Source organism: Lissotriton vulgaris, chromosome 12 (genome assembly GCF_964263255.1).
Source record: "Lissotriton vulgaris chromosome 12, aLisVul1.2, whole genome shotgun sequence".
NCBI classification, from domain to species: domain Eukaryota; kingdom Metazoa; phylum Chordata; class Amphibia; order Caudata; family Salamandridae; genus Lissotriton; species Lissotriton vulgaris.
In genome coordinates, this window is record NC_141700.1 from 737,840,283 (window position 1) to 737,960,343 (window position 120,061).

Consider the following 120,061-nt stretch of genomic DNA (forward strand, 5'->3'; position numbering starts at 1 on the left):
TCTCTGAACATTAACCTGTACTGTTCAGTGGTTAAGCCTAACCCATCAATCAGAGCACTCTTCAGGACCAGGTAGTTTCTAGAATCCCCATCACTAACTGTGAGGAGTCTGTCTCGGCCTCTACCTTCAAAGGAGAGCCACAAGATTGCTGCCCACTGCTCCTGAGGGATCTGCTGTACTCTGCAGGCTCTCTCCATTGCAGTAATCCATTTATGGATGTCATCCCCAGCTTTGTAGGGGGGCACAATCTTACTCAGGTTTCTATTATCAAAAGACCTGTCTTTATCCTTGTGGATATTGCTGCCACCAGTGGGTTCTATTACCCCACTCTCTCTAGGCTGTCTTGCTCTAGCAAGTTTCTCCTTAGCCAGGGCAACCTCTAACTCTTGCCTCTGGATCCTAAGCTCAGCCTCTCTCATCTTGGCCTCATGTTCCCTTCTCTGAGGGCTAGTCATCTCCTTTCTGGAGTGACCATGAGAGCCTCTAGAGACATGGGAGGTGTTGGATTCACCTGAGTGATGCCTTCTCCTCCTATGGCCCTGGTTAAGTCCACCTGGGGGTCTGAATGGGTTGTTACCTGATTCATTCCCAAGTTGACTTAAGTTAGCCTGGTTCAGTCTACTGACCAGCACCTGACTATCTCTGTCATCATCTGACTCACTGCTTTCCACCTCCTCCTCCTCTTCTTCTTCCTCTTCCTCTACATCTACTTGAGGAGCTCCAGTGGTGGAGGCTTCCTCATCTACTAGGATGATAGGGGTAGGGGTGTCTACAGTGTCATCCTCTGAAGGATGGCCTCCTTCAGCATTCCCTGTGGGGTTTGCTTTAGAGGTCTTTAGAGCCTCAGACTGATCCAAGAGCTCTCTTAGGTGGTCTGTAGTAGGGGTAGGCCCTGTCTTCAGACCCCTTAAGACACAAAGCTGTCTTAATTCCTTAAAGGGAAAAATAGCAAACTGGGATGGTGCCCTTGGAGGGTCACTCTCAACAGGAGTAAGTCCACTGGACCCCTCTGTTCCAGACATTGCTCTAGTGTGGGTGGATGTGTTGCAATCTACCTACACTGGTGTTTACCTACTAAACCTATCTAGTAGTTGTAGCTAGGGTGTGCTACTCCCTTTGCTCTACAACAACTAAGTTCAGTAGAACTTAAGTATACTAGTCTTGTTTTATATGTACCTAGCAGGTACCTGTATGATCTTTCAAATGATAATCTCAAAGATTGTAATGGTAAAACAACAGCAAGCTCAGATCCCACCGCTGCCACCAATGTGAGAAGTTGGCCTGGTATATAATGCTCACTAGTTCTAGTGATCACTTTGTACCATGCCAAGCAACCCTTATGATGATGGTTGTAATTCAACCTTGTAGACCAGTTATCCTAGTGGTAACGTGGACAAAGCAGTCTTAGGCTAAACTCTGAAAGGCATGTGAAGCCAGCTGTTATACCATACACAACCCCCTTGAATACCAAATGAAAGGGACACCACACAGATATATATTGAAAATATATATTGATTTATTAACTATAAAAATCCCCTGGACTCTTTATGAGCACAGAAGCACAAGCGTTAAATCACAAGACAGTTTAAAATACACAAAAGTTGCACAATATGGATGAGCCCTAGGGGCCACCTAAACCATATACTAAATAAGTGGTATAAGGGATACCAGGAGGAAAGTGAAGAGGCCTAGGGCCTTGGGAATCGCTGGAGCTATTCGAGACTGGAAATAACTAAGTCGGGAAAGGCCCACGGGACTCGGGTGCAGTGTTCAAAGTGCACGCACTTCTCAATACAAAGTCTATGGTGCGTAAAAAGCACAAAGTTAGAAAGTTAGGAACCTTCCGAGTGACCTACGGAGCTGAAACTTAAAACACAGGCCCTTGGGATGTGTACCAGTGCAGGAGCACCGGCGGAGCTGAGTTACCTCACCCACAGGAAGCGGGTGCACAGGGTCGAAGATGTGTCGGGTTTCGTCACGCTGGTCGATGGTGCTTGGAGCAGGAGATGCTGCAGGCGGCTCGATGAGAAGAGTTCCGGTGGATCCAAGGGTGGATCTGTAGATGTGAAGACCTGAAAGCAGAGGGGACAGTGTTCAAAGTCACTAGCCAGTGACTGCCGTGGAACCAGAGTGGAACCAGGTGATGTCGGGTGCAAACAGGCGTTGTCGGGTAGCTTCTTTCCGCAGCCACGTGGATACCCGGGGTCGAGGACGTCCAGGAGTCGGTCACGAGCTGTCCCACGTAGGCTTCTCGCTGTTGGCGGTGTCGGCGACCTGATCGGAGCAAACAGGCCTTGGCAAATGCAAGCCACGCAGGAGTTGAAAGATGCTGTTCACTCGGACCAGCAAGGTCAGAGCGGGTGCTCCTTTTCACAGGAGCTTGGGTAGGTCTGGAGCAACCAGACCTGCTGTTTAAATCTTCGGGTTCGTCGCCAAGATGGCCGCTGGCCGCGTGGCTAGTGGCCGGGATGGCGCGTCGAGTGGCACAGTGCAAAAGGGCCCCACGCAGATCGTGGAGATGCTGGGGGGCTGATCTTCGGTGCAAGGGCTGCTCGGTGGTGGGGGTTCTCAATCCCCAAAGCACAACGTCGAGGATGCCTCAGAAGCTGCGCAGTCAGCTTTTCGGGTGTCTTTCAAGAGGTCCGGTCCCACGTCACTCGGTGCCTCCACGGGTCCCTTCTTTGCAGGGACTGTGGATCGGGCTCTGAGAGGTCTGGGAATCTGGTTCTTGTCGGGCTCTGGGCTCGGGCTCCGGCGGGAGGCGGCGGCAAAGCAGACGTCGAGTTGCTGGTTGGTACCTGTGTTCACAGGGTGGTCACTCCTTGGCCACAAGGGAGATTCTTCTTCAGTCTTCTGTGCAGCAGAATGTCGAAGTCCAGTCTTCTTCTTAGTTTAAGTTGATTTCGGGATGATCTGCTGTGCAATGGCACTGCTCCCCCTCTTATTCCAATCTAGGGGGTGGATCACCTACTAGGTCCCTCCTCTGGGAGGAACCAGGAAGGGGGGCGGTTACACCCCCTTTCCTTTGTCCAGCTCCGCGCCAGGGCTGGGGCTGGAAGGCCCCAGAACCGGTTTGGACTGGCCTATGCACGGGGACACCTTGTGTGCCCCGGGCATGTCTGATTCTTTTCAGCCCTGTCCTACCTAATACACAAAATCCTGTCTGGGGTGGTGCTCGCACCTCCCAAGGCAGGAAACCCTTTGTCCAGGCCACCATCTGCCGAGTTTCGGTCAGCAGCAGGAGGCCAGACTTGTGTCTGTGGTGGCAGCGTCCATTTTGTGAAGCTGAGGCTCTGTTTAACTTTAACCGGGGTTAAGGCTACGCACATGTCGTGTCCCTCTAGAAGGGTGGAATGCTATCCCCGTCGCCAGAATTGGCGAGGGGATAGTATTCCAATTCGTATGACACCTTACTCGACATGTTTTGATAAAGCCAAACCAAAGATAGCATTTAACCGCGAGGATTATAATGCACTTAAGAGTATATGGTATGGCAATATCCCGGAACAGCTTAGGGAGTGGTTCCCGACAGCTGCAGACAGGCTCAGCTCATGCTAGAGCACCATCTCACATATTTCCAAGCACTCTGCCTCCAGGATTGATGAGGCCTTCCATAGGAGTGGCTGATAGGAACATATGTGTCCAGTTTAGGGTTAGGCACAGACATACTGTACCTAAGTAAGAGGTGGTTACACCGACTTACCCCAGCTGAGTGATCAGCCAGTTGTGTCACAGATGGAGGCCAGGCCAGGGGTGGCACAATACGTGCTGCAGCCCCTGGTAGGCCTTGGATACACCTATGCCCTGGGCACCTAGGGTGCACTATTACAGGGGCTCATAAGGTGAACCAGTTCCAATTCGTAATGCACCTAGAGTGCATGGGCATCAATTTAGAGAGAGAACAGCAGGCTGTGGGTCTGATTAGCAGGCCCACAGCCACATTAAGTCAGAAACCAGTGAAGCAAAAAGCAAAAATTTGGGGTGACCATAGGATAGCAGACCCTACTCTCCTACACCCCCCAACAGCACCTTTAAATTCTTGAGCTTCAGCACACCTCCCCTACCACCATCACCACCTCTCTGCATCTGTCGCGGCATCAGTACTTGCTCCAAGCACCACAGTGCCATTCCATCGGTAGAAGCATGAAAATTGTAGAGCAGTATGGCAATGCTGCAACATACTGTCTCCAGTGCCATACTGTGATTGTTTTGGGAGAGAGAGCACTCACCATGCCCCAGGAACTTGGCATGGCTCACCAGAGTCCTTCCCAACATTCCTTGTTTTTGTTTTTCCCTTTGTTGCCCTCATGTTTTCTGTTAAGTCCATTTTTTTTTTGGTTGGTAATGTTGATGTATGGAAAAAAAGAAAATGTCCAAAAAGTTCCCAATAAAAGTTGTTTTAGAACTAACCAAATATCTCAAATAATAAAAAGCTTGTATCAATCTTAACCATATTTGATCATTTATCAGAAATAAAACATTGTAATTAATATAGAGCTAAAAGGTAAGTGTAAGGTAAGCCTTCTGCTGGCTTGACACTACATGTTAAGTCTTTAATATACTACCACAGTGATATGTGATTTTATTTAAAGTGGAGTACACAGTCATAGAGTGGCATAAAGTGAGCAGAGTGTGGTCGATTGGAGTTTGTTGAGTATAGTGTCGTAGAATGGTAGAGAGTTAGTAGTGTCTTGTAGAATGGAGTGGCATAGAGTGGAGAGGCACACAGTGGAGTGGCATGTAGTGAAATGGAGCAGACTGTAATAGAAAGGAGTGTCGTACAGTGGAGTGTCGTACAGTTGACTATTGTAGAGTGGAGTTTCATTGACTTTGGTAGAGAGCAGAACAGTGTCATAGTGTGGATGAGTTTGTTGTAGAGCAGCAAGAGTGGAGTAGAGTCTCAGAGAGTGGAGGAGCATACAGTGTCATACGGTGGACTAGAGTATTATAAAGTGGCATAAAGTAGACCAGAGTGTCATAGAGTGGCAAAGAGTAAAGTACAGTGTTCTAGAGTGGAATAGAATGCCATAAAGTGGAGTGGATTTGAGTGCCATGCCGTAGAGTGGAGTATTGTGTTGGAGAATGGTGTGGTGTGTCAAGGATGGTGTGTCGTAGAGTGTCTTAGAGTGGAGGGGCATAAAGTTGAGTCGCATAGAGTGGAGTGGCATGTTAATGAGTGGAGTGCCATATAGTGCAGTTTGATAGAGTGGAATGGTGTGTCAAACAATGGCATGTCGTAGTGTGTCTAAGTGTGGAGGATTGTAAAGTGGAGTGGCATGTTGTAGATTGGAGTAGTATATTTTTCAATGTAGTAGAGTTGAGTGGCATAGAATGGAGTGACCTACAGTGGAGTGGTGCACAGGGTTGTGTCATACAGTGTTGTGGCATGGAGTGCTAATGCCTAGAGTGATGTGGCATGCAAGAGTGGTATAGAGTACAGTGGCATGGACTGTAGTGGTGTCGATTGTATTGGCATATAGTAAAGTGGCATAGAGTAGAGTGACATGCCATAGAGTAGAGTGGCGTATCGTAAAGTGGAGTGTCATAGAGTGGAGTGGCATGGAGTGTCATACAGTGGAATGGTGTATATTACAGTGGCATATCCTAGAATGTCTTAAAGTGGGGAGGTGTAGAGTTCAGTGGTTTATTATACAGTAGAGTGGAGTGGAGAGTCATAGGGAGGCGTGCTATACTGTGTCGAGATTGGAAAGCTGTAGAGTGGGCTGGCATAGAATGGAGTGGCATGGAGTGGCGTAGAATGGAGTGTCATTGAGTTAAGTGGCAGCTTGTAGAGGACAGTGATGTGTCAGAGTGGAGTAGTCTGTTGTAGATTGCAGTGGAGTGGTGTGTTCTGTTGTAGAGTGTCAGAGAGGAGTATAGTGGCATAGTGTGGGGGTATAGAGTGGAGTAGAGAGTTTAAGAGAAGAGTGGTGTAGAGTGGAGTGGGGTGTCTTAGAGCAGAGTGGAGTGGCATGTCATAGAGTGTTATGTCATAGAGTGTCTTGAAGTGGAGGGACATACAGTGGAGTGGTGTAGAGTGAGTGGCATTTTACAGAGTGGAATGGCAAATAGTGGCGTAGTTGAGTAGCGTCAAGTAGTGTTTTACAAAGTGGAGTGGAGTGGAGTAAAATGGTAAAGAGGTAGTTGAATAGATACGGTACAGTGGAACACAGTTTAGTAAAGTGATATACAATGGAGTAGGGTGCCCTAGAGTGACATAGAGCAGAGTGGCACAAAGTACAGTGCTGTAGAGTGTAGTGTCATACAGTGCTGTGTCATGAGGTATCGTGTTTTGGCATCGAGTGTTGTGGTGTAGGGTATTATGTCGTACAGTGCAGTGTAGAGGAGTCAAGTGGATTTGCATAGAGTATAGTGGGGTACCATGTCATAAAGTGAAGTGTAGTGTAGTGGAGTGGCGTAGAGTGGAGGGACGTAAAGTGGAGGGCCATGTCGAAGAGTATAATGAAGTGGCGTATCATAGAGTGGCATGTCGTTGAGTGTCTTAGAGTCGAGGGCTGTAAAGTGGAGTGCCGTAGAGTTGAGTGGCAAAGAGTGTAGTGGAGTGTTGTCAAGTGTGTTGGGGTACAGTGGCATACAGTGGCATCGAGTGGAGTGGTATAGAGTCGAGTAGTGGAGTGGAGTAGTGTGTAATAGATTAGAGTGGAGTAAAGTGGTGTGGTGTGGTGCAAAAAGAGTTGGTTGAGTGTCATACAGTGGAGTAGAGTACCATAGTGGGGACTAGAGTGCTGTAGAAAGGCAAATAGTGGAGTAGAGTGTTGTAGAGTGGAGTACTAAAGAATGCAGTGCAGTGTGGAGGGGTGTGGAGTATTGTAGAATGGAGTAGAGTTAAGTAGACTGGAGTTGCACGGAGTGTAGTGTTGTAAAGTGTTGTGTCACAGAGTGTCGTGGCATAAAGTGTCATGACCTAAAGTGTTGTGGGATAGAGCATCATAGTGTAGATTGTCATAGCATAGAGTGGAGTAGAGCAGAGGGTCATAGAGTAGGGTGGAGTGGATTGTCATTGAATGGTATGTCGTAGAGTTTGTTAGATTGTAGAGGCATAAAGTGGAGTAGCGTAGAGTTGAGAGGCATGTCGTAGAGTGGAATGGCATACAGTGGAGTGAGATGGCATAGAGTGGCATTTCATACGGTGTCTTAGAGTAGAGGGATGCAGAGTGGCACTTCAAAGAGTGGGGTGGCATGTCGTAGATTGGAGTAATGTGTCATAGAGAGGAGCGGCATACAGTATCATAGAGTGGAGTGGTGTGTCATACAGTGACATGTCATATAGTGTCCTCGAGTGGAGGGTAGTAGAGTGGAGTGGCATAGAGTGGAGTGACATGTTGTAGAATATAATGATGTGTCATAGGTTGTTGTGACATGTAGTAAAGTGTAGGGTCTTGGAGTAAAATGTTGTGGAGTGGCATGCCATACAGTGGCAAGTCATATAGAGTCTAAAAATGGCGTGGCATTCATGCAGTGTTCTGTCATAGGGTAGAGTTGAGTGATATGTCACAGACCGGAGTATCAGTGTCTTAGACTTGAAGGAAGGAATTTATTCTATTTTTCTAAATTGTTGTGGAATGTTTACTGTGTTTTGTTTTTACTTTATTCTGTTTGCAGTGCTGCATAAATACTTTACACATTGCTTCTAAGTTAAGTCTGACTGCTCTGTGCCAAGCTACCTGAGGTTTGAGCACAGTTCAACTTGCAGCTTGCTAGTTCCTCACCCTAAAAAAGATAGTGGTTGCTGCTGGAGTAGGGCTTCAGCCTCTTAACCAGTAACCCAATTTCTCACAATGTGTAACAGCAATCAACACCATGCCCAGCATTAAATTGAAGTGAGAGGGCCACCACTCTGAATGCGGCTTCATACTGATAAATGGAGTGCGCCTCACTTTGTAAAATTGCATTGCATCTGATCGATCAAAGTAGACATCTTAGTACAATCATTGTTTGGAAATTGTGGCTAATCTGTATATCAGCCATATCATGCGTTGCGGCTTCCACTGAAAATGCAGAGTAGGTAAAAATGGAGGTATGGTGTCTTTGTCAAGGATATGGCTTCACTCACTATTGGCCCAATGTGAACAGAGAAACATGAAAGGTTTGTAGTTAGTGTCCAAGAGTCCTGCTATTAAGGATTCTGGAAGGGAGAGAACAACAGCAAATCGTAACTCTAAAGCATGAGATTAATATTTCCAGCATCTCTCTCTGTGTTCAAATGTGTTTATTATGATTGCCAAAGGCTCCAGTACCAGCAGGAAATGCACAGATCCCTTGGCTAATAGAGAAGTTAGGTGAGTGGGCACCGTTACTCGTTACATTTGCTCTGGGGTCAGTGTATGATGATGAATCACTGGCCTGGTCCTATTCTCTCCATAGTTCTGAGCAAGTATCCCCACTCCAAAACTTTGAAAGCTTTTTAGTCATGGAGGGAGAGGGCCAATCGAACATCATCTTTCACTCTGGAACACCAGCGCAAGTGCATAAGAATGGGTAGATGATTCTGGGACGATGGCAGGAGACAAATCCACAGGTTTCTTAAGTATGAGATATAATATCACCTCTTTGAGCCTCTCACAAAACTTTTGCTAGAATCTTGATATTGCCATTTGTTAGTGAAATCGGCCAGTGTTCGCCACAATGCAAAGGGTCTTATCCAGGTTTAAGTATCAAGGTAATATGTACATTTAGAAAGTTGGCTTTCTGGCCATCTGAAGTTGCAGCTTCCTGGAACAAGCTCCCCAATATGGGGACTGAATGTCCTGCATGGTCTTTTAGAACCTGATCAGGATGCCATCTTCTCCAGGAGGTTTGCTTGTAGGCATTACTTAATTTGCATACCAGCATATAGACCAGACAAGCCTTAAACTAATTCGAACAGTGGAGGCTATTTTTGATTTTCTAACAACTTAGGTAGTAGACCCATTCATGACATGCTCAAATTATATTGCAGTAAATGCATACCAGTAGCAACATATGGTGCTATAGTGTGGGGCCATGCAAACGCACTCACATTACAAGAGGGGAAAATGTTATTGTTTGCTGCCTATTGGCAGTAGCAAGGTCTACGTTTGTGTATTTTTTACATAAGGAACTGGATGAGTCATATGTTGCCAATTTAAAACAAGTGAGAGCTTTATGTTCCTGGGATAACATTTGGTGTAAGTAGGGAACAAGGGGGCATATTCGCAAGGCAGGCAATTTAAAATTATTGCTGCTTTTGCGGCTGTTTTCGGACGAAAAGCGCGATAATTTCATCACCCTATCAGCAAAGACACGCTATTGCGTGTTCTGCTGATTATGCGCCCTTGTCAACAACGCCCAGCTTTGCATCTCTAATGAGATGCAAAGTGGGCGTTCCAGGGCAAAATAATAGGAGAAATGTCGCTAAGCGACATTTCTCCTATTATCAAGCTCCTCGCTAATAAGCACAGCGTTGGGAAAAGTAGCGCTAACCACAGTTAACGCTACTTTCCTAACGCCTGCTTGTGACCTGTACTTAGCCATGTAATCCAATGGGAGGTGGATTACATGGCTAAGATTGTCCTGCCCTATCAGCAAGGTTATCGCCATTTTCAATGGAATGTCGCTGGAAAAACCAGCGATATTCCATTGAAAACGGCGATAATCCCCGCTATCGCTGGGATTTATATCTCCATGGCGTTCAGCGCTGTTAGTACAATGCTAACATAGAGATTATCGCCAGCGATAGCGGGCGATAGAATTCCTCACGCTAGCAGCGGTCAGCGATAATTATCGCTGCCGCTTGCTAATATGCCCCAAGGATATAATTAAACATTGCCTAGCCATGGAACACTATAATAAAATCCCATAGCTAGTATATATGGATAAGCTACTCAAAGATGCGGACAAAGATCAATCAGTGACAAAAGCTGCAAGCATATTGCAATATGTCAAAAATGAAGTTAAAATGATCGATTTGGAGAAATAGTGCCAAGACAGAGATAGCAGAGAAGGGAAAAACATGTGTGTCAAGACATGTGACTAGTATACCCTTCTCAGGGCTACCTGAACACCTAGTCAAAGTTACAAATGTGCAAGATAGATTTTGTTTGACTAGGTAGTGGCTGTGCACATTTCACAAACTGGTGGCATTTCCAAGACATAAAAAATGGAGGAAAACAATCCACAGGTGTCCTTGTGATAGGAAAACTACCAATTCTACTATGCATTTTTTGCTCTTTTTGTAGGTGTTATCAAGATATTAGATGGATATTTCTTCAACCAATTTTAGTAACTGAAAAACTTTTATTTTTTAAGGATGTCATGAATTTTAGATGTACCCTGGCAAATGTAATAGCGTTCCCAGCTGTTGCAGGTTATAACACCTGGGCTGTAAAAAGAAGGACACCCCATGTTTTAGTTAATTGGTCTGTGAAGAAGATTGAAGGAAGGTTCTAGGATGATCAGACTTTTTAACTTTGAGATAATAAGAGGATTTTTAACGTGGATTTTTACAAATTATAATGTATGGAATTATGTTTAACATTTTATCCTATGATGCTCTTTTATTTACTTTATTGATCTACAAAAAGATTCTGAATAAAGTTATATGACATGACATGACTTAATTTGGGTCCATACTAAGTAAACTTTAACTGATATTTTTCTGTTAAGAATTTTTTGTAACTTCTCTGTCAGGGTTCTAATTGGAAACTGATTCATAAATTGTTTTCCAAATTTCTGGTCAGCTGTAGATTCAGATGTATATAGAGCATTATAGAAGGAAATGAGTTATGTGGTAATGTCTTCTGGTTTCAAAAGAAGATTACCGCGGTGATGGAGCCTACCTTTGTTCGAGTAGCCAAGGTAGGAGCCTACCTGCCCTTTTGCTGTACTTAGTTTTTACTGCTGAATGGTTGCTGAACTTTCTTTACTTGCTCGGATAACAATACAGCATTGAGTTTCTATTATTTCCGGGTCAGAATTTACTAGTGAAGATATGTGGTGCCACCACCGTTATTGCATTTCTTAATTGCATTTAATTTTACATATCACTTATGTGTTTTATTCTACAGGTTATACCTCAATTACCTTATGTTCATGAGTATTATCGTTTACCATATTTTATGTATAGATTTATTATTTATCAACTCTACTTTTTTGTAAGAGAGATTTCTTGTTTTTTATAACTTATGATTGTTTCTTCATTTTCTGTCTTTGCTTCTTTATACTTTAATAAACTTCAAACTTAAAAAAAAAGATATGTGGTGCCTTTTTTTGCACAGATCATACAATAGTACAATTTCCTGTTCAAGTGTTTAGGAGACTCTGTGCTACATGTTCTGGTTTGTCCCTGATCATTAAGGCATGGTTGTAGTATTTTTCTGTGCCCCGCGTGATTGCCTCCATTCAACTGAGTGTTCATTAATGTAAAGGTAGTATTTAAATTGTGCCTTCAGTTTCCTTCTTTTTTCAAGCAACTGGTAATGCAGGGGATTCATCTGCCATATGTTACCTGTGGGTTGAAAGAGTTAAAGGTCTAGACATATGGATATTGGAGAGTGATCAGAGATGGAACCAACTATAATCTCAAAATCCAAACTTAAGGTAGGAGTTCACCATGATTTTGCTAATAGCTCATGTTTAAGTGGCATGTGGACAGGACAGGAATGTGTACTCTTTCTCTGTTGGATGATACAAACTCCATGGATACACCAATGACTGTTATGTGAGTAAGTCTTCCCGAAGCCCTCTCTCACTGTTGTTTCAGCATAACATAACATGTGTATTTGTACAGCGCACAATCACCCAAAATGGTATCTTAGCACTGGATAACATGTTTATGGTTACCCAACTTAATGGTATTCATTTTATCGACCTCAGAATGATAAAAGGCTGAGTGGACAAAACAGGATTTGAACCTGTTACCATGAAGTCAAACACAGGCCTCTACAGTGGCCACATTAGTCCACTAAGCCACCAGACCCAGCAGTCTGGTGTGGTTGAGCGATCTAGAATCTGTTCAATGGAGAGATTCCAATCACCTCAATACCAGAGTTGAGTATTGAAGTTCGATAATAATTCTATTCAAGTGGATACAAACACAATTTGATTTGTTCCAAGCTTAGATGGAGCCTAATATTAGCCTCAAGGTATATAATGAGGGTCTAATAAAGACATTTCTGCAATGTGGTCTTTTCTACATTTTGAGCATATGGACTGAAAGATTTTTATGAATGAGAATTGCTATTACGTTCTTTCTGTAGGGAACAGTGGTGGCACCAGGTGAGTCTAATGCAGCAGTCTTGAGGCTGAAATGACAGCGCCCAACCAGTCTTTTCTTAGTTTTTCCGATTCTATATGGGATACACGAGTCTCCTGAATCAATGCTACATATGGTGTTTTAGATCCTGAATAGATCAGTTTTTTATTTGTAAGGTAAATTGTGATGCCCTTAAAATTCCTGGAACGTATTGGCATGGGTCTAGTAACAGGTGTTGCCATCATGGTACGGTTTGTACATTGAGTACACTTTCAGTTGATCAAAAGAGTGTTCTGGATCAATGAGTACAGCTCAAGAGTCTTTCTGAGGTCAAATTTCCTTTAGCGGGATACCGCCGTAGTATCTTATTTGTCTTTAGCAAAGTGTGGTTAAAGGAATGGTAGGGTGCTTTAGGTCTCTCAAAGTCGCTGGATTGACAGATAGAAAGACTGTCTCCATAGTGTGGTAACACAATTATAATTTGAGTTATCACCTAGATTTATCTCTTTCAAAGGTGGGGCATCTGCATCTTCATTCCTTGGGTTGTGACTGGGTCTGGAGTACATCTGTTTGGAATACATTGGGTAGTTGGCTGTTGAATCCATAGAGAGTGAGCCCCTGGCACTTCAGGTCATACACCACATCTGTGGTGTTGATAGGCTTCCTCTTGAGGTTCGCTGTGAGGGTAGAGGCGGCCCTGAATACCATTCTCCAGAAAGACCTTGTGCACATTTCAGTAAGCCCCATATATGAGGCTGGAGATGCTCTTAACTGCTTGGAGTAGTATCTTTATTGCCACGTGCTGTATCAGATGGCTGTTGGGTAGTAGGGAAGATAGTATCAGCTGAGGGTGTAGTAGAAACTTCCATGTCTGTTGAGGTCATAGATTCTAGGTAGCGTTGAAATTCTTAGAGGGAGTCATAGAATTATCTTGTCTTCCTATCTATTGTGCAAATCATCATAGCTGGGGAAGAAAACCATATCTGATGCCTTTCTTCTTCAGGAGTGGCCACAGTGTGAACAAATATTCCTCAAGATATTGGATTTATGTGAAAAGTCTGACGCAAATGCCATTCTTGAATCCTGTAATTGTACGGACCATGTCTGCTAGTTTACTGAAGCACCCGTTATCCATAACAGTTTCACAGGAGGCATATAATCGCAGGTCTACAGGTGGTATTGTTGTTACACTTGTTCTGTCTGAGTCTACGAGCGCTTTGAAATTCGAGATGCGGGCGGAAGGACAGGTTTAACAGTTTCAAAAGGAAAGTCAATACAAACTAAAACGTATATCCCACTTCTTCAGATTAGGATACCCATGCTCTGATGCACAGCTATTCATTATTGTGCCTCAGGTGCATGGCATCAGGGCCTAGAGGCCTGAGGGGCCCACAGAACACAGATTATTGCTGTATTTTAGAACCTAGATAGCAATCATGGGCCCATTTTACTTGCTTCCACTTTAACTCATGCCACTCTTGCCCTGCTATACCTCTACCAATGGCTTTTTAATCTATGAGGAGTATGAGAAAGCGAATTGTCAGTTTGGGTGAATGGTAGTCCATCACAAGTAATAATAGCACCATCCATGTTAGATCCAGTAAAGGTTCGGAAATGTAAATCTAAGCTCTACCCCTGGTGTTTATGGTACACAGCAACCAGGCTTAAGTTATTTGGAAGTACCAAAACAGTTAAAAAGGCAATAACACAACACAATACAAATCTTACCTAGGTGTATGAAAATGCAGGCTATTGTAATGAACACAATTATACTAAAATGAAATAAATCTAAAAGGTGGAACCAGAGATATGTAATCATACAATTCTAAATTAAATATACCTAAAAACTCTTAAGTGCAAACTGCAGTAATCAAATCAAACAATCAAATCAAAATAGGAATTATAAAGCATGGCTAATCACCCATGAGGGTATGTAGGAGAACCTTGCAGATTTGGAAATGGTTCAGATGAACTGCCAGTTTTTGAGTACTTCCCTGCATTCCTGAGGAGAGGATGGGGAACTGAGGTGACGGGGGAGGTTGTTTCAGGACTTTACAAGAAGGTAGGAGAAGGAGCGCAGGTGTCTGGAGGGTTGGTGGAAGTTCAAGCGATGGTTGCTGTATGCTGGTCCTCGGTTGCTAAGGGCTGGGAAGATGTTGATCAGCATCTTGAATTGTCATCTCTTCTGAATGGGGGTCATTGGATCTTTTTGTGGTGGGGGGTGATGTGGGTACTGTCGGGGAGGTTGAGGATGAGTCTGGCCGCTGAATTCTGTATGGTCTGCAGTCTCTTCTGGGGGTTTGTGGTGATTCCAGCTTAGAGTGCAGGCCCATGGTCCAGCTGACTGGTGAATAGTGCTTGAGTGACAGTTTGTCTGGTTTTGACCGGGAGCCTTTTAAAGATCTTATGGAGCTTTCAAAGAGTGAGGAAGCAGGCAGAAGAGTCTGCGTTGATTTGGCTGTTTGTGGTAATCTTTCTGTATTGGGTAATGCTAAGTTTACAGTGTAGTCTGTTGGAGCGCTAAAACTTTTCAAACACTCACCTCCAGTCACAGATCTGGGTTGAATCCATCATTGTTCTTTAGCTCACTTCGCTACCCCTGTTCAGACACAGCTATATGCAAATCAGTCTTGAACCTGTGCCGTCTAGGCCGAACTGCCAAGCCATGTCTTCCCTGGACCGGAAACAAGCGTTCCAGAACTGGTTTCGGGCTAACAGCCCTTATCAGTCAGGCTAGCTTATATCCAGTGGCAAAGTGAGCAAGGGACCCACGTCTGGGCATACCCTGCCAATTTAGGGCGAACAAAGCAAACACAAGAAAATGATGGATGGATGCTGAAACTTTTCAAACACTCACCACCAGTCACAGATCTGGGTTGAATCCATCATCGTTCTTTAACTCACCTCGCCACCCCAGTTCAGACACAGCTATATCCAAATTAGTCTTGACCATGTGTACATTGGAAACAGTCCAGCCCGAACTGCCATCCCATGTCTTCCCTGGACCGGAAACAACCATCATGGGACCGGTTTCGGGCTAACAGCCCTCATCAGCCAGGCTAACTTAATACTAGTGGCACAGTGAGCAAGAGACCCATGTCTGGGCAAACAATGCCAACTTAGGGCGAACAAAGCAAACAGAAGGAGATTATGCACGGAGCACTGAAAATTTTCAGACACTCACCCCCAGTCACAGATCTGTGTTGAATCCATCATCATTCTTTAGCTCACTTCGCCACCCCAGTTAGGACAGTTATATGCTAATCTGGCTTGACCCTGTGACTCATAAGAACAGTCCAGCCTAAACTGCAGTTGCGTTTTGTTGTTCTCCGTTTTGTAGTGTACCAATCTGCTTGTTTGGTGGATTTCTTGAGTTTGGTTGGTATGACAGAAGCTTGTGACAGCCTGTTCTAGTTTGGTTGATGTGTCAGGGTGGGCGGTGATGAGTGCGCTCCTCCAGAGCCATAGTGGCAGTGCCATGGTATCCGTAATGGTGAAGCAGACAATGTTGTGGTCTATCCTCATGAGCTCAGTGACATGGTTGTACTGATTGCAGCTGATGTTCATGCTTTTGAGGTGATAAAGGGTGTTGGTGTAATTGAAGTCATCATGGTTTCTGAGGAAGATGTAGTGTTTAGAGACAATGGTAGGTGGGTGTTGAATTAGGGGATGGTGTCACAGAAACTGGGGCAAAACCTAGAGTTCTGTAGGCCAGGGTGTCTCTGATGGTGGTTTTGTTGTTGGTTTGTGGTTTAATATTGAGGTGTTCCAGGGTTAGGGTTGTGCTATCTGCGGTGGTAGTGCAGTGGATGGTTTATTTGTGGATGATATGGAGCTCACCTACATGCTTGCTGATGCATTCCTGGAGTGCTATCTTGTAGCCTTCTGTAGTTGTTGAGGTGTTGTAGAGCGCGGATGCAGGGTTGTGCCAGGTCTTGGAGAGGATGATGACATCGGGGTGAGGGAGGTGATGGTATTCAAGCTTTCTGTGGTGTGCTTGCTTAGTGATCTGGAGAGAGCTGGAGGCCATGGAGTAGTTCTGAAACAGTCGTAGTTGGTGTGGTTGAGGTCATCATGTGTGGGGGTGCTGCAGAAGAGACGGTGCCAGCAGGTAAATGGTCGTATCATAGCTTGAGGTGAGCTGCAGCAGCCATTGTTGTTGTAGAGTCCGAGGACCAGGGGTCAGAGCTTGGTAACAGTTTCTCTTCGAGTGACAGGAGAGCCAGGATTCCTGGTACTGGGCATGGTCCAGGTACAGACAGGGGCAGATGGGCTTGCTTTGTTGCACTATTGGGAGCCAGCGGCACATCTGCTACACACACCCACAGCATGCATCCACTACAGCCTCCCTTAAGTAGGTCCTGGGAGGAGGAAGGGGTCCTTGGTGGTGGCAGGTGGGGCTGGCATGATTCAGGAAGTGTGAAAAAGGCAGCAAAACAGCAGAAAAAGGAGCAAACAGTGGTGGCAGAAGCAGGCAGCGAACAGACAGAAACAAAGGCAACACACAGTCTATAATAGAAATACAACTAACAGTGTAATGAGGAGACTAACAAAGGACTAAACAGTACTAGTAGTAATTGAACAACAGCAGTAGAACACAATGAAAATAAGAGACTACAACAGTCTGGGAAACAGTACAGTGGGAAAGCAATACAATTCACACAGAAACTAAAGCAATATGCAGATCAACAAATTGTGTTTTCACATTATTCCTGCAATTTAAATGTAATTGTGCACAGTAACTATTTTTAAGAGAATTGTATGTTGGTCTTTTGTCGTTTTTGGTCTTGTTGGTTTAGGTGAAAGTTTTGCTTATTTTTCTAAACTGAGGTGGTGTCCATTTATGGTGTTGTCACCGTGTTACTGTATGCATGCACAAATGCTTTACACACTGCCTTTGAGATAAGCCTGTCTGTTTGTTTCAAGCTACCAAGGGGGTGAGCAGGGGTTATTCCCCCTTACACTGACTAGGAAGAAGGGTCCCTACTTGGTCAAAGGTACCTACCTCTGCAAAGTAGAGACATCCATTTCTAAAATCCCTCATCTGAGGGTAGGTACGTAGGGGTTCCCATGCTTCATTCCTATGGCAATTTTCTTGTGACCTTCTGTGGCATGGGGGTCACCTTATCTTTAGTGCACTTGGGCATGCGCCCTGATCGGCCGAGCAGATGTCTGCACCGCAGCCCCAGGTGGCATAAGGGATTGCCAGCTCTTCAATGCGCTAGGGCTGTGGCCCTTTCCTCATGGTGACCTCTACTACCATACAGGGTTGCTGCTCTCTCACTGCTTGGCATGACCAACACAGCGATGATTACTGTTTACTTCACCGCAGTGGTCACCCTGACATACGGAGGTTGTCAACTTTGTCCTGTATACGGGCAACAACCTGATCAGCACAACAGCTGTTTCTTCACACCTCACTCTACAGGGTTCTCCCTTCTAGCTTGCTCCCTCAATCACTCAACTCTTCCTCACAGAGCACACTGGTCTAGTCAAGTAGCCAGCAGATGCTGCTCCAGGCTTCAGGGCTGTGGTCATGGATTCCCTGAGTGGTGTTCTCTCACCCAGCAGCTAGACTAGCAGGCTTGTGGTTACAAGCTCTCCTTATAGTCTATTTACAGACACCAAATGCGATTTAGGGTCTGAGTCGTTGAAGTATATGTTGTGTGTCTACTTCCTTTTGGACTGCCTACTCTTCTGCCCTCTCTTCCTCTTGAAAGCAATCTGTCACAGCAAGAGTGAATCCAAAGCTGATTGCCCTAAAGCACAGGCCATAGGGGTGTTTGGACTTCACACCTGGATGTCAGCCACAGTAATTTGTGTATCAAAAGGTTAGCCCAAAGCCTCAGCCCAAATCAATATGATTCTCTTTTCAGCACCAACTCCTTCATGAAATTAGCCCAAGCCCCTTCCTTGGGATCTCTCTCTGAATCAAACAGCATCCAATGCACAGGGAACTCCTGACTCCTCTTATCCAGTGTGTCCGACCCTCCTTACAGGAATGTAGCAATACACAAATATGTCAGGAGGATTCCTCTACCTCCTCACCAAGATTCACCGTCAAGCCCTGGGCCTCCCAAAATGGAACTCATAATCTGCCATATATATTGTACTCTTAACAGGCACACATACACCCAGCACATGCCTTTCACATACATCCACTGCACACAGCACTGTATCCATCATGTACTGTAAGACTCACAGGTACACATACACCAAGCATATGTGCCAGAGAAGGCCCTTTCTGCAGGGCCAACCCCAAAAATGTTGCCTTCCTACTCCCCTTTTTACTAAATTTGTTTTTGTTGACTTTACAAAACTGGGAACCTTTGCCATGCTAACATGTACTAAATACTGCTTGTGTCACTGCAGAGCTGTCTTTTTCATAACTTGAAGAACAAAACTCACTTAGCATGGAGCAATATGAGCTAACTTTATAGGTCGATTCACAACAGTATTGTATCGAAGACTTGTTTTGAGGAGGGGCTACCAATGTAATTGCAGTGGTTTGTACAAAAGGATAAAAAGAACATAATAGTATATGGCTCAAAATAGTTTATAATTATGGGATTGTTAGACAACGCACAACCCTTACCAGTGTGCAGTCTATAATGTTGTGATTGTCAGTGGATATCAGTAAGGTTATTAGTGGTCTAATAAAACAGAAAAATGAATTAAAGAAATGGAAAAATTAGGCCAAGAAGGGTGTCGGAATATGCGCAGATAAAACTACTCTTACCCCAAACAACTATGGATAGACCTGCATGATTTATAGAAACAAGGTCTTCCAATCAGAGATCCATACTTGCCAGTAAGGAACCCTTCTTGGACCACAACAAGGTACCTTCCATTTCCACGTAGGCCATGCCCCTAGGCATGCCCATCAGTGCACCTGGCATAATAAAACTTGAGGGGCCCCCACTGCAAGGCAATTGGAGGGGCCCCCTCCAAACTCAATTAGGAGCTTTCCGGCAAAAGTGCTCTGCTGAGGGCCTCCTGGAGCTTGGGTCCACCCCGCACCATGGGGCTGCGGGGGCCTGTGTTACATTACTGTCTCGAGGACGTAGCACAATGGAGCATATTTGTCTATTTATTCATGCTCGGATGAGCCGGCGGGTTTTTTACTGACAAGTGCAGATCTCTGATTGGGAGACCATGTTTCTTAAATCTCTGCAGGTCGATCCATGGTTGTTTGTATTACGGATAGTTTTATCTGCCGGTATTCCAATATGCTTTTAGGCCTAATTTTTGCATTTCTTTAATAAATTTTTCTGTTTTATTAGGCCACTAATAATTCCATCCTCGAATAATCACGACATAATAAACTGCAAATGGGTAAGGATTGTGCAGTGTTTGACAATCCTCTAATTATAAGCTTTCCTAAGCCATAATCTGTTATGTTCTTTTGATCCTTTTGCAGAACCCACTGGAATTTCATTGGTGGCCTCCCCGTAAATACAAGTCTTCCAAACAATATTGTTGTGAATCGGCCCATAAACTCATCTCAAAATGCTCCATGCTTGGTAAGCCTCGTTCTTTCGGGAAAAAAAAACCCTCAGCAGTGACACAACCAGTAGGTAGCTCCTCCTTATTATAATTTAACTACAAACTGTTGTTCTAGCCCCATCACTTTTTATTCCTACCATCTTAGTCCCCCAGGTTATCCTTCCATCTGGATGAGACCATAGCATCCATCATAGGGTCAAAACATTGTTGACAATTATAAGAGACAGACCAGAGTTGTGTGCAAGAAATACATTGTGTACTTACTCTTTGTGACTCATTATTTGAAAAAGGACTGGCTGTCCTCTTAGAGAAACCAATTTACGGTTATGCTCACTCAAATGGTCACAATTCTTTTTCTTTATGGTTCTGTTTTTTTCATTTGGGGTGCTTCTTTAAATCTTCTCTCTACTCTCTTCATGATAAATGTGATGAGATTCCTATTTTATTATATTTTTTCAAGTAAAACCTTGGTTTGGCTAAATTGAATTGGATAAAGAAATGATGGTATACTGGTTGTTAGTAAATTTATCAGGCTTATGAATGAGATACGTTTCTACAGAATTCAGGTCTATTCTATTATATTTTCCTTTATACAGATTAAGTCTGCACAGAACTCTGTTTAATCATATTTTGCTAGTTCCAGGTAAAAACCTGTTCTTAGTTGCTATGTTTATACCAGAGTTCAAGTGGACATATTGGGTTGCTCTTGTTAATTTGTGACTCCTATACTACAAAGGCAACACTGGGTATAAGTACATTCCCCATGACACCACCAACTCAGAACTTTGCTGGAACGAAGGGCATACTGCCTGGGAGAACTGCTTTGCTGTGTTGCTCTACTGCTTGCTGATTGCTATGCTGCAGGATGGCCTGCCAATTTGTTACGTGCTTTGCTGTGTTGGGCTTCTGTCTGCTGCTTCTTGCCTGGGAGTGAGAAGGACTGGACCCGCTCTGTACATCACTGAGCCCAATTTTTCCAAGGGCCTGCTGGCTTGCTCCTTTTCTTGAAGTCTCAGGTTCTTCAAAGACGTTCTTCAACTCTGTTGGGGCATAGATTGTACCTTAACACTCCAGCCACAGAGGGGTCAGGAAAAAAGGGTCAGACTCAAGGGGTAAGGTGCTGTGTCTCTGTCTATTCAAGGGCATGTTCACAGCATGGTGTACCATAACTGTAAGATCAGTAGCTAAAACGAGTTCAGTCGATTGTCTTATGGAGACAGACACCGCCATGACCTCCCCCTAGAAGGTTCAGGAGGACTCTTGCAGTAGCATCAAAGACAGAAAGCACACAACAAGTCATCTTGTGTACTTACAACACAAAACAACATGCAACAATATATGTACCAAGCACAGAAGCCAATGAAAAGTAGTTGTTAGTTGCCCAAGTGTTAGTTTCCCAAAGGACTATTTCAGGCATTCAGGGTAAAGGCTCATGCACCCCATGTACATCATGCACCTCATTTAATGTGTTAGTTCGCCAAGGAGCTAATCTCCTATTACCCCCTTCCACAGTAGGTGACCTAAATAGGAAACCTCCTGCTGACAATACTTACCCCTTTTAAAAGCATACTTCCTGGCCAATCAAAGTTAAATGCAATGACTATTTGTTAGAAATGGGGGGTCTCTAATTGGCAGAGGTAAGTACCTTTGCCCAAATAGGGACTCTTCCTTCTGGTCAGGGTAAGGGAGATACATGCTTTAGATAATCCCCACTCACCCCCTTGGTAGCTTGGCACGAGCAGACAGGCTTATCCAAAAGGCAATGTGTAAAGTATTTGTACCAACATTCACAGTAACACAATGAAAACACCACAAAAGGACACCACACCAAATGCACATTGTCAGTCTTTGTTACACTGAAACCAGACAGTTAATCCACAATCAGGCAGAGACACCCAGAAATGTTGAACAAGAAAAAGGCCACTTTCTAAAAGTGCTATTTTCAAACACAGACTTTAAAACCATCCTTACTAAAAGATGTGTTTTCAAATTCTCAGTTCAGGGATACCAGACCCCAAATTTTCAATCATATCCCTATGGAAAGATATGCTTGTAAAATTGTTCAAAGCATTCCCCATTCTGTCCTATAGGCAGGAAAGCCTTTCAATAGTAAAAAAACAAAATTGACAATTTTTTACAATCAGGACATGTTACTCAAACCAGTACACATCCTATTTTTCACATACACTGCACCCTGCCCAGGGGGGTACCTTGGACATCCTATTGGGTGTCCTATGTACAAACTGCATGCAGGCACTGCGGTGGCAGGCCTGAGGTACCTTTTCTGGGCTACTCATGTGGGTGGCACAATCAGTGCTGCAAGCCCACCAGTAGAAATTTTGGCTCAGTGCACTTTACTAGGGAACTACTGGTAAAACAAATCCGGTAGAACCAAGCATAATATCAATTTACACACAGAGCACTTGCACTGTGACACTGACCAGCAGCAAAGTGCCCACTGCATCTAAGTCAGGAAATCAAAATCTAGCATGGCATCAAAAACATAGGAGGTAGAGGCAAATAGTCAGGCAAAACTATGCCAACAATGGCAGGTCTAATAATACTGAACTATACTGTCCCTGCAACTTTGCTGTGTGTCTGAAACAATGAGCAAGTAACTACCCTTTTAAACATTTCTATAGATGCTCTGTCTTTCTGCATAGTCCTGAGAAGTGCAGCACAGCCTATGACTCCTACCAGTCAACGTGAATCAGGACAAAGACCTATTATTGAAATAAATAGTACCGCCAAAGAATGTATTGTAGATCAATGATAGAAAAATATTTCATCAGCAAAAATAACCATTAGCAGAAGCATAGCAATGGCTAGAACAGCAGGTATTTGGAAAACCAAATTTTCATGAGCTGCCCACCAATCAGTCACACAATTGTAAACACAATCAAAATAATGGGGTTATTACAATTTAACAGTCGTCTCCTCACCAACACCTTTCTCAACCAAACCCTGCATCATACACCACAAGGCTCACTGCCTCGCCCATGAGGGATACAAGGGAAGATAGCATTGTCTATAGCTGAGATCAAAACCTGGGATATCTGTAACAATCCCACCTCTGCATCGCCTGTTGCCCATAAAGTGAATGGTACTAAAGGGAGTGGTGATGGACGGAGCATGAGGCACAGGGTCAGACTGATTTGCATATGGCCATGTCTGAACTGGGGTGGCAGAGTGAGCTAAAGAACGGTGATGGATTAAACCCAGATCTGTTGACTGGGTGTTAGTGTTTGATTGGTTCAGATGCTCCGTCCATCACCACCCCCTTTTGTACCGCTTTGTTCACCATAAGTTGGCATGGTATGCTCAGACGTGAGTCCCTTGCTCACTTTGCCACTGGATTCAAGCAAGCCGGTCTGAAGACGGTTGTAATGCGAGAAACCGGTCCTCAGAAGCTTGTTTCCGGTCAAGGGAAGGCATGGCTTGGCAGTCCGGGCTGGACTGTTCCCATGAGGCACAGGGTCAGACTGATTTGCATATGGCCATGTCTGAACTGGGGCGGCAAAGTGGACTAAAGAACGGTGATGGATTAAACCCAGATCTGTTGACTGGGTGTGAGTGTTTGATTGGTTCAGATGCTCCGTCCATCACCACCCCCTTTTGTACCGCATAGGGGCATCCACAAAACCCAAGGGGGAGGGGACCAAACACTATGTACTACTTAAATTAAGGCCAATAGTAACTTTATAGTTACTATTGCAAATCTATTTGTGTTTTTGTTAACCTTTTGTTGCACATATTCAATACCACTCTGAAACCTTTAGTCTATATGTCGTGTGTGTACTGGAAGGTAGGCATTGACGTATTTCTGTATTTTATCCACATTGACAAACTATAAAGAAGTCTATTTATTACTGTGAAGCATCACTGACTGCTGCTAAAAAATGGAGCAAAATGAACACAAATAAAAAAATGGAACTTGACGCTTAATAGCATCATTGTGAAGATTAGCGCAACGAATGCGGATTACATAATCTACCCATATAACTACCAATTATTACCATTTTCTGCGAAGGCCACACTCAAAATACAGTTTGCTCGCACCAAATGCTGCATCTTTTATTTTCTTGCAAATTCTTTCAATAGCATCTTTTTTTCCGAATTCATGAATCACTTTTGTACCATCACTAGATGACTGCAGCATTGATTACATTGCAACCAATTACACAACATATATTTCCCACATGGTTTGAGGAGAATAGCTGCATATTATCCAAATTAGCCTCAGTTAAGTCATTTCCTCATTACCACTTTGTGGTCCTGATGCTGAGGGAGGTGCAGAGAACATCTCCTGAGACTTCCCCTAGTCCCAAGCCTTTATATAAAGTTTGAAACCAGCACATGAGCGATTGTGTCTTCCTGTGCGCTGTGTCCGTTGTGTAGACGTACTCTAGGTGTAAGACACTCAACTGTCTGGACAGGCCTGGAAGATGTTTCTGGAACATTTAGTTGTGTGAACTGGAAAGGTTTCAGTAGAACAGCCTTAAACATGGACCAGATATTTGAGGTATAGTTCAAGGCACTGAGTGGCATTGGTGAGTTCACCCCTACGGCCATGACCCAACCAAGTACCAGGGCTTGCCACACATTACCAGATTCCATTGGAAGAACATCTTCCTGGTGTGTTTTACACACAGGGAGATTTGTAGCCCGAATCCAACTAGGCTTGCACTTTATATGTCTGAGCAATCTCACCGCAAAGCATTGTGGTACAGTGCCTCTTCAAGTGGTCTGGAGAGGTTATTGTTTTAGCTCATCCCCATGATCTGGTTCCAAGGCTATCGTGTCATCAAAGCGATTACGACCAGGAGTCATTGATCCTCCCACCCATCAGGAAGTCTGCTGCAGGGAACCCTGGTGGTCCTGTTACATGTTTTTCAAACCATCGATTGCTACAGCCTCCATCGGATTGCAAGCATGCACCTTTTGTTGCTGTGCAGTTTGTCGCTCTTTGAACAGGATTTCATCTTGCGTGAGTACAGTGTTTTGGTAGAATTGTGCTGGGGTGGGTATGCATGCATCAAGTGCTCTTAAGTTAATTTTGTTTGCCTTTGGATTTGTACCTTGGGTTGTAACTTTGCATTTTTTTGTGGTCACGGCCTTAAGGCAAATTGACGTGGCATTACAGGAAGTGACATTTCAGGAATGAAACAGCAGTAAGTGACATCACAGGAAGTGACATAGATTGATTTTTGAGACAGAGAGGAATCCGTGGTCTGCTAAAAAAGGGGGAGGCGACAAGATCTTATAGTAGAATCGTATGCTAAGATGCCTGTTATTTGGTGGCGGTGCTGATGCAAGCCCCTATAGCTTTGTGTTTGCCATTAAACATCTAGAACGTCATATCTCTGCTCCATCTGCTCCTCGCCTTATATCTCCTTCCAGTTTGTTTCCTGTGTTGTCTTGTGACCTTCATTTCTCACCTATCCCTCCCTCTCCTGTCCATCTTACATCTTTTCCAATTTCTCCTGCATCTCTGCTTTGCCTTCCCCATCTATCCCTCTTATTGTTTCTCCCTCTATGTCCCCCTTACTAATTCCTTGTCTCCACCCACTTCTCTCCTTTCTTTTCTCAGAATCCATGAAGGCCTTCGGTTATTTACACTCTATTGACTTACACAGCAGGCTAACTCTGATTTTGAAGCACTCTTAGATGCTGCCAGATTGCAAAGTCAAAGACCAGTTCCAGATGCAATCCTCCTTAGAGGGCCTCGGGGTTCTTAATATGTTTCAGGAAGAAAAGCAGTAATTGTTGCTTGATTGCCCCTCTCCCATACAACCCCCCTCCCACCGTCCCTCTGATAGAGTGCACATCTGTATTCCATACTCTGCCTATTTTCTTGCTAATACTTCCCACACCATGTACTAACTGATGGGAGGGTTGTTTCCCCACTGCCTGTAAGAACGTTGCTTTTCTCACAAAGCTTGTTACTATGTTCTTTAATATGCCAATACTAAAGTACAATGAATAATTTTGGCACACTTCAAATTAGATCTTGCGTCATAATCTGTTCTAAGCCGTTCTCAGTGATCGGCAGGATAACCAATATTTATCCTGCATCTCACACACTCATGCCAGCCTCTTGAAATCAACGGAAGTTACATTGCTCTCTATAGTACCTCTACCCACAATCAAGGAGGTTACATATTGGCTCGTGCTAGTCTGTTGTTAGCCTGCATGCTCCCCACCGCTCCTGTACACAAGCAATATCATAGCAAATGGGTTTGTTGTTTGCAATTTGGTTGAATCAGGTGTGTTCAAGCCATACCAACCTCAAAGCAATTGGCTTGGCCAATGCTTGTTTGCCTTGTAGTGCACCGATTGACATCACTGGAAAATGTGATTCTAGTTTGTGCAAAAAAAGTGCTATTGGCGTTGTACTACTGCAACCTGAAGACATAATTTGAGGTGATCTGGCAATTTTGTGCTGTTTCTGTCCTTTATGTTTATTACTACAGCAATTCATTCCAAACATGGATATCATTGTAGGCTACAAGGTGCCCTCCTTTCTTTAAACTCACAGCTCATGACTTAATGGGTACTAAAGTGTGTTATGGAGTGACGTAGAGTGGCACGTAGTGGCATACTGTAGAGTTAAGTGGCATGGAGAGAAGTGAAGTGGAGTGTCATGGAGTAGCAAACAGGATTGTGGAGTGCCATGGAGGGAGTAAAGTGTGGCAGAGTAGAAGGGTGTACAGCTGTGTGGCATAGAGGGTTCGACTTAGAGTCAAGTAGAGTGTTGTAGAGCAGAGTGGAATGCAGTGGATCAGATTATCATAGAGTGGAGTGGCATAGAGTGGAGTGGAGTAGTGTGCCATAGAACTGAGTGGAGTAAAGTGGCATGGAGTGGCATAGAGGGAGTTTTGTAGAGCTCTGTAAATTGGAGTTGTGTTGTAGAATGGCACAAAGTGGAGTAGAGTGCTGTAGAGTGGAGTGTCATAGAATGGAGGAGAAGGTCAGTGGAGCAGAGTTTAATGGAGTAGAGCATCAAAGAGTGGAGTATCATGGAGTGTTGTAGATTGAAGTGTAGTACAGTGGCCTATAATGAAGTGGTGTAAATAATAGTTGTGCAGAGTAGGTTGGCGTAAAGTGCTGTGGCATAGAGTGCATTGGTTTTGAGTGAAGTGGTGTAGAGTGCATTGTTGTAGAGTGTATTGGCATAGAGTACAGTGAGGTTAGGCTAATCCTTCATTCATAATGACAAAGCAAAACCAAAGGGGATGATGGACAGAGTTTTGAACAATGCAAGCACTCAACCTCGGTAAACCTGGGTTTAATCCATCATCATTCTTTAGCTCACTCCGCTACCCCAGTTCAGACATGGCCATATGCAAATTAGTCTGACCCTGTGCCTCATGGGAACAGTCCAGCCCGAACTGCCTTTGGTACCGCATCATTCATAATGACAGCTTCTTTTAGGATTTAAGTGCTACTTGCTATGCTGATCATATTTGGGTTAGGCATTTTTCTACTGATTATGGAACGCATACTGCATATTAGAGCACGTTAGTCAATATAAATATTTAACACTCATTTGCGTCTCTGTCAGATCTTATTGTGAATGAGTGCAAGAACGTGAGTGAAAGGGTGTGTCTTGCAACCATTAGCGTCGTTTTCATTACTTCGGTCGACTGTGGGCCAGAGTTTACTAACCCCACTGTGCCCCTCCCCTGCCCCGCCCCGCCCCACCGCCCCTCGGCACTACCTCCACGAGCCGCTACTGCTTGCAACTACGATTCCTGAGAGAGTCAGGAGTGTTGTGTTCTGGGGTGTCTAATCAACTGTTCCTCTGTGAGTGAGTAGGAGGGCAAGAGAGAAACTATAGCTCCTCGGTCCCAGGTTCATAGGTGCTAAGGTGGTAGGATAACTCAGTCCCTGCATTCTAAGTTCCCATAATCCCAAGTATAGTGCTGTGATTGCACAGAATCCCTGCAACAGGGAAGATACCCTGCTATCTTTTAAGAGTAATTTTTTAAAGCCCGTTTAAGGTGATGCAAGTGGCCCACTGTATTACCAAGGCATCATTTTCATTGATTGTTTCATTGTCAAGAAACTAACACTCACCATCATTTTCCTACAATTTCATAAGCCTAAACGTCTTGTGAAGGGAGTTAAGACATTGTTCACCAAATAACCATGGATAATTCCCAATTATAGTTATTCCGCCTTAACAGGGAAGAGCCCACCACACTCTGAACAATTTTCTCAAATTCAGAATATGCCTCAAGCTTCACTGTTAGAAGTACTCACCTCCACTTGTCCCATATCACACATTTTGAGTCTAGTTCCATCCCTGCGCATGCTGCACTAAGACAAACCTATCTTCATGTAAGACAGCGTGCCTTCTGAATCAGTTATGCCATCCTTACCAAGGTCAAAGAGAAATTAAAGCACAGTGTTGTTGGGAACATGAATGTGTTCCCAACAACACTGTGGGACAAATAGAAAAGAGTAATCAAGAGCAAACGCCAAAGTCATGCAGTGTCTACTTAGCATACTAGGGCAGGGAATTAACATGCTCAATTACCCAGTTGTTAGCAAATTCTGTGGGCTCGGATCACACATTTTGTGAAAGACAGAAATCTGTGCATTACAGGATGTCCGCCTCCCTATAGGACATTTCGGACACAGTTTCCAGTCCTGCACTTTTGTGTGATAGCCTAATGCATTCTGGGTATTGTAGTCTTGTTTTAGCTCAATTGAACTAATGAAGTTAATATTGAAAAGTGGTGTATTAGTTGTGATAATAGGGACCTACCACTAGAAATAAGGCAACAAAAACTATAAAAGGTACAGTCGAGGTGTCAATCAATTATTACCTTCTACAACTCTTGGTAGCTGGCAACAAACAGACAGGCGTGTTAAGCATTTAAAAACACCAATACATTGAATAAGTAAGATAAAACACACATTCAAATCCAACACCAATTTATAAAAATAGCTTGGGTGTGGCCATGGAGCGAAATGGCCGTGTAGCTGAGAGGCTCTGGTCTTCCGAGCCAGTTCGAGACGAATCCCATCCAGTAATCAGCTGTATATATCGATGAAACTTTCACCAATTGCTTCGGAACCTCCTTAGAGAGACCCGGTCGTGGAACGGACATATTCGGGCAAAGAGAAGCGGAGATCGGGACAAATCTGTACTGAGCAGAGCCAACAACACCGCAGCAGGGAAATATGTAATTGCCCGTTTTCCCCTCACCAGGGCCTATAAAACATCTTTTATAATGCCTATGCTTATACGTACATGGCACCCTACCCCAGGGGTTCCTAGGGAAGACCTCAGGGGTGACTTATATATAAAACTAAGGTAGATTACTACTTTGGAAGTACCTTTAATTCCAAAGTTGAATTTGCATATAATTACAATTTAAAAGCAACCTTCAAGCAGGACTGGCTTTTAAAATGATAGCATCTATTGTCCGCTAAACCTCCTTGCCTTATTATATACTAGGGACTTACAGAGGTCTGTCATTGCCAATATTAATTATATCTAACCACCATATACCTTTAAGGCGGAGCACTATCCCTGGGTATGGTAAGCAGTGTTCAGGGTACAGTCAGTTACCACCAGTAACAAGCAAAAAAATAGGGGTGTTTAGGGTCAAAAGGATGACTTTCTCAATGTTAACATACCTGAAAAATGTGATTTGTTGGAAAAAGGTTTCTGACTGGACTGTGATGATGACCCTAATAAATTTTAAGGCCTGCTCTAATGGTCAGATGAGCTACAAAATACCCCAGGAGCAAGCTTTAAAACCCACACAAATTACAGACCTGAGTTGTAATCTTCCTGCATTCATATTCATAGGTCCAAAAATAGCTCTTTGAAGTAACTGAAAGACAACTGGAAGCACTTTACAAAACTGCTGATACTTCATGAATAAAAGCTACCCAAGTGAGAGTGTCAGAAATGTGACCAAAGCTGTATATAAAATTAGGGGTGCGAAATTACGCAAATCCCGATCTAGTGAATTTGGAAATTCTAACCGTAAATTAAAATGTTTGCACACTAAAAGCCTGATTGAAAGGGCTTGAAGTTGAGGCTTTATTCATTGTCCCTGATAAATAATGATACTGCGAGGCACATATTTATTGGGAGTGATAAATAACACTTATTTTGAGTTTTGGGGAAACAACATGCAGGTTTTGTCGTTTAACACACCAAAATCTGCATGACACAGTAAATACCATGGGGCAGATCTACAAGGACTGGCGCATCTCTGCAAATCAGCAGGGATGCCCCAGTAAACTTGCGACACACAAAACCACCCTTGTGCCACCACGGATGCGCCGTATTTACAATGCGGCACAACCAAAGGGGATGATGGATGGAGTGTTGAACATTGCAAGCACTCACCCCGAGTCAACTGATCTGGGTTTAAACCATCATCATTTTTTAGCTCACTCCGCCACCCCAGGTCAGACATGGACATAAGCAAATCAGTCTAACCCTGTGCCTCATGGGAACAATTCCAGCCCGAACTGCTAAGCCATGTCTTCCCTAGACCGGAAACAAGCATTCTGTGACCGGTTTCAGGATCATAACCCTCATCAGCCAGGCTATCTTGAATCCAGTGGCAAAGTGAGCAAGGGACTCACGTCTGGGCATACCCTGCCAACTTAGGGCAAAATTAGCAAAACCAAAGCGTATGATGGATGGAGTGTTGAACATTGCAAGCATTCACCCCCAATCAACTGATATGGGTTTAATCCATCATCATTTTTTAGCTCACTCTGCCACCCCAGTACAGACATGGCCATATGCAAATCAGGCTGACCCAGTCCCTAATGAGAACAGTCCAGCCCGAACTGGGAAACAAACATCCTGGGACCGGTTTCTGGTTCATAACCCTCATCAGCCAGGCTAACTTGAATCCAGTGGCAAAGTGAGCAAGGGACCCACGTCTAGGCATACCCTGCCGACTTAGGGCAAAATTAGCAAAACCAAAGGGGATGATGGATGGAGTGTTGAGCATTGCAAATACTCACCCCTAGTCAACTGATCTGGGTTTAATCCATCATCATTCTTTAGCTCACTCCGCCACCACAGTCCAGACATGGCCATATGCAAATCAGTCTGACCCTGTGCCTCATGGGAACAGTCCAGCCCCAACTGCCAAGCCATGTCTTCCCTGGACCAGAAACAAGCATCCTGGGACCGGTTTGGGGTTCATAACCCTCAACAGTGATGATAGATTAAACCCAGATCAGTTGACTGGGGGTGAGTGCTTGCAATGTTCAGCACTCCGTCCATCATCCATTTTTGGTTTTGCTTTGTTTGTCCTAAGTTGGCAGTGGGTCCCTTGCTCACTTTGCCACTGTTTTCAAGCTAGCCTGGCTGATGACAGCTGATTAGCCAGAAACCGGTCCCATGAGGCACAGGGTCAGACTGATTTGCATATTATCATGTCTGAACAGGGGTAGCGGGGTGAGCTTAACAATGATGATGGATTAAACTCAGATCAGTTGACTGGGGGTGAGTGCTTGCAATGTTGAACACTCTGTCCATCATCCCCTTTGGTTTTGCATTTACAATGCGGAGCCCCGTGGTGCAAGGATAGGCAGATGTGTGTTGTATCTGCCGGAATAAGGTTGGCGCAGTGCTGGAATAGTGTCACGGGCACGATGCAACTCCAGCACTGTTCCAAACCGGCATATCTTTCACATTCGGTGTTACACCTTATGCCAAGCAGACGCAAGGTTTTGACAAAGCGGCAACGGAAAAGTGACTGAGTGATATCTTGTATATGTCACTCAGATACTTTTCCGAGGCTTTTCTGCGACAGAACGCCCACACTGCAACGGTACACCCACATTACACCCGACAAAGGTATAATGTGGCGTAGGGGTTTACAGCGGGCTGCATCTCCCTAGATGCATCATGTTGTAAATCTGTTGCAGCGTGGCACTTGCTTTACGACGCCTGTGCGTCACATAAGGGACTCAGCGGCGGCGCAAATGGGTCGCACGGGGCTCGTATATCTGCCCCGTATGTTTTCCCCTATTAAATTTCAACCCAAACTCATAATTCTGTTGCAGGCATAAACAGGGCTTTGCACACATGACAGAATTAATTGCCAAACTGTAATCAGGTCCCTAGTAACCTCAAGATGCACAACATATTTTTTGAATCAGACTTATTCTCAATAAACACGTGCACATGTGCTACAGAAGATCAGTCCTGACTGCGGACATCGGACACTTTTCTTAATCTCCTGTCAAAGATTATTTAGGTCTTTTACTTCAAGGTTTTCCAATTGATTTAAAAAAATCTTTTTTTCTATCAAATAGATCCTAATGTGTGTATGATTGAAAAACCTGGACTGCTGCTGTCACCCATGATGCCTTTAATCCTAGTTTTTCTACTAGTACCTGCTTCCCATGGAGCAAATTTAGAGAACTTTTTAATCTCCAGCCAAGAAGAAGCAGGGTTTCAACAGAAAGGAGACCTTCTGATTGGAGGAGTGCTGCGTGTGAGGCTTATCTCAGCAGAAGTCAAGAATGATTTCACACAGATCCACCCACCCCTACCTTGCAAAAAGTAAGTAGCTATTTATCTTTTTATCACAGGGATACAACTCCACATCCAGTGCTTCAATACATTTGAAGAACCTAGGTAGAACTAAGAGTCCATGTCAGTATCAAAATATAGAGCCTCATTTATGAAAAGTGATGCAACACTGTGTGAAAACGGCGATGCATCACTTTTTATTGCGCCCTCCTTGCGACACCAATAATGCGTCATATTTACAGTATGGCGCATCATGTCGCAAGGAGTTACAGATACGTCAGTATTTCTGAAGTATGTGTAGGCGCAAAAATTACGCACTGCTGGAGTGTGTCACACAAGTGACGCAACTTCAGCAATGGGTCATTTTACATGGGCAAGTCCCTGCTGTGAGGCAGGCATAAGTTATTGACGCATTTGCGTCCTAGAAGTGACGCACTGAAATCTCATATATTTCACTGTGTCACTTCTAGGCGGCATACTTGCGTCAGAATGCCGACCCTGCATACATTGGGGTAGATTTACAAGCCCCCTGCGCCACCACTACATCACTTTTTGTGACGTACTGTTTGGCGCAGAGGGCTCCTCCATATTTACAAGGATAGGAAAAGCCACCCTGCGTGAATTTTCCACTCCTTGTAAATAAGGTCCCTTCACACCAAGCACTGTGCGTGGTAGGGGCTTTCCAAGGGTGTTGCTGTGGGTGTTCCCACGCAACACCCATGGAACAAGACACATCTCCAGATTTACGAGAAATCGTGAATCTGAATATGCGTGTGAATGCTACGCCACCATAGAGGTGGCGTAGCGGGGCGCTAAACATTTCTCCTTGTTTTTCCTCTTTCAACGCGTGCTGCATTCTACAGCACACATTGAAAGAGGAAAAAGCCTCTTGTGATTGTTTTTGGGCAGGAAGGTGTCCCTTCCTGCACAAAAACAATCTTTCCACGACGCAGGCATCCTTGCACCATGGTGCAAGGGTGCCTGCTCCGGCGCATGGCTGCAGTTTGTGCGGCGAAGCAAAATGACTTGCTGCACTGTGCTGCGTTACTTTGTTGTAAATCTGCCCCATTATACCTTGCGCAGGTATAATGTGGCGCAAGGGTTTACAAAGTGACGCATCTACCTAGATGCGTCACTTTGTAAATATGACGTAACATGGGACATTTTTTGCGCCGATGATGCGTCACAAAAAGTGACGCACCGGCGGCCCAAAAGTGACGCAAGGGCTCATAAATAAGCCTCATAATCCTTTTGAAGATCTAGACTGGTTTTGGCCTTCTTGAGCCTCATCAGTGAGATGCATAGAGAATTTAGTATACACAATATAAAATGTGACACCAAATTGATGAGTTGACGATTCTACCTCTGTGAGGCTAGGTTATGTAAAATAATGCCATCAACAGAAAAACAAAAAGCTTTCTTGTGATCTCTCTCCAGTTTCAGTGTCACTGCCTACGGCTGTGTTCAAGCCATGGTGTTCGCCATTGACGAAATTAATCGGGAGCAAACCATTCTTCCCAATATTTCCCTCGGTTTCCTCATCTACGACACATGCTTATGGGCCAGGAAAGCTATTGAGAGCAGCATGCGTATGATGACAGGTGAAGAAAGACCAATCCTGAACTATCAATGCAGAAACCAGTCACCCCTGGCAGCAGTCATTGGAGAGGAGAGTTCTACTGTTTCAATGGCTGTTGCAAGACTTTTAGGACTTTACAGATATCCCCAGGTGAGAGTGGGCTTCTTTTTTCCCAAATTAATATTGATATTCCTTTAGCAAAAAATGAAATGCATAGTTAAACAGACATGGGACTACTTGATATAAACATTGATTTAACCTGTTCACCTATAAAGCTTCCCACACCCAATACCCCATGCTAAGACTTGTTATTGATGTTTGAGGCATTTGCCACTTAAGGTATCAGCCTATATACCTTTTTTCCACAAAAGGTGTATCAGGCCAAATTTGCTTCCCTTTTCCCCACATCTTGGAGATTCCAAAGATATCCAGGGTGTGTGGATTTTCTTTAAAAAAACATTTAAAAAATCATAGAAATATAAGGAACCTTTGGTGTTTTTTTTTATAGAAAAAGAGTGCTATGCGTGAAAAGGTATATTTCTTTCTAAAAACACAAGGTATGCTGTGCTAAGAGCACCCTCTTCCCAGCTTTCAGGAACAAGCAGAGTTGTTAACAATAAACACTTTGCACCAAATATTTGCATTTTTCTAACTGGCAGTGGATTTTTCCTAATTTGTTTTGTGGTTTTTACCTACTTGTAATGTATGGTGAAAACAGGTATGTAACCCATGGGTGAACTAAGAAAGCAATACATTTCTGAAAAGTAGTGAAAATTCCAAATTTAGCAGATGGCAATTTGTGTATATTACTAATGTTTTTTTTCCAAATAAACTAATCACTGAAATAAAAAAAATGAAAATAAATTGGAAAACATGGAAATAGTGATGATATTTGCACCTCTATTGTTTTGCAGTGATGGAAAATGTACAAAAGAAATATACTGTTGCATCCTTCAGACTCTTCTGGTTGCTGTATGTGGTGTTGATGGTTGTCCAAAAACCTGCAACATGCAGATTCAGTCAGTCAGTCCAACAAAACTTTATTTGGTTTGTTACAACGATAAAAGTATACAATTTACCTCTTATCATAACATTAAAAAAACATAAACTCGGCGGTATCATAAAAAGATATTGCACACCTCAACACACATAAATTAGCTTTCTCTTTAAAATAGGAGTGTTATATTTTTCTAAATTATTAAAATCGATTAATTCATATATATGCACATCAAATCCTTCATATATATGACAAGCAATACTGTAATCCCATGGTAGCTCAACCTTGTGTAAGCCTAAGGGGAGCACTTACAATGCTTACTCTGTGCACTTGAGGAACACTTTGACTTTATTCATATATTTCCCCATAGCACAGGCTATATCAAAGTTCCCCATTTCCACCAAAAGGTTAACAGCTTGCATCCTATTCCTGATCCTATATTTTTTAAAAATCGGGCATAACATTTCCCTTCATATGTCTAAAAACTTCATACAATCTAGTAAAATGTGTAAAATATCACAGGGGGTACCTAATATACAAGTACATCTAGCATTACAATCTCTCATAAGGTTTCGAACCCCATTGTTTGCATAACATGGGTTTAACCCAATTCACATTTTTAAAACTTCCCGCCTTAAACGGTAACCAGGTAGCCGGTCACATAGGGAAAATGTTGATCATTCTCCCAAGCCAGTGTCATGTGGGTCACCGAGGTTTTTCGTGGGATGTATTCCAGATCATAAATACGAGACATATCAAATCCCAGAATCCTCAATTTCTTCTTGCCTATTGTCACATGATCTTGCTGCGGGCATACTTCAAACCGAGCACCCCATATGCTTCGCTTATTGATGTGCTTGTCTCTTTCGCCCAGGGCAGCTCGCTAATGGCAATTTCCACTTTAGCCCATTGGGAGATTTTAAGAGACTCCCTTGCTCCTAAGCGCTGCCAGAAACGTACTAGGGCCATACAGGCAGTTATAGCCCAGGAGGTAATTCCCACCTCAAGTCTTGCAGCCTGTACCATTGATAATTGAGGCAGCAAGAACAAACTTTTTAGTATATTTCCCTCCTCTTTATCCCAGGAGTTCTTACCGCTTAAGTAAGGTACCTCAGCTCCGTACAGAAATTGTGGAGGGACCATTGCTTGGTAGGCTTTTATGACCGGCCTATCTGACATTTCTCCATAGGTACTATTAAATCTTTTTAGGCCTTTCACAGAGGCCGATGCCCTCATTTTTAAAGCTTGCAACTGTGTATACCATTTCAGGGTACTAGTGAACCACATTGCCAGATATCTATAATCTGTTACCCTCTCAAGCAAATCTGTACCAAGATACCATGAGAACTTCATTTTTCTCCTTCCGATACATAACATTTTTGTCTTCTCCATGTTCACTACCAATTTTTTTGTTATGCAGTATTCTTTAAACCTGTTTAATTTTCTCTGAAGGCCTATCTCCGTCTGGTCCATAATCACCAAATCATCAGCATATAGTAGGCACGGTATCTGATTTCCTCCCAATTTCGGACTCGCCCCTCTAACCTCTCTTAATTTTAGGGGTAAATCGGCCAAGAACAGGGAGAACAGTAGGGGGGCAAGTACACATCCCTGCCTCAATCCATTTCCAATTGGGATCCTCTCAGTTAATCCTCCCTCCTCATCCATGATTATCTGAGCCCAATTTTCTGTATGCAATGCTTGGATCAGGGATAGTAAATCATCATGTATTTCATACCCTACCAATGTTGACCACAGCTGCTCCCTGTCCACCAGATCGAATGCAGCACGGAAGTCCACAAAACTACAGAATAAATTACCCCTCTGATCAATCGACGTCCGTGCAATGGAACAAAGAGCAGGCAGAGTCAACAATTGAGCTACAGCTTGTAAAGTATGATTTTTCACTGTGTACAGTTCACACATCAATTCATATGCTAAAATCTAATGAATGGAAAATGGGTATTATGCTTAGATTAGGAACAGTGGATATTTGCACAACTCCTAATTTGGGTTTATCCACACAACCAAGTGATTCTTTCTTGCCTACTGGCATACATTTGAAGGTCAAAAATGGAGAGAAATTAAAAAAATAACACATTTTCTACTATTCTGTGTTCCCATACTTCTCCTGATACAAATGGTACCATTATAGAGATGTGAGTATCTGCCGTATTTGGACCTGGGCTCTACAGCGTCCCAGGAAAACTTACCAAACCCTGAAATCTGGGAAAACACCACGGAGAGTGCAAGGAGGTGGGACTTCCCTCCTTGGATGGAAGATTTTGGGTACACTCCCCTCCATTGAGCCTGAAAGACTTTTGGATCCTTAAGGGTGAGGGCCAGGTCTGATGACAGGTTGACCACTACCAACCAATTTTGTTTAACATAATACTTGATTTCAAGTAGGCTTTCAGCCTCCTTCTTGGAAGGGGCAGATTGCAGTAACCCCCCCACCCAATCTGGCCCTCGGGATGGAAGAAAGTTTACTGGGCTCTTTAGGGGTGGGGGCAAGGTATGGTATCCTGCTGCCCTACCCCATGATTTTTTTTACAAGACATCATATCTTGTCTAAAGTAGGCTTTCTATCTACTCTTCCCTCCATAATGCAACCAGAGGGACAGTAAGAATGTTGCAGCCTTGAGGCCCTTTGCCAGGGAAGGACGCCTCACCATATTCAATTTTTGCATGAAATCTTCCTTGCGGTTTGAGTTGGTTTTCTGCACCCTGAAGGATGGCAGATTGGGGTTAAACCATCAATCAGCCCTGTCAGGGTAGCAGAAAGACTATTTGGACCTTTTGTTGTGGGAAGACATCCCAAGCCAGGGCAGGCCTCCCCATCCCATTATTTGAAGTTACAAAATATTCCCTGGTGTGTAGATTTTTTTTGTTTTGGAGGAAACTTATTATGTTTAGCCTACCCAATCACCCTTCACACTTCACAGAGTAGACAGAAAGGGTGAATGTCATTTTTTAGGGGGGTACTTGCCCATGTCTGCCCCCAACTGGCTAGTGGGTGGATCCAATCTTAGGAATTGCCCTTGTGAGGAAAACCCCGAGCAGGTACCCAGTAGGGAGAAATACAATTGGAAAGTCGATTTTAACCCCTTTCCAGTTGTACGTCTGCTACTTTCATTGCCACTCAGTGGCTGAGATATGCCCCACAACCACTAATCTAATCGTAAGCTGCCGCTGCCTAATGACTCCAACTGTATTCCCTTTCAATCAGTGTGACACCAGGGCACTGTGACTTCTGCTTGTCACACTGATAAAAAAGTAATCTCATGATTCAATACCCTTAATTTATTTTTGAAAATTAAGATTTTCTCCCTCTGCACAGAGGCTAAAATGTTTGCCTCCTCTGCACTAGCTAGGAAAGAAATTCGGAGGATGTGAACTTCTAGTCCTTCACATAAGGACAAGCTGTCTCAAGAATAGGTGTCCCCATAGGTAGTTCATCAGGCAACATATTAATTGTCCCAACCAGTGTGTTCTATACAGCACCACTATATGAAGATAACCCTTAGACACCTCAAATTGATACACGTCATTGGAATTCCACCCAAACCAACTTTCAATAGGGCGCTTCACAATTTAAAAACACAGATGGAATTCAATTTGGTGTAACTAGGGGAAGTAACGGCTAAGACTAGCTTGCTTTTGAAATCTCTCTGTTTGCTGGGTTTAAGATTCCAAAGATGGGTCAACTGTGTTATGTAATTGGGATTCAATTGTATGATGACAGCTTCATTCCCTTTGTCAGTTTGTTGAATAGACATCCTTGAGACCAATACAGTAAAAATGATGATGTACTGAAGCTAAGCACTATATGTGCAGATATCTATTGATCTCTCATTAGAAAGGGACCACACAGACTTTATTTTAACTGGAATATTGGTTCAATCTCCTTTTTAATATAAACAAAAACAACTATGGCAGTTGCTCAATGTGAAAGAACACTAACTATAGTACATTTTCAGTTAAACCATCATTAAAATGCTTTAGAAACATACGCATTATTTAGTTATAGGTATCAAGTCAAAACTGGTGTGAGGCCTGCTAGAGAGTATCCAGGAAAAACATATTTATCTGATTGAAGAGGGGATGGCTGGAACTAGGAACAATTGTAGACTTTCTAATATAGGTTTATGTTCTTATTTCAGGTCAGTTATTATTCAACGAGTCCTCTGCTCAACAACAAACATGAGTTCCCTTCTTTTTTCCGAACAATCCCTAGTGATGACAGCCAAGCCATTGGAATGGCCAGGCTCATTGTACACTTTAGCTGGACCTGGGTGGGGATTCTGTCCAATGAAGATGACTATGGAAGGTTAGGCTCTCAGAGTTTAAAGGAGGAACTTCTAAAATATGGAATCTGTGTTGCCTTCCATAAATCACTACCCACTGATCCATCAACAACAAAAATCACCCATATTGTGGAGACAATTGTGAGGTCTACAGTCAATGTTATACTTACTTTTTGTTACAGTTTCCATTTGCTGCCAGTTATAAGAGCACTGTCCATACAAAACATCACAGGTAAAGTGTGGATTGCCAGCGATGGGTGGTCGACAGCCTCCAATTTTCCAAACAATGAATTTGCCAACATAATGACTGACACAATCGGCTTCACTGTTCATGGAGGAGCAATTCCAGGGTTTGAAGAGTTCCTTCTGAAACTCCATCCTTCCAACTATCCAAAAGATAATTTTGTGAAGTCATTCTGGGAGCAGGCAATGGGATGTAAGTGGAAAACTCCAGGCTCTAACCTAACCCTTGCAAGTGCACAACTTACAGAAGATTCGCCAGTATGCACGGGTGATGAGAAACTATTGAAATTCAAAAACAAATACCAGAATGAGCCAGATGTAAGAATTTTCTCTGTTGTTTACAATGCAGTGTATGCTGCGGCATATACTTTAAAGAACATGCTGTCCTGTACACCTGGGCAGGGACCTTTTACCTTCAAAGGATGTGCTAAGCTTAAGGATTTTAAGCCATGGCAGGTATGTTGTGCTTCATGTCCTTTCCATTTAGCTGTAATAAGTCTTCTCTTGTAAACTCCTTTCAATATGACAGACAATTCTCTCTTCACATATGTTACATAAATAAAAACAATAGTAGTTGTTGCCAGCTGTATTGTTTACAGGTAATCTATTGTCTGAAGAGAGGTTCTTCCGTCACTAGGTGTATCTGAAATCAGTGATGACTGAATTCCCTCCAGAAGTGTTATTTCAGCCGAATGATTTAAACCTACAGTATAACAATAATATTTCAGTTGGCAAGTAATTTCATTATGAAAATCACAAAAATTGAAGGATATTAATAATTTTAGAAAATGTATATTACCAATGTTTTTAGTATATTAAGTTGACACTCTTGCAGGTGTCATATGCTATGTTTTGTTGAACATGCACTCATCAAAGCAGAAGTGCCAAAGTCATTTACACATGTCTCTGGTGGAAGGAAACATGCTCTCACATGCTATGATGTCCAGGCACTAGTTATAGCAGGAAATGTGTAAGGGTCCAGCTGCAGCATTTAACTCACCCTAAAACACACCCTCCTAACAAACTGACTGTCTAAGAAATTTCCATTAATCTAGCCTGGGTTGTGATTTACTGGGCCACAGCCCTCATGGCATGGGAATTAGATCTCACTTGTTGTATTTTCAATGGCCTCTTCATTAAGTGTAAGTTTTTCCCCCACCCTACACGACTGCCAGAGAAACCAGTCTAACATGCAACTGTCTCTGGTTCAGTAGTCCATGACTTTTATAGGTAAAACGTACAGTTGGCTCTTACTGCTCCAGTCTTAATGGCCTTATGTTAGACCTGACAGCCATAGTGTGGTCTTATGTCGGTTGATGTGGCTGCCTCTTCCAGTTTTCTGACATCCTTTTTACTGGTATTAGGACCCTGTGCACCTTATCCCTGCTAACCAGTGCTAAAGTGCTTGTGTTGTTTCCCCTAAACATGGTAATATTGTCTCTCCCCTGATTGGCATATTTACTTTACTTATAGGTCCCCAGTAAAGGGCCTGTAAATTAAATTAGACTAGTGGGCCTACATCACAGATTGTGCCACTCACTTAAGTAGCCCTTTAACCATGTTACACTGCCATATAGATCTGTCAAAAGAAACCTTTTGCCAAGCCAAAACCTTATGGGGCAGATTTATGTTAACTGGCGCATCCCCAGGGATGCGCCAGTTAACATGCGCCACAGTGCGCCACAGCTCCGCCAGCCATGGTGCGCCGCATTTATAATGCGGCGCACCATGGTGCAAAAACGGCACAGATGCGTGACGCATCTGTGCCGGAAATGTGGCGCATTGCTGGAGTTGCGTCGCAAGCGTGACACAGCTCCAGCAAGGCTCGGGGTGCCCCATTTTAACAATGCTGCGTCAAGACCTACGCCTGCTTCAAGCAGGCGCAGGCTTTTGACGCAGCATTGGCTTAAAAGTGACTGAGTGAAATCTCATAGATTTCACTCAGCCACTTTTGCGAGGCGCACCTGCCCCGGAACGACCACCCTGCGCCGGAACGCCCACAAGCGGCGCAGGGCTTTACAACGTGACGCATCTGCCTAGATGCGTCACGTTGTAAATCGTTCATAGGGATGCGTCACGTTTACGCCGCCTTGCGTGACGCAACAGCGCGTAAACGTGGCGCTAGGGCCTCATAAATTTGCCCCTATATATTTATTCATATAAGTGACCCCTATGGTAGACCCTGGACAATCCAGAGGGCAGGGTAGGATGTATTCAAAAGGCAGGGAATGTATTTTTAAGTGTTACATGTAATGGCAGTGAAAAACTCCCAAAGTAATTTGTCACTCCTGCACGGCCTATCTCTCCCTTAGGATAACATTGGGATTACCGGTTTGTATACATGGACGGTCCAAATGGAAAGTGATAAAACCTCCAGGGCTGGTGTCTCTGGAATCCTAATTTAAAATTAGGACTCATGGTGAAATCGGATTTTAAATTAGAGTTCTGAAAAATGCCACTTTTAGAAAGTTGGAATTTTCTTACTTCAGAAATGTGGTGCCTGCTGTCTATATCTGATCACATATCTGGGGAGGGTGACAGTTTGCCTTTGTGCATTCTTTCAAGATAGCCACACATATTAGGAGCTTAGGTATGACTTGATGGATGATCCTGTAAGGATGGAAGGGGGGAGATATACCCAGCCTCACTTACACCTGAATAGGATGTGTCCTGTCCACACACAAGGGGCTGCATATATCTCTGTAGTGAGTCTGGAGTCAGGACAGGAAGGACAGGACCACTGTGCATTCCAATTACCTATCTTTGAAGTCTCCCCCACTTCAAAGAGCCAACTGGGTATAAGTACAGGATCTCTGACACCACTAATTCAGTATACGTTCGGCCCTGTGAAGACTCTGCCAGGTAGAAGGACTGCTGTGCTGCTGAAAGAGCTGCCACTCTGCTGGACCCCTGTTTTGCTAAACTCCTGCCTTGCTGTGCTGAACTGCTGTCTGATGCCCTCTTGTTTGAGTGAGGGGACGGGACCTGCATCACCGGTACACAGAGTGATGACAAGGGCTAGCCGGCTGCCCTTCTAATTTGAAGTCTCAGGGAAATAAAAGTAAGCCAACCAACATGCTTCCGCAACCAGTCTCTGACATCTCTGAGTCCACTCTTCCATGTGGTGCTACCCATATCTTGGACCCTTAGAAGTGGGCCTAAGGTGATTATCCAGTTGAACCGATGCATCCTCTGCCATGCGGCGCATCCCCGAGCACAACCGACACAGCTCCTCGGCGCAGCGGTGCATCTTGAAGCAGGACCGATGCGTCACAACTGTTGAGTGGATTGAACCCATCGCAAAAGTCTTGAATCACTGCTGTATTCCGCCTCTTGAGACTAACACATCACCTTCTGAGCCACCACTGCATGACACTTTTCCTCGCACAACTCCTCACATCCCTCATTGACAGCAGCATCAATGACGAACCTTAGCATCGCAGCTTCACCACTCATTTGTTCTGACACATTATTTCCCCTGCACCTTGCATCCTAAAAACCGGTCTTCACACATTTTATTTATTATATTAAGTTCAATTTTTCTAACCTGGTGTAAAATTTGCTTTTCTTTTTTTTTATTTTACAGAGTTTTATATAGCGCAAACTTGACCCAAATCAGGTATCAGAGCGCTTTACATTGCACCAGTTGAGTTACATGAGGATACATTTATTCTTGTTAAGCACAGGGAGATTAACCGCATGCGCGCTAGCGGGTTTTCCCGCTGTGCGCTGAAATTTGAAAATCGCGGCTTTCGTGAAAAAGCCAGCTCGTCATGCGTGCAGCGCAGGCAACGCCCATGACGAGCTGGCTTTGTCATCCGCATCGAAGGGGTTAAGGGATTTTCCCAGAATCACAGGATGTTCAGCGACATTGCCGAGACTCAAAACCAGTTTGGCCAACTCCTCTCTTTGTGCGGCGTTTTAACTGTTTTAGATTTTGAAATGTTGCAAAAATACTTTACAGATTGCCTCAAATGTCAAGCCTGCTCTGTGCCAAGCTACCAGGGTGTGAGCACAGGTTAATTTAGGGTGTGCTTGTGCCCTACCATGAATAGGATTGTGGTTGCTGTTCAACCAAGAACCTAAGTGGTGTTGCTAGTATGTGGCCAATGTATCATCTCAATGAGCTGTCCCAATAGAGATAAGTTGAAAAGTAACTGATACTGCCACATGCCAAACCTATTTTTTATAATCTGTCTGCCTTCTTGCTTTTACTTTGGTTTCTTCCTCTCTCTCCCCCATACTGCTGTTGGGCCTCATTCACAAAGGTAAGTTACATATTTGAGTAATTTTACAGTTTGAGTGTAAATTTACTGCAAAAAGTGTAAATTACTTCTCTGCACCTCCAGAGTAGTGCAATTGGCTCACTTATTTGTAAACCCCACCCAGACATTCCCTAAACCTCTCTTACTCCATCCTAATGCCATTCCCTTTAGTAGTAAGTCTGACCCTCTTCCCAGCCACTTCTTGGTGATCCTTCTTATTTACTTCTAAAATCTATAATTAGATGTGGGGAGACTCCACAGTTGGGGTGGAGAACTTACCACTCATAAATATAGGCAAAACTTACATTTTGTAGTACAATTTGTAATATTTTTTGTAGTACCTCAAAATGTACTACAAAGTGAAGTTGGGGAAGCATGCACTATCTGGCCTATCCAGAAGTCATACATCGCAATGATGCATGAAATTATTACCTATAAGTATAGACTGCATAAAGATTGAGGCCTAGGTGACAGTTACATGAATGAGATTGCTGGGTCCCTGCATACACTCTGAAGAGATAACAATTTGAGACACCCATCCTGCAACGATTTCGCTTTGGGATCTGATGTGCAGTTAGGTGGTAATCAAAAATCCACAGATTTTTTTGGCAAGTGCTAAATTCAGTCCCACTTGTGGAATCTGCTCTGTATTTAGCACTTTGTTAAGAGATTGGACAATTCCCATTACCAATCAACTCTAAACTAGCTACTTCATGATTATTGCAAGATTTAGAAAGGGATATCTGATAAAGATCTACAGGAAGGATAAGGATATTTCCTAGACTAGCTCTGATTGACAAACAGCCAATCAGACCTGGCCAGCACTTTAGGTACTCATTTGTGACAAAAGATTGACCTTCTAAGCCACCTTGACTCTGTGAGGCACTCAGTGCTTTGCTCAAAGGTGGGGATGTGAGGGCTGATTTCAGGAATAGTACAGCACTTTAATTGGTAACTAAAAAAAAAATAGTCATCCAGCCACGTCCAGTAATTTATATATAACAATTGCAGAAGTCATTTCATAAGTCTTGAAAACTTCTAGATACATTATTTTGAATATAGTAATCAAATAACACAGTTCAACGAACACCGTAAAGTAGCAAAATGAAATGTAGTTGGAAAAGAGGGCTCCCATAATTTAACAGAAAAAATACTTTTAACAGTCACTCACATCAGTGATGTCATTTGAGATGTCATCAGTGATGTCATGAGTGATGTCACTGACCATGTCATGAGTGATGTAATATGTGACGTCATCAGCAGTGCATTGCGGGCGCGTGAGTTATAGTTAGCTGAACTAACTATAACAGGGGAATTTCAATGGTTTTGTATGAGTGAAATGTCCAGCTAACTATAACGTGTGAAACCTATGTTTTTTCAGTGAATATATATATATGCAGTCTCTCAACAAGCCGATTTCCACGACAGAGAAAATATATATATTTTGTTTTTTAAATACATTTAATTTATATATATATATATATATATATATATATATATATATATATATATATATATATATATATTACCTACTGGCGGTCGCCAGTAGGTATATATAGTTAGGATTTTTTCTCTATGGGATTTTTGAAAATTCTATGTCTAATAACTTTGGCGTTTGTGGACGGAATTGGCTGAAATTTTCAGGAAAATGGAACATTTTGTTTCTGAGCAGCCCCTGACAATTTGGGGGGGTTTCATTAAGGGGGGGCCGAGAAAAAAGGGGGGTCCCAAAACGCATTTTTCCCATGTTAATTTCCATAGGGCGGTTGGCCTCACTTTTAGCTCGAACGGCTGAATGGATTTGCACGAAACTTGGCAAAATTGTAGGGACTGTTAGCCTGATGTGCCTTTGCTAGGTCTCAATATATGTACTCCAGTGGATTTTGAGTAATTTAGGTTCAAAAAAATATATATATCTGGGCGGAGCCTAACCACACATCTGATCTGATTGGCTGTCAGCACTTCATCCAAGAAGTGTTGGCAGCCATCTTGGGACCAATATACATGATAGCACCTCATTAAAAAGCATTGTAGTTAATAGAGGGTTTTAGGACTTTAGTTACATTATAAATCATTTGTTGATGGTACCATACTCGTTTTAGGAATTGTGGTGGGTTCTAAGGTGATTTTACCATGTGAAAAAACCTTCTGCTGTGATATCATGAATATTGTTTGAAAGAAAACTAATATCTCATGATTTTCCCACAGTGGTTTGGAAGGGGATCTATAAGCTAAACTGAAAGCATATTTTCTGTAAATTCACATTATCTTTCTCAGTCATGTGAAAATGAAGTCTGACATTCTCAGTAAAACATGTACATCCAACAAGGACAGAGACTGTCAGTTGATTCCTTTGTGTTCTACTGCAGCCTCCTAGAGTGTTCTAAAGAACAACTAGAGCGCTAACAGTCCTACTTATTACAAAGGTATGGCACACCTGAAGCCATCTTGATTGGAATAAAGTGGTAACTCTTAAAACATTTAATTTAAAAAGAAACAACATGAGGGGGTATATTTTGCCATAGAAAGTATGATTAGTGCTGCAGAATGAAAAATTAGGGCACATTTTGAGTGACTTCTCAAATCCTTTTCTATTTCATTAAAACATTCTGACATGCAGTCTCCCAAAATGGCCACCAGAGACAAAAGAGCCCAAATGTAGCCCAAATATCACCCAGATGTAGCCCAAGTATAGCCCAATGACAGAATGTCCCAGAGTGTTCTAAAGAACAACTAGAGCGCTAACAGTCCTACTTATTACAAAGGTATGGCACACCTGAAGCCATCTTGATTGGAATAAAGTGGTAACTCTTAAAACATTTAATTTAAAAAGAAACAACATGAGGGGGTATATTTTGCCATAGAAAGTATGATTAGTGCTGCAGAATGAAAAATGAGGGCACATTTTGAGTGACTTCTCAAATCCTTTTCTATTTCATTAAAACATTCTGACATGCAGTCTCCCAAAATGGCCACCAGAGACAAAAGAGCCCAAATGTAGCCCAAATATCACCCAGATGTAGCCCAAGTATAGCCCAATGACAGAATGTCCCAGAGTGTTCTAAAGAACAACTAGAGCGCTAACAGTCCTACTTATTACAAAGGTATAGCACACCTGGAGCCATCGTGATGGGAATAAAGTGGTAACTCTTAAGACATTTAATTTAAAAAGGAACAAAATGAGGGGGTATATTATGCAATAGAAGGTATTATTAGTGCTGCAGAAAGAAAAATTAGGGCACATTTTGAGTGACTTTTCAAATCCTCTTCTATTTCATTAAAAAATTCTGACATGCAGTCTCCCAAAATGGCCACCAGAGACAAAAGAGCCCAAATGTAGCCCAAATATCACCCAGATGTAGCCCAAGTATAGCCCAATGACAGAATGTCCGAGAGTGTTCTAAAGAACAACTAGAGCGCTAACAGTCCTACTTATTACAAAGGTATGGCACACCTGAAGCCATCTTGATTGGAATAAAGTGGTAACTCTTAAAACATTTAATTTAAAAAGGAACAAAATGAGGGGGTATATTTTGCCATATGAATTATGATTAGTGCTGCAGAAAGAAAAATTAGGGCACATTTTGAGTGACTTCTCAAACCCTCTTCAATTTCATTAAAAAATTCTGACATAGTCTCGCAAGATGGCCACCAGAGACAAAAGAGCCTAAATGTAGCCCAAATATCACCCAGATGTACCCCAAGTATAGCCCAATGACAGAATGTCCCAGAGTGTTCTAAAGAACAACTAGAGCGCTAACAGTCTTACTTATGACAAAAGTATGGCACACCAGAAGCCATCTTGATTGGAATGAAGTGGTAAGTCTGAAAACACTCAATTTAAAAAGGAACAACATGAGGGGGTTAATTTTGCCATAGAAAGTATGATTAGTGCTTCCGAAAGAAAAATAAGGGATCATTTTGAGTGACTTCTCAAATCCTCTTCTATTTCATTAAAAAAATTCTGACATGCAGACTGAAACATGCACTTTGAATACCAGCAGCAGACGTCCCTGGTGAGCAGTAGCTTTACTACAGTGATCTAATGTGCAACTAGAGTGCTAACATTCAGAATTTATGGCAAATGTGTGACACATATGAATGCCTTCTTGATGGAACCAAAGTAAACAAGCATTGAAAATGCAATAGATCTCGCCCTCGTTTAAGTTAAAGCCATTCTGTTTGTAATGAGGTGGCTTTTTAGCTTTGCTTTTATTAGTGTTTTTTCAACTTTCATGTAAATAACGCACCGTTTTCACCAAATCGACTTTGCCCAAGCACACCCTTCCCTTCGGCCAACAAATTCCAAAAATTCGGCACACCTGCCGATCCACTCTCCCTACAGCTCATCCAAGCCCCGTCCCTCTAGCGCAACTGGAACACCCCAAATTCACCTTCTCCATGCGCACCAAAAACTCCCATTGAATAACATGACAATTCGCTACTCCGCACAAAAATTGCTCTTTAAAGCACTTCCACTGCTCCGATCCGCTTCAAACTTGGCTGGACACTAGTTCCAGCGATTCCCTAACATATCACCAAAAATCAGCCCAATCCATCCACTGGAACGGGGACGAATTTCAACCCGAATACGCGCCCCCCGCAAACACAAAAAAAGCCATAAAACGGCCAAATCTCGACCAAAAAACGCCAAAATCCCTCAAAACCTTGCCAACACCAATACGCACGAAACTGAACCGGCCCCTCAGCCCTAGGCTCCGGGAACCCTACTTAATTGACCCAAAAGCCCTAAAAAAGCAACATAATACACACGAAAACGCCCTAACAACCCTAAAATGCATATAAGTATATGTATGCATGCATTTATGTTTGTATTTATATAGATATACAGATGATATATGTTTATATATGTATGTATATATATATATTCACTGAAAAAACCATAGGCTATAGACCATATATAGTTAGGAATTAGCATTTACAAAACCTTGAAAATTCACTGAAAAAACCATAGGTTATAGACCATATATAGTTAGGAATTAGCATTTACAAAACCTTGAAAATTCACTGAAAAAACCATAGGTTATAGACCATATATAGTTAGGAATTCGCATTTACAAAACCTTATTTTACTCACACAAAACCATTGAAATTCCATATATAGTTAGTTGCACTAACTATATATCGCGCACCCGCAATCCACTGCTGATGATGTCACATATTACATCATTCATGACATGGTCAGTGACATCACTGATGACATCACTGATGACATCTCAAATGACATCACTGATGACATCACTGATGACAACATCCAGTGACTGTATGTTTCTGTAAAGTTAAAATATGTCTTACATATTGAAGAATGAGTGGATGTATAAGTGTCTGGATGAAGGATTTAGTAGGTGCATGACTGACTGTATGAGTGAGTGATTAAATGTGTCTCACTGAGTGCATGGGTTAGTGACTAAACTGTCTTAATTTGTGCATCATTATGTCTGTTGTTCTGTAAACTGTTGCATGTGTTGATAAGTAGCTATATGAGTAACTATATGGGTTATTGATTGGTTGCCCAAGTATTTGTATGGGAGACTGAGTGTGTGTGTGGGTGGCTGGGAGGTGTATGACTCTGTGCATAGATGTGTGAGCAGTTGATTCACTAGATGTATGGTTTCAAAAGTGCATGTGGAAACAGCTGTATGGGCGGTTGACTGTGTGCATGAGTGTATTGGTGAGTGAATGGATATCTCAGTGCTACATGTCAAAGTAAGTACATATGTAAAACACAGTACATGTGAGAGTTGACATATATAAATAACTGTGCATAAGAGCCAGTGAATGTGTGAGTGGCTGTATGGATCATTGTGAACTTGTATCAGGGATTGTATAAGAGAGTTAATATGTGTTAGTATATGTTTGAATAAGTAAAGTTTGTATAACTGTATAGTTGAGGAAATGGAGGTGTGATTGATTCTTTGATTGACTGACTAGGTGTGTGAGTAACTCCATGGATGAGTGACAGTCTGTGAGTGTCTGTTTACACTGATTGTATCTAAGGTTATATTAGAGTCTGAAGAGGTTCATCGTATTATCACATGAATGATATCATCAGTGATGTGATCAGTAATGTCAAATGAGATGTCATCAGTGATGTCATCAGTGATGTCATTTGAGATGTCATCAGTGATGTCATTTGAGATGCCATCAGTGATGTCATCAGTGATGTCACTGACCATGTCATGAATGATGTAATATGTGACATCATCAGCAGTGGATTGCGGGTGCGCGATATATAGTTAGTGCAACTAACTATATATGGAATTTCAATGGTTTTGTGTGAGTAAAATAAGGTTTTGTAAATGCGAATTCCTAACTATATATGGTCTATAACCTATGGTTTTTTCAGTGAATATATATATATATATATATATATATATATATATATATAAAAAACTAAAGCCACCCTGAACCCCAAAAATACCCCACCACCTCAAAACCCTAAACTACCCTGACCCCTAAAATTACCCCTGCAACCCAAAATATATACGCACCCTAAACCCCATAAATACCCCTGCACCCCAAAACCTTAAACGAACCCTGAACGCCAAAAATACCCATGCACCACAAAACCTAAATGCACCCTGAACCCCCAAAATACCCTTGCACCCCAAAACACTAAACACACCCTGAACCCTTAAATTCCCCCTGCACCCCAAAACCTAAATGCACCCTGAACCCCAATGATACCCCTGCACCCCAAAACCTTAAATGCGCCCTGACCCCTAAAATTATCCCTGCACCCAAAAATCTAAACGCACCCTGAACCCCAAAAATATCCCTACACCCCAAAACCTAAACGCACCTGGAACCTCAAAAATACCCCTGCACCCCAAAACCCTAAACGCACCCTGAACCCTAAAAATTCCCTCTACACCCCAAAACTCTAACGCATCCTGAACCCCAAAATTACCCTGCACCCCAAAACCTAAATGCACCCGGAACCCCAAAAATACCTCTACACCCCAAACTCCTAACACACCCGATCCCTAAAAATACCCTCTACACCCCAAAACCCTAACCGACCCTGACCACTAAAAATACACCAGTCCTCCAAAACCAAAATGTACCCTGATCCCTAAAATTACCCCTACACCCCAAAACGCTAGCCCACCCTGATCCCTAAAATTACCCCAGCACCCCAAAACCTAAACACACCCTGAACCTTCAAAATATCCCCGCACCCCAAAACCTTAACCCACCTTGATCCCTAAAATAACCCCAGCACCCCTACACCTAAACTCACCCTGAACCCCAAAAATACCCCTGCACCCCAAAACCTTAAACACATCCTGAACCCTAGAAATACCCCCTACACCCCAAATCCCTAACCCACCCTGACCCCTACAAATACCCCAGTACCCCAAAACCAAAATACACCCTGAACCCTAAAATTACCCCTAAACCCCAACACCCTAACCTACCCTGATCCCTAAAATAACCCTAAAATACCCCCTACACCCCAAAACCTTAACCCACCCAGACCCCTAAAAATACCCCAGTACCCCAATACCAAAATGCACCCTGAACCCTAAAATTACCCCCTACCCCCCAAAAGCCTAACCCACACTGACCCATAAAATTACCCCAGCACCCCAAACCTAAACTCACCCTAAAAATACCCCAGCACCCCAAAACCCAAACAAACACATAACCCTAAAATTACCCCTGAACCCCCATAACATATACCCCTACACCACAACCCCAAACCCTATACTTACCTTATACTTACATTTTAAAAACATGCTTTTACCATTCATGCATTTACAACGAATTTCGTTGTAAAAGCATGCGTGGTAAATGCATATAAAATGTAATGCCATTGCGGAGTCATGGTAGATGAGTTGTCAAGGTATGTGGTGTGATGGTTTGAGGGATAAAAGATTTGTGGTAATGGTTGTTTACCGTACGAGAGACCTAGATTTCATATTCCCGACTTTTTGGAACTGGGAAATCTCCTTATATCCAGGTACAGGGTCAAGGTTTACTGGCCTCCTAAAAGTGAATATCTCACAAAATGAAGGTCGTATACATATTGGGTCTTGGTACCATGATAGCGGATGGGGGCAGACTAATTGGGAGTAGGTAGCCATCTGTTTGAAAAGAACAATCAAACCTGAGCAGACTAATTCGGTGTGTGTGAAATGTGGTTATTATTTGAGGGGGGCATAACTCTTCTTAAACTGCAACCATAATTCTCCTATGGGTAAAGTCACAAGTAAGCCCTAAACTAACCTATGCTCAACCCTCGGGTAGCTTGGCACAGAGCATCAGGCTTAACTCAGGGGCCTTGTGTAAACAATTTGTGCAACATTTCAAACAGTAACACTGTGAAAACACACTACAAAAGTAGCCCACAACAGAGTTAGGAAAATAGAGTAGTGCTTAATAAATATAACAAGACCACAATGAGTAGAAGTGGAGATATTGAATATGAAAGTTTTTAGAGAAAATAGTTTCAAGAGGTGCAAAGTGCCAACTGTGGATATCTTACACTCTGGAACAGGACAAAGTTACACGTTCAGGGCAACCACAATGGAGCGTGAGCCAGCTACTGGGACCCAGTTAAGTCAGCTGTACAAAGGTACCTTAAATCCTGAATCGTAGAGCATTGCATGGATCCATGTTGAAGATGTGTTGTGCAGCCAACATGATACATTGGTTCAGAGATGCAACAACGCTGCAGTGCAAGGGCCTGTTGAATCAGCATTGAAGTTCATGTCGACAGGGCTTGCAATGGGGAGTCCGGCATCGTCATTGAGGCTGCTGTCAACAGGGATGTGAGGGCGTGTGCCAGGGATGCATCACACAGTGGCAGTTCTGTAGGCAATGTGGCAGCAGTGGAGATGTGGGTCTTTGCAACTGGTCCAATCCACTCAGTAGTAGAGATGCATCAGTTCTGCCTGGAGTTGCGCCGCGCAGCAGAGGAGATGTATTAGTTCCCCTGCATCCACAGAGGTTGTTATAGCACCTTAAGTTCACTTGAAATGGTCCAGGACTGGGGTGGCACCACTTGACAGAGTAGTCTCCCAAATGGCAGAGTCCAGTCGCAGATGCAAGGTGGTTGGAAGCCTGTTATGTCCATGAGGCTTCAGATCAGGAGGCCAGTCAACTTGCCATTAGTATTACTCTGGGTTCTATATTCAAGAGATGCAGGTCAAGTCCTTCTTACCGCATGTATAGGGCAAAAGCTCAGCACAGCAAATCAGAAGTCCAGAAGACTGGCAGTCCTTCAGCAGCACAGCAGTCTGTCTTCCTGGCAGTGTATCCACAGCTCCAGAAAAGTCCTGAAGTGGTGGTGTTTGAGGTCCAATGTTTATACCCAGTTGTGTTCTTGAAATGGGAGAGAAGCTTCTTGATGTCTCTGTTTAAACTCTCCAGGCATCCTGCCTTCCCTGGCTCCAGCTAATTACAGCAGGCATGCAGCCATTTGCCTAGAAACAGGACACAGCCTATTGCAGTGTAAGTGGGGCTACGCCTAGAGACAGGACACAGCCTATTGAGGTGCAAGTGGGGCTGTGCCCAGCTTCTTCCTTCCATGGCCCATCCAGGCACACCTAAACTCCCTACTGTGTCTGGATATCTAGGCGGAATACACAAAACCCTAATGCCAACTACACCTAGTCATGTGACCAGATTGAGGCTACAGGAACTAAGGGCCCGATGTAGGTAAACGCGATTTTCCGATTTCAAAATACCGAGGCGGGCCGAATCGGTATTCTGAAATCGGAAAACGAGATGTAGGGGAAAAAAAGCGAATGAATACCGAATCGGTCGGCATCGGTAATGAGAATCGGTACGTTCCGATTCGGCACCGTCCGAATCGGAAAGTACCGAATCGGCTAACAACGAATCGGAAATTACCGATTCGGCTACCACCGAATCGGATAGTCCCGAATCGGCGAATACCGATTCGGTAAAAGCCGATTCGGTAAAATCCGATTCGGCAATCATAGATTCGAAGCCATGAAAACACACCCATGGCGAAAAAGCCCATAGGAATGCATTGAAGGAACCGATTCGGCTTTTACCGAATCGGATAATACCGAATCGGATTTTACCGATTCGGCTATTACCGAATCGGTAAAAGCCGATTCGGCAAAAGCCGATTCAGCCAATGAGGTGGCTCCCCCTCCCCCACCCAAACAGGGAGTGGCAACCCTGGCAGGTGCAGCTAATTAAGAAGTTTCTGGAGAGCCAGCCTGAGCTCAACACTCACAGTTAGCAGCAGTGGGAGTAGGAGGTTGCCAACTGAACTGGAGAACATGGCAGAGCAGTCAGGAAGCCAGAAGTCCTCCCAGAAGAGGAAGCCGAAGTTCACCACCACCAAACTTCAGGTGCTGGTCGAGGAGGTGGTGAGGGTGCACCGCCAGCTGTTTGGCAAGCTGTCCCTCAACGTGCCAGACAGCACAAAGAGGAGGATCTGGGCCGACATCGCCCAGAAGGTGAATGCTGCGGGTGTCACCCCCAGGTCCATAGAAGAACTGAAAAAGAGATTCTATGACATCCGCAGCCTCACGAAGAGGAAGCTGGCTGACATACAGAGGCAGGCTGGACTCACTGGAGGAGGCAACAACCCGGCGCCACCCCTCACCGAGCTGGAGGACCTGGTCTCCAGCACCATTGAGAGGGAGAGTGTCAGTGGAATCGGGACCCTGGACAGCTCTGCGAGAGCTACAGCTACAGGTAAGAAGCATGCGCATCATGACACACCCTACCAGACACCTCCCCATTAGACACAATGCATAGGCAAACCCCAGCACAGTACTGTCACCAACATACAAGAGACAAGCATCATGGTACATGTAGTCAGCAGAAGTTAGCTAAATATGGCAGTGCAGAATCACAAGACAGGAAACAGTGTGACACAGTGTAAGGAGATGCAAGGACATGTGGAATGCTACAATTGTACTGACTGTAATACATCGGCACTCAGTTTACAAATGCTTCTTTGTACCTAGGGGCCCCATCAGGCGGAACAACGGTGACAGCAGAGGGAGCAGCACCGTCCGACACTGCAGTCGCAGGGCCGAGCACCAGCCAGGCTGGCCAGGAGGAGGAGGAGGAAGGAGACACCACAGGGCTAGGTATGGAGGGAGTCCTGGTCATTGACTACGATGCACTGCACTCCCCAGTAATGGCCAGCACACCCCCCTTGCAGTTCTCCCCAGAGAACTCCCCTACAAGGGACACCATTCCGCCTACACCAGCTCCTGCCACAACCGTGGCCTTGCCACCTGTTCAACCAGTCCTGGGAGCAGGGGCTCAGGGACCGGCCAGCTTCACACCCCCACCAGTGGCACCCCAGCCCACTCAGCAGGCCGGAAGCAGCAGTGCCCGGCGCCGTACCATCACCACCACTGCTGCACCAGCACGGGAGGGCAGTGTATTCCTGGGCCTGGAGGGACAGATGGTGAAAATTCAGAGGCAACAAGCAAGATCCACTATGGCCTGCCAACGCCAGCTCCTGCAGCACAACATGCAGATGGGAGAGTTGGTCAAGGGATTCCAGGCCGTCGTGGAATCGAACAAGGAGGTGGCAGCAGGGTTAGGCAGGCTAACCACTGCCATCACCCACTCATCAAGCAGACAGGAGGAGCATGAGCTGGTGCGCAGGCGGGATGCCCGGGTTTTGAACCGCGCCATGGGCCGCCTTGCAGCGGCGACGGCACAACTGTGCCATCGCAGCGCCAACCAGGAATCTGTCCTTAGTCAGCATACGGCTGAGCTTACTAGGGGGATGGCCCGGATCACCACTGCCATGGAGGCCATGATAATTTCAAACACCGCCTCCAATCCGGCCCTGGACCTGGGTGATGCTGGGGACAGCAGCAGCCGCAGCAGCCCGGCCAGCGCTGCGTCTGAGCCACGGAGGAGCACCAGGCGCTCCGCTGATGCTGCTGGGCATTCAGAGGGGGCTGAGGGACACCCCAGTGGGTCTGGCAAGCGGGCAAAGAAATAGCCTGGCAAGGGCGGGTGAGGCAACCAGTACCTTGGACTTTATTTTATTTACCATACTCCATTTTTTGTTGCACATCAGTGCTGTAACTGTGGTGCAACACTATTAAAATTTGTTTTTTCCGAGCAACATTTAGCTGTCTTTGCATCTGTACTCAGTCAGAAATAGTTCTCAGTGATCTCCTCACGTCTGTATCTGCCATCACTTGGCGTACACACCCCAGCTGGCTGTGTCAGTGGCACAGCTTCGTCGTCGTCATGGTCCTCGTAGTCAGACAACTCCACCTCAGTGCCCTTCTTCACCGCAAGGTTGTGTAACATTGCACATACAGCTATGATCTTGCAGCAGGTGATGGGGGTATACTGCCTTGCACCTCCACTCTTGTGCAGGCATCTGAATCTACTTTTCCAGATGCCAAAGGTCCGTTCGACAACATTCCTTGTGCGTATGTGGGCCCGGTTATACCTCCTTTGGCTGTGTGTGGAGGGGTTGAGGTAGGGGGTGAGTATGAATGAGCGGAGGGCATATGCACTGTCGCCTGGAAGAGAAAGGGGTCACATTAGACACATGCATACATGTATTCCACCTACCTACTATGTGTTATGGGGGTCTGATGATGTGTCTCACCTAGGAGGTATCCTTCTCCAAATTCGCCAGCCATCAGCCGTGCATATATGCCGCTCTGTTGGAAAATATAGGAGTCATGGGTACTCCCTGGAAATTTTGCTACCAGGTCTGTGATGGTGCACTTTGCATTGCAGATCACCTGCACGTTGATGGTGTGTGTAGACTTGCGATTGCGGTATATGTATTCGGTGTCCGCTGGTGGGCAAATCGGAATGTGCGTGCCATCTATGCAACCGATGATTTGGGGAAATTGTGCCATCTGGTAGAAGTCAGCTTTGGTTTGTAGCAGTTCTGCGTGGGTTGCAGGGAAAGCGATGTATTGGTCCATCCTGTGTATCATGGCGTCAAGGAATGTGTGGAAGAACCTTGACAGGCTGCTCTGGCTCACCCCTCCTGCTGCTGCTACACCACTTTGATAGCTGCCAGACGCTAGCAGGTGTAGGCTGCATAGCACCTGGATGTGCGCAGGGATGGCGTGTGCCCTTGGGGTGTGGTGGTCCAAGAATGGCTTGAGATCCCTGATGAGCTCAAGTATGGTGTCAGAGTCCAGCCTGTATCTCTGTAGTATCTCTGCCTCTGTGAGCATGAACAGGGTTATCCTCTGTCTGTAGACCTGTTCATTTCTTAGCCATTCCCTCTGTCCTTCCTGCTGTAGCCGTAGCCGCCTCGCAATGACATAGAAAGCTGCCATCCTGCAAGTTGCAATGCATTTTGGGACTGTTTATATGGGTTGGAGTTGGTTACCACCTGATTGAAATCCATGGTAAATACCGAGTGAATTCTACCGATTTTGAGCCGATTTCGGTGTTTCGGTGCCTCCCTACATCTCCCCAACTGTCGGAATCGGGGAATTTCCCGATCAGCGATTCCTACGAATCGGCATGTTTTCCGATTCGGCTCATGTCCGAATCGGTCTTTCTACCGAATCGGTACATGGACCGAATCGGTGAATTTCCGAATCGGTGTCACTAACGATTCGGTACATGGACCGAATCGGTGATTTTCCGAATCGGTGTCACTAACGATTTGGTACATGGACCGAATCGGTGATTTTCCGATTCGGTGTCACTAACGATTCGGTCAATGGACCGAATCGGTCTTTGCATCCGAATCGGTGTTTTTCCGAATCGTTACATATCCGATTTTCGGTATGTACGTATCGGATTCTTTCCCATTCGGTACTCATTCCGATTCGGTTTTCACTCCGATTCTTTATGTTTTTTGTTCCCTACATCTCGATGGCTGTTTACCGATCGGTAAGGGCAAAAAATCGGTATTTTCGGCCGTTACCGATCGGTAACGCCCTACCTACATCGGGCCCTAAATGGATTAGGTAAGAAAATGTCAACTTTCTAAAATTGGCATTGTCTGAATTGCTATTTAAAATCCGACTTCAGCATAGTTAGGATTTTAAAATTGTGATTCCGGAGACACTGAACATGAACTAGTCATCTCTATCCATTTAAAAATTAGACTTATAAAATGTAATAAGGCAATTCCAATGTTATCATGTGGTAGAGATAGCCCTTGCAGTAATGCAAAATAATGTTAAGACTTTTTCTCTACCAGGACATGTAAAACTTAAAGTAAGTGTTCTACTTTTTAAGTACATGGCAACCAGCTCTCTAGGCTGTTCAGGGCCTACAATAGGGCTAACTTATATATATTAGAAAAGAAGGTTTGGGTCTGGCAAGACTTTTATTTTGCCAGGTCGAGATGACAGTTTAAAACTACCCACACAGGCTCTACAATGGCAGGCCTGAGCCATGTTTAAAGGGCTACATAAGTGGGGTGCAGGCCCACTACTAGCATTTAAATTGCAGGCCCTGGGTACATGTAGTAGTTTTTTACTAGGGACATATGATTAAATTAAATATGCCTATTAGGGTAAAGGCAATATTGCCATGTTTTAAGGAGTGAGTACATGCACTTTAGCACTGGTTAGCAGTGGTAAAGTGCTTAGAATCCTAAGGCCAGCAAAAACTAGACTAAATGTTTGGTGGAAGATCACCCTAAGACTGACAGGTCCAACAGGGTGCTATACCTCCACATGAAAACGCAGGTTCAGGAAACTTTGAAGAGTGGCTCCTGAGTATGTCTTCTGGTATTTTCTCACCCAATAGCTGGCGTCAGTTGAGGGTGCCCAATAGATCTGGTGGTGTTATCTCAAAAAGGCAAATTAAGCAAATATCTAAACAAGAAAGAAGTGTGCATAACAAAACAGTGTTACAGCTCAGCAGTGTACTGGTATATAGATGTTAAATTAGGCATTTCTCCACTGATCTTTTGTGAGGTAGGAAGAACTTCATAGTTCTCTTTTATCCATGTTTAGGACTCCAGTCCTTGGCTAATAGGAAATTTGAGACAGGTCAGTAGGAGCCAAACAGATAGTAAAATTCCAGCAGGATCTAGCTTACATGAAATTGTCAGCACAGGCAGAACCACATTTAGGAAGCACAAAAGAAGGTCTTTAGTAAGCTGGAGAGGAACTCCAATCGTAATCACAGCCTTGGAAATTGGAACACATCCCAATGCCAATCAATGTTAGTGTATTCACAAGGTTTGGAATCCCATTAGACCTAGTTGGAATAGACGGTCCCTCCTCAGAGACATTTCTGGAAATGACAGGCCTTGTACTGCTACCATGATGCACTCTGTGGACAGCTGGTTATCCGAAACCAGTGATGAACAATCTCAAAAGTATTGCTCTATCATGGAACAATGTATAGTCCTCTGAAATGGGACTGAGAGACAAAATAGTTATTCTTGTGGATTCTTTTTTGGGCAGCAGCCTTCTCTCATCTTGCACCTCTTGAGTTGAGATGAAAACAAGCAGAGACTCCGGCACACATAGGTTGTAACAGAAAAAGTGCAAAAGAGATAGCCAATGGGAAACTAGTGAAAGAGTACAAAGAAAGTGCTACCTTTAAACTGTAAGATATATTTCTACAGTCACAGGTAATCTCTCAGTGTAAGTCAAATAGAGAAAAAGGATTATGGGAAAGAGAAATGATCAAAATAGGCAATGGAGAAATTCAGTGAAGAAGTGATGGACAGGTAATAGTTTGTGTCTCTATTACTGATAAATGTAATAATCTTGCTGCTTTGCAACATGATAAATAACAGATATTTTTGGTATGCAATTGAAGTAATTTCACTAGTCTAGCGCGTTAGCACAGCCAGAATCTGAGCACATACATCATCTATCAATAAACAAGAGAATCCTAGTTTTTATCTCAGCTGGTATACAGACATGATAATCAATAAACTTCGAGGACACACCATTACATTTATACAATACAAATTTACCAATATTTCTTCACACTATGAATTTATAAACTGTAGCAAATCCTCCGTAGATCTCTAGGCACTAAACTACATTCTTCCAAGTCCATAGCAAAAAAACTTTTTTACAGTTTCTCACTACCAGTTGTGTAGTGTAATACCTATATTCCCAATAGGCTCTGCGCATTGGAATAATATATCCTATAGATTTGACGTAGGACTGAGGTCAACTAGGTCTCTATCGAATACACTAAACTTAATTGTGTGTGTGCCAGTAAACTCAGAGGTCACTAGTAACTTTCTCGAATAAACAAGAAGGGATTAGTTTCTGACAACCGCATAAACATGACAACTTTGTTTCCCAAGAATAGGAATATATCTCTCAGAGTGGCGGAAACAATAGATAAGTATTTCACTCAGTCAATCGTGCATGCTTCATTTCTACAGAGTTGCAGAGAGATAGTGATACAGGCGTTTTCAATAAAAAAGGTTTATTGAACAGTCTTCTTTCTCATACAAGAGAAGTGAACTGCTACAATCGTTATGCAGACTGCAAATTATAATGCGTACATCGCAAACGGTAATATGAAATAATACTGTAAGAGCATTGTATGGTTTCTAAGCCATATAAAAATACATACATAAATGACATTGACTGAAATACTTAACTGGTGCTTCTAAAATATGCTTACCCCAATGTATCTAACCTAAGTCCAGTACGCGGGAAGAAGTAAGCATTGTGTAGCATAGGTTTTATTTTTTGCCAAGACTCTACCAAAGGTTTCTCTAGGTTCTGATCAGCTCCATACCTTAGGGTCCATTAGGATGGCAGGCGGATTGCCCCTGGCGGGGGCAATCCGCCCGCCACCCACACAGAAATGACCCACAGCCACATTAGGATGGCTGCGGGGTCCGCGGCAGACGGAAAGACCGCCCACCGCTTTTCTGCCTTGGTCGCCTTGCGACTGGGGTGGAAAATGTCTACTATGGTGGCTGTGTCTATCAGACACCGCCAGCCATATTAGGATGGGCTTTGGAGAATTCCTTTCCGTGGCGGCAATGCCGCCACGAAAGGCATGCAGAGACTCCATGCGGGGGCCCGTTGCGGGCCCCCTGGGACTCTGGGGGGGTGGGGGGTACACATGGGGGGTACCTATGGTACCCCACCACATTTCATAGTGCAACATGGCAGGCACCGCGCGGTGCCTGTCATGTTGTGCTATGAAACGCACAACATGCTTTTTTAGCATTGCGGTGGGCGGTGCGTTCAGCACCACCCGCCGCAATGTTAAAAATTCGGAATGCACCCGCCACTGTGGCGGGTGCATCCTAATTCCAAGGATAGGACCCCCTCCCTCATGGCGGGCGGTCCCGTTGTCCGACAGGATGGCGAGGGGACAAAGTCTGCCCGTCATCCTAATAGACCCCCTTGTTAGAATGAAGGAGGTCTGGTATCTCCGTCTCGGGACTCGATTTCCCAACACCCCGCAAGGGGAGCCGGAAACACTGGAGCTGGATTCTCGGCAGGAGAAAGACAGCTTCCTGATCAGTGTGTCAGCTGGAGAGTCGGCTTGCTTTGCACTTGCTGTAGCGAGCTGCGTCGGGCAAGTAGGTTTTCGAACTGCTCAGAACCACTGTATCTTGCTAAAGCAAGTGAAAGTATATTTATACCTTGAAGGTGTTTAGGAATGCCATAGTTTGACGTAAAGTCAGGCATATGAACGTCAGGTAATAACCCCTAGGGAATAGTTGTTCTTTGTAAAGTAACTGAGTTCTTGGACAAATCACTATTCAAGCAAGGGGAAGTCCCTGAATGCCTAAGCTGGTTTCCCAAGAAGTCGTTGTGACGTTTTGATATGGGTGGAAGTAGCCATGCCTGTATTTGGGTAGCATGGGCTATGCCTAATTAAGGCATTGATTTCTATGCCTATATAAGGGCAATGTGAATTATCCCTATATAAGGACATGAATTGGGAACATTTACTCGGAGCTTAAAACGCCACACGACAGTTGAATACCCTTCCCATTTTTATTTATATAAAATCACAACAAACTTTGAATGACCCATCAATATCAATATTCATCCCAATACACATCCATTTGCAAAAACTCCCCATTTTCCTTAAGGAGTAGTGGTGTTATTTTTTCTTTTTAGTCAATAAGATTGTAGTTTATGGTATTGAGTGCCTCATTTACAATATTTGGTGCACAGCGGTTCAACAAGACTTACTGCGGTGCTGTCGTGTGGCAAAATAAAAAGACAGTAGTTATGAATTTTTTGAAAGTGAAGGGATGCACACCTTTATTTTAACCACGTTATTCTTTCTCCATTTTTGTCATTCCTTTGTTCACAATTGCGTGCAGATTGGCTGTTAGGCAAGCCCAACTGCCATAAGTTACAAAACATTATATGGCCGGGATGCCCGTCACCCCCTCCCAACACAATCCCCAAGGATGGGAAGTCCGACACAGGTTTGAACTTTTGGAAGGCGGGAGGGAGTCACCCTCCCGGCCGTATTTATTAAAATATGAAACAAAATGTAAAACATTAAATAAAAGTTTCATAATCATGTACAATTTTACATTTATTACATTTCGATGAAGACATGTTCTTTGGCTAACCTTAACAGATCTCTAATACAAAGGTTTCCTAGCCTAGTCTAACATCCTGCAAATGCAACAATTCTAAATTAAAATTGTACATCCTAGCATTAAGGGCCAACGGCAAGGTCTTAACCGGTGTCAGATCCCTACTACCAAAACTCTCGCCCTCACGGTGTGAGTGGCGCATGCGCAGAGGACTCTACCCTTGTTGCCAACTGTAACTTCCCTTGTTGTGGTGGGGGCCCCCCTTTCCACTCGACGCCATCTTAAAGGTCGTCCGAGTTCCCGTGTGAGGTATCTGTAGGAAGGACAGCGTGGACTCCCCCCCATCCCCACACTCTCTATCCGCCGTCGCGGATATCCGGCCCCCGGGAAATTAATAGGAGGGGCATATAGCCGCCTCCCCCCTGGGATGGGCCTATGGCCATCTCCCCTTAGGCGACCCATCCTTAGTGGGTGCCGCCTCCCCGTGGGAGGGGCCAATGGTCGCCTCCCCCCGGGCGCTCCCATCCATTCTGGGTGGCGCCCCCCTCTAGGGACCTTGAAATTACTGCTCACCGATCATGACCTTACCGCCCGACCAAAAAATAAATACGACAGTTGTTTACCTACTAAGGAAGAAAAAACTCAGACATTGCCTTAATGTGTCATCGACTGCTCACTCCTACAAGGAAAAACATTATCCTACAGGCAGAAGTCACATCCTTAACTTAAACATTCCTTTACTTTTCTACAAAGGAAAAAAGGCCTATCTCAGCAAAACTTTATTACAAAACAAACATTGCCATAAGGGGCTGGTGGGTGGGTCAAAATTGCTGCTTGTTCCGTCGAGGGCTCACGAGCAATGGGTTGGTGCAGCCTTCAGAGCACAGAAACAAGAGGACGCTTCTTCGGAATACCGCTCTATTTATTCTTCTGCGGGAGGGCGTGTACCCTCCTCCGGTACGCCTACTGGGCGTGGTCATCGGTGTAGGTGTCTAGGACAACCCCTCTTGGGCGGGAAAAGGCGCGCCCCGGCTACGCCGCTTCGGGCATACCAGCCGAGACACGCCCCCGCCCAAAATGGTTTCCCGGGGGGATCGGGGCACCCAACCATACGTTCGGGGGGAACGAGTGGTCGCCCCTTTTCATATGGCCGGGATACCCGTCACCCCCTCCCAACACAATCCCCAAGGATGGGAAGTCGGACACAGGTTTGAACTTTTGGAAGGCGGGAGGGAGTCACCCTCCCGGCCGTATTTATTAAAATATGAAACAAAATTTAAAACATTAAATAAAAGAGCAGAGGACTCTACCCTCGTTGCCAACTGTAACTTCCCTTGTTGTGGTGGGGGCCCCCCTTTCCACTCGACGCCATCTTAAAGGTCGTCCGAGTTCCCGTGTGAGGTATCTGTAGGAAGGACAGCGTGGACTCCCCCCCCATCCCCACACTCTCTATCTGCCATCGCGGATATCCGGCCCCTGGGAAATTAATAGGAGGGGCATATAGCCGCCTCCCCCCTGGGAGGGGCCTATGGCCGTCTCCCCTTAGGCGACCCATCCTTAGTGGGTGCCGCCTCCCCGTGGGAGGGGCCAATGGCCGCATTCCCCGGGGCGCTCCCATCCATTCTGGGTGGCGCCCCCCTCTAGGGACCTTGAAATTACTGCTCACCGATCATGACCTTACCGCCACAGGCCGGATAGTTGACTGACTATCCGGCCCCCCCTACTCCTCCTAAAGGTCATGCTTCCTCAAACCCCTTAGCCATGCTATGAAGTCTCCTATGAGTAAATCATTCCCCTCCCTGGACAGGTGAACCCCATTATTCAGATACATGAGATCGCCCCGAATACACCCGTGAGGAATGCTATGCAACTGTGAAGAGCGAAACAATTTACCAACTTTATTGTTAACCCTTTTCACCGAATGGTTCAGTGCTGACACCGAAAGGCCCCCCCGCCATACCTTCCTGGGAATCATGTGAGACCAGGCGATCGTGCACCCCGGGATTCTTTTAGCCAACCAGCTAAGAGCAGACAGAATTTGTTCAAACAACACTCGTCTACCCAGTGTCACCAAGTCATTGCCCCCCCAGGTGTACTATGACTACAAATGGCGGTGACCTTTGCCGCCCTAAGAGACCCTCAACAAATGACTCGAATTGGTCAAAACAGAGCCCGCCCTTCCCATGGAAGGCCACTCTGTACCCGTATTCCCCAGCTGCGCGAGTCGCGTCACCTACTTTGAATACGTCCCCGGCGCGCCTCACGTATGAGTGGCCCACGACCCATACCACTTTCTCTCTAGACGGTGATCCATGACTGCTGATCTCCTGGTACTGGGTCGACTGCCAATTCCTCCCCGCGTGACAGGCTCGCGAAACTGTAATTAAAACAAAAGACAAGAAGCGTGAGTGCATGTCAATTGATCTTTACAACATGTGCAATCGCACATACCTTTTGAAGCAATTCGAGGACCATCGTCCCAACTGTTTCACTTCATCCGTACTCTGACCCCTGGCTGTAGCCTCAGTAGCAGCCCTATATCCTAAAGGAGTGGGTCCCAAAATCGCACGGGTCCATGCCCGCAGCAGCGATTGTCAGTGCTAGCACCCTCCGGAACTGAAACCTCGTCAGTGGGGTGCCATCCTTGTGCCTCAGCAAACTCCCCCCCCATGTAGCCGCCCTTAGTGCCAAGTATTCCTCTATACACATTATCGGGCACGTGGGGGACCCTTGCGCGCGCTGCACAACAACACTATTTCCCATAGCCCCTTGGTCGGTCTTGGACCTGGCTATCACGACCACCATCGAATCACCCCTAATTTGGACGTGATCCCTGCACAAGCCTCCCTCAATGTCTTTCTTATTCCTTGCGACCAGTTCGCTCAGCCGCATAGCCCCATGGAACGCTAATGCGAAAGCTGCCCGGAACAGAACTGCTTCGAATTGGGATGAGCATGTCTCGTCTAGTTTCGCTATGAGTAGGGACAACCTATCTAAGCCAATCGGGCGCCTCACATCTTGCTTGCGACCCTCGAGGCGCTGCCAGCCGCAAAGGGCTTTTTTCACCAAAAAGGAACCCGTTGGGTCTTTTATGCCATGCACCTGCGCCATGAATGAAATGGCCGCCCTATGCCTATTGGCCGTTGCTGCTGATCGGCCTTCTCTGTGCAGTGCTACCAGGAACCCCAGGAAGGATTCCTCCTGACCCCAGTTCTGATTCCCTGTCGGACCCAAAAATGTACAATAGGAACGAAACGCTCCTTCGTATACCTTCCTCGTCCTGGGGGCTAAGCTTGCTGCCACGAGGTCTTGTAATCCGGGGCACCGATTAGCCAAAGTGCTTCGGGGAATGGTGCCGCCACTAGGTCCGCTGTAGGTAGATAACCCCTGAACGCCTGCAAATGTGAACGAGAGAGTGCATCAGCCGCATGATTCAGTACACCCGGCACATGTTTCGCCCTGAACTGTATATTCAGTCTCATGCAAAGCAGCACAACTTCCTTCAACAATCTCAAGATCCATTTGCAGCGCGCTGCCTGTTGGTTAATGCATTCGACAACAGTCATATTATCAGACCAAAACACCACTGAGCGGTCTCTGAAATCGTCTGGCCATGCCATCAGAGCCACAGAAATGGGGAATAGCTCCAGAAACCCAATGTTACTTGTGAGACCGCTGGAGTGCCACCACGCCGGCCATGTTTGCGCCGACCATCGATTACCAAAAATGGCGCCAAATCCCACGCTCCCCGCTGAGTCAGTCCACAGACCTAGCTCATCTGAAGACGCTGGCGGCTTGTTCCACACTACTCGACCGTTGAAGTCCGCCAGACATGCCAACCAAATGCGCACATCCTGGCGCACCTCTGCAGACAGTCTCGTACGGTGGTGTCCTTCTTTGAGACCAACCATAGCTTGTGCAATAGAGCGTGAGAAGGGGCGGGCCATTGGTATCACTCTCAAGGCAAAGTTAAGCTGACCCACTGTTTGTTGCAACTGGTGCAGGGTCACCTTCTCCCTACCAAGGCATAGCTTCAAGGATGCCCTAAACTTGGCCACCTTTCCCATCGGCAAACGGAAACATCCCTCCACAAAATCGAGCTCAATACCCAGAAACTCCAGTGAAGTAAATGGTCCAACCATCTTACCTGGTGCCAATGGGACTCCAAACTCCCTCATGAGGATGCAGAAGTCGTGCAGCGCCTGCGCACATTTCGTATCGCCGGCTGCTCCCAAAAACAGGAAGTCATCGAGATAATGCATAACATGCCTATGCCCTATGGCCTCGGTGAATGCCCACTCTAAAAAACAGCTGAACATTTCAAAATAGGCACAAGAAATGGAGCAACCCATCGGCATGCATTTATCCATGTAATAACTCCCTTGGAATGCAAAACCTAGCAAACGCTGATCCTGCGGGTGTACCGGGAGCAACCGGAATGCCGACTCAATATCTGATTTCGCCATCAGCGCCCCGGGGCCCAGGCGATTCAGCATGGCCACGGCCTCATCGAACGATGCGTACCGCACCGAACACACTTCTGGGTCAATGGCCTCGTTCACCGAGGAACCCCTTGGAGCAGACAGGTTATGAATAAGCCTAAACTCACCTGGGTCTTTCTTCGGGACAACCCCTAACGGGGAACAGATGAAATCCGCCACCGGTGGGCGATGAAAAGGCCCTGCCACTCACCCTAAGCTGACTTCTTTCGCAATCTTTCTCTCTACCACACTTGGGTTATGTTGCGCCGATAACTGGTTTTTACAAAAGGAGTCCCCTCGAAAATCCCCCGCCGGGATGTGGAAGCCGTGCAAGAATCCCTTCCTCAACACCCCAGCGGAGACATGATCAGGGTATTTGTTCATCCAAGGAGTCATAGCCATGAGATCAACGGGTGTAGGCAATTGGTCACAACGTTTTACCTTACTCCTGCTTGGACCCTCCCTTTCCTCCCGTCCCGTTATTTTTTGATCTACATGAACTCTCCGGGTGTGAGGAATTCCCACAGCCCGCACACACATGCTTGAACCTACATGTTCCTTGCGGTCTGTTACAGTTGCCTCGATTGAAGCCCCAACAGACCCCCCCGCTTGCCGGCATTCCCGCCGGTTTTCGGCTGGTGATCGCCACCGGCGCCTGCTCGAAAGGGCACCGCGGGCTTTTGGCGGAAGACCCCCGACCCACTCCCGCCCAGCGAGGATATACCTGCCGCCCCTGGCAGGAGCTGCTTATGCCATGAGACCGAGTCGAGGCAGTCCCATGTCAGAGAGGCATCATATTCTTTCGCTTTTCGGAATTTCATGTCATAACCTTTCCATTCCTCTCCCTCATACATTGCATAAAAATCCATAATACGAGTTTGATAGCAAGACAGTTCAGTTAACACCTCGGGTTTACGTTCCCCCATAACTGCAGTAAATATTGCAAAGGCCTTTGCCCAATTCGTTATCGTTTCATCCACCCTGAATTCCGCCATCTTGGCGCGCCACACGCTCGGGTGCCACAAATCTTTCTGCGTTTTAGCATATTCCATCTCGCGATGGTCAGTTAATAATGAAAACATATTGACATACTTGTCTCCCCATAATAACTCTTTTGTGGCCATAGGGATGTGCTGTGCCACCCTCTCCCGCCTTGAGGGTAATGAGCCCTCCCCTGCCATTGGCAAAGCGAGCTTACCCGGTTCCGTTGGTGTTCCCGCCGTTTTCTCGTGACCAACTGCAGGTCCCACCGGTGCCACCTGTGGGGAAACAAGAGGAAGATTCGCCTTTGCGGCATCTCTCCACTGCCGCAATTGCTCGATTAGTAGTTTGACCTCTTCGGCCGTGTCTCTCGGTGCCACTGCACCCCCTGCCTTCTTATTGAGCCATGCAGCCAACTGGGTGGCCAATTCAGGAGGCATTTCATCATCGTTAGCGGGGGTAATCACTACCGGGATCGGTTGACCCGCGTCTGGGATTGGTACCGGGTTGTCTGCCGGTGTGACAGGGGCGACCGGGGGTACCTCTGGGACCGGAACCTCCCCTGAAACCGCCCTCTTCTTGACCCGCTTCCCTCTACCCTCGGGGACGATTCCCGGCAAGGCCGGTCCTATTACCTTCTTAGGGTTACCAGGATTGCTCAGTGCAGCCAGTTGTTTTTTGACCTCCGCCAAACCTCGACCGATCGATTGGACTTGTCCGAGTTTCCGGTCCATGCAAGCCATCCGGTTCGACAACAGGCGTAGCACCTTATCCGTCTCGGAACCCTTTTCTGCTTTCTTGCCAGCCATGGTTTCGAGTATCCGCTCCTAGACGATCAACGAGGTCCTGGACTCTTCGACTTCGAATGCCTGAAAGAGAAACACAAGAATTATAAGTTCTCAAAATTGCTGCTTGTTCTGTCGAGGGCTCACGAGCAATGGGTTGGTGCAGCCTTCAGAGCACAGGAACAAGAGGACGCTTCTTCGGATTCCTGCTCTATTTATTCTTCTGCAGGAGGGCGTGTACCCTCCTCCGGTACGCCTACTGGGCGTGGTCATCGGTGTAGGTGTCTAGGACAACCCCTCTTGGGCGGAAAAAGGCGCGCCCCGGCTACGCCGCTTCGGGCATACCAGCCGAGACACGCCCCCCGCCCAAAATGGTTTCCCGGGGGGATTGGGGCACCCAACCATACGTTCGGGGGGACCGAGTGGTCGCCCCTTTCCATAAGAGATGGGACCACGTAGCCCCAAAGCCAGTCGCACAGCATCATGCCGCTATTTAGCGTGCACATTTTCTCACAGTCATTTATCCTTTACTTTTAGTATGCCTATTGTTATCCTTGTTTCATCTCATTTTCTCAACATTTTTTTACTCAATTCTGTCCAAAAATCCAACAATCGGGATATGGTGCCAATTTTCAATTTTCTTGTATTCAGACTGTGCCACTCCAGGCCTTCATGAAAGAATACGAATGATGCAAAGAGTTCATCACAAGCAGTCTTTTATTCATATAAAAACCCAATGCATTTCGGGCAGCTTTGTGCCCTTCTTCGTGGGTCACTACAATTTCATAACAAAATGAATGAATTAATAGCACTTTTCATCATGGATAAAAAAAAATTGCAACATCATTACATTAAAAGTTTCATTGCGTCTTTCAAAACATTGCTTCCTGGTGCTAAATATATTTCAATCTCCCATTATGCAGTGAACTCACCGCGCGCCAATACCTTGTGCTCTAGATGTGAACCCATTTCCCCATCTTCCCGATTCCCGCTCTCGACCATTCAAGTAATCCCGATGTTCCTCCCTCCTCTTCACTATTAACATATTCCAACCTTCTGATCACACTGCGATACAGTCATTTCAAAAAACGAGCCTACTGTTACAATCAAGTCTGCGAGCTTCAAAACATATTTAGTACTGCATTATTTGCTCACTTTCATTATCGCGTATCGGCAACAAAATACCCCTACGTTTCCCACACGCTTTGTGATCTAGATAAAACCATGTCCTCCCACTCTTTTGCGTACCTGCTTTACTGGTTTTCAAACGCCTGACGTCCACGCCATAATTACTCAAACCGAAAAGATTACCTTGTCCCACCCACTCTCTTAAATCACTCCACCCCTACATTCTCCCTCCCGATTGGCTCAAAACCCATGGTTGACAACGTTAGTATGTTTGCCCTCTTAAACTGATACCCTTTATATTATTCAACATAGTTTGGCCACCAGCAGGGGGTTGAGTGCAGAACCTGGCCAAAGGCTGTGTGCAACAGGAGATTGACTGCCAGCAAGGAGCTTGAACAGGCCCTGCACCCAATCCCTGCCATGCACAGCCAATGGCCGTGCACAGAAGGGAGATGGACACCCACAGTGTTTGAGCAAAAGGGCCTAGCCACAGCCCACACCCTTTGTAATACTCCAAGCCATGCACTGCAATGAATAACTTATTTTATGTAAAGAAAGAAAAATAATTTTACTGGAAAGGACAAAAGTTAAAGTGATGTTATAGTTAGGTATGTTAATAATATTCTACGTTGCATTAAAAAAACTTAAAAGAAATTCACTGAAAAAATCTGATTAAAGAGACGTTATAGTTTGTGAAAATGTCACTTAAAACATGCCATTTTAAATTAACAAAACCTATGAAACATACCAATTATAGGTAGGTATCGCAAGTCACTAAAGCTTGTGCCCTGAATTAACTATAACTGCCGCCCTCCCCATGCACTGCTAATAAGTGCCTCTTGTAAAAAAAATGCATACATATAAATATATCTGAATGTATATATAAATATATCTATATATCTATGTTTTGAAAATCGCCTCTTAGTCCTGATATGCAGAAAGATGATGTGAGCCCGGAATTCAGTGCTTTTAACCTTTTATTCTGTGCCCCTGCACCGCTGCAATTATGCGTTTCAGCCCTCTAGGGGCCTTGATCACATGACACGTTCAAAATACGGTTGCGGCAATTTAAAGTGAGAGTGCTCAATAACAAGCCTGTCCGTCATTATAGACATGGAAAAAATGTTCATCAACACTCTCAGAAATGTTTACCGCATTGTAACTTTCATGATACAAATGTGCAAATGACGCAAATGATGATTTAAATATCTTAAGAGTCCCCATTTAACAAGTAAATAAATACTTATTAAAAATTGAACAAACCTTAAAATTGTCAAATGATTTACAACCCTAAAAAATGATACTGTTTTAAAAGATAAAATTTATATCATAAAAATTTTAAAACTAATGTAAACTTTTTTATCATAATAAATATAGCTGCATTATCCTCTCTGGACTGGTTTCATGAAGCACATATGATTGTTGGCTTATATCAAACAAAGAGAGTGGAAACAATTCAGCTCATGTGGGCTGTAACTCAAACCATTCAAGTCTTAGATTAAAGTGTCAGTGCATATAACGTGTCACAATTAAATCCCTTAAATACCAATGTGCAAAATGTGCAAATATCTATATAAATGTTTCCACAAATATAAGGAGGTAGCAGCAGGCATAAACAGTTATGAAATGGGGGATTGCTCTATTAGAGATGTGTGTACAAATCCTCACTAGAATTGAACCCATTTGGTGTTTTGCTATCCATTTCCCATATATATTTAGTTTCCAGTATACTTAACAATGCATCATAGTTTCCACCTCTCCTTAGGGGGGGGAACGAATCTGCCACAAAATAATGCAACTCAAGTGATCTCTTGGCATGAGATTCTTCAAAAGGCCGAGCGACAGGACAAGATATGTCACCGTTATTGATTGCTCCTATGTGCTGGAGTATCCTCTTGTGGACCTGAAGCCTAGTGGTACCTACAAAGCGCAGGCCACAGGGACACTCCAGCACATAAATCGCGAATTCCGTCTTCCCGTTTTGTTTTTTGTCAATTTTTGTAGGCCTGCTTTTAAACGGTGTGGTATACTCAGTCTTGCTGACTCCATGTTTGCATGCCTTGCAAACTGCACATTTGATGAACCCTTAACTGGACTTAAGCCACAATGTACTATTAATCACCTCAGGGCTGCTTTTGACCAATGAATTATTCATCGAACGTGCTTTTCTGAATGTTATATTCGGTGATCGGGTCAAATTGCCACCTAAAACAGGATCATTAATGACCAACACCCCATTTTTTTTAACAATCTTACGTATAATTTGATTTTGGTTACTATAGGTCAGAATTAATCTGGAGGGTTGTATTGTTTCTATTGGATTTGTATGTTCCACTTGGGACTTTGCTGGCAAGTGCCTGTGATCTGCCCTGTTCATTAGCTTTGGTCATAGCTTTATCAACCACTTTGGAAGAATAACCCCGTCTGAGGAATCTCTCTTTGCATCTATATCCATATATATCTATATATATATATATATATTTCTAACAAAATTACGCCACACTCAGTAATCCTTTTTGCTGACTGGTGTATTCAGTCAGAGCTGATCTGCTTCACTTATATGTTTCGGCGCCACACAGGGCCTTGCTCACATAGGTGAAGCACAGCAGCTCTGACTAAATAAATTAGTCAGCATAAAGGATTACTGAGTGTGACATCATTTTGGTACAAATAAATCGTCCAGGCCACTGGTTCGGCCTCACGTTACCACCCGCTGCAGTGCGTGCCGGTTCGAACCGCATTGCTGTCCATATTTATATATCATTGGAGTACTTAAGGACACATTGCTGCCAGCATTTGAACCACGTGGTTACTCTATTCCGCAGCCTTGCACCTGTAAACACGGATCGCAATGGGAGCTGAAACGCATCAGGATTTCAAAGTATTTAAAAGCAGACTGCACGTTGTTGCCTTCATTTTAGAATAAATCATTGAGAACTTTGAAATGGGCTTTATATATATGCTTTCTGTTGTTCAATAAAAACAACTCTGCTGATGTGACGTGGTCCGTCTCCTTCCTGTTTGCTGGTGTGCTGCGTGGTTGCTGAAACACCGAGAGATCCAGAGGAGTCACGTGATTTATATATATATATATATATATATATATATATATATATATATATATATATATGTGTGTATATATATATATATATTTGCCACACAAAGAGTTGCCCCCTTAAAAGAGCCGCACACAAGCTGTAAACTTCGGTATTTATTCGGGAAGATGCAGCACAGCAGGCAGGATACCTGACAACAGAAACTCAGGCCGCCGACGCGTTTCGTGCTCACGCACTTTTTCATAGGCAGTTTGTTCGTTCAGAAACGTAGAGCAAGTTGAGCACTCTTTTAAAGTCATGACACCTCCCATGTGGGCGTTAGCTCCACTCGCGGAGCATGCTGGTGTCTGTAGTGCGCAAAGGGTTATTCCTCAAGTGAGTTGCTCTAACGTTTCCACATAAGAACCATTTAAATTCCCCAGTGGGTGTTCAAAGTGTCCTGTTCACGCTGGGTTGCATTATTATGCCTTCCGCAACACCAACAGCTTGTCCTGTGTCGGTGATAGTCAATTTTCATCACTGAAGGTCCGCTGTCATGCGGCAGTGCTCTTCATCACGACCGGGCCAGCCGTTTAAACATTTGCCACACAAAGAGTTGCCCCCTTAAAAGAGCCGCACACAAGCTGTAAACTTCAGTATTTATTCGGGAAGATGCAGCACAGCAGGCAGGATACCTGACAACAGAAATTCAGGCCGCCGACGCGTTTCGTGTTCACGCACTTTTTCATAGGCAGTTTGTTCGTTCAGAAACGTAGAGCAAGTTGAGCACTCTTTTAAAGTCATGACACCTCCCATGTGGGCGTTAGCTCCACTCGCGGAGCATGCTGGTGTCTGTAGTGCACAAAGGGTTATTCCTCAAGTGAGTTGCTCTAACGTTTCCACATAAGAACCATTAAAATTCCCCAGTGGGTGTTCAAAGTGTCCTGTTCACGCTGGGTTGCATTATTATGCCTTCTGCAACACCAACAGCTTGTCCTGTGTCGGTGATAGTCAATTTTCATCACTGAAGGTCCACTGTCATGCGGCAGTGCTCTTCATCATGACCGGGCCAGCCGTTAACGCCCACATGGGAGGTGTCATGACTTTAAAAGAGTGCTCAACTTGCTCTACGTTTCTGAACGAACAAACTGCCTATGAAAAAGTGCGTGAGCACGAAACGCGTCGGCGGCCTGAATTTCTGTTGTCAGGTATCCTGCCTGCTGTGCTGCATCTTCCCGAATAAATACCGAAGTTTACAGCTTGTGTGTGGCTCTTTTAAGGGGGCAACTCTTTGTGTGGCAAATATTTATATATATATTTAAAAAAGAAGGGGAGAACTCTGGGTAGTTCCCAAGTTTAGGTGGATGGCAGCTCCTGTTTAGAGCACCCTTAACACCAGCGGCACTCTAATTTTGCTCACCTCAAATGTCTGCTTTTCTATCAAAGTTTTTAAGCATTGGATTAGCACAGTGCTATCCACGCCGAGATAGATATATATATTTATTACCTACTGGCGGTTGTCAGTAGGTAGTTATAGTTAGAACCTAGTTTTCATAGGAAAAGCATTTTTTGATTTGCTAATAACATTGGTGTCTTCCTGAAATTCTCCCAAAAAAAGTCTATCCACGTCAGCTCCTATCCTGAAAGTTTGGGGGGATTCATCAAGCGGGGGCTGAGAAAAAAGGGTGGTCCCAAAACACAGTTTCCCCATGTTCATTTCCATGGGAAATTTTGCGACGAGCTACAGCCCGAACTGCTGAACGGAATTACCCCAAATTTGGCAAAAAGGTAGAGCTTGGTTCCGAAAGCAACCTTTTTTTAAATGGTGTAAATCCATTCAGTCATTTTCGAGAAATTGAAAAAATAAGAGTAAAAAAATTTCCCAAAGGAAACTTTTGGCAAGGCTACAGCCAAAACTACTGAACGGAATTACCCTAAATTTGGCAGACAGATAGTGCTTGGAACAGGAAGCAAACTTTTTCTTAAATGGTGTAAATCGGTACAGTATTTGCTGAGAAATTAGAAAAATAAATGCTTTGATATCTGGGAGGAGCCTAATTTCCTTGCACAAGCTTTATTGTGATTGGCTGAGAACACTCCAAACCAGGAAGTGTTGGCAACCATCTTGTGACTCGATAGAAGCGAGTCACCAGAAAACAGAGAAACAAAGATTTAAAAGAAGAGAATTGGGCTGGATATAAACACCCGGACCCCTCGGCTTGATGAGGGGGTCCCAGAAGGACCATCAGGGCCAAAATAAGCATTTAAAAAAAATTAAAAATCGTCGCAATTGGCGCTGGTGTTGCGGGTTCCTGCATTTTATTTTAGTGAGGCTCCTGGGTGGGCTAGGTCCTTGGGGTATTTGTAAAAATAAAAAAAGCCGGGGTTTGCTGGGTGACCCACAGTCCCGGGGCTTCACTTATGTCGGGACAGGGGTTCAGTAGGCTGTGGAAACAGGTCTCGGGGTATTTGTTAAAAAAAAAATTAGCGGGGGCTCGCTAGGGCCCCCGCAGTCCCGGGTCTTTACTCATGTTGGGAGTGGGGTTCAGTAGGCTGTGGAAATTATATTGTGAAAACAACAATGCATTGTACTGTGGTCTTCCTTTATTGTAATGCGGTATAATATTGACTTTTTAAGCAGTGTTCACTGTTATCACGGATAGAGTTACTTTGCTACAGGAAATGTATTATTATGTGGTAGGTAGTGTTCTCTTTCCCGGCGGCATTTCTTAAAAAATAATAGCAGCCCTGGGGCTTCACTCATGTTGGGAGGGGGGTGCAGTAGGCTGTGGGAATTAAATCGGGAAAACAACAATGCGCCGTAATGCGGCCTTTCTTTAATATAATGTGGAATAATGTTTATTTATTATGCAGGATTAACCTTTGTTACGGATAGAGTCTCTTTGTCACAGTACATTTTTTAAGATGTGGGAGGGCGTGTTCTGTATGTGTGCGTGGAACAAAATTAACGTTTAATTGGCTGAGGTGTTCCAACGACAAGTTTAATTTAATCGAAAGTAGAACTGTTTTCTGCCATTCACTTCTCCTCCGCAGAGTAGCAAGGACATCTAATTTGGCTCACATGTTGTAAGTAGGACCTTCCTGAGCTTAATGCTGATTGGTTGCGAACTATTGAAAGTAGAAGTGTTGCTAGGTATTTCCTTTTCCTCTGCGGAGTAGAAGGGACATCTGATTGGCTAAAGTGTTCTAAGGAGGAGCTTATAGAGCTTCATGTTGATTGGTTGTGAACTAATGAAAGTAGAAGTGTTGGCAGTCATTCACTTACCCTCCGTGGAGCAGTAGGGACATCTGATTGGCTGACGTGTTCAAAGGAGGACTTTCCCAAGCTTAATGTTGATTGGCTGTAAACCATTGAAAGTAAAAGTGTTGTCAGTGATTCCTTTCCTTTCCGCAGAGTATTAGGGACATTGCATTGGGTAACGTGTTCCAAGCGGGACCTTCCAAAGCTTAATGTTTATTGGCTGTGAAGCATTAAATGTAAAAGTGTTGGCAGCCATTCCCTCCTCCTCTGCGGAACAATATGGACATTTTATTGGCTAAAGTGTTCAGAGCAAAAGTTTGCTCCTTATTGGGGGGGAACGGTTCACTGTTGTGAGCCATTTTGTGACACACTTCCAAAGGAGTACAGGAAAACAAAGCAGTAGAGGGGAGGGTAGGAACACTATTACCTCTGTACAGTGGTCACAAGGTATTAGACAGGGATTGTGAAGGTATATTTTTTTTATATACTTTAAGGGCCATTTTTATAATTGTCGTGGGGTTTACGGTCTTCTTTTTATCAAGTTTGCGGATGGGATACTTCCTAGGAGCACTATTTACTTATAATGTGGAGCTTACTTTTATGACGGGAAAGTGTGGCTGTGCAGCAAAAATTTCAGTCTAGGTTTGGAACAGTTTTTATTCAGCAATTACAAATACACTTTCTTCGGGAACTGACGCTGTATATATCAAAGGGGTTACAAATAAAAATGGGATTTCATAAAATATCAGTGAAGCGTGGTGACACCCTCCTTTTTTCTGCTATAGTTTGTAAAAGTGTTGCCCCATATTTTTCATAATATGAGAGGGCATTAGTTACTTTTAGATAAAGTAGAAAAGAAGTGCTACATCAAACACTCCCCCACTACATTATCTGAGGTCAGAAGAACAAATAAAAAACAGTTAAACACAAATGACTTCATATTAGATAGAAATGTAAGCATTATAATTTTTCAAATTTGTTTTTTGTTGAATTCGGGAACGTTCTGTCATAGTGCTAAGAGGTCGCACACTGTTCCGCTAAGAAATCACATACTCATTTAAGAATATATAATATAGTATTAATATAATATACAGTACTGGTCCTATATATTCTATAGGAGAACATGAAAAGGAAACGCAACTGAGAAGAATAAAAATTAGAAAATAACATTCAGAAATGTAGGGTTTGTCAAGTATTTAAAGTAACAACGTATGTAATTTCATAAAATATGCTCACTGAAAAAATATCTGATCAAGTACGTTATAATGCTTCGTAAGCTGTATTACAGATGGTGCAGACAAATCTCCAATTCCTCTTCTGTAACAAGATCAATAACTAAATACTTTCGAGCTGTAATTATTTTCAGAGCTTCTTTTCTCCAGGACTTCAAAAAGTTTGATCTTCGTGGCGACAGGTCATAAACTCCTCTGAGATCATTCTACTGTGAAAATGATAATATATATATTCACAGTATATGATCAAAGGGGGAACAGACTAAAAGGCAGAAGCTGGTGATGTTGCTTATATATCTTTACTCTTTGTGATGACGGGTCATGAACTCCTCTGAGATCAACATGACTGTTCATATTATAATATACATATTAACAGTATATGATCACTAGGGGAAAACAGACTAACAACTGGAAGGTGGTGACGTTACTTGTAAATGTTTAGGGTTTGAGCCGACGGGTCACCAACACATCTGAGGTCAAGTACAGTGTCAATATTATAATAAACAAAGTCACATTATATGAGCTCAAAGGAGCCAGAAAAGGAACAATGTTTGCTGTAATCTGTCAGTTTCTGAAAACAAGCTGCTGACGTTACAGAAAAAAAGGCAAAAACATGCAATAACACTTTTTTCTAGATATAAATGTTTAAATATTGACAAATAGCTACATATTATAAATATCTACTATGCAATAATCAAACAACTTACAACTGGGGAATATGTTTTGTTGACGCAAATCAAGAATACAACGCTAGAAAATGGAACCTGCATCACAGAATTAATCGAACAACGGGTGTGGTCTGTATACTTTTGGTTATTGAGTAGTCTATGGAAGGAAGATGCGGCTCCGCCCATTTAGATGTCACGTTTTACATTTTACACGTGCTCACGTTTTAACTGTTTCGATTTTCATTGTAACACATATAAGGTCCTTAATATCAACATACTTTGGAGAGTTTAAAAAGTGTTACCCGGCAAACTGTGTCATTTGCATTCTCATGATTAAAAACATCGAAATAGAAGAAATAAAAAAAGTATCGTTCACAATTGAGGAAAATAAACAAACGTGCAAATATTTGTCATCACTATGCTGTTAACCCCTTGGTTGCTGGGGTAATTTTCCTGCAGTGCTGGGGGCGGGGGGCGCGCACAGCGCCCCGGTGCTCATGACAAGGTCAGCTCTTCAGGAGCTACAGGGCTCCTGTGCTCTTGATGAGCTGAGCTTGTCACAGCCACACCCGTTTCAATAGAACGTTCAGCACAGCGGGGGAATTACCCAGCGTGCGAGCGTTCTAATGGCCATGACGAGCTGAGCTCGTCAGCAGCACACGAGTACCATGGCTGATGACGAACTGAGCTCGTCATCAGCACACAAGGGGTTAAATTAAAAAAATGCCAACATTTGTAAAGTGTAAAGCTACCCCGGAAAGGTATGCTCGGGGGCATTGGGGAGATTAAGTAGGGTGTTGCCCACAGTGAGATAGTGGTGGGCTAACATGCTGCTGGAGTCGGGAATCAAACTGTGAACGCTGTTGTTCGAAGTTAGGTATTATAGGTGCTGCGTCATACTTTTACTACCCTTATATGTTAATTACTGCTAATTACATTGAAAACAATGTTAAATTATAAGTAGGGCTCCTTATTTTCTGTTTTTACAGATTTTTACAGATAAATACAGACAGAAACGTATTTATTTTCCTCTCTGTATTTATCTTAAAATGTGGATAAAAACTAATTGGGTTATTTTTTGAGTGATTCTAAATGCTGTCAATGATGAGTACCAGGCCAATAGGTTTGTCGTTGGAAAAGTAAAAGGGTTAAAACAATAAAATAGTTTTAGTAAAGAGCCTTAAAGAGCAATATATATGCTCATATAAGAAAACGTGCACATTTTAATATCAGGGTTGTGTATAGTATATCATCTAAGAGTGTTTATATGCCTGAAAATGGTAAGTCCTTCAGCCATGAGTGCATATTTATCAGACAAATAAATGTGGAAATATACTCATTTCAGATTCATTTTTTCACAAAACCCAAAATATATATGTGTAACTACAGATACAATTATAAAATAAATATGGATAAACACAGACTGAAATGTCCAAAAAATAAATACCATAAAACCAGTAGCCATAATTATAAGTTATAAAAGACTACTGTTAAGTTAGTTTTCACTATAAAAAGTATACACGTGTTTTTAAAATTTACTTAAAAACATTATATGTTATAGGGACATTGTAGTTAGAAATTAGCATTTAAAAAACCATTGAAATATACTGAAAAAACCTAGGTTTCAGGCCTGTTATGGTTAGAAATTAGCATTTAAAAAACCTTAGCAATTCACTGAAAAAAACATAGGTTTCAGGGGTGTTATAGTTAGCTGGACATTTAACTCCTACAAAACCATAGAAATTCCACAGTTATAGTTAGTTCAGCTAATTATAACTCACGCACAGTGCTTAATTTGTGCCGGTGCATGCTGGTGCTTAGCACTGGAACTTATTTATCAGGGCCGGTCCTACACCCATTTAGTGGACGTAATTGAGTAGAAAGTAATTAGAGGCTGCACTGGCGTAAGTGATGCTGTTACAGTTAAAGAGTAGGGTTACGTACTGTTGTGTTGTTGATGACTGATGTTAGCTTTTTCTGACACTGATTTTGTTCAAGTTCTTTCTCAGTGACTCAAATCTTGTTCAATGCAGTGGTACTGGCGGCCCAGTGGCCACGGCTCAGTGTTGCCGGCCCAGTGGGCGGGACACTGAGTTGGGCAGGGCAGGTCTGTGTTTTGGACTTCTGGGGGGGTTTAGGGCTGTGTGCGGCAGTAGGCGCAGAGTTTTTCAGTTTGCGCACATTTGCTGCTTTACCGCACCCCAGCATACCTGCACGGCTGCACCTCACCCAGTACTGGCACCGAGTCATCGTGGTTCAATGGCCGCCGCCGTTCAAAGTCTCTGAGAGCGCGACGGCGACCTGGACGGCATTGGCCACGTTGAGGCGAGCCTTGAGGAGTAGACACCAGGTGAGGCAGGGCCTGGTAGTAGGCCAAATCAACATCAGTAAATACATTAAAGTGCCTGCGCAGCAACCTAAGCAGTAACAGGTGAGGCAGGGCCTGGCAGGCGCCGTGGATATAAATACAACATACATGCATGCATGTGGTGCAGCCTCTCTGTAGTACGCAAGCAAGCATGAATATGTGCAGCCACACACAAAATCAAACGCTTCCCACAGAGGCCACCCTTCCAAGCACACTTGCACGGTCAGGCTACAACCAAGTGGGATGACGCACATAAAGCGCTGTGAAACCACATTAGTTAAGAAGGGCGCAACACAAATATCAGTAACAATAACACGCAAGAACTCACAGGTACTGTCTCCAGTGCTGCAGGGTTACACAAAATCCACTATCGTCAAACATCGTGTGATACTTGCACCTTGAAGCGAATTGAAACCGCAGCAGAACAGAGTGCATAATAGTTTTATTTGGCAGCCAGTGATTCTACAAACAATAAAAAATGTCTACGAAGGCCGTTTTCATTTCAGGCCTGTTGTGCGTCAGAATTCATAAGTAGAGACACAAATGGTCTCATAGAATAGTGCCCTCACCACCATTCACTCCCACCCGCTTGTACATATACACAATTCCTACCCAAATGAAACTCTGGAGACATATTTATGGGAAAGAACTGCTGCAGGTTTATTTCATACAACACACGTATGACGTTTTATGGTGGGTCATCTTACGGGCGATCCAAAGCAGGCAGCCCCTCGCTGTCCCGCATGCCTAAGGAGCCATCTTGCACGGCGAGTCGATGCTCTGACGGTGCAGCACATCACCAACTTCGTTATACTCCCGCCCCCCCTGTCAGGGCGGAGCGGTGTGGCACACCCCCGGTCGGTTCAGGCCCCCCGACCGCCCGAAGGACTAACGGGGCGCAGTCGCGGTTTCCCAGAACCTCCTTCGGCTCCTGGTCCTTGGCTCAGGCACCCTTACTGTGCCAGGCAGAGGTACCCTTACTGTACCCTTCTGTCGCCCTGTACTCCGCCACAGCTCTGGGGGAGGCCCCCGTCGATGACAGAGCCCCCCACCCACTTAGCTACTTACATCCTGTCGCTGTTTACTGCCTCTTGTACGTCCAGGAGGAATATATCCACTCCCAATCTAGACAAGTGTAAGTAGAGACACAAATGGTCTCATAGAAGAATCACTTCCGGAGTAAAGGGTGCTTATGTAAACTACTGTCATTTTGCCCTGCGCCTTCCCTCGACTGATGTCACATGTAGACTGTCTGTGCAGCTGCCAGAAGGTAGCTTTGTGAGTTTCCTGTCTGGGTGAGCTGCTACTACTGAGCCGGATGCTTGTGTTTTGGGGTGCGAGGAAACCCCTCAAGAGGTGTGTCTTAAAACACAGAAAAATAGCAAGCAATAGGCCAGCGTCCTTCCAAAGGGCCTCAGTTTGACATGCCTCACCTGACCAAATATGCAATGTAGCTCTGGAGTTGAACATCATTTTATGATCGATCATATTGTGGTTTTTCTTGTGGGTGCGTGCCCTGCCATTTCCTGTGCATTACATTTCCTAAACTCATGTTTCCCAATAATGCATGAATCAGCAGTGTCAATCGGATGATAAGAGAAGCCACATTTGTCTCCAAATTCAGGACAGTCTCGTGTTCTGCGAGGGTATGTTCCTGATGCAAATATAGATTATAACATATGCAAACCATATTATGAATGTATGATACACTGCTTTTAGCAAGCCTGATCTAATGCAGATAAGTTGGGGGAATTTGAACAACATGAAGCAGTGTGATGATAGTTGAAGAAGATGGGACAAATCAGTATTTTGAAAGAGAAGGGAAGAGGGTGGTAAAATATACACTCAGGGTTCTATTCTTGGCAGGGATTCCTGTTAATGATGACTTAATTGATATGTGACTCCCCAGAATTGAGTTGTTTAAAAAAAGGGGATGCCAATAAAATCCATCTATCCAGTGACACTGCCAGTAATTACAATTTCCAATAAGCAGATCTCTACATAGAACTGAAGTAGACTGCCATGTGCATGTTTGATATTTAAAATGTTCAAGTAAATATATTCCATATCTTAATGTCTGCTCCAGCTGCTTCATTACATGAAGACTGTGCACTTCAAAAACAAGATGGGTGAGGAGATATATTTTGACAGACACGGCAGCCCACCTGCTGCATATGACATCATCAACTGGCACCACGAGTCAGGCAATGTGATCCGCTACGTGAAGGTGGGGACTTTCGATACAAGGGCACCCAGTGGACAGGAGCTGTATATTAACGAAACTGCCTTCATGTGGATCAAGCAAGGGAGAGAGGTACATTTTTTTATCAATATGGAGAATTTCTCATAATTTTATAATTTGGAAGTCTAAACAAAAATTAAGCTAATTATTTGTCAACACAATATTTTTTTAACTGCATTATTCTTTTGACCTCTTTAACACAAGAGTTTGAAGTTTAACCCCTCCCATGCTCATGAGGAGCTCAGCTCATCATGAGCCACGGTGGCCGTGTGCTCATGACGAGCTGAGCTCGTCATAACAACCAGAACGCTGATTCCCCCGCTGTGCTGAACGTTCCACAAAAACGGGTGTGGCTGTGATGAGCTCAGCTCGTCATGAGCACAGCGCCACCGTGCTGCGTGACAAACTGAGCTCGTCACGAGCTCGGGGGCGCTGTGCGCGCCCCTCCCCCCAGCACAGCAGGGGAATCAGCCCCGCAGGCAAGGGGTTAAGGCATAATTTCAAGGTTTCTGTGATATGTCTATGGAGAAAAACAGTGATGTGGATTGGTTGAATGGATCTCAACCACTGGTGATTAATTGAAGCATTCTACCAATCACTCTTTGATTTACCTCAGTCATTCCATTAGTCATTGGTGCTGGAACAATTTTCGAAGTGGGGACGCGTGCTATCAACATCACCTGATTTATGCTCCTTGTTTGTACTTTCTATGCTGGTGATATTCATTCTGAAATGTTTGTTCTTCAGTTTGCAAAGATTATAACATTAACTGTCTTTATTTATTTATGTGTTAGAAAAGCCTTTGGAATACTGTGGTCTTTTTTCATCTATGCCCCAGAAAGAGTGTCAGTAGATAAAATGATAAAACACCCTAAACAGGCAGACAGAGAAAGGAAACACATCTCTCCATATGCCAGTTATGGGAAGGGTGTGGTAGAGTGCTCAATATATGCCTCTAGAGTAATAAGGGCTCTCAAATCTGCACTGTCCTAAATCTTTTCTCTCTCTCTGGCCTACTGTAGCTCCCTATAGCGCGACGATACCCCTTTGAGGGTGATTCGGGTGCTCTACAAATAAAAAAAATAAAAAAATGCATTTGTATTGTTAATTACGGTCTGAACACAATCAAGGATAGATGGGGTGCTGCAACATCCTGTTTTCGAAAGCTACTGCCCTTATTGTGATGCACCCCTGCTTCCACTTCCACTGCCTTTAGTCCGTTGCATCCCTACTTCCACTGACATTGCCTTTAGTGTGTTGGCATGCGCAGTGCTCAATGTGGCATAGTGGCATTTTAATTTCTTTGTAAGCGTGTTAATGCGCTTGGAGTTGGCTGGCTCAAGTCTGTGTTGTGGCCATCTTAGGTCGGTTTCCACCAATGTTTATGGTTTTCATTTACTCTGTTCTTTTAATATTTTAATTTTAATTTACCTTTATTTTTGCCAGGATGTCTATCAAGGAGGGAATTCTGGTAGATGGGATCGGACCTGCTGGGCTCCAGGCAGTGATTATTTGCCCCCCCTCACCCGGTTCGTGACATCCGCCACTCCTTAGCCACATGCTCTTTGAAGGCTAGCTATTTACTCATGTCAGCTGTGTGGCAATGAGGCGGATGCATGCAGAGGGCACACCTATGGTGTGCCGATGGCAACCTAAGGCAAACCCATCAGCAGCCGTCCAAGCCTGGACTGCACCAGGGGCCAGGACCAACGCCTGTATCACGTTGAAAGATGGTGTCACTCTCTGCTTGTTTCTCAAGAAATAGTGGGCTGTGGTAAGTGTAGGTTTACATTTTGGGCACCTATGTTAGTGGCACCAAGGGAAAGAAGATTCTGCCATCCTCTTTTGTGGTACACTAATAAATTGCTCAACTGCAGTTCTCTAGCTAACCATAAAGTTGAGGTACTTGACTTCCTAGTTCACCATCAGCCAGACACCTTATCTCTTTCTGAGACATAACTAACAGAAAGTTTGGCCCCTGATATTCTTTCCGCTATCCCTTACGGTTATGCAATAGTCAGGCTAGATTGACAGACACTGGGGAAGTCGGATTATTATTGATTTCAAACAGACCATCCCTTGTACCTTTTTAGAGATAACTCTTGTAGGTTTTTACTCTTGCTCTATCGAACAACTTCACACTAGCAGTGCTTTTGATCCATCACTCGCCACGCTTGGCTTCCAACTTTACAGTCACCCAAGAAGATATTTGGCCTTCCTTCTCTAGGCATTACAGCAACTTTATAATTATAGGTGATCTCAATCTTTACCTTGAGAATGCAATGTGTTGACCAGCTGCCGCACTAGTTGCAAATTTGGGTGCCCTCCAGTTTACCCAGTTGGTACGTGCCCCTATGCACAGTTTGGGCCACATGCTGGATCCTATTTTTTCCAAGTCAATGAGATCGGTAGTGAAAAACACCTATCCCTTTGATATGGTCAGACCATTGTGTCATACCTTTTTCAGGTCTCCTTGACAACCTCAAGGCAAACTTTAATTGCAGATAAACAGATAAAGTCACGGAAATAGGCTAAGGCCACCCCTGCCGCCTTTACAGAGATACTGGAAGCGAATCGCCCAATCTTAAGTTATTGAGTAGATACGACAAATACACAACTAGAGGATTAGATAACAGGGGCTCTTGATCAAATTGCACCTAAGACGGTCCATATGGTCAGTCGCTTTAAAACCTCAGCAATACTTATCTAAAAAAGACCTGCAAATGCCTGGAGCCTAAAGACAACTATCGTAGGGTCCTCAAGGTATATCACAAGCAGATCAGGGTCAAGCGCTGCCACTTCTATACTGAAAAAAATTACAAAGATCGAACCTTCTCTCCGGACCTATTTTCCTTGGTGAAATTGCTATCCTCTTTCAATCAATTTTTCTCTAACAAAGTTTCAGCTAATTATGTGACTTTCCTGGAGGTAGTCAGAGATGCTCCATGTCTTGAAGTCTGGTGTAAACCATCAGTGCTAAGGTAGGACTCTCCAGTTTCAATTCCTCAAACATGGAAGCATTGCTCCCTCTGTTGACACAGGTGAAATCAGGCTCATCACGCAACCCTGCCTCACCCACTATTTTAAAATGAGGGATGGAGGCAATTTGCCTGGACTGCATGACCTGCTTAATAATTCTTTTGAGCAAGGTCAAGTCCCATTGAGCTGGATACATGCTACTATAGTACTACTTTAAAAAAAGCCTTTATTACACCCCACCAAACTGTAGAGTTTTATCCCATTTCCTGCTCCCTTTCTTTTCCAAAGTGGCCAAGAAGCATTTAAATAAATAGCTGGCGAGTTTCATTGAGGCTGGGGAACTGCTGCTACTAGCCACTGAATCCCTTAGGTAGATTGTTGATGGGGTAAAGCTGCTGCAGTAATAATGTTGTCCCTAACTGCCACTTTCAACACCTGTCCAATGGCTGTCTGCCCGAAAGACTTTGGAGCTACGGTATCGGTGATATGGCTCTGTGGTGGCTCACCTCCTTCTTACAGAACCATACCTTTCAGGTGGCTCAAAAGCCATTTTCATCTGAGGTCTTTTCAATGTGACAGAGGGTGCCACAGGGCTCTGCATTGAGCCCCACCTTATTCATTCTCTATTTGCTCCCCTAGCTGATGTCATTGAGCATTATGACATTAACACTATGTCGTATGCTGATGACGCACAGCTTATTATCACGCTGTCTCAGGACAAACAGACACTGCTGCTCCATTAAGACCCTATCTCTCAGAACTGGCTGAGTGGATGGACCATTGCTGCCTCAAACTAAATGCAGGAAAAACCAAGGTTCTTATCTTAGGGAAGCAACCATCAATTTGGTCCATTGCTTGGCGGTCAGGTCTATTTGGACCGGATCACTGAAATAATATCGACTGACAAAATATCGACTTGCCAAAATATCGTGGACAAAATATCGACAGTCAAAATATCGAGTTTGTATCTACAAACAGGTAAGTACAAAAATATCGAGTACAAAATATCGTTAACAAAAATATAGATGTAAAAAATATCGACTTTATTAAAAACAGTGTTAAATTAAATTAATATTAAATTTTAATTACTAAAATATACTTAAAACGACTTAAATTAAATTATAATAATAAAATAATAAATGAAAATAATAAAAATAATTTTTTAAAATCTTATTTGTTGACCCTGAACCCTAAAAATACCCCTTTACCCAAAAACCCAAAACTGACCCTGAACCCTAAAAATACCCCTTTACCCAAAAACCCAAAACTGACCCTGAACCCTAAAAATACCCCTTTACCCAAAAACCCAAAACTGACCCTGAACCCTAAAAATACCCCTTTACCCATGACCTGAAAACTGACCCTGAACCCTAAAAATACCCCTTTACCCATGAACTGAAAACTGACCCTGAACCCTAAAAATACCCCTTTACCCATGACCTGAAAACTGACCCTGAACCCTAAAAATACCCCTTTACCCATGACCTGAAAACTGACCCTGAACCCAAAAAATACCCCTTTACCCATGACCTGAAAACTGACCCTGAACCCTAAAAATACCCCTTTACCCATGAACTGAAAACTGACCCTGAACCCTAAAAATACCCCTTTACCCATGACCTGAAAACTGACCCTGAACCCTAAAAATACCCCTTTACCCATGAACTGAAAACTGACCCTGAACCCTAAAAATACCCCTTTACCCATGAACTGAAAACTGACCCTGAACCCTAAAAATACCCCTTTACCCATGAACTGAAAACTGACCCTGAACCCTAAAAATGCTCCTTTACCCAAAATGTATCAATATTATTTAATTACCAATTAATTATTAATTAACAATAACAATAAAGTAAATATATTAGAACATTAGGTGTAATTATTTTAATAATTAATATTATTTTTTCAAAATTAATTACTTAAAAATAACACAAAATTATATATATAAAAAATGTACTCTAATTAATGTAATTAACTAATTACAATTAATTAATTAACAATTATTTACTAATACAAAATATATTCAAAATTATATTAATAATTAACTAATTAATATTATTAATTATCAATTAATTATTAATTTAAAATATTAACAAACATATATTAATTAATTAATTATTATTAAATTACTTCCCACCCTATTCCCCTATAAACCCACAACCCGCTACAGAATTACATTACGCAATTATTATCAAAACAAAATTCATGTAATAAAATATTTTATAACATTAATACACACTATTCACACATATTATTGCATAAAAATACACTATAAAATATTATATATTATTAAAAAATCGATATTTTTGCTATCTATATTTTATACAGTCGATATTACTTCACTTACCTGAAAAACGATATTTTTGTAGTCGATATTATGTCCAATCGATATTTTGTCCAGTCTATATTTAAAACTCGATATTATGTCCAGTCGATATTTTGGAGTCGATATTTTGTCTCTATACCATTTGGACCACTACCTCATCAGAAGCCGAAAGTTGAGAATCTCACCATTTGGTTTGATACAAGTCAGATCTTCAGCCTAGCGGGAAATGCTTTGGAATTCTAAAAACCTTGAATACAATTGTGGGTTTTCTTCCAGAAGCTGCCAGAAAGTCAGTATTCCAGACACTGGTAATGTCCAGACAGGACTATTGTGATGAGCTGTATCTCGGAGCCTCACAATCAAGAATGAGGAGACTCTAGAGGGTGCAGAATGCAGCAGCTCATGTGCTGCTTAACCTCCGGAGGTGCAGGCCTGGTGGGTCAGCTCTCGCCAAATTACTTCAACTGCTTCTGAGTGAGAGAGAGTCTTTTGAAGCCATGTGCTTCTGTCACAGAATCTTGAATGGAAAAGTGCCTCAGTATTTAGACTCTCTTGTGAAGCCCAATTGACCTGGCAGAAGAATTTTTTTAGTTGTGATTCCGTAGTATATTTTAAAAGTATTTATGCTCTCCCATGTTGCTTTACCTTTAGCTTCTCAGCCAGTGTGAATGTGCTGTGTGGAATGCTGGTGTGGTGATGAGGAATGGAATGTTTGGGCTCCTGTGCGGTGAAGTGACAGTTGGAGCATGGGCTGAGCACCAGACCGACTGCTCCTGGTGGGGCTGCTGTACTTGGATTCTATTCTGAAACTAAGACTGAACAAATAGGTTAAAGCAAGCACTTCAGCTACCTGACCTTAATTACCACATTTTGACAACTTTTAGAGCTTGAATCTACAGAAACTATGGGGCATATTATCAAGCAGGGCGTTAAAATTATCACCGTTTTAGCGGCAGAAAACTGCTGCTAAAGCGGCAATAATAGGCTTGATAATATGCCCTGGAGAATTCCAATAGTAGTCCATGTTCACACCAGAACATGGGTTTCTATTGGAATTCACAAGGCCATGGTATCAAGTCCATTATTGCCGCTTTAGCTGCAGTTTACTGCCACTAAAATGGCGATAATTATTAACGCCCTGCTTGATAATATGCCCCTATGTTTGTAAAAAAGCATTCAAGGAAATATTCAGAAGAAACTCTGTAAGGAAAATTAAGCAGTCTAAAACAAACATCGGAACACCTGGCAGCCCTACTAGTGTCCCTATCATAAGACGGCCCTGGCCAATGCGTGAGTCTGCTATGTACTTTCTTAAGTTGCCGCTGATCTTAGACGGGAAAGTACTGAAATAGTTTTTGGAAAGAATCTCAAAACTTGGCTATTTAGACAACCTTAAAGGTCATTTTTGAGAGTGGTACATATGTTCTGTATCTGAGAGTGAAATTCTAGCATGGGACACTTTCTTTTGAAGCAACCATACACTCTATAAATCACTCATTATTATTATTATTATTATTATTATTATTATTATTATTATTATTATTATTATTATTATGGAACTAAAGCTACACACTGTGATATAAGGACTGCGTAGCCAAAAACTCCTCTGAAGTTACTTGTTTTCCTTTTCATAGAGGACCTGGACTGGCAGTTCGTACTGGACTACATCTATTGGCACAGGACCTTGGTTCATTTTCTAGTTGGTGGTTCCTGTATGAGGTGGCGTGGTGGGCACAAAAAAATTGGACTGAGATTAATTCAGGCAATCGGATCATCCCTATTTTGTTTTCTGTAGTTTTTTCAACTGAAGAAATATTTGTGGAAGAACCTAAGAGCACATATTTTCAAATTTCTTGGTTTTCGGTTATTTTTCACACATTTCAATTTTATGAATTGGGCTTGCTCATCATACCTGGGTTGCAGGGATTTAACTTTGCCAGTTGGGATTCATTGAAGATAAGGCATATGCTTTTGCCTGAGGAGTAGCATGATAGGTGTTCTACTTGCTCTGTATCTGATCTCTAGTCATGCTCTTTTATGATCCACTACCCCATGAATTGTGGTTTAGCAGCTATACTGCTGACTTTGGAATGGGAAACCAGCAATCAAATGCCATAAATTGTCCCTGTTATGAGACCTTTCATCAAGAAGCTAAGTAGAACCATATTCTATATTGCACTAGTTTAATATTTTGATGTTGTTCTTATTGCAGTTGTCATTACTATGTTGTGGACTGAAAAATCAGTGTACGTATTATACATCTACACAGACCTGTTCTCTCTCAAAATAATAGTGAATGCCACCAAAAAGCACACCCTCACAACTGCTAAAATAAAATGAAGTTACTCACGGGCAAAATATGTATTCCAACAACTGCTTTCTACTCTAAGTAGACTAATTTGAACAATGTGGCCCAAAAAATCACATGATTCTGGGGATATCAGTTTACACTTTTGTTTCAGAGTGTACACTTGTGAAATACATACTATATGTGTGTGTAAATTAAATATTATATATTTTATTGTTCCATTTGTATATTAACTAATATGCTGTGCCACATATCCTGCTTTCTGTAATTTGAGCTCAACTGATAGCTTTATACACAGGCCTGTTCTATGTGCTACAACTCATGTTTCAGATGTTTCTATTAGCTATAAAATGGTAATCTCAGCTGCAAACTGAAGCTAGGTCCATACCATATAAAATAAAATAAATGAATGAATAGATAAATTGACAAAATACCCAATCTGTAAGTTTGAACTATGTTGTTACATCCCACAAAAATGAACTGTGATGAATGCATGCACTGAGCATTTAGTATTGCAGCACAACCTTCCCCTTTTCCTGACCAATATGCCTCCACGGACTTTTCAGCAACCCACTATTTTGTTGCCTTTCAGGTGTGGTGTGTCAATAGTCATTGATTCATAATGTGTGGAGTCCTCTTGATGCCCTGACTTCCCACACATAGAACGGCTGCTGAAATTAAGGCAATGGCTTGAGTTCTGGAGTCCTACTCAACACAGTATTGATCCCACAATGACTAGTGCGTGTTGTTGTCTGATACCTCTGTGAGTATTGTGGTTATCTGCCAGAGCTTTGGGTCTCAGTAAGTCTTGTGCCCAATACAAACATGCCCCACTGCATTGAGTGTAATGTAGTGAGGATTTAGATCCAGTTTCCATCATTCAGAGATGACTCAGTGTCTCAGTATAAGGTAGTATTTATGGTTATGATAATGAATACAGCAAGGGACATCCAATAAACTTTGTGTATCACCACAGAGAGGGGTGCTGAGTCTTTGATGCAGTCTTCTAGTTCTTTTATGTGTCATGTACGTGGCTACAATAATTTCAAGCTCCATTAAATGTCTCCTCTGTTGAAGGCCTGCTTGGCCGACATATTACTTGCTTTCCACTCCCTACATTCTCACAACATTTGGTCCTGCTGTAGGTGTGTTTGGTCATAGACCCAGAGGTTAATGGTTTATTAGTGAATGTAATTTCCAGTTCCTTACCCAGCCCCTAATTTAACAATGTGAAGATTACCTCAAAGGATCTTCTTCAACAGTTCTAATGCTGAGCTGTATGGAAATCATGTATAATGAGCCCATAGGCATAGACATTACCAATACCCAGCTTCCATCGCTCAGAATCCACCCTTCTCTGTCTTCTTCTCAGACTCCACGATCCAAATGTAGTGAGAGCTGCATGCCTGGGTATCACAAGGCAGTACTGAGAGGACAGCCAGCCTGCTGCTATGACTGCATCCCATGCTTTGAAGGAGAGATGTCTAAAGAGAGAGGTATGAATGGGTATATGGTTTTTTAATGTTCTCTCTTTTGTGACAGCCACTGTATTGTTTGGCACATGTATCTATCTTCATTTATGGGCTATAATTTATTGCAAATACAATTCAACATAATCTAAAGGCCGATAAAACCCTAGACACCATATTAGGAAGGAGGCTCTTTTGACATATGAAGCACCCATTAACATTAAGCAAGAAAACATTGATATAATTATACAGTTCACATTCAATTGTGCTAACGTGAACAGGTCATAGCTCCACATCGGGTGCCATTTTCTTTATCTTTGGATATAGGTTTGGTCCACACAATGGAGGAACCACTCGTGCATCTGCATCCATGATCAATATGATCTGCTACCCCTCTACCCTGACTCAAATACACACATAGATTTTATTAAACATCACATATATTTTGCTTTGATTATCTACATCAATGAGATCATTTTCATTTGCATAATAGGGGATGCATAATCAATACCATTCTACCCCTTAAATTAACTTCTTTAGTATTGTCTTTTCAATATCAAAAGCCAATGTGCGATTTTAAATTATTTTCCATTGTCAGCTGCTGTCATTACTTAGCCAAACATAAAGCAAATTCATATTTTTGGAATGTAATATTGATTTTGAAGAGCTGACTACATCAAACTGAGAAACCAATAGAGAAGGGGTCAGCAGGCTGCTGCTTGCTTAAGTGGGGAATAGTGCATAAGAATGAACAAGTAGTTAAACCTAAGGGCAGATTACAATGTCAAGCCTTCATCTGTATTGAAATAAAGTTCCAATACTCTGTCTTTCTACACTCACGTTTACCATTTTGAGTTTGATGGTCACTTCACATTCATACACATTGTAATTACAATGAAAAAGCAACACCTAACTATTGGCTGTCTTATATGGTACAACAATTTACATGATATAAAATCAAAAACAGGAGTTAGAGCCACAGTTAAAAAAGAAAGGAATTTATAATTACAAAAAATGAATGTTAGGATCCACCTTTAGAGACACTGAAAATATTGAGTGAATAAAAAAGTGTTTCTAAGATTAATAGTTTTTTCCTGTTACCAATCAGTGTAATAGAAAAAGCAGTTCTGTTAAAACAGTATTACTCCACTGAGGGTGTTGGTTTTATTGTAAACATTCATCTCATTGTAGGTCTCATGTCCGTGCACTCAATTGGACACGAAAAATATGAAACACCACCTACTTTCCCCAATGACTTGTTGATTGATTTTCTTTAGGAAAAGATGGAAGTATTTTCCCCATTCAGGCTATTAGGGTGGATACAACTGTATTGTATTGTTATGTTACTCATTTCTCTAGGATAGTGGACTACTTAGAATGCAAAGAAAAATGAGTAGGAGGCATACATCATGTACAGGTGAAGTTCAAGACACCTATCCGTACCTATGCACATCTGTTTTTTGCATCATCTGGACGTCCATGAGAATGGCTTTGCAAATATTTCCTGACTCTGCACCCTATGTTAGGTTCATCCAGAAGGAGACACAAACAACCGTAAATGAGGTTCATCCTTTCCGGACCACAACTGTTGGGTGCTGATTAAGTAGTAAGGTACAGTGAGCATGGGACCCAAGCAGACCTTAACTTTTCTTAGGCAATTCTGAATTGGATAATGTATAGTTCTGCTTTGCTTTCCCGTGATAGTGGGTTTGAAATAAGATCTGTCATCAAACCAAATTTGCATCATAGATAATAAGTTACCACAACATACCTATTTAATCAAATATTACATAGGATCAATGTGCAGATCACTGGTAAAACAAGCTCCTCTTACAAGGAATTTCCAGCTTTGCGATTTTAAGGAAAAAGTCTTCATATTCATTTTCCATGTATATTAGTCTGACAAACATTGCAAATTATTAAGCAGCATTTGTAAACTCTTTTGAAAAATATTTAATTCATACAAATAAATATCGAGTAATAAACATCATGAATTCCATTTCGTAAAAATACAGTTTGTTTTGATGCATTATAAGATAAAGGATGGAAGCATTTAAAGAACCACCCAGGAATGTTTTAAAGACACAGCTGTCCATTAATTTATGTACACAAAAGCACCAAAATAGCCTAATGGGCAATTCTCAGAATGCCCTTTTCGAACTGACATTTTGATGTAAATGTCAGGTAGCAAAAATGTGCAAAATGAAAGCAGCACCATTTCAAACAGACTGAAATTTAGTTCACAAAATCAAGCTCTAGGTTAACAAGAATAGATTCAATTGTAGGAAACATTGCAACTGGTATGGGAATAGGTGGATATTTGGGAGAATGATGGCAAAACCTAATATACCTTTTAAGGTAGGGTGCTTCTAATAAAATAATTTATGTTTAACCTCCATATTCAATTCAATTCAATATCGCTTTATTCGATTTTGGTTGCAAATCATAAAAGCATACATTACAGACATACATATTTCATAAATACAAATCATCAGTTAGACATTTTTTATACATTTAAAATACATTATTTACAAGATAAAAAAGTATACTTCGATTGGCAACCTACAAATTGGACTTAGATATCTAAGCATTATTTGTTGAATCTATTAAGTTGGGGTTACAATTTATTCTAGTGAATGCTCGAAGGTTAAGCGATGGCAAACAACAGATTTAAGAAAATTTGCCACTAGGAAAACCAAACGTTCACCTTGTAGCTGTTGTAAAAACAGCAATGCAGGACGATATTGTTTAAAACCAGTAGTCCTTAGATCTGTGAATTGTTCCAAGTGTAAAGTTTATTTTTAAAATAGTTTATCATTAAGGTATTTATTTTTCTTACAGATTCAAACAAATGTTTGCCCTGTCCAAGCGATCAGTGGCCCAATGAGAGGAGAACTGACTGTATCCAAAAGAGATTAGATTTTCTTTCCTACACTAGTTCACTGGGGCTTACTTTGACTATTATTGTGATCATTTGCATCCTTATAACAATGTTCTTTCTATGCATTTTCATCAAATTTCATGATACCCCAATCGTGAAAGCCAACAATAGAAATCTCACTTACCTTCTTCTGGGATCTATTATGCTGAGCTTTAGTTGTTCTTTACTTTTCATTGGAGAACCCCAGCCTATACCGTGTTTACTTCGACAAACAGCATTTGGTGTGGTGTTTGCATTTTGCATTTCATGTGTTTTAGCCAAAACAATCATGGTGGTCATTGTCTTCAAAGCCACCAAGCCTGGCAGCAACATGAAGAGATGGCTGGGTCCTCATGCATCTGTGATTACAGTTTGTTGTTGCACTTGTCTTCAGGTCCTGATTAGTATCAGTTGGCTCCTGCTTTGCCCCCCTTTCCCAGAAAAGAACCTGAAATTGAAGACGGGGATTATCATAGTGAAGTGTAATGAATGTTCGGGTACTGCTTTCTGGTGCATGCTTGGATACATGGGGATGTTAGCTTGTGTCAGCTTTCTTGTAGCATTCCTAGCACGTAAATTACCCAATAGCTTCAACGAAGCCAAATGGATCACGTTCAGCATGCTTGTGTTCCTCAGTGTGTGGTTAGCCTTCATTCCAGGCTATCTGAGCACCCAGGGGAAATTTGTGGTGGCTGTGGAGGTGTTTGCCATTACCTCTTCTAGCACTGGAATACTTGTGTGCATCTTTCTTCCAAAATGCTACATTATATTGATGAGGCCCGACCTAAACACCAAACAGTATCTTCTAGGAAAGGGATCCTCATACAGTAGGAAAAGAAAAAATATGTAGATAACTGCATCTCTTACTCTCAGGTATCATCATAGACACCCTCTCAGACTTATTTCATACCTGTTTAATAGGAGTCCCAGAAGTGGTGATTGAGAGTGATAAAGCAATGACATTCTTAATATTTACATTCCATTTTCAGTTTATTACAAAACAAATAACCATTGTCTTTACAATATTGCATACTTTCAAGAAATATGTATATGAGAATATTACACTAATGTAATATGAAATCATTTTACTTTAGCATTACTTTGAGCACACCAGTGAAATTATATGATATCATTACATGGTCTATTTACATTTAAGATGCCTCAATCGTCTCACGAGTTTACCAGGTTATTGACATTAACATTAATCCTGTAAAATATAATTGTATTTTCCTTCCAAAGTCTTTACACTTTTAATCATAGTTACATTATACCACTTTGGCATCCGATTGATGCAAGGGCATTGTGTGAAAACAAAATAGTCCATTATGATCAAACCAGTATACCAGCTGGCATCAGGGTAAGAGGTGCTGCCCAAGGACCATGTCCACACAATTTACACCTAAATGTTTTGAGATGATAGGACTTTGCAGTCTCTCTCTCTATCTAGGCATGTCATGACAGGTTTGGTGTTTATGTATTAAGGTGGTTCGTCAAGCCATGTGGGAGTGACTCAGAGAATCAAGTCATTGCACCAGGATTCTTCTTTAATCTGTATTCATTGTTTGAAATTAAGCATATTAGAAAAAACGTAAAAGCATTTAGTCAATAAATGAGATGTTATGGGATGACAAGTTTGAGGACTTAAGACAGGGAAGCATATGTGGTAGTGCTTAAGAGACAGACACAAGCATCTAGCACCATAGCATGTGGCCAGATGCAACAGGCAGCCCCGAAGAAAGCCAGCGTATATTTGCAGCTATCTGACAAATGTAAAGAACTGTGAGGGCACCAAGGTGGATTCTTCATTCTTTAGCTTCACAGCATTAAAGGAGTCTGCTCTGACACACATAGCAGCAAAGCCTAATTATTTATCGCTCGCAAATGTATAAACTAGGACAAATAGAAAAACCAAAAAATGGCAACAATAGAATCCCTCAATAGCAGCTACATAGGGCATACATCATTCCACTGGTTAGTCTACATCACTTCTGCTGATATGTACAGAAAATGAGGCTCATTGTGGTCCTTTAATTTAACCACTCATAACCTTCCTTACTGATCCTTCATGAGATCACTTAACACTTGAACATTTTTAATGAGCACAGTTAGCCATAGTCAGCTACAGCTTATTTGTACAGGAAGATGGTTTAAAATTGATGGTGTCCGAATTCAGATTATAATATGGCTACCGTCAAGGGATGGCAGATATAGGACCTGATTACAAGCTGCTCGAAATATTCCGACCCATGCATAAACCCCTGTTTATGCATGGGTGGGAATTTCAAGATTAAAAGGATTTAATAAATCTGATAATGGTTGAATGAATTAAATAACTCAACCTTCATTACATTTCAGCAGGTCAGACCTGCTAAAATTTGACAGAAGACAACATATGATATTTACTGTATCATGCAGATTTTGCTGCTTTACACACCAAAATCCACATGCTATTCCCTATGGACTCAAAATGAATGTTATTTATTGTACCAGATAAATAATGCACCCCATGGTATGGACCTGTGTGATAAATAATGCCTTAACTTATAACCAAGGCTATATAGAGTATAGGATAAATAAACAAATGCACAGATCGTTGATGATATAAGATATCAGACTTACTTTGCCAATGCAGGGATGTCTAGACTTTGATGTTACTCCTTACTACCCACCTTGTACTCTGAGGAGCATTAGCCACTATCAAGAATATGAAGAAATGATGAATTGGGAAAAACACACATCACTGGGTAGCACCCTCTATTGGATTTGGTATGGGTTTGTCTCATGTGTTATGTTTACTATATAGTCTCCTGAATCTAAATATTGTGTATTTTATAACTTTTAGAGTTGGGTATCACTCTGCATCTACATTTGCCTTTGAGTGTACACAGCTCATCTGCAGCATACTGTATACAATATTAACCTGAATGCTATCTGTGGTGTGATGCTATATGCACGCGGAACTTATCCTACAACTGAATTGAACTATATTGAAAGTAGATTGCAAAATTCCAGAAAACCATAGGAGAAGGTAGAGGAGAACCAAAAATGTAACTTGATTTCAGTAGAATTGGTCATGAAAAATAGTACCCAATCGTACAAACACAAATGGAGGCACTCCAACAACAATCAATTTCAATGAAGAATTTCTACTGCTGGAACAAAGAATTTCCAGGGATAATTGTTGCATAACTCATCCTTCAAACAGAGCACGATGGTCCCAGACAAGAAATGGTCATTGTGAGACAAGGCTCTTCAGGGTATGTGTGTTGATAAACAAATGTTCAAAGATGGACGTCACATTCTAGCTCACATTTGTTCTTGTCTGGAATGGGATTCTGACTATGTGACTATGTGGACGCTATCTGGGGTTTGGGAAAGATATACCAGACACCCAACTTTTTCGCCTCCATCTTGGAAGTATACAACATTACTTAAATCTGCATTCAATATTAAATATGTGAAATCAATATTAATGATATAAATATTCTGAATGACTAAATGTAAACAGTCATAGTGTATACCTAATGTCTGTGTGCCAGTCTTGCTCGATTGTCCCCCTTGATGAATACTCTGCAACTACAAGTAGTGCATACCAATTTGATGTTCCTGACAGCAGATTTTCACACTTTCATTTGTTGTCTGCTTTGTTGGGCCATATCATTCGAAACACCCATGGTTTGAAAATTTCTTTGGAATATATTCCAAACACTCAAAAAAGTTTTTAAGTCACACCTAACTCCCACTAAGTTTATCACTAATTAGAATGGAGGTTATATTCACCTCACATTTGCAAAACACTTTTCAACGTTAATACTTTTTTGTGGATGTGAGATGAAGAGGGAGAAAACACTTCTGAAGTACCAGAAGTATCTAAATGGTGTTAATTTCCTTTAAAGGCTGGATTGTAACATATACAGTTTAAGTGAATGAAGATCATTTTACCATATGCAAATGCTCCAGGGGTACTAAAATGTATTACAATAGATAGGGACTGAAATTGAAATGATTTACCCTTCAAAAGGTTCAGGGTTTAAAGTGGATCCATGATACTTCTTCCTTTGCAGTCTAGTGCCTGCAAATCTTATATTATGCCTGAAAACTTAAGCTATCTCAGAAGTTATTAAAAAAGCTCATTACTGCCACCACATATAATATTAATTGTTGAAAATTGATATGGCTGTAAAGCTTTGCCTATTTTTGGATGATAAGCTGAATTACATGACTTCTCATGATGACTGTGAACTTTCAAACTGAACTACATTTAAGGAACATAGTAATCAAAAAAGATATTTGTTAGTGGCTTGCTGTTACTTTGTAAATCAATTTTATTAGTATATGTGATGACGAGGAGGATCTTTTTAAGATAGCTTTTTCTGAATTTTGGAATCCAATTATTAAAATGACCCATTTATTTTATTGAATCAGAGACCTTAAAGACAAGACTTGGATGGTTATGTATAAATAAAAGAAATATTATTTGTGATGTTATTAATAGAGCCTCTGTCCATTGTTTTTATTTACCTCTATCTCACACAGGCTTCCCCCTAAAAAGCACTTATACTAAGCATAAATATGTTTATGAAAAGAAACTCAGTAGCAGTAGTCAGAAATTATTAATCTGATGCACACATATAAGAAAGGTCGTGTTCTAGAATTTTAGTAATGTCAATCGAACTTTGAGTTTGAAGTTTCTTTTAAAATTGATTAATGTGAATAAACACTATTATCTGTCATGAATGGAGACCATAGCAGTTACCATTATTTGCACTGCAAAGAAAAAGGACAACATGTGGTATAAAAACCTGCCTTTTCTAATAATCCCATCAAGTAGACAGTCACCTACCCATCTGCGAAGTGCCTAGATACCCTCACTTGTGATTATTGCACTCAACAAATATTCTTAACATAACAACAACATATAAAAACATTATGAATTGCATTACTTACAGAACTATTTGCTTTTAAATGCTTACATTATAATGGGAATGGAACTAAGCGCTCAATTACGATGTCCTTCGGAAAGACCGTCCAAACGACTCTCCCTTGGAAACATTCCGACCGACTTGAACGTGACCTCTCCAACCACCGTATTATGATACATAGCAGGTAAAACTCCGACCAAGTTGGTTGGGAACATGTACAAACCAATCAAGTCAGTCAGAAATGCCATTGCATAGGCATTCCAGTTACGAACAAGCATTGGTTTACCCACCGAACAGATTATGATACATCCAACGCAGTTTCGGAACCGTGTAGGCTTGTGTTCCACATAGCAAATGTAAAATACCCAAATCAGTCACAACAACAAGCATAGGCAGCACCAAAAAAAAAGAAAAATGTAATAGTAGACATGCCCACCAATACACCTTTGTAAAGACCAAAAAAATGACCATGATCCTTTGCTCACACAATACTATTACTAGCCCATGAGAGGAGTCCCTGGCAATTCCCTACTCTCAGCCTTGCATACAGTTACACACTTCATCCATCCCACAACTTGCACATATCTCTATTTTTAAATACCTTTTTTCAAACACACCCTCTACTTTACATTCACCCTCACCATGCACCAGAGGAAGTAGCCACATTTTTAAAGATAATTAGTTGATAATCTGTGTAGATGAAATCATCAAAGTAGAGCCGCATTTATTTGGGATTCTAGTCCAACAGACTCCCCTCACCCAGAAACATAGGATGTGAGACAGGATAGTCAACAAGGTTAAAGCTGAAGCACCTGTCCTGCTCTCACTGGATGATATCAAGAGAAGGAGATACAAAGTGAGAAGGTGGGTCTAAAAACTGTGGGCTGAAGAACATCAGAACGCACAACGGACTGGTGGTGGCCCTGCTGTACCACCTCTGCACTTTACTTCCAGGGAGGAGAAGGTCCGTGCCATCTTTCCGCTGGAGAGTGTGTATGGACTCACAGAAAGAAGGGAGTTTGGTATGTAGCTACTCCACATTCCACTACAGTTAGCAACTGCACCACTGCAGACCTCTCTGTAATGGACCTAGTTCACAAACTGACCATTTTTAGATAAATAAACAATGGTCAATGAGCATGTGATGTGTATGTAATACAGATAAACCACATACCTGTAATGAAAAAGAAAAGGCAGACAACTATTGGCATGCAAACACTTCTACCAAACTCACAACAAAGCTCGGTGTTCCAAACACCAGTCACAGGTGTCAGGCATCTTGCAGGTACATTTCCTCTCACTCACAGGAAAGCAGAGTCCCAGTTAGACTGGTTGGAATGGTGTGTGTGGGCCCAGGCCTGATGGGAGTTGTAGTGATAGCAAACACTCCTCCTCCCACACAGTGAAGGACTGGGTTCTTTAAGACCCAGCGGTGCCAGGGCACAACACCTGAAACCTTCGTGGGTAACCTGCTCCGGCGTACGAATCACAGAGACACGGGACACTTCCTTCGGCGTCAAAGATTCAAGGTTTATTTGCTGCAGGGAACACAGAAGTCACGACAAGTACACCACGTGCAACTTGGGGAGACTGCTTCAAATTGCTTCTGTGGATCGCTCCTTTTATACAGTTTTTACCCATAGGACAACATGGTACACAAAAGTTTACAACCTGGTTCTCACCATTATCCCCCAGAGGGGTCGCTTTGGTCACTTTGATACACATGAGGTCCGGAACATAAGTGCGGAAACATTTGGCGGTTCCCAACTGTAAAAACCCATCTTCCCACCATTAGCAAATTCCAATCAGCAGTAAAACAGATCGAAATAGGGACAAGGACAGGTGTAGAGGAAGACGGAGACAGTGGGGAGATCGGAAAGGGTGTAAAAGGGGAGGTATCGGGAAACACGAGATACAGGCATCAAAGGGACGTGCCTAATGAGATGCACGGCTGAGACAATAAGTCCGTGCGGCAAGATGAGCCTCGAGCGGCGCCATCTGCCTTACAGTAGCATCCCCCTCGTCATAAAGACACTCACAAAGAACATGTGTCTTCCGCAAATATCTTGGGAGTCCCAGGGTCGCGAAGCGGACATCGTCCGTTCGCTGGCTACTTGAGGGCAAGAGACAAAATGGATGCCGTATCTAAGATGGAACCCGTGGGTACAGATGAAAAACCCACATAACAAACGGACGGTTTAAGTTAGCGCAGCGAAACTGCGCATACTTACTAAACTCGCCATTTGCGGTTCATAGATACCAGACTCGACCATATTCGTGCGAGTCAAAAACACCACTTACAATTGTCACGGAACCTCAGACGCTCCTTTTGCCCTCATGTAGGCAAGCACTAGTCAGAATCATATTCGATATTCATCAGACCATCGAGATGTTGCTGTAGCATAGCTCTGTCCAACCGAGTCCCCTTGGTAACAGATGGTTGTCTCATACACGTTGTAGCACAGAGGCCACATAAGGCAGGACCACACTGCACACAAAGGCAACACGTGAACAGGAACACTACAACGACTCCGATGATCATCAGAATCTTCCAACCCCAAGTCGACATCAGACCCCAAAACCACCCAAGTAGCGTCCAATCCCCTACATCCACGTGTATGGATTCGGAGATCTTATGCAACCTCGAGATGGCTTGATAGACAGTAGGAGCATTATCTGGAATAAAAATGCAGCAGCTCGAATGGATCACCTTACATACCCCACCTCGATCTGCTAAGATGACATCTAAAACCATACGGTTTTGTAACGTCATAAGTCTATCCGCCTGAAGTTCTGTGGTGATATTACCAAGGGCACTAGCAGTAATATTAGCTGTCGATTCTACCACTCGAGTCAACTGTCTCAGGTTCCTACTATTAACCATAGGTCCCCAAAACGGGAGGAAACCCTTGAAAAAGTCTCCTGCCTCTTGACCGGCAGTATCCTCTTCGCTAATTACGCCTCGCACAACTCTAGTCTTATGATAATCGGCATCTACAGTGAACGTCGGAGGCAACAAATTTGCAATGAAGCATGAGCCCATGAAGTCAGCGGGCAACCATGCATATGCACGATCATAGCAGATAAAGTATGTACCCTTGGCAGCCAGAAACACAGGGGACGAGACCATCGGCAGTATGTAATTTTCAGTGCAAGCACTTGCTCCAAGTCGGGCTTGCGATCTTCGGCCACGACCCATAAGACAAAAATTACCAGTGTGGGGTACGACCCATATCGGAGGCGAGCTTTTAAGCTGCTTTTCGCTAGTGAACGCACTATATTCACCTCTACTTAGGACCCTATAGGCCTGTACCTCTTCTTCGGGAATAAGCGAGGGATCATAGATATCACTATCTAAATCCTCTATTGCTATCGACAAAGGTTTTTGATACGAGGTAGGACCAGAGTAGGGGGAACGTGGTTCTCGAATGGGGTGGAAACCCAGTGCGCTTCGAAACATTGTTTGGAATGCTCGAGCTGACCCTTGGGAACTATACGGTAATACCAGATATGGAATTCCCTTATCCGTAGTATGTGGCATCAACCCACACACCCAACAATTAGTAGTGTTAACCACTAACTGATGCTGATGAAGGAGCTGAATAAAGGAGTTGTTGCGGAATTCTACACGTCTAGCCTGTTCGTGTTCCGGTAACATGTGAAAGGAATGGGGAGAAATAGTGGAGGTAAGTTTAGGGTCAGGAGTAGGAGTAGGTGTAGCAGAAGGCAAGAAGTAAGACATCGTATAATACACCCCACCCGCCAATAATGCAGAAGCAGTCAAGAACAATACAAACAGTTGGAATATAAAACATTTGGTACGACTGAGTTGCTGCAGCTTGAACCTGTGAATCTGAGCTCCCACCAAATCATTCAGCTTCGAGAATGCCATTCCCTACGACCGTCCGCAACGTTTCTTGACGCACTTCGTTCTGTGTAGCAATAGTCAATCCCTAGGAGTTCCCAGGAACCGACGGCCTTTAACCTAGCGTCAAGACCTACTATTCAGAAGGAAGTACGCGCGCGGCCCTACGGCCTTCAATGCACAATATGTATATATGCAAAAAACAAAGTCTCTCAGCTGAGGAAGCAAAAAGTATAAGGAATGAAGCTCAATATATGTACAAAATAATCACAGTAACATGAATGTTCAAAACTGATCACGGAAAACGGGATAATGCAGTTATCAATACAGAAAAGCAGGATCTTTTATTAGTCTTTAGTGCGAGATCGTAGAAAGTATCGGGTTTTCCCAGGACGTGTCTGCTCGTCAAACAAAGGATCCGTTGAAGAGACAGCGTCCTGCTGATCAGTTGAGTGTTCTGGTCTTGAGTCTTTCGATGCTAATTGTTCAACAGTGTCTTTCTGCTGCGCTGAGGATTCTCCAACAGGCTGTGCGTCGCTAAAAGGCACAAACGCCGGCAATGTTTCTGTTTCAGATGACGCAATGCCTCTCCTTACCCATGGGTCTGCCGGCAAAGGAATGGGGACTCTTTTGGTATGGGTGGCATGCACCCAATTCTTACGACCCTCGAGACGAACAGCAGTCCTCGTGGCAAGGTGCACCTGGTAGGGTCCAGTAAACCTCGGGTCCAGGTTATTCTTGCGTGAAAAATTTCTCGTCACCACCCAGTCTCCGGGCTGGAGCTGGTGGCCTGGACCCTCCGTCTGCGTCGGCAATGCGTCGTAAACCTGTTGGTGAATTAACCTCAGTTTAGCAGTCAAGTCATGCAGGTAATCGATCAACATTGGGTACTCAAGATCACAGAACATTCCTGGCCTAGGAACCCCCCACACATTCGCAGGACGGCCGAACACTATTTCATAGGGGCTAAGCCCTACTCGGGAGTGTACAGTCGCCCTAGTTGACAGTAATGCTAAAGGTAAAGCGTCAGGCCACGAAAGACCAGTCGTAGCCTGAATCTTCGCTAACTTTAGTTTGAGGGTGCCGTTGTACCCTTCAACCAATCCAGCTGACTGGGGATGATTGGCGCTGTGGAATTTCTGATTAATTCCAAGGCCCTTACACACACTCTTCATCACACTACCCACAAACTCACTTCCGTTATCTGACCACACGACTCTAGGCATTCCATACCGAGGAAAATATTCCTTCAGTAGGATTTTCGCAGTAGACAAAGCAGTATTGTCTTTGAGAGGATAGGCCTCAATCCATCGGGAGAATGCGCAAACCACAACTAAAACGTATTTCAGGTTATTGCATCGCTCCATATGGATGAAGTCCAATTGAATCACCTCAAAGGGGCATGAAGGAGGAGCAAAACTGCCAGGAGGAGTTGGGGTTCCTTTGCCAGGATTATACATCATGCACACCATACAATTCTTCACCAAACGTTCAGCACATTTCGTAATGCCATCATTCTTCCACACCGGAGACAATAATTTGCAAATACCTTTCGCGCTAATATGTGCTAACCCATGCGCCATTGTCACAACGGCCAGCACATACGCATCCGGTAACATCCATCTTTTCTGATCAGACAAATCAATCCAACAACCATTCGCATCCAACTTTCCCGTACTTTCTTTCCACTTCGCCTTTTCAGTCTCGGTGGCCTCATTCTGAATTGCTTTCACACTCTCGACAGTGTCCTCACACATACTCGATTCTGTAGGCCACCTTACCGAACTCGTCACATACATCCGAGTGCTAAGGTTCCGGGCAGTCTCCTTAGCAGTCTCATCCGCAAACGCATTACCACGACCAACATCATCCGTCACCTTACGATGCGCACTACATTTAACAATCGCAACTTGCGTAGGCAAAGTCAATGCATCCAAAAGATCATTCACAAGCTGGCCATGCTGTATCTTCGTACCGTGCGACGTCAAAAAACCTCTCTCTCCACAATCGTCCAAAACTGTGAGCGACGCCAAATGCGTATTGGCTATCGGTAAACACATTCACACGTTTCCCTTTCGCTAACACACATGCTCTAGTGAGAGCAATCAATTCTGCAGCTTGGGCAGAATTCTGATTCAACCTCGCAGTCTCAACAACAGTATTCAATGTTACAACAGCATAAGCAGTAGTCACATCGCCATTCGGCAACTTAAAACATGACCCATCCACATACAGTGTGCCATCCGGATCTTCCAATGGGGTGTTTTTAAGGTCCACTCGACCCTTTGTTTCCTCTTCAGTCCTCAAGTAGCAATCATGTTCTGCTACCTCATCTGACTCTGTGCTAATTGGTAACAAAGTTGCCGGGTTCAGAACATTACAACGTTTTATCTGAATGTGGCTTGCCAAGAGCGTCAACTCGTACCCAGACAACCTCGCACTCGTCAAGTGCTGAGTTTTCGTTCGATTCAAAAGAGTATCGACTGCATGCGGAACCATTACCGTAAGCATATTATCCATGACCAATCCTGCTGACTGTCGGATGGAGACCGCGGCTGCCGCAGTTGCTCTCAAACAACTCGGCAATGCCCTAGCTACCGGGTCCAAAGTCGAGGAAAAATATGCGCATGGACGTTGCTTACCACCAAAAGGTTGCGTTAAGACACTCAACGCACAACCTTCCCTCTCGTGAACATATAATGTAAACGGCTTACTGTAGTCAGGAGTACCTAACACAGGAGCCGAACACAATGAATCACGCAATTCAGAAAAACTTTTCTGACAGTCGTCCGTCCATGGTAAAGGAGTCGTAACATCCTTGCACGTAAGAGCCACTAATGGTTTCGCTAGCAATGAAAAATTTGGAATCCATTGCCTGCAGTACGACGTGATACCTAGAAAGGCACGCACATCTCTTTGGGTTTTTGGCACAGCCATTCGCGCAATTGCCGCAATTCTCTCTGGGGTCAACCTCCTTCCCTCCTTTGACAATAAGTGACCTAGATAGGTTACTTCTTGACAACAATATTGGAGTTTAGAAGGGGACACCTTATGATTCAACTCACAGAGATGTTGCAGCAACGACACTGTAGCAATTTTGCAAATGTCCTGAGTATCAGCAGCCACCAATAAGTCGTCGACGTATTGGATCAAAGCCGCACCAACCGGCAACCTAAACGCATCCAGTTGACCCTTCAAGGCTTGGCTGTAAATAGATGGACTTTCACAGTAGCCCTGAGGAGCGCGTTTGAACCGGAAGCTGCGTCCACCAAGAGAGAAACCGAAAAGGTCCCTGCTCTCCTCGGCAATCGGGATGCTGAAAAACGCATTTTTCAAGTCAATCACCGAAAACCATGATGCAGAAGCTGGAATCAGAGTCAGTAGCGCCGTGATGTCAGGCACAACGGGAAATTGAGGAACCACAATTTTATTCACCTCCCGTAAATCGATAACAAAGCGATAAACAGGCGGTTTTGAAGGATCAGTACGTTTGAGAATGGGCAGCACAGGGCTGTTGCACACGTTTCCCCGAGTCTCTTCAATAACATCTTTCTCGATCAAATCATAGATGATCGCCAACAGTGCTCGTTCACCATCAAGGGAGATACGATATTGGGGAATACGTGGCAGTCGCACATTAGATTTCAACTGTACAACGTAAGGGGAGATATCAAGTAGGCCCACGTCATTTGGACCCGTTGCCCACAAAGACGCAGGAAGAGAACTCAATTCCGGTGGGAGCTTATCGAGGGACAAATACATAGGAGAGACAACCCTCTCTCCTAACGTAAGCTTTACACCCGCAGGAGAACAATACAAAGTCGCGTACAAACGTTTAAGCAAATCCAGGCCCAAAAGATTTTCACCACAACCCGTAGTCAAAATCAACGGAGCTTCTAGCTCACGTGGCCCAATTTTAAGGGGCAAAGGGCGTGAAACTGGATTGCTAACAGGGGCGCCAGAGAATCCAACGGAAACATTTGTTAAGCCAGACAAAGGTGCGCCAGGGAGTTTCAAATGCATGATAGAACTTTTCGCTGCACCAGTGTCCAACAGAAAAGGCTCAACGACGCCCGATGTAGCAACTGCGACGTAAGGCCCTCTCTGATCAACCGGAACTGATACCACTCCCTCTCCTTGTCTTTGGCTGTCCTAGTAATTACTGTCGTCAGTTCCCTGATCGACGTAATAATCATCTACATTGTACTGCGCAGATCGTCCTTGCGACGATCCACGTTGATCAAAACAATTATCGGAATTTGATGAGTTATCTGAGCGATCGTTCTGAGCACCACGACCTCTACCACGTGATGCCTGCTGTGAACCACCACGACCTCCTCTAGATGAGTTGCCACTGTTACGTTCGCTCAAAACAGGACAATTGAATTTAATGTGTCCCTCCTGTCTACAATAAGCACATTGATTGCACCCTAACGAAGATCTTTGGGAGGAGGAGTCATTACGAGTTTGGGATCTGTTCGATTGCGGCTGCGATCTATTCTGTTGTGAATTATTCTGATTCGAACGTGGAGGATACGCTTGCTGAAGCAACACTTTAGTTTTCAGTTCCTTCGTCTTTTTGTCAGCACGGTCGTTCTCCTCTTTCTCCCTATTCTCATAATATTGCGCCGTAGCCAATATCTGAGCCGAAGTAGAAACGGCCCATGCACTTTCCGAATTCTTTAACTTATTGCTCAGATCGGGCAATAAATTCGAAACAAATTTGTCCACAAACAATCTTTGACCACCCTCGGTGCCCATATCCTGGCCACTATGGTCGATGAATGCCTCCTCGAACCTCGTAAAGAAGTCGGAAACACTCTCGTCCTTTTTCTGTTTACAAGCTGACAATTTGTCCCAGTTCACCTTCATAGCTGGCATAAGAGTTTTCATTAGCGTAATAATTCTTTGAGGAAGGTCAATAATCAACTGGTCGGGTTTAGTAGCAGCCGCTTGTCCGGCATCTGCCGCTACAATGGCAGCCCAAGCACCACCTAATTCATTCGGATGGTTTTCATGGCGAATCTTAGCCCATACCGGTTGCGGTACGACATTGCCGAACAACATATCGATATCGGCAAGATTCATTACCGTAGCATCTACGAGCTGCGATAATTCCTTGTAATACCCTGTAGGGTTCTTGCGAGGGTCAGGCAAAGATTGCTTCACCTGTAACACTTCCGAGCGTTTCCATGGGAGATGTATCCATACTCTCTGGAAGTGCGCCAATACCGGAGGAGCAGCATTAGGATTAGCTGGTATCCAAACCGGTGGAACTTCACGCATAGGGAATTGACCAGACTCATCTGTCTGTCTTTCGACATCCTCGACAAACAAGGCTTGAGGTATAGGAGTGGGACGAAAAGATAGCAACCGCTCAACAGCACGTCGAACGTTGGTATCCACTATCAGCCCATTTGCGAACTGGAGCTGGAGATCAGACAGAGCGGTGAACACCTCGTCAGACGCATCGGCCGCTATCTGATCATGAAGGAACTTACACATTTCGTTGAACACATATTTCTGGGTCGGTATATTAAATTGACAAAATGTATCGAGTACGACACGAGGTGGACATCTAAGAGGGTGCGTCATCCAACCCATCGCCATATTATATAGCGAAGCACGTTCCCTATTACCAGGAAGCTGACTACGTCTCTGAGGACCATCTGAACCAGCGGACCCAAGAACAGGTCCGAGTGAATGAAAGAAACTAGCCGCAAGAGGAGAATTGCGACTACGAGTAGAGGGAGAAGTATAGGACACAGGACTAACAAGTGAAGGAGTAGAAACAGTAGCAACAGCAGGAGTTAACAAAACAGGAGCAGTAGCGGGAGCAGGAGTATGTGGAAGCGGAGGAGCAGTAGGGATAGCAACAGGCAAAGGAGCAGGAACAGTCGGAAGGGCAGGTGCAGGTTGAGGAACAGGCGGAGGAAGAATAGGTGCAGGAACAGGTACAGGGGGAATCACAGGGGCTGTGGTACCCTGTACGTACGGAGGTGGCGACTTCATAAGATAAGACATTAAAGGATCCTCAACTGGCTCTTCCTTCTTTTCCGGCTCCATAGGCAGAGCGGGATAACATTTATCTACGGTCATACGCTGTAATCTGTCAAACACTTCCTTATCCTTAACCTCCTTATCATGCTGGAACTGCTCTGCTTTCTTCACTATGGTAGCAACATTATCTCGCTGAGTACGTTTATTCTGTCTGATTTCTTTCTGTCGGGCTTCTTTACGCCACAACCGAAAGGCATCAAACATGGCCGGCCTTGACTTTCTTTCAAACAATTTAATCTCTAGATTATCTAAGATCGGGGCCTCGAAGCTACCATGAGGTGGCCAACGAAGGTCGCCGTCCTTCTTCGTGTATTTAATCCAATAATCGTTAAAGGTAATTGGGCCTAGCCCATGTTTACTATAGAGCTCATAAGTGGGAGTTCCAACCGGAGGTATCGGACACGAGTCCTCCAGTCGGGAATCCGTACCACAAGGTCTGAAACAACTAAACAAAGTACTGCGGCCAGGCATCTTGCACACTAGCCGAGTTTCACAAACTTCAAGGGTTACGGGATTTACCAAGTCCCAGCAAAGAACAAAACCCTCGGTTTTTGGCGGCTGCAGTCGTCAAACAACACAACAAAGTACGCTAGCAAAGTGTCACCGACAAAAACACTCACACAGCGCTAACAACAAAAACACTCGCTAAAGTGTCAACAACCAAGAACTCTGGGAGCGACCCACAAATACTTAACTCAAAGATCGATGGCGTCACCAGGAAGGCCCGTCAGTCGTCTCGCTCTACCAAGGTCTACGCCAGGCGCCAAAACAGGTCTACAGTCAGGGCAGCAGTCCGTCGCAGCCATCAGGAGGCGGGAATCTTCGCGGGAAAAGTCTTCGGGCCACTTGTTTCGACAACAGGATCGATGTAGCGGAGTGCACCTTCCCTCAGAGATTTCACACGAAGTTCCTCACGATCGTCGGGCTTGGACCGGTACCACTGATGCAGCCCCACGTTGGGCGCCAACTGAAGGACTGGGTTCTTTAAGACCCAGCGGTGCCAGGGCACAACACCTGAAACCTTCGTGGGTAACCTGCTCCGGCGTACGAATCACAGAGACACGGGACACTTCCTTCGGCGTCAAAGATTCAAGGTTTATTTGCTGCAGGGAACACAGAAGTCACGACAAGTACACCACGTGCAACTTGGGGAGACTGCTTCAAATTGCTTCTGTGGATCGCTCCTTTTATACAGTTTTTACCCATAGGACAACATGGTACACAAAAGTTTACAACCTGGTTCTCACCATTATCCCCCAGAGGGGTCGCTTTGGTCACTTTGATACACATGAGGTCCGGAACATAAGTGCGGAAACATTTGGCGGTTCCCAACTGTAAAAACCCATCTTCCCACCATTAGCAAATTCCAATCAGCAGTAAAACAGATCGAAATAGGGACAAGGACAGGTGTAGAGGAAGACGGAGACAGTGGGGAGATCGGAAAGGGTGTAAAAGAGGAGGTATCGGGAAACACGAGATACAGGCATCAAAGGGACGTGCCTAATGAGATGCACGGCTGAGACAATAAGTCCGTGCGGCAAGATGAGCCTCGAGCGGCGCCATCTGCCTTACAGTAGCATCCCCCTCGTCATAAAGACACTCACAAAGAACATGTGTCTTCCGCAAATATCTTGGGAGTCCCAGGGTCGCGAAGCGGACATCGTCCGTTCGCTGGCTACTTGAGGGCAAGAGACAAAATGGATGCCGTATCTAAGATGGAACCCGTGGGTACAGATGAAAAACCCACATAACAAACGGACGGTTTAAGTTAGCGCAGCGAAACTGCGCATACTTACTAAACTCGCCATTTGCGGTTCATAGATACCAGACTCGACCATATTCGTGCGAGTCAAAAACACCACTTACAATTGTCACGGAACCTCAACAGCCCTCCAAGCCCACCAGGAAGTTTGCTTTCCTGACAGTGAGTGACAATGTACTTCAGGATGGCTGACTCCGGTGACTGCTGTTCAAACCACAAGGCTATGATGGGAGCTCTTATCAGCTCAAACACCAGTGTCAGACATCTTGCTAGTACACTTCCATTCACTGTCAAGTACCCATAAGCCCAGATGAGCTGGGGGGGATGGGTGGGAGGAGCAGTCTTTGCACTTACTACATCCCCCATCAGGCCCTGTCTCACACACACCTTCCCACCCAGCCCAAACAGCCCACCTGGAAGTCAGCTTTCCCAGCAGTTAGAGGAATTGTACTACCAAGATGTCTGATACTGGGGACTCATGTTGGGGAGAGGATGTAACCTAACGGTTAGGGCGGTGTACTTAAAATCTGGGGAACCGGGTTAGAATCTGGGCAATGATGCTCAACATACAGTGATTCTGGGCAAATCACTTAATCTCCCCGTGCCTTACAAAAAATGCATGTGTCCTCATGCAACGCAACTGGTGCTCATGTAAAGCACTCTGATACCTGATTTCGGGTCAAGTTTGCGCTATATAAAACTTTGAGAAAAAGAAAAAAAACACAAGGTCATGATGGAAGTTGTGGTCAACTCAGACACAAGGCACCAGTGTCAGACATCTTGCCAGTTCACTTTCCTTCATTTTGGGAAACCACCCTTCCTCTTGGGATGGTTGAGCTGGGTGGTAAGGTGTGTGTGTGAGCCCAGGCCTGATGGGATTTGTAGTGACAGCAAAGACTCCTCCCACACAGCCCAACCAGTTCATCTGGGCCTATGGCTACCTGACAGTGAGTGAAAGTGTACTGCCAAAATGGCTGACACTGTGGACTAGTGTTTGGAAACACAAGGTCCTGTTAGTATGTTTGGCAATGAAGAAACACCAGTCAACAGTGTCAGACATCCTACTAGTACATTTTTAAACACTGTGAGGAAAGCATGGCGCATGGTGGGCTGTTTGGACTGTATGGGAAAGTGTGTGTATGACAGGGTCTGATGGGAGTTTTAGCCATTGCAAATACTCCTCCTTCCCCCCAGCCCAGCTAACTCCTCTGGGCCTACGGCTACCTGACAGTGAGGGTAACTGTATTGACTAAATGGCTGACTCTGTGGACTGGTGATAGGAGTGCAATGCTTAAATGGAAGTCATGGTCAAGTCAAAAACCAGGCACCAGTGTCAGACTTCTTGATAGTACACGTCTGTTCACTGTCAGGTACCCGAAGGCCCAGATGAGCTGGTTGGGATGGGTGGGAGGAAGAGTCTTTGCAATGGCTAAAACTCCCATCAGACCCTGTCATACACACACCTTCTCACACAGCCCAAACAGCCCACCATGCACTATGCTTTCCAGATGAGATGGTTGGGATGGGTGGGAAGAGGAGTCTTTGCACTTACTACATCCCCCATCAGGTCCTGTCCCACAAACACCTTCCTACCCAGACCAAACAGAACACCTGGAACTATGCATACCTGACAGTGAGTGTAAATGTACTAGCAAGATGGCTGACATAGGGTACTGCTGTTCAAACCACAAGGCCATGATGGGAGTTGCAATCAGCTCAGACACCAGGCACCAGTGTCAGACATCTTGCTAGTACACTTCTCTTCATTGTCTGAACACCACTCTTCCTGGTGGCCTGTTTGTGCCAGAGTGGGAGGAGGAGTGTTTGCACTGTCCCAATAGGCCCTGTCCTACACACACTCTTCCCAAACAGCACAAACAGCACACCTGAAACTCTGCTTACCTGACAGAGAGTGGATAAGTACTGCCAAGATGGCTGACGCTGGGGCCTGGTATCTGACTTGACCACAACTCCCACCATGTCCTAGTGCTCAAAATGCAAGGCGCCAGTGTCAGCCATCTTGCCTGTACATTCGCACTCACCCCCAGGAAAGCATGATTCATAGTGGGCTTGGAGGGCTGAGTGGGAGGAGGAGTGTTTGCCCCGACTCCATCTCTCATCAAGCTTTGTCTCCGACATACCTTCCCACTCATTTCAACTAGCCTACCTGGGACTCTGCTTTCCTGACAGTGAGTGGCAATGTACTGCCAAGATGGCTGACAATGGGGACTGGTGTTTGTAGCACAAGGCCATGATGGGAGTTGTGGTCAAGTCAGACAATAGGCATCACTTTGAGCCATCTTGATAGTATAAGTCCCCTCACTGTCAGGTAAGCATAGCTCCAGGTGGGCCTGTTGGATTGTTTGGGATGAGTAGTGTATGCAATCACTACATCTCCCATCAGGCTCTGTCACCCACACACCTCCCCACCCAGCCTTTGAACAGCACAACTGAAATTCTGCTTACCTGACAGTGAGTGGCAATGTACTGCCAAGATGGTAGACACTGGTGACTGCTGTTCAAACCACAAGGCCATGATGGAGTTGAGGTCAAGTCAGACAACAGGTACCACTTTTGGATATCTTGTCAGTTCACTTTCCAATCACTGTCAGGAAATCAGAGTTTAAGGTGGGCTGGTTGGGAATGTGTATATAGGACGGGGCCCGATGGGAATTGTAGCCATTGCAAATACTCCTCCTCCCACCCAGCTCAGCTAACTCCTCTGGGCCTATGCCTACCTGGCAGTGAGGGGAAGTAGACTAGCAAGATGGCTGATACTTTTGCATGGTGTTCAACTTGAAGCCAACTCCCATCAAGGCTTTGTGCTCCAAACACCTGTCACCAGTGTTTGGCTTCTTGCTAGCACACTTCCATTAATTTTCAAGTATTCATAGGCCCAGATGATCTGGGATGGGTGGGAAGAGGAGCATTTGATGTCAATAGAGCTCCCATAAGGTCTGGGCTCACACACACCTTCCCGCACAGCTAAATCAGCGGTTTCCTGACAATGAGGGAAAGTGAACTGGCAAGATATCTGACCCTGGTGCTTGGTGTCTGCGTTGATTACAACTCCCATCATGGCCTTGTGCTCCAAACACCAGTACACAGTATCAGTCACCTTGCTAGTCCATTCTCCGCTCACTGTCAGTTAGCTATAGGCCCTGATGAAGTGGTTGTGCTGTGTTGGAGAAGGAGTGATTGCCCTTACTCAAACTCCCATCAGGCAATGCCATACACACACTCGTCCACCCATCTGAAACAGCACCCCGGTGATTCTCTTTTCCTAAGAGTGAGTGGAAATGTACTAGCAAGATGGCTGACACTGTTGCATGGTGTTTCACCTGTCCCCAACTCACTTCAAGGCCTTGTGCTACAAACACCAGTGCCCAGTGTCCGTCATTTTGATAATCCATTTCCTCTCACTGTCAGGAATCATAGTTTCAGCTGTGCTGGTTGGGCTAGGTGGGAGGAGGAGTGTTTATAATGACTCCATCTCCCATCAGGCCCAAACCTACATACACCTTCACATTTTGGACTCATATAACTGTGGCTTTACTTTGGTGAATTTCATCTACAAACACTATTAACTCCTATCTGCATGATCTGTCTTTATCTTTGTGAGCACACCCCATTGTGTGACTTTAATTTATAATTTTATGTACAAAAATAAAAGACTTTACACCAAAATACTTGCTCATGTTGTGACTTTGGATTCCAAATGTACATATTGTAATCACCGGGAAAATCACGATGAAGAAAGTGTCAACAACATTGGTAACAGATTACTTCCAAATACTAAACTAAGGGTTCAAGAGTAAATGTACCTTGGCACAGCATGATAGATATACACAACCAAGTTATCACACAACCCGTAGTACATAGTACATATTCACAGAAAGTCAATTGTCTACACAACTATAGCTATTTGCCAGCAAAATCAACAATCATTGTTAGCAAACCAGTTTATCGTGGTCAAATTTTGATTAGAAATCTTTTCAGATTTGTGATGTCAGACATGGCACATATCAATGTGGAACACATGTTTATTCTCCAGATACAACCTGGTGCCTGAACACAAAGTCAAATCACACAGTACTGAAAGGCACTAAAAACAAAATCACTAGACTATCAGGTCTGCAGGAATGCGTGCCAGGGAGTACTTCAACATTCCAATGCCAGTGTCTGTCACAGCATCATGGGCCAGATATAGGAGCCTTAATACCGGTCGGAAACGTCCGATTTCGGCCGTTTCCGACCGGTATTTGGCTTTTGAAATGTAGGGGGCATCTGACTTACAGAATCAGTAAATTTACCGATTCGGTAAATATACAGAATCGGTAAAATACCGAATCGGTAAATTTACCGATTCTGTAAATCAATATGTAGGTGGCACTTCACAGAGTGCCACAGGCCCTTTAGGAGTCGGTATTTACCACCCAATCCTATTGGGGGTAAAATACCGAATTCAGGTGTGCATGCACATCTGTGCATGCACACCTGTGCCATGTGACACACAGACATGCCCTTAGGGCATGTATGTATGCCACATGTCACACAAGCCTGTACTTGGGGTGCTAGAGGGTGTGAAAGTGACACCCTCTGCCCCCTTGCAGGATTCAGTATTTACTGATTCGGTAAATACCGAATCGGTATTTCCCATTGATTCCTATGGGCTTCAAGGCCCATAGGAATCAATGGGCAATACCAATTCAGTATTTACCGAATCGGTAAATACCGAATCTGTAAGATTCGGTAATTATGTTAAAAAAATTACCTACATCTGCCTCCTTCTAATTTACCGATTCATAAATACCGAATCGGTAAAATTCGGTATTTATGAATCGGTAAATTAGATGTACCTACATCTAGCCCCATATGTCTTGTGAGGTTACAATTTGCAAATCCACTCTGTAGATGATATGGCAACGTACCCTAGTATGAAAAAATAGAACAGAGTCAGGAAATCATTAATAAGGTAGCTCAATTCAATGTATTTCATCTAAAGCACAACAATGTCAGCAAACACAAGCGCTAAAAAACAAACCATTCATTCCCTTGGATGATTTCAAGTGAGTCGTTCAATCTCTGGCCCTCTCCAAACTTGACTACGCAAATACTATCCTCAGAGGGATCCCCCTAAACATGGCAGCCTGGCTCATAACAGATATTAAACAGTATGAACACATTACTCCTGCCCTCAAGACCCTTAACTGGCTTCTCATCGAAGAAAGATGCATTTTCAAGGCTGCCTCTATCACCCATAAAGCCCTTCACTCACATACTCCTGACTATTTAGACAACAAACTCACAAAAGCTAGAAGAACTTGATCTCTGAGGGACTCCCACACACTTCTTCTTGTTTCTCCCAAACTAAAAAAGAAATCAACACAGGTTTTCTCTTTTTTAGGTAATGCTCCCAACATATGGAAATCTCTCCTGAGAGACCTACGAAGCGGCCCCTCCTTCCCTGGATTCAAAAGAGACCTGAATCGCCATCTCCTAAACAAACCCTGAAACACATGAACAATTCTGAACTCAGGTTCAAATAGTCACTCTCATTTCAGACCCCATTGAACAGTTGGCTGTTTTGTTGTTTACTTCTATTGTCTTAAATGTCCTTCTCTCTCTGGGCTCACAATGTGTGAATCGACCACAATCAGTAACCACCCTCATAGCCTAACTATTTTCCATGTATATATTTTCTGTATTCCACCCGCATTGCCTAACTATTTTTCCAGTGTATATATTTTGTATGTACTTGAAAATAAGATTGTGGCACGTAATATGCTCAGTGAAGGTATTATTGCCTTGTGCTTGATTCGGTAAATCTCTCTGACACCTTCGGGTCTAGCTAGCGCAATATAAAACCTGTAAATAAAATAAATAATAATATTACTAGCGAGGCTAAACAGTAACACTGTACATGTCAACATGCCCATTTCAATGACCCATCTTAGAAAAAGTCTCAGGACAATTATCATACACTCACAAACATTCAAACACATTGTCCACCAGCAACACAACAACAAACAATGGCTGTCAGTCACCTCTTCTCATTGAGTACTTAAAAAGTTGTGGATCAGCTGTTGTCTCAAATCCATGCTATTATCATCATCACCACTGTCATCATGGCCCAATCCTGGATACTCCATCGGTGGCACCTGCTGGTCTCCATCATCCACTATCAGAGGTATGCCCTTACGTATTGACATGTTGTGTAGCATTCAGCAAGCCGCACTTATATGGCACAACTTTCTCTGGGCATACTGGAGTGCTCCTTCGGTCTTATCCAGAGAACGGAATCTTGACTACAGGAGGCCAAAGGTTCACTCTACTACCCACCTGGTCCGCCATGAGCTTCATTAAAGGGCACTTCTGCTGAGGTGGGTTGGAGTATCCAGAGTCTCCTAGAGTAAAAACAGAAAAGACTTCAGCTGTCAAACAACATATCACACCCTACAACATACAAATACAACATCACCGGCTAACAAGCCAGGCCAGGTCAGGTTGCAATTAAGACATCAAATGGGGAGTGATGCCGTTACGCAGGATATATGCATCATGTGCAGAGCCAGGGAAATGGGCACATACGTGTAAGATGCACATGCCAGCCAAACCCATCACCTGGGCATTGTAGTGGTAATGTTTGCCATTGCAATATACCTGTTCATTGACCTGTGGTGGTATTAATGCATTATGTGTGCCATCAATAGATCCAATTACATAGGGTATCCATCCTAAGGCATAAAAATCACCCTTGATGTCTGACAACTCTCCTGGTTTAGAAAACTTGATTATAGTGGTCCAGGCAATGGATCAATGCCTGCAACACATCCAGAAGAACATTGCTGAACATGGACTGGGACATACTACCTAATGTTATCACTGTGTACTCGAAAGATCCAGTGGCAAAGAAATGCAATGCTGCCATCACCTTCACCTTGGGGGTTAGTGCTGTTGGATAAGTGCGACCAGGCCGCAAATGAGGTGAGAACTGCTGGCACAACTCATCAATTTTAGCCCTTGTGAAATGGTATTTCTTGATGATGTCCCGTTCTTCCAATGTTTGTAGGTCTGGAAAGGGCCTGTACACTGGAGGCTGTCTGTGGTACCTATGCATAGAGTGTAAACACAGTTGGTGTTAGTTCACAATGTAGCAAGCAACATGCATTTCAACAAACAGCAAATACAAAAAAGTCCACACATAAAACTAGATATCAATGGAAATACACATTTCAATGAATAAGCACAACATTCTGACCCTTGCTAGACATGTTTGCAAGGTATGGTGAAAGAGGACAATAATGTAAACTTCATTAGTGTCTGTCACTGTTCATGTAAAGCAAGCATGACATACTCAACAACTCACAATCAAGTGAGCCTGCATTTAGGTTTGTGAGAATAATCATATGGTTAAAATGTACCCACAATATGATCATGTAATGCCTGACATGTGGGACACCATATACACACATCTCACAATGTAAATTATGCACACTACTGTCACAAGGTGGACACTGTCATGTTGTCATGTCTGCATTACACAAACAATTACATACACAAACCATTAACTATGTAGGAGTACCATATAATGTTGCTGTCCACTTAAGTGGTGGACACAAAGATTCACTAGTAAATCATGTATTAAACCTAAGCTAATGTAGCTGCTTAATGTCAATGTGTAGTTATTCCTTGGTAAATGTATTATCCAGGACTTGTAAAACACAGCACCTTTTTAGTCGCATATCACACGGATTGCACACTGGGTTACACTGTCGCTGTAATGCAGTGACTAGGTAAACACTGTACTTGTATGGCCCCAAAATTGCATTGTGACTGTGACCAAGCCGAAGAGGCTAAATGGAGTTGTTTGTTTTCCAGTTGGTATTAGCCTCCCAATTAGTGTGTCATATGCCTATCAAGGTTAGGTCATAATGGGAGTGTGAACATTTCAGTTAGATGTCCTTTTCACCAGGAAAAAGCTCCACCCATCCGTGGATTTTCACAAAATCACAACGTTTACAAAAGTGTCTTCCCTGCCAACCGATTTTTCAAAGGACGCAGTAGGCACATCATAACCAAATCGGACACAGTTAGAGGCTGTTAGTTGTTTTGTTGACATACTCGGGTTTTGGATTGTGTCTGCATCACGTGGAAACTGAGGCAGGTTACTTTCATTTAAACAACGAAAAAATAACTGTGGGTCTACGAGAAAGAATATATATCCAAGTAGTCTATGTGTCTCTTAACTGGCTCTTTGTGTCCATTATATATACTACCAAGGCATACAACAGGATATTACACTATGTGAAAGAATATCCATCAGTTACTCGAACTGTGCCGCCCTTTCCATCATTTGGACCACTTCACAGAGTGGAGAGTCCATGTTGTTGCCACTTCACCAAGATCTGATAGTGAAATGACTAACCCAGTGTGTATTGGGACTCAAGAGGTTAACAGCTAGCATGTGTTGGTAACTGAAAGCAGTGCTCTTTAAAATTGGAGAGTGAACCCAAACAACACTTTATTCAATAGCTGTCCACTTCCAATAGTTAAAAACAATGTGAGTGCAAAGAATCAGTAGGTTTAGCAAATAGCTACTGACTTGATGTTTCAGGTCGACATGTTTCTGCAGGTACTATGATCCACTCAGGTATCTACTGCTTCATCAGGACCACTATTGACTTTGCAACTGCTTTATACTACATACAAAATGAATGAACAGAATAAATGATAAAGATATCACCTGCTCAATCCTTTCAGTCCTCCTTGAATGCGAGAGGAACGTGCTTCTCCTCACCTGGCTACAGCTCAGGATTATGGGGCACCGCTCTGTACGTCGGTATTCCACGCAGCCAACCACATACTTTTTACCCTAGCCATAACTACATCCTCGGTGTCTCCAAAATAAGAGTTGTATTAGAGGCCTGCTGGAAAATAATGTAAGCTATAGCACAGACGAGCACAATCACTGTTATCTGTGTGATATTACTTATGCAATGACTACACCAGCTTGATGTATGAAAATAATGTTATATGACCGGTACTGTTGGATCAAATGCTTCCCAGGTTGATGACTAGGGATTGTAGAATGGATATCATGTCTCAATTTGATTGTGTGACTCATTGTGA

The 120,061-nt window shown here is 43.6% G+C and overlaps 1 protein-coding gene across 1 annotated transcript; it reads left to right on the forward strand.

The window, feature by feature from the left end:
• The first annotated feature begins 15,769 nt into the window (after positions 1-15,769).
• On the forward strand, positions 15,770-95,170 carry LOC147678460 (extracellular calcium-sensing receptor-like). Its single transcript, XM_086945643.1, has 7 exons — positions 15,770-15,878; positions 32,048-32,297; positions 33,705-33,996; positions 39,007-39,849; positions 82,163-82,390; positions 91,304-91,427; positions 94,242-95,170. Exons 1-7 carry the CDS (start codon positions 15,770-15,772, stop codon positions 95,168-95,170), a joined length of 2,775 nt encoding a protein of 924 aa, XP_086801769.1.
• The last annotated feature ends 24,891 nt before the right edge of the window (positions 95,171-120,061 follow it).

What these genes read in the sequence shown, in the direction of transcription:
- LOC147678460 (XM_086945643.1), top strand. Translation starts at nt 15,770, where the DNA reads ATGGTTGTACTGATTGCAGCTGATGTTCATGCTTTTGAGGTGATAAAG. An exon ending in AGGATTTTAAGCCATGGCAG is followed by an intron (nt 39,850 to 82,162) that starts GTATGTTGTGCT and finishes TGTCTGCTCCAG; the next exon opens with CTGCTTCATTACATGAAGAC. An exon ending in AGAGATGTCTAAAGAGAGAG is followed by an intron (nt 91,428 to 94,241) that starts GTATGAATGGGT and finishes TTTTTCTTACAG; the next exon opens with ATTCAAACAAATGTTTGCCC.